The 113851-nt window shown below is 43.9% G+C and overlaps 2 protein-coding genes across 5 annotated transcripts in view; both read right to left on the reverse strand.

The window, feature by feature from the left end:
• Positions 1 to 293: 293 nt before the first annotated feature.
• LOC110485238 (BAR/IMD domain-containing adapter protein 2-like 1) lies at positions 294 to 79003 on the reverse strand. 4 transcript variants are annotated; one of them, XM_090194047.1, is made up of 15 exons: positions 77677 to 78994; positions 77478 to 77538; positions 72391 to 72466; positions 72048 to 72134; positions 42235 to 42296; positions 39651 to 39722; positions 38473 to 38607; positions 27038 to 27190; positions 26604 to 26759; positions 25402 to 25537; positions 25020 to 25248; positions 19612 to 19674; positions 19181 to 19367; positions 7397 to 7440; positions 294 to 1567 (listed from the first exon to the last, which is right to left on the reverse strand). In XM_090194047.1, the coding sequence occupies exons 2-15, from the start codon at positions 77526 to 77528 to the stop codon at positions 1495 to 1497; spliced, it is 1524 nt and encodes a 507-aa protein (XP_090050173.1). In that variant the 5' UTR covers positions 77529 to 77538; positions 77677 to 78994; the 3' UTR covers positions 294 to 1494. The 4 variants fall into 4 exon arrangements, with proteins under 4 accessions (XP_090050173.1, XP_090050172.1, XP_090050174.1 ...); XM_090194046.1 differs by having other exon boundaries at positions 77478 to 79003; XM_090194048.1 differs by lacking the exon at positions 77478 to 77538 and having other exon boundaries at positions 77677 to 77831.
• A 22204-nt stretch (positions 79004 to 101207) lies between these two features.
• Positions 101208 to 113851, reverse strand: part of LOC110515093 (neuronal pentraxin-2) — a 23622-nt gene continuing 10978 nt past the window's right edge. Inside the window, exons 2-5 of the mRNA XM_090191518.1 lie at positions 113114 to 113363; positions 110579 to 110823; positions 104340 to 104519; positions 101208 to 103694 (exon numbers count right to left, since the gene is read on the reverse strand). Coding sequence (XP_090047644.1) covers positions 103467 to 103694; positions 104340 to 104519; positions 110579 to 110823; positions 113114 to 113363 — 903 coding nt within the window. The 3' untranslated portion in view covers positions 101208 to 103466. The remainder of the gene's footprint in view (positions 103695 to 104339; positions 104520 to 110578; positions 110824 to 113113; positions 113364 to 113851) is intronic.

Raw genomic sequence — 113851 nt, forward strand, 5'->3', positions numbered from 1 at the left:
ATCTGTGGCATTGTGTTGTGACAAAACTCCACATTTTAAAGTGGTCTTTTATTGTACCCAGCACAAGGTCCACCTGTGTAGTGATCATGCTGTTAAATCAACTTCTTGATATGCCATACCTGTCAGGTGAATGGATTATTTTGGCAAAAGAGAAATGCTCACTAACAGGGATGTAAATACATTTGTGCACAACATTTGAGAGAAGTAAGTTTTTTATGCATATGGAACATTTCTGGAATATTTTATTTCAGCTCATGAAACATGGGACCAACACTTTACATGCTGCGTTTACATTTTTGTTCAGTGTATATTTGTTTATTTTCATACAGCAACGTTCCAAACTCAGGGAGTAGGCAAGGCAGACCAAAGAAAAATGATCAAATTAGCCACTAGGTTGAAAATGCCTTCCATGAAGCATGAAGATAAAAGCAAAATGGCTGCACGGTCTATGGGAAGTTATGAGTTCCATTTAACCATGTCCTTTTAAAAATGGATGTCCACAGCACTACTGGCTCATATTCATTAGGAAACGTAAGGGAAAACGTTTTAAAACAGTTGATTTTTCCCTCAAAGGTTTCAGTCTGCTTTCTTCCGTTTGGTGCCTAATGAACATGACCCGGGCTACTTGAATAACAGACAGGTGAGAGACGTTTCACAGAATGATTACTGTTGGTATATAGAGTTAAGGTAAACAGGTCTCACATCTTCCACTAGTAACAGCAGCACTGTATGAACACTTAACTGAAAAACCAATCAGCAAAATGACAATGACACACTCAACCAATCAAATTCGTTGTACACTTCTTGGAAGGAGTTGAGGGGGAAAAATGATGTGCGCTTCCCTTGAATGAGTATACTTCTATTCGACAGTCACTAGCAGTTGGTCTTTAGTAATGATAGCAACAATGCAATTTTACATATCATATTCGAGATACATCAACAATAACGAGCAACGCTACCATAAGGACCTCTGTAAATTGTGATGCATAGGTCCCGTATTGCATACATTCATTTATCTACTGCCCTATGGCAACTAACATTTTTTGACGAGTGATTGAAGCAAAAAAAAAAAAAAAAAGAGTCAGAAATACCTTCTGATATTTCAACGGCCCAATCTCAGGCTTTCCTCGACTCCTTTTCACACACGCCCAGCGAGAACGCATGTAGTATGTCGCCACTCATCATCACCGACAAAAATAGGTCTAGAAAATCTATATATGTGCATCTGTTTACATAAATAAATCCTCCCACCTTCTCAGGGAGAGCGTTTGCAGCAGTAGGGCAACTGTGTATTAGACAATGTCATTTCTAATGGCATCTGTAGTAGTGAAATTACTGGATCTTCAGCACAGCAGCCCACAGTGTCAAGTTGTCCCGTACACTAGTGTCCGGCCCTGGGTCCATCCGCCTGGAGGAGGGGGGACAGCATGGGGTGATGCCCAGCTGGAGGTGCCGCTCCTGTGTAGAGGTGGACAGGAGGGTGGGTCTGGAGGTTTAGATGACTGGGCCTGAGCGGTCATTGGTGACTGTGGGACGTAGCTTGACTGCGGTGAACGGGTTCCCTCCCCTAAGGAGACAGACGGGTTAATGCTGGTGTGATGATTTTATGACACTTGGGCCCTATTTGAACCATCCTAACAATGGTAAATCTTAGCAATGGTGGTAACGTTACAGCTTTGGGGTGGGTCAAGAATACTTTAGCTATTTTCACAACCGGAATTATGGACACAGTAGGTGGCAGTGGCAGGAACAGGCTGGGTCAATCAGAACATGCTCCATGCCTAAATATGTGTTGCTTCAAGCTGGGTCAATCAGAACGTGCTCCATGCCTAAATATGTGTTGCTTCAAGCTGGGTCAATCAGAACGTGCTCCATGCCTAAATATGTGTTGCTTCAAGCTGGGTCAATCCGAACGTGCTCCATGCCTAAATATGTGTTGCTTCAAGCTGGGTCAATCAGAACGTGCTCCATGCCTAAATATGTGTTGCTTCAAGCTGGGTCAATCCGAACGTGCTCCATGCCTAAATATGTGTTGCTTCAAGCTGGGTCAATCAGAACGTGCTCTATGCCTAAATATGTGTTGCTTCAAGCTGGGTCAATCAGAACGTGCTCCATGCCTAAATATGTGTTGCTTCAAGCTGGGTCAATCAGAACGTGCTCCATGCCTAAATATGTGTTGCTTCAAGTTGTGTATTTATGGTATTTTATGTATTATGTTTTCATCAACTCCAATTCCAATGTTAGTCTGTTATAGCCTACTTCATTAAATAGCCTGCCACATATTTTCTAAATATATTGAACATGTTTGCAGTCCACATTGTTCTAGTTGCATTGCTTCAATATGTAAAAACATAGTTAAACATAGGCTATAGCTGACATAGGGGCTAGGATATTTAATATAGGGGCCAGGCCATTTAATATAGGGGCTAGGATATTTAATATAGGGGCCAGGCCATTTAATATAGGGGCTAGGATATTTAATATAGGGGCCAGGCCATTTAATATAGGGGCTAGGATATTTAATATAGGGGCCAGGCCATTTAATATAGGAGCTAGGCCATTTAATATAGGGGCCAGGCCATTTAATATAGGGGCTAGGCCATTTAATATAGGGGCTAGGCCATTTAATATAGGGGCCAGGCCATTTAATATAGGGGCCAGGCCATTTAATATAGGGGCCAGGCCATTTAATATAGGGGCCAGGCCATTTAATATAGGGGCTAGGCCATTTAATATAGGGGCCAGGCCATTTAATATAGGGGCTAGGCCATTTAATATAGGGGCTAGGCCATTTAATATAGGGGCCAGGCCATTTAATATAGGGGCCAGGCCATTTAATATAGGGGCCAGGCCATTTAATATAGGGGCTAGGATATTTAATATAGGGGCCAGGCCATTTAATATAGGGGCTAGGATATTTAATATAGGGGCCAGGCCATTTAATATAGGGGCTAGGATATTTAATATAGGGGCCAGGCCATTTAATATAGGAGCTAGGCCATTTAATATAGGGGCCAGGCCATTTAATATAGGGGCTAGGCCATTTAATATAGGGGCTAGGCCATTTAATATAGGGGCTAGGCCATTTAATATAGGGGCTAGGCCATTTAATATAGGAGCTAGGCCATTTAATATAGGGGCCAGGCCATTTAATATAGGGGCCAGGCCATTTAATATAGGGGCTAGGCCATTTAATATAGGGGCCAGGCCATTTAATATAGGGGCTAGGCCATTTAATATAGGGGCCAGGCCATTTAATATAGGGGCTAGGCCATTTAATATAGGGGCCAGGCCATTTAATATAGGGGCCAGGCCATTTAATATAGGGGCCAGGCCATTTAATATAGGGGCCAGGCCATTTAATATAGGGGCCAGGCCATTTAATATAGGGGCTAGGCCATTTAATATAGGGGCCAGGCCATTTAATATAGGGGCTAGGCCATTTAATATAGGGGCTAGGCCATTTAATATAGGGGCCAGGCCATTTAATATAGGGGCCAGGCCATTTAATATAGGGGCCAGGCCGTTTAATATAGGGGCTAGGATATTTAATATAGGGGCCAGGCCATTTAATATAGGGGCTAGGATATTTAATATAGGGGCCAGGCCATTTAATATAGGGGCTAGGATATTTAATATAGGGGCCAGGCCATTTAATATAGGAGCTAGGCCATTTAATATAGGGGCCAGGCCATTTAATATAGGGGCTAGGCCATTTAATATAGGGGCTAGGCCATTTAATATAGGGGCCAGGCCATTTAATATAGGGGCCAGGCCATTTAATATAGGGGCCAGGCCATTTAATATAGGGGCTAGGCCATTTAATATAGGGGCTAGGCCATTTAATATAGGGGCCAGGCCATTTAATATAGGGGCTAGGCCATTTAATATAGGGGCTAGGCCATTTAATATAGGGGCCAGGCCATTTAATATAGGGGCCAGGCCATTTAATATAGGGGCCAGGCCATTTAATATAGGGGCTAGGCCATTTAATATAGGGGCTAGGCCATTTAATATAGGGTCCAGGCCATTTAATATAGGAGCTAGGCCATTTAATATAGGGGCCAGGCCATTTAATATAGGGGCCAGGCCATTTAATATAGGAGCTAGGCCATTTAATATAGGAGCTAGGCCATTTAATATAGGGGCCAGGCCATTTAATATAGGGGCCAGGCCATTTAATATAGGGGCTAGGCCATTTAATATAGGGGCTAGGCCATTTAATATAGGGGCTAGGCCATTTAATATAGGGGCTAGGCCATTTAATATAGGGGCCAGGCCATTTAATATAGGGGCCAGGCCATTTAATATAGGGGCCAGGCCATTTAATATAGGGGCCAGGCCATTTAATATAGGGTCCAGGCCATTTAATATAGGGGCCAGGCCATTTAATATAGGGGCCAGGCCATTTAATATAGGGGCTAGGCCATTTAATATAGGGGCTAGGCCATTTAATATAGGGGCCAGGCCATTTAATATAGGGGCCAGGCCATTTAATATAGGGGCCAGGCCATTTAATATAGGGGCCAGGCCATTTAATATAGGGGCTAGGCCATTTAATATAGGGGCCAGGCCATTTAATATAGGGGCCAGGCCATTTAATATAGGGGCCAGGCCATTTAATATAGGGGCTAGGCCATTTAATATAGGGGCTAGGCCATTTAATATAGGGGCTAGGCCATTTAATATAGGGGCTAGGCCATTTAATATAGGGGCTAGGCCATTTAATATAGGGGCTAGGCCTGCTGTTAATTGCAGTCTGGACATGGACATACCAAATGTAGACAATAAGCAAGATTCTATTCACCAGGCTATTGATAAGGCCTAAAAAGACAGCGTATAAAATTAAACAATAGATGTAAAGTCCCCTGTTTTGGGGACCTGAGTGGTTCTGGTACCGGTTCCAACCGACATTTATAAATGGATATGTGGACACCATAGATTGAAATATGTATTTTACAGTTATAAAGGAAATCTTAGTCGTTGATAAATTAGTAGTTGATAAATACTATATTTAGAAAGCATATAAGTCATTTCAAGCCTTATTCATACCGTTCTGTTGAATAGGAAATACATCACATTAAATATATCATATTGTACTGTGTACTTGAGCTTGTGTCCTGAGAAGTGACTACACCTCAGCAATTTATAACTACATTTACCAGATAGGGGAGATTTGAACCTTAGAGTCTGCAGTATTACTAGTTATTGTTTATGGCCCTCTCATACTAAATAATTACTTCTGGAGATTACATAGATTACATTTTTGATTACATTACAGCCTGGTGAACCTCTTTAATACGTTTGGTTTAGAATCAAATTAAACAAAAACGCTACAGTTGTATTTTAAATCAAAAACAATATTTCTAAATAATATTGGGTCAGAAACATAAATCTCTTCTCTCGTTCCATGGCACTGTTTGCACACGTAGGCCTAAATATCTTTACGCATAACATTCGCACGTCTATACAAAGTATTAGGCTCCTGTCAATCGTATCGTTGCTTATGTGCGAGGCAGATTTTTGTTAAAGATCCACTTGTTGATATTGCATTATAGGACGACTAAATAGTTTGGAGTGTCTTTGGTAATCAGACAAGGGGGCGCTCTTTGAAACTGGATGGATAGCCTTCTGAACAAGTCGAAATGCAGATATGTGAATTGTGAATAATGAAAAAGCATGAGGGCATAAAATGTCAAAGCCCTCTCAGTAGACCATTTAAAACCTCTTTATTCATAGGCTACTTTTGGATAATTGCCAGGATACAAGACACACCTATGTGATGCTGGTATACCAGCGTTGATTAAGGGGAGGGGACGCTATGCTTGGTTTTTAATTAAATTAAAGCAATCCCTTTTTTATGTTTCCAAATACGAGATTCACTGGCACAAAAGGCACATCTCTCCTTCCATGGGCCCTCTGTGTCATGGTTGAATAGGCTGCGCTTCCACTCTGTGTGTCATGGTTGGATAGGCTGTGCTTCCACTCTGTGTGTCATGGTTGGATAGGCTGTGCTTCCACTCTGTGTGTCATGGTTGAATAGGTTGTGCTTCCACTCTGTGTGTCATGGTTGGATAGGCTGTGCTTCTACTCTGTGTGTCATGGTTAGATAGGCTGGCTGTGCTTCCACTCTGTGTGTCATGGTTAGATAGGCTGGCTGTGCTTCCACTCTGTGTGTCATGGTTGGATAGGCTGTGCTTCCACTCTGTGTGTCATGGTTGGATAGGCTGTGCTTCCACTCTCTGTGTCATGGTTGGATAGAATGTGCTTCCACTCTGTGTGTGCCATGGTTGGATAGAATGTGCTTCCACTCTGTGTGTCATGGTGGGATAGGCTGTGCTTCCACTCTCTGTGTCATGGTTGGATAGGCTGTGCTTCCACTCTGTGTCATGGTTGGATAGGTTGTGCTTCCACTCTGTGTCATGGTTAGATAGGCTGTGCTTCTACTCTGTGTGTCATGGTTGGATAGGCTGTGCTTCTACTCTGTGTGTCATGGTTGGATAGGCTGTGCTTCCACTCGGTGTGTCATGGTTGGATTGGCTGTGCTTCCACTCTGTGTCATGGTTGGATAGGTTGTGCTTCCACTCTGTGTCATGGTTAGATAGGCTGTGCTTCTACTCTGTGTGTCATGGTTGGATAGGCTGTGCTTCTACTCTGTGTGTCATGGTTGGATAGGCTGTGCTTCCACTCGGTGTGTCATGGTTGGATTGGCTGTGCTTCCACTCTGTGTGTCATGGTTGGATAGGCTGTGCTTCCACTCGGTGTGTCATGGTTGGATAGGCTGTGCTTCCACTCTGTGTGTCATGGTTGGATTGGCTGTGCTTCCACTCGGTGTGTCATGGTTGGATAGGCTGTGCTTCCACTCTGTGTGTCATGGTTGGATTGGCTGTGCTTCCACTCGGTGTGTCATGGTTGGATAGGCTGTGCTTCCACTCGGTGTGTCATGGTTGGATAGGCTGTGCTTCCACTCTCAAAATCCCTGCCATTATCATCTGCATTACTGTTAAGACCTGCTTTTTGGGGGTCTTAAAACCTCCCATTAGTGCTGCATGAAAATTGTCACTTTTGCACTTGTTTTTAAGGACACACCTGTAAAATTGTAACCCCTCCCACTTCAGTGCAAGGGAGCTGATGGTAGACAGGTAAATTGCTGAACTTGGCGTTAGGGCTGGAAAATGCCAGTGTACCTGCTTTTACATGACGAAATTGCAAATTAACGTGCATTTGACACTTGCGCCTCCTTTGCGCCAAACATAGAACCCTTGCGCTCTGTATGTGGACTACACTGTGGGTAGAGTATATGACTGACTATTTGAAAGAAAGATTGTGTGTCCACACATGTTATTGTGAGTTTAAGATAGATGTGTTAATATTACCTTCATGATGCATGACTTACCCGAGGAAAAGAGGCGTCTTCCCAAAACCATTCAGTTGGGTTCCCTGTAAACAAACCCAAGAGACATCAGACCAGATATACTGTAAGTCACAAGATGCATTCACTCTCCATGATGGAATCCAACCCAACAATGATTCATTCACTCTCCATGATGGAATCCAACCCAACAATGATTCATTTACTCTCCATGATGGAATCCAACCCAACAATGATTCATTCACTCTCCATGATGTAATCCAACCCAACAATGATTCATTTACTCTCCATGATGGAATCCAACCCACCAATGATTCATTTACTCTCCATGATGGAATCCAACCCAACAATGATTAATTCACTCTCCATGATGGAATCCAACCCAACAATGATTCATTCACTCTCCATGATGGAATCCAACCCAACAATGATTCATTCACTCTCCATGATGGAATCCAACACAACAATGATTCATTTACTCTCCATGATGGAATCCAACCCAACAATGATTAATTTACTCTCCATGATGGAATCCAACCCAACAATGATTCATTTACTCTCCATGATGGAATCCAACCCAACAACGATTAATTCACTCTCCATGATGGAATCCAACCCAACAACGATTAATTTACTCTCCATGATGGAATCCAACCCAACAATGATTCATTTACTCTCCATGATGGAATCCAACCCAACAATGATTCATTTACTCTCTATGATGGAATCCAACCCAACAATGATTCATTTACTCTCCATGATGGAATCCAACCCAACAATGATTCATTCACTCTCCATGATGGAATCCAACCCAACAATGATTAATTTACTCTCCATGATGGAATCCAACCCAACAATGATTCATTCACTCTCCATGATGGAATCCAACCCAACAATGATTCATTTACTCTCCATGATGGAATCCAACCCAACAATGATTCATTTACTCTCCATGATGGAATCCAACCCAACAATTATTCATTTACTCTCCATGATGGAATCCAACCCAACAATGATTCATTCACTCTCCATGATGGAATCCAACCCAACAATGATTAATTTACTCTCCATGATGGAATCCAACCCAACAATGATTAATTCACTCTCCATGATGTAATCCAACCCAACAATGATTCATTTACTCTCCATGATGGAATCCAACCCAACAATGATTAATTTACTCTCCATGATGGAATCCAACCCAACAATGATTAATTTACTCTCCATGATGGAATCCAACCCAACAATGATTAATTTACTCTCCATGATGGAATCCAAACCAACAATGATTCATTTACTCTCCATGATGGAATCCAACCCAACAATGATTCATTTACTGTCCATGATGGAATCCAACCCAACAATGATTCATTTACTCTCCATGATGGAATCCAACCCAACAATGATTCATTTATTCTCCATGATGGAATCCAACCCAACAATGATTAATTTACTCTCCATGATGGAATCCAACCCAACAATGATTCATTCACTCTCCATGATGGAATCCAACCCAACAATGATTCATTTACTCTCCATGATGGAATCCAACCCAACAATGATTCATTTACTCTCCATGATGGAATCCAACCCAACAATGATTCATTTACTCTCCATGATGGAATCCAAACCAACAATGATTCATTTACTCTCCATGATGGAATCCAACCCAACAATGATTCATTTACTGTCCATGATGGAATCCAACCCAACAATGATTCATTTACTCTCCATGATGTAATCCAACCCAACTATGATTAATTTATTCTCCATGATGGAATCCAACCCAACAATGATTCATTTACTCTCCATGATGGAATCCAACCCAACAATGATTCATTCACTCTCCATGATGGAATCCAACCCAACAATGATTCATTTACTCTCCATGATGGAATCCAACCCAACAATGATTCATTCACTCTCCATGATGGAATCCAACCCAACAATGATTCATTTACTCTCCATGATGGAATCCAACCCAACAATGATTCATTTACTCTCCATGATGGAATCCAACCCAACAATGATTCATTCACTCTCCATGATGGAATCCAACCCAACAATGATTCATTTACTCTCCATGATGGAATCCAACCCAACAATGATTCATTTACTCTCCATGATGGAATCCAACCCAACAATGATTCATTCACATGCAAAAATATAATTTCCATACCAAATGTACAACATTTCTGGGACTTTTTGCATCTGTTGCCCATGGAGACTACACCACAGACTACCCCTCCTCAGACAGGTTTGGTAGGGCAGACTGGTGAGTGTTGTGTGTTGCCCATGGAGACCACACCACAGACTACCCCTCCTCAGACAGGTTTGGTAGGGCAGACTGGTGAGTGTTGTGTGTTGCCCATGGAGACCACACCACAGACTACCCCTCCTCAGACAGGTTTGGTAGGGCAGACTGGTGAGTGTTGTGTGTTGCCCATGGAGACCACACCACAGACTACCCCTCCTCAGACAGGTTTGGTAGGGCAGACTGGTGAGTGTTGTGTGTTGCCCATGGAGACCACACCACAGACTACCCCTCCTCAGACAGGTTTGGTAGGGCAGACTGGTGAGTGTTGTGTGTTGCCCATGGAGACCACACCACAGACTACCCCTCCTCAGACAGGTTTGGTAGGGCAGACTGGTGAGTGTTGTGTGTTGCCCATGGAGACCACACCACAGACTACCCCTCCTCAGACAGGTTTGGTAGGGCAGACTGGTGAGTGTTGTGACTGTGACAAACAGGAGATGACCTGGGTTCAAATGCTATTTAAAATCTTTCAAATACTTTGAGTGATTGCTGGAGTCTGCCTGGAGTGACAAATGATGTGGTTTTCAACTAGACTATTGAGACTGTTCTGTTGGTTCCATTGCAACAGGTCCTCTCAATAGATAGGTGTTGAACCCAGGTCTGGAGAGGAGAATGCTTCATCACCTCAGAACACTGACACTGGAAAATGGCTCTTCTGGAAGGGACAGTGTATCCCAGGACCAGGATGGGGAAACACTGTCCTATTGTACTGTGTAGAGATGGGTGGGTTGACTCATAACCTGCAATCCCTGTAGTTATATGGCGGGGAGGGGTGGGTTGACTCATAACCTGCAATCCCTGTAGTTATATGGCGGGGAGGGGTGGGTTTAGGGTCATTAAATATTGGGTGGGTTGAATAAAGAGAAAACAATGCATTAAAAATCCATAAATGTATCATTTTTGTAGAATTCTGAGACCAAAAGGACAATGTCAGAGTTGAATTCAATAAGAGAAATGCTGTGAAAGAACAGCAGGCCAGAACCGTAGTCTAATGTTGGGGAAAGATGTGTGATGACTGAGGTCACAGTCACAACACAGGGACTTGCACATCAAGGGAACTGTACCGTTTCAGATGGGTTAGATAGAATAGTAGTATAACTGAAATCTGAACAGAGTGTAGGTCTATAACCTCTCACATAGTTTTAATATTAACCCATAAAATGAAGCATTTCTTACAGTGAAATGATACAGCAAATGTACAGCATCATAAAAGCAGATAGTATTTCAACCACATAAAATATGCACCCAAGCTGAACTGAAATCTTATTTTAAAAAACATGTTGGGTCTTTATAACAGCTTTTAATTTCCTTAAAACTGGAGTTATTGCATTTTTCCCCCGGTCCCTAAATGTCTTTGCAAAAGAAGTAACTTTACCCTGTCAACTAAATTGAAGCATTCACTCTATCGATTTATGACATTATTCTGGTGAGCAAGGGTTTATTTAGTCTTCTAGGGCAACAACTACTGGCAGAAGAGAAGCTGCATGTATTTAATTATAAACAAGTTGACAAACACACAGCCTACCAAAATGTCGGAAATTATAAGCAGAAACATAGGTTTATTCAAAAAGGCCAGTCAAAGAATTGTTCCTCACATTTTCTATATTTGCAGGTTAGGATTGAGTGTGGGCCTCAGATTTTCACTTTATCACATATAGTCAGGAGGTTGCGGATGGGTTACTAGCAATTCGGGTGGGTGCTGGTGAACAAACTGCTGACCCACGCATCACTGGTAGTCTCTCAGCTGTAGTGCTGGGATGCCACCACCAGAGGACAGCATTGAGCCTACAGAACAGCATTAGCCCTAGAGAGGGGTAGGCAGGCAGATGTAGCCAGACACACATTGACCTTAGTGACTGCTGTCCTAACATCCTCTTGACATCCTGGACAGATGTGTAGTTTTAATCCTAGTCCTAATCAGACTGAGTGCAGGGTGTCAGCACACACACACACACACACCATTTCTCTCGATACTTTCTGATACATTCCTGTAGTACCTCTGCTCTCGCTACGTCAGTCTCTTCTCTTTCTGTTTCTTTAACCCGTTTCTCTGTATTCATCTGCCTCACTTTCTACACAAAGGGCAGAACCAGCAAGAAAGCATTTTTCTCATGGTGACAGAGCATTCCTGTGTGCCCCCACCCCTCCCTCTATCCCACCCTCTTCTCCTTCTAATTCCCTCCCCTCATTCGCTCCCTGCAGCCAAATCTGATGAATGGGGAAAAGACTTCTCCTTTATGGCACTGGTCATACTAGCACAATAAAGACCTGGGTCCTGGAGTTTGTAACAGCAGAGTTGTGGGTTTGATTCCTGCAGGGGCCACATGTACTGAATGAGTTTAGCATCTGTTAGATGAGCACATTATCAGTATTAAACATGACAATCAGACCTAGTCGTGTCCCAAAGGAGATGAAGAGAAGTGAGTGATCCCAGTTATGAACTAACTATAATCTCATTCACAAGGACAGAGCTATATGTGGCTGGTAGTCTGGAATGAATGACTCACCACTATACCATCCATGCCTCCTTCAAAGACAGCCCTGGAGGTGTGTGTCATATACACACACACACAACAACAATCTCTTGTCGCATACACACCTACACACAGTCCAGTCACGACACACGCACCTACATACACAGAGTTACTCCACTTGTCGTGCTCTCACCTACACACCGAGAGAAACAGGAAGTGTTGTTCAGACTCACCTACACAGCTAGTTATTCTTTTCATTGTATGGAAAAACATTCACAGCACGCTATTCACCTACCCACACCCCACCCCCAGTCTTTACCTACACCCCCCCCCCCCCCCCAGTCTTCACCTACCCACACCCCACCCCCAGTCTTCACCTACCCACACACCACCCCCTGTCTTCACCTACCCACACCCCACCTCCAGTCTTCACCTACACACACCCCACCTCCAGTCTTCACCTACACACACCCCACCCCCAGTCTTCACCTACACACACCCCACCCCCTATCTTCACCTACACACACCCCACCCCCAGTCTTCACCTACCCACACCCCACCCCCTATCTTCACCTACCCACACCCCACCCCCAGTCTTCACCTACCCACACCCCACCCCCTGTCTTCACCTACCCACACCCCACCTCCAGTCTTCACCTACACACACCCCACCCCCAGTCTACACCTACACACACCCCACCCCCTGTGAGTGGCGCAGCGGTCTAAGGCACTGCATCTCAGTGCAAGAGGCGTCACTACAATCCCTGGTTCGATTCCTGGCTGTATCACATCCAGACGTGATTGGGAGTCCCATAGGGCGGCGCACAATTGGCCCAGCGTTGTCTGGGTTTGGCCGGGGTAGGCCGTCATTGTACATAATAACTTGTTCTAAACTAACTTGCCAAGTTAAATAAAGGTTCCATAAAACAATACAACGTCTTCAGGAAGCACTGTAACTAGCTGGCTTACAATTTGAGCTACAGAGGCATTTGATATGTTATGAATTTCCAGATATGAATTATGAAAATATTTCAAGCGAGGGGTTTGTGCACAAACCTGCCTACTACACAAATCTCATCCTGTGTGTTCACCTACACAGTATAACTGAACACATGACTCATAGATAGATTCCCCATCTCCACAGAGTGGGGCTTTGTCCTAAATGGCCCCCTATTCCCTATCTAGTGCACTACTTTTGACCCGAGCCCTGGTCAAATGTAGTGCACTATATAGGGAATATGGTGCCGTTTGGGAGCATCCCAGAGCAGTGTCCACCACCTCAACCCCTGCTCTATCTCTGTGTGTTGTTTGATGAATGGGAGCAGAGCAGGTTGGTGTAGTCCAGCACTGTTAAATACAATGTGTTTCATTGGTAAAACATGTTACTATCGATGTTCCGGAACTGATTGTCTGTCTGGCTGACTCATACAGCATGAATGGAGGATAAGTACCTACTAGAATCAGAATCACACACTGGGAGAGAGATGGGGGGCTGGGACAGAGAGAGGGAGGGAGAGAGATGGGGGGCTGGGACAGAGAGACAGAGGGAGAGAGATAGGGGGCCAGGCCAGAGAGAGAGGGAGAGAGATGGGGGGCCGGGCCAGAGAGAGAGGGAGAGAGATGGGGGGCTGGGACAGAGAGACAGAGGGAGAGAGATGGGGGGGCCGGGCCAGAGAGAGAGGGAGAGAGATGGGGGCCGGGCCAGAGAGAGAGGGAGAGAGATGGGGGGCTGGGCCAGAGAGAGAGAGATGGGGGGCTGGGACAGAGAGAGAGGGAGAGAGATGGGGGTCCGGGCCAGAGAGACAGAGGGAGAGAGATGGGTGGCCAGGGCAGAGAGAGAGGGAGAGAGATGGGGGGCTGGGACAGAGAGAGAGGGAGAGAGATGGGGGGCTGGGCCAGAGAGACAGAGGGAGAGAGATGGGACAGAGAGAGAGGGAGAGAGATGGGGGGCTGGGACAGAGAGACAGCGGGAGAGAGATGGGGGGCCGGGCCAGAGAGACAGGGAGAGAGATGGGGGGCTGGGACAGAGAGGGAGAGAGATGGGGGGCTGGGCCAGAGAGACAGAGGGAGAGAGATGGGACAGAGAGAGAGGGAGAGAGATGGGGGACCGGGCCAGAGAGACAGGGAGAGAGATGGGGGCTGGGACAGAGAGGGAGAGAGATGGGGGGCCGGGCCAGAGAGACAGAGGGAGAGAGAAAGAAGGAGAGAGATGGGGTTCCGGGCCAGAGAGAGGGAGGGAGAGAGATGGGTGGCCAGGGCAGAGAGACAGAGGGAGAGAGATGGGACAGAGAGAGAGGGAGAGAGATGGGGGGGCCGGGCCAGAGAGACGGAGAGAGATGGGGGCTGGGACAGAGAGGGAGAGAGATGGGGGGCCGGGCCAGAGAGACAGAGGGAGAGAGATGGGGTTCCGGGCCAGAGAGACAGAGGGAGAGAGATGGGTGGCCAGGGCAGAGAGACAGAGGGAGAGAGAAAGAGGGAGAGAGATGGGGGGACGGGCCAGAGAGACAGAGGGAGAGAGAAAGAGGGAGAGAGATGGGGGGCCGAGGCAGACAGAGGGAGAGAGATGGGGGGCCAGGCCAGAGAGACAGAGGGAGAGAGATGGGAGGCCAGGGCAGAAAGAGGGAGAGAGATGGGAGGCCAGGGCAGAAAGAGTGAGAGAGATGGGGGGCCGAGACAGACAGAGGGAGGGAGATGGGGGGCCGAGACAGACAGAGGGAGAGAGATGGGAGGCCAGGGCAGAAAGAGGGAGAGAGATGGGTGTCCGGGGCAGAAAGAGGGAGAGAGATGGGTGGCCGGGGCAGAAAGAGGGAGAGAGATGGGAGGCCGGGGCAGAAAGAGGGAGGGAGATGGGTGGCCGGGGCAGAAAGAGGGAGGGAGATGGGTGGCCGGGGCAGAAAGAGTCTGTCAGACAGGGAGAGAGAGGGAAGTCAGACAGGGAGAGAGAGGGAAGTAAGACAGTGAGAGAGAGGGAAGTCAGACAGGGAGAGAGAGGGAAGACAGACAGGGAGAGAGAGGGAAGACAGACAGGGAGAGAGAGGGAAGACAGACAGGGAGAGAGAGGGAAGACAGACAGGGAGAGAGAGGGAAGACAGACAGGGAGAGAGAGGGAAGTCAGACAGGGAGAGAGAGGGAAGTCAGACAGGGAGAGAGAGGGAAGTCAGACAGGGAGAGAGAGGGAAGACAGACAGGGAGAGAGAGGGAAGTCAGACAGGGAGAGAGAGGGGAGAAGCAGAGAAGGAAAGAGAAGGAGAGTGTCAGGTTCCAGGTGTCAGGTTCACCCAGAGTGGAATCCAATGGAAGGCTGGGTCGGAGCCGTGCCACCAGATGTATGTACACTGAGTGTACAAAACACGATGAACATTTCCATGACAGACTGACCAGGTGAAAGATATGATCCCTCATTGATGTCACCTGTTAAATCCACTTCAGTCAGTGTAGATGAAGGGGGGAAGGCAGGTTAAAGAAGGATTTTTAAGCCTTGAGATAATTGAGACATGGATTGTGTATGTGTGTCACTCAGAGGGTGAATGGGCAAGACAAAACATTGAAGTGCCTTTGAACAGGATGTGGTAATAGGTGCCAGGCGCAATGGTTTGTGTTAAGAACTGCAACGCTGCTGGGTTTTTCATGCTCAACAGTTTCCTGTGTGTATCAAGAATGGTCCACCACCCAAAGGACATCCAGGAAACTTGACAAAAAAAATCAGTGGGAAGCTTCAGAGTCAACATGGACCAGCATTCCTGTGGAACGCTTTCAACACCTTGTAGAGTCCATGGCCAGACCAATTGTGGCTGTTCTGAGGGCAAAATATTAGGAAGATGTTCTCAATGTTTTGTACACTCAGTGTACACTGATAGCCAGGCATAATAATGGCCACACACACAGCGCACGTGCACACACACACGTCCGGACTCGGGACACAGCAGAGTGTAGCCTAATGAATATTTCACCGCAGTGAAAGAAAAGAGAAGTTGAGAAGTGTATTGTCTTTCCCAGACTTCTCCATTCAACCTCTCACACAGGAGGGCCAAACATCAAACTACAACCTGCCCTCTCTGGGTCACCACTGACCTGTACAGCCACGAGGGCAGCAGCTTATGTTTCCTCCTGTTGCTATTTCTAGTGTGTTTGTGATGAACGGGATTTCCAGCCTGTACTGTAGGTACAGCTAATTACACCCAAAGTAGTCTCTTGTGACGGACATCACGGAGTAGTGGGAGATGTGATTCTGGGTGCTGACATTACACTAAAAGTAGTCTCTTGTGACGGACATCACGGAGTAGTGGGAGATGTGATTCTGAGTGCTGACATTACACTAAAAGTAGTCTCTTGTGACGGACATCATGGAGTAGTGGGAGATGTGATTCTGAGTGCTGACATTACACTAAAAGTAGTCTCTTGTGACGGACATCACGGAGTAGTGGGAGATGTGATTCTGGGTGCTGACATTACACTAAAAGTAGTCTCTTGTGACGGACATCATGGAGTAGTGGGAGATGTGATTCTGGGTGCTGACATTACACTAAAAGTAGTCTCTTGTGACGGACATCACGGAGTAGTGGGAGATGTGATTCTGAGTGCTGACATTACACTAAAAGTAGTCTCTTGTGACGGACATCACGGAGTAGTGGGAGATGTGATTCTGGGTGCTGACATTACACTAAAAGTAGTCTCTTGTGACGGACATCACGGAGTAGTGGGAGATGTGATTCTGGGTGCTGACATTACACTAAAAGTAGTCTCTTGTGACGGACATCATGGAGTAGTGGGAGATGTGATTCTGGGTGCTGACATTACACTAAAAGTAGTCTCTTGTGACGGACATCACGGAGTAGTGGGAGATGTGATTCTGGGTGCTGACATTACACTAAAAGTAGTCTCTTGTGACGGACATCACGGAGTAGTGGGAGATGTGATTCTGGGTGCTGACATTACACTAAAAGTAGTCTCTTGTGATGGACATCATGGAGTAGTGGGAGATGTGATTCTGGGTGCTGACATTACACTAAAAGTAGTCTCTTGTGATGGACATCATGGAGTAGTGGGAGATGTGATTCTGGGTGCTGACATTACACTAAAAGTAGTCTCTTGTGACGGATGTCATGGAGTAGTGGGAGATGTGATTCTGGGTGCTGACATTACACTAAAAGGAGAGCCAGGGTAGCGAGGGTTAAATCACATGTCACATCGAAGAGGAACTGGCGGCCCCAGGACCAACTGAACACAATGCAGGGCTTCTCCATGTCTTTTAGGGGGTTTAAGGAGTCTGGCTTCAATAGCTGTTTCTGCTTTAGTGAAATGGGATGGAGGGATCCTGCATAGCTTTACATTAACTGGGACTTTCACTGCTTGCTTGGTTCTATGTAGCTTTCTGCACAGGGAAAACAGGAGTTGTTTGACCAGAGTGATCTTCTCATCCTCATAAATACACACATGTACATGTTATAGCTTGCACAAGTTTAAACAGGAGACAAGAGTCTCTCTGTTTGTATGCCTTCAGCCAAACCAACGCCAGCAGGTGTTTAGGCTTCTTACCATGAATTTCCATTCAGCCAGGATGGGGAAGCACAAACAACCTCGGATTGGCCTTTTGCACTTTGAAAACCCACAACTTTGACTGATGGCTTTGAATACATGCAAAAGCCAGAGCTAGTTGAGAGCATTGCTAGAGTGTAGGTTGAGCATTAGACACGCATGGCGTGTCCCACAATGCATTGTAACTACTTTACACCTGCAGGTATTGCCAACACTTCTCTGTCATTCAAAACTACTGTATTTTAGCTTAAACAACCTCCAGGCTAGGCCCAGCCCTGTCCTACTCTACCGCAGCCCAGCAGCCCCTTAGTGGGACAGAGGCTCCCAGACGCAAGGGTGTCCAACAGTCCGGGAATGTATTACTGTACTATACTGTATTACTATACTGTATTAAAATACTATACTGTATTACTATACTGTATTAAAATACTATACTGTATTACTATACTGTATTACTATACTGTATTAAAATACTACACTATATTACTATACTGTATTACAATACTACACTGTATTACTATACTGTATTACAATACTATACTGTATTACTATACTGTATTAAAATACTATACTGTATTACTATACTACTATACTGTATTACTATACTGTATTAAAATACTATACTGTATTACTATACTACTATACTGTATTACTATACTGTATTAAAATACTATACTGTATTACTATACTATATTACTATACTGTATTAAAATACTATACTGTATTAAAATACTATACTACTATACTGTATTAAAATACTATACTGTATTACTATACTGTATTAAAATACTATACTACTATACTGTATTAAAATACTGTATTACTATACTGTATTACTATACTGGCTCAAGGGGAAATCCTCTTATCCACGGTCTTATACAATGCTATGATCTGTTATACTGTACCATACAGTAACATCTTATCTTATCCAATACAGGTTTCACAAATATGAGGAGGCATCAAATACTGTATAGACAACCTTTAGGGAATTAGGATGTGCTAATGGTTTGATGTGGCTTGTAATCAGTAAGTGCTGTTATTAAGTGTTTATTAAGTATTGTTACGGTGTTATATAGGTGTTATTAAAATAAACATCCTATGTGCAGACAGGAAGCACATGTAAACATCAGCCAACTCTCCTGTTTACACAACTGACAATGGAGAAGGACTGAAATGATCCAGAACCGCAGATAAGGTCAGGTACTTAGTACTACACAGTCACTAGCTATCAGCTCTGGTCAGGTAGCAAGTAACTGTATAGTACTAAGTATCAGCTCTGGTCAGGTAGCTAGTAACTGTATAGTACTAAGTATCAGCTCTGGGCAGGTAGCTAGTAACTGTATAGTACTAAGTATCAGCTCTGGGCAGGTAGCTAGTAACTGTATAGTACTAAGTATCAGCTCTGGGCAGGTAGCTAGTAACTGTATAGTACTAAGTATCAGCTCTGGGCAGGTAGCTAGTAACTGTATAGCTCTGACTGACCGTGTGTACAGAGGAGCTGGAGGAGGCGGAGAGGGAGGGCGAGTGCTGCTTGCTGCCCGGGAGGACACTCCTCTTGGGGAAGTCGCTGTAGTCAGGAGGGGGGAGGATCATGGAGGAATCATCTGTCTCTGTGTCCTGGTGGAGCAGGTTCACCACGCTCTTACTGCGCATGGGAGGAGCCCCCACACTGTGGAGAGAGAGGGGGAGAGATAGAGAGAGAAAAGAGAGAAAGAATGAAGGAGAGAGAGGAGGGAATTCTGATCAGCAAAGGTCGTCAGATTAGGAGAGTAGAGGAAACACTATGAGACAACAAGTCTGGATGAAACCTGTGTGTGTGTGTGTGTGTGTGTGTGTGTGTGTGTGTGTGTGTGTGTGTGTGTGTGTGTGTGTGTGTGTGTGTGTGTACCTGCCTGCTTGAGTGGTCCCCTTACCTGTTGTTATTCACTATTGGCTCTGAATATGCCCGGCAATAGGATGATGGAAACCATCCCCTCCTGGAACACAGACAAACAGAGAGAGAGAGAGAAAGAAAAAGAGAGAGAGGCAGGTGATTACACTCCCATCTCCCCAGCTTTTTCCTACAGGCCCCTGAATAACCCTCAGACAATCCTAATACATTGACGTCCACACTGAAGTACACAATCCCCTGGAACCTGCTTCTCTACACACCATCCCATCATGCAGTAGCTTAATAGAATCCCCTTTTCAGGATTCTGTATCATCAACCTCTCTATAGCTGTCTAACAGGTGTTGAGATAGAAGTGAGGCCATTATGGTAAAATAAGGTAGATAATCATCATAGGCCTCTGAATGGACAAATCATTGATTCCATACAAATCCCTGTGAGAAATGTTCATATTTGTCTATTTGTTCACTGGGCTTCAGAATGGGCAGCTGGGTGTGGCCAGTGTTTAACTAGAATACATAAAGGCTGGGGTACTGTATCAACTTCCAGCTTCCCTGTTAAAAGCACCACAGTGAACCATGCTGTAGGGTTTAGGTAGTGATCACATTTCACTAACCTGATCTGGAACCAGGCCAACATTTCACAGTCACATGTCTCTCATTCTCTCAGTCTACTGTCTCAAAGGGTATCAAATAATCATAGATTATAGATTTTTGTCATATAGCCTTGTGAACATAATGAATATATGATTCATTATTCATGTTTTCACAGGATATTAATTAAATGTATTTCATTCCTGTCCATGACACTCTTCATCACACTATGGTGGTGGAGGGATACATGTGGATGTTATCAGTGTGTGTTGCTAGGTGACTGACCCAGATCCATCACTCTGGCTGAGGTGTGACAGATAGGTGTCTCATCAACTCAATGACATCACACTGCAGGGAGCTCCACAAGAACCCTACACTGTATCAATGGCACATATCTAGGTAACATCCCAAAAGCCACCCTATTCCCCAAAGCCACCCTATTTAGTGCACTGCTTTTGACATATATAAGAGTCCATCATCTGTAGAATCTGTAAAGAAGATGTACAGCATCACGTCAGGAATACAACACCTTTATAAAGTTCATTTTGAGCCTTGATCCAGCAAAAACATCAGAGATTCATTTGGCTGTGATTCTCTCCTTTCTCTACTTCTTTCCCCCTCTACCCCCACTCCTCTCCTCCTGTCTCCTCTGTGTCTTTCTGCCTCCAGCCATGTGCTGATTGTATTCCCCAGTGTGTGCCGGCTCCCAGGCAGCTCTTAGCGATCCCAGAGCACGGCGCCCAGCCAGCCCCACCTGGAGTGGTCCAGTTAAGGGGAGCTCAATCAAATCAACATCTAATCAGGACCGGAACTACCACATGCACACAGCAGCTGGCTGTGTGTGTATAAATGCATGTGTGTGCGTTAGGGCTGGGCGGTATACCATATTTGACTATATGCAGGTATTGATGCACGAAACGGTTTGGGTTTTTACTTTACCTTCTATCACAGTATTTTAATGTTTGGTTTGTTAAATGTGATACGCCGTATGTAAAGTTCATTTTTATAGTTTACTCTGCTACTTGAGTCACTCCTCTCTGCTCTCTCTCTCTCCCTGCTGCTTTGCGACATAGACCTAGTCCCACCCCTTCACTCAAGGAGCGCATTTGTTGTTGCTTTGACCACGAGACACTTTCGTTCAGTCTGCATGGTCAATGCAGCACATGCAACAATGTTGATGACAACGATGTTGTTTCCACTTTGATCTTAATATAAATCCACAAGTGTTCTATAATTACAACAGCTAGTTTGTATTTTCTAGTTAGCTGGCGAGCTAACTAGCTAATAAAGTACTGAGTCAGTGCAAACGTAGCTAACTAATACAGCCTGATACCAGGACTGAGTCAGAGCAAACGTAGCTAACTAATACAGCCTGATACCAGGACTGAGTCAGAGCAAACGTAGCTAACTAATACAGCCTGATACCAGGACTGAGTCAGAGCAAACGTAGCTAGCTAATACAGCCTGATACCAGGACTGAGTCAGAGCAAACGTAGCTAGCTAATACAGCCTGATACCAGGACTGAGTCAGAGCAAACGTAGCTAGCTAATACAGCCTGATACCAGGACTGAGTCAGAGCAAACGTAGCTAGCTAATACAGCCTGATACCAGGACTGGTGGAGGCTTAAATCAGCATGTTGTTTGTGCAACAGTATCTTCTAAATCAAAGAGGAATAGGAGAAGCATGAATATGTTGGCCATATGAATAAAGTTTTAATGTAGCCAAAGATCATATGGTCCCCTAGGAAACACCGAACATCACTTTGGTTCCTACCCTGTCACAATAACTCATCCATGGCATTTTCATTTGTTGTCATGTCAAACAACACTATTATTTATATTCTAACCATAGAATAAACATTATATTTCCATGATTCCAAAAGTTCGCCCAAGGGTTTTGAATTAAATCGCAATTGCAACATTTGGTTAAAATAAGGCCTAGTATTTTTCCCATATTGTGGCAGTATGGAAATTATCTCAAATGAGTGCAGGGAATGCAGAAATGGATGGAAAATAATACAACATGATTTTAGGTTGAAGTTGTATTGAACAGTATAAAACACATATGTCAGAGTCAAGGCCCGCGGGCCACATCCGGCCCGCAAGAAGGTTTTTTACGGCCCCTGGGATGATCTTGATTTATTATTAGAACCGGCCCGCAGCAAGCCGGCAGCCCGCAGATCTTTTACACGCACCAATACTACATTTCCCACAATGCAAAGGTGACGCACCGAGCAGTAGGCTGCTTCATTTCAATATTTATTGGCACAGCAGTCGTCAGCATCACAGTAAAATTAACTTTCAGATACCCATCAAAAATGGCAAAACGGAAGGTGGATACTGAGAACCGGGGGTTTCAAACAAGGTGGGAGTCGGAGTATATGTTCACGAAGGTAGCTGGAAAACCTGTGTGTCTTCTGTGTGGAGAAAGTGTGGCGGTACTGAAAGAGTATAATCTGAGACGACATTATGAAACGAAACACGCGGACAAAAACAAGAATATGGACATGGAACAAAGGCTACAAAAGGCCAGTTTTATTTTGGCAGAAGAGATCGCTAAATCAGCCCGGCCATTTACGGAGGGGGATTTCATCAAAAACTGCATGATTAAAGTTTGTGACGAAGTTTGCCCAGAAAAAAGGCAACTCTTTTTAAATGTGAGTCTGAGCAGAAACACCATTGCCGAGAGAGTAGACCAGTTGTCCATCAATCTAAAAGAGCAGCTTGTGAAAAAGGGAAAAGATTTTATTGCATATTCCTTGGCTGTGGATGAGAGCACCGACATTTCTGACATTGCCCAGTTGTCAATTTTCATCCGCGGAGTGGACTCCAACCTAAGCGTGACAGAGGAGTTTTTGGCTTTACGTCCTATGCATGGCACAACTACGGGGCATGATTTGTATGAAGAGGTGTCAAGATGTGTAAATGAGATGGAGCTGCCTTGGGAAAAACTCGTGGGTTTGACAACCGACGGAGCACCTGCGATGTGTGGACACAGGAGCGGACTGGTGGCGAAGATACGGGAAAAGATGCAAGAGGAAAACGCGACAGGTGAGCTGACAGCTTATCATTGTATCATACACCAGGAAGCGTTGTGCGGTAAAGCCTTGAAAATGGAGCATGTAATGAGCATCATCACGCGCACAGTTAACTTTATCAGAGCCAAAGGTTTGAATCACCGCCAGTTCAAGGCATTTCTGACGGAGTTAGAAACGGAGCATGGTGATTTGCCTTATCACACAGAGGTGCGATGGCTAAGCCAGGGAAAGGTGCTTCAAAGATGTTTCGAGCTTCGTGAGGAGATTTGTCTGTTCTTGGACAGCAAAGGGAAAGACACAACACAACTCCGAGACGAAATGTTTCTGTGTGAAATGGCTTTTCTGTGTGACATTACGAGTCATCTGAATGCAATAAACTTGCAGCTGCAGGGTCGGGATCGTGTCATCTCTGATATGTACAGTACAGTGAAGGCATTTAAAACCAAACTGACTCTGGGAGACGCAGATGCGGAAAGAAAATTTGAGCCACTTTCCCAGCTGCCAGACCATGAAAGAGAAGCTCTCTACCAGTGCGTTCCCGAGCACACAGTTGGCTGATAAAATAGGTATGCTTGCCGCTGACTTTCGACGCCGATTTGCTGACTTTGAAGCACAAAAAAGCAGGTTGGAACTGCTCGGTAACCCATTTGCTGTTGACGTGGAAAGCTCACCACCAAACCTCCAAATGGAGTTGATTGACCTCCAATGCAATGATGCACTGAGGGCAAAATATGCGGCAGTGGGTGCTGCGGAGTTCGCCCGTATCCTCCCCGGCACAATGCCCCAGCTGCGCATCCAGGCTGCTCAAACGTTGTCTATGTTTGGCAGCACATACCTGTGTGAACAACTGTTTTCTTTGATGAACCTGAACAAAACATCACACAGAAGTCGACTTACTGCTGAACACCTCCACTCAATTCTGAGGATTTCTTCAGCTCAGAGCCTTACCCCGAACATTGATGAACTTGTGGAAAAGATGGGACACCACCAAGTATCACCCTCAACCTCAAACAAGTGAACATTACTGTGCAATCACATATTTAGAGTTTTTACTCAGTTCAAGTTTAAAAGTTAAAATTTAATATTTGTTTTCACTGCATGTTACTTCTCCTTAAACAAAGTGTTGTTTTTGATTAATAGATTTTTGCACTTTATTTTTTTGTATTTCAATCCAATTATATTTTAAAAATATTTCAGTTGAGTGGATGATAGAAAATTGCTATTATTGTTTTTTCTTTGAAGTAAATTTAGCCCACTTTTGCTAAAATAGAAAATATAGTCTACTGATGGTGCCTTGAATACCGGTTTCTTTCATTTAATGTTCATGTTATGGGGATATTTATATAAAGGAAATTTGTATTTTGTGTCTGTTGAAAATTAAAGATTACTGACAGAGCCATAAGAAAATATTGCTTTATTTATCTGATCATATTGTAATATATTTGTTAGGTTTTCAGTAGGTTCAATTAGGTTCACTAGACTATATGCGTCATTTAAAATTTTTTCAATGAACATTCGAACAGTCCGGCCCTCGTCTTGTAGCTGATTTTTTTATTTGGCCCTCCGTCCATTTGACTTTGACACCCCTGGTATAAAACAATCCAAATGGAGAAGGACCGATTGAAATCATTTAGAATATATGTGTTGTCACGCACTACTCATAAAGCAAATATATAACTTTTATTAATCAAAAACAGAAAATACCATCAAAAATGTGAAAAATAATATGATATTTTGGCCATATTGCCCAGCCCTAGTGTGTGTGTGTGTATGCATCACCGTATGTGTCTGTCTAACTTACTGCCTGGTTTTCTCCAGTTCTCCGTAGAGCCATCCGTCCCTCTCGTCAGGTATGAGCAGGGTGATGATGTCTCCCTCGTCAAAGCTGAGCAGCGTAGAGTTGGTCCCAGAGGTGTGGGGGAAGATGGTGCGGACCCTGGGTCTCTTCACAATGTTGTTGAGTCCTGTGGCCACAGACACTGACCTGGGACCTAGACCGCCACTCTCCTCCCCTCCATTGTCCCTGTAGTCTGGAGAGAGAGGGAGAGAGAAGGGTTAATACACAGACATGTACACAGGTCCATGCATGCACCCACATACAAACACACACACCAGCGATCAGCGGGGAGGACATGCGAACACACACACACACACACATACGAACACACACACACACACACTACCTGTGCCACTCTCAGTCTCTCTGGTGACTGAGTTTGTTGTGGGTGTGTCCTGCGTGAACATACTGGCCAATGGGCTGGTCTGAGCCTTCAGTGCCGGGGCAGGGGGTGGAACTGTGTCCCGGAATATGGAGTTGCTCTGACCATAGGAAGTGAAACACAGGAAGGGGATAGTATGAGTGCTAGAATGTACAGTTGTTAGTAGTTAACCTGCCATTGGAAGTGGTACATTATTATTTTTTAATAACAAATTCTTATTTTCAATGACAGCCTAGGAACAGTGGGTTAACTGCCTTGTTCAGGTGCAGAACGACAGATTTTTACCTTGTCAGCTCAGGGATTCAATCTTGCAACCCATCGGTTACAAATCCAACACTCTAACCACTAGGCTACCTGCCGTCTAGTAGTTAACATGCCACTGGTAGTGGTACATTAGTAGTTAACCTGCCACTGGTAGTGGTACATTAGTAGTTAACCTGCCACTGGTAGTGGTACATTAGTAGTTAACCTGCCACTGGTAGTGGTACATTAGTAGTTAAACTGCCACTGGTAGTGGTACATTAGTAGTTAACCTGCCACTGGTAGTGGTACATTAGTAGTTAACCTGCCACTGGTAGTGGTACATTAGTAGTTTACCTGCCACTGGTAGTGGTACATTAGTAGTTAACCTGCCACTGGTACATTAGTAGTTTACCTGCCACTGGTAGTGGTACATTAGTAGTTTACCTGCCACTGGTAGTGGTACATTAGTAGTTAACCTGCCACTGGTAGTGGTACATTAGTAGTTAACCTGCCACTGGTACATTAGTAGTTTACCTGCCACTGGTAGTGGTACATTAGTAGTTAACCTGCCACTGGTACATTAGTAGTTAACCTGCCACTGGTAGTGGTACATTAGTAGTTAACCTGCCACTGGTAGTGGTACATTAGTAGTTTACCTGCCACTGGTAGTGGTACATTAGTAGTTTACCTGCCACTGGTAGTGGTACATTAGTAGTTAACCTGCCACTGGTAGTGGTACATTAGTAGTACAGGTATTACAGGTTTTTACCATTTCATTATTATGATTCAATCAGTGAAGCCATAGTGTCATCACAAGGTATCTGTGCTGTGTTCTCTCGCCCTCTCACATTGAATCAGAATTAGATATTCTAATTAATAAATTGTTTTCTAAATGGTTAATGAATGAGTGACTGCCTTCTCACCCTACTGTGTCTCTGGGACATGGGGGAGGCCTGGGGGGTGATGGACACTGGGGTGCGAAGACCCTCAATCATAGACATCACGCTCTCGGGCACGTTGGTGGCATCGCCACACTTGTCCTGCCAGGTGGGCAGCTTCCCGAAAAGCATGTCTCTGGCCTGGGGTCAGAGAAGGAACAGCAGCAGTCATAGTACTGTAGAATGGGAGCCTTGGATTTGTGATTTGGTACCCCGCTAGACATTTGTATAATAAACGTGGTACACAGATGGTGGTTATGGTAAATTCATGGAAATAGTCAGTGCGATCTGGTTCCAATTCCACCCCTAGCCTCTAGCCCACATCCCCTTAAAACCCCCATCATTTTAATGGATTGAAATCATGTTCAGGTTTTCTACTGACTGAGAACCTAGGAGGCACTGTAGCATAGTTCCAATACCTTGTCGTGGAAGGCAGCGATCTGATAGGAGAAGGTGCAGTGTTTGTCCACCAGGAAGCAGAAGCGTCTCTTCTCCTCCAGCAGAGCCTCCTTGCAGCCGTCGGCGATGAACTTCTGCATGTCCATCTGCCCTGACCTCAGCGTCTCCAGGCACTGCACAATACAACAGGACAATGACATGCTGTTATCTCAACTGCAACGACCAATCATACGCAAATATCTTGCTGCACTGACCAATCACATGCTCTCACCTCACTGCAAAGACCAATCACATGCTCTCACCTCACTGCAAAGACCAATCACACAGTCTTGTCTTGCCACATAGACATAGCTCAGCCAATCAGAGCTGCCTAGCACCGTAGGTATCAGGAACTGAAAGGGCATTGTGAGGAGAGGAGCAGAGATATAGGCTGGCTGGACGTTCTAATCTCTGTGTGGCAGGTAGAGACAGAGATACAGAGAGGTATTGTAGGGATACTGTACAAGGGAATGGAATGGGTTTTATTATCTAACATGGCTGACAAAGAAGAATATATGAGGGCTAGGGAGGTGACAGTAGCAGACATGCTGACAGAGAAGAATAGATGAGGGTTAAGGACGAGCAGCAGCAAGTTATACTGTGTGTCTAGGAGTCTGAAAGTACATTCAAACTAGGCACGTGAGCTGGACAAGGTCAGTCGAAACACTGAGTTTGTATGAGTTTGTTTTGTGTGTCTTTTGCTGCATTTACATAGGGATCCTTTTTTGGCACTAACTGGTCTTTTGACCAATCGGATCAGTACTGAAAAAGATCTGATGTGCAATGATCTGATGTGATTGGTCAAAAAGATCAGAATTGGGCTGCCTGTGTAAACGCAGCCTAGGAGTCTTATCTGAAGGCACATTTAAAAAGTTGGCACAGGATCTGAACAAGGTCAGTCGAAACATTTAGTTTGTATCGCTGAACGCTGAATTAAAAATGTTTAGTGGGAGTGAACAAAGAGCGTGCAGACAATGACACAACCTTCTTTTGTGTGTCTTATCTTCCATCACAGACATGGGCCACTCAGAGGTCAGGGATCAGTCTCTCTGATCTATGTGGGTGTGAATGGCTCTGATAACTTTGTCATTATGGCTAAGTTTATGATCTCTCTACTCCTTTTCACTGTGTTTCTGTGGCTGGCAACTGTCAATATTTACAATCAATACAGTTCTATTGATTTGATTGGAAATGGAACTGAATGGGAGACCAATGAGCATACAGCAGAGTGAGTTGCGATGTAAATATTGATTCTTGCTATCTGGGATCGTTGGTACGTCCCTAGCCCATTGAAGTTGACATGTAAAATGGTAAGGGTTAAGGTTAGGGTTTAGGGTCGGGATGTCCCAATGATTCCGGATAGCACTAACCTGTAAATACTTGGTACAACAATGAGAAAAACAAAGACTAGTCAACAGACGTGTAAAATGGATGCCACTATGTGTTGAATTACCAAAGTAGTTTATCTACTGTAGACTGAAGTATAATAGCATTCTTTAAAGTGTGTGCACTGAAACATATGACATTGTTGTAGACACAGAGGAAAGATTATCATTGGATTTATTGTTGGGATGAGTATTGAGATGATGTGTGTGCAGTTCATTAGAACTAAGACATGCATGCTATTGGGTCCTTGAGCCATTTATCTTAAATGGACCTTGGTATTTATCTTGATTACATTTCATATGATCATACAATGTCCCTGAAGCTCAAATCAATCTAGGTACATGAATCTGTAAGGAGAACACAGAAAAAAAGAGCATTGAGCATTGATTAATTGAAGATTTCAATCAAAGAAAGCTTGACTCAGTTGCTTACATGTGACATAGCAGCCAGTTTGCAGTATGGGTCTTGGGAACTCATTCACCCAGAAACACCTGGCATAACAACAGACTTGCACAAGTGACAGGTGGCTAGAGATATACTCACACACACACACCCTGTCCTACACACTGGACACCCCCCACCCTCCCACAGTTGTCATGGTAAACAAGAGTGAGAGCGGCCAGTGAAAGTAGTCATGTTGGTGGGTCCCGTTTCACTGGGTTTAGCCCTAGAGGCAGAGAGGTTAGAGCAGCGGGCTAGGAGCCAGAGGGTCGTCGGTGAAAATCCTGAATTTGAAGGAGAATCTGGTGGGGAGGGAGCTGGCAACCGAAGGGTTGCGGGTACGAGTATCCTAGAGCCAACCCTGTGTAAAGTCAATCCGTTTCAATATGCTGTTTACCTACTTACCTAACACACACACAGTTAAAGGTGGGAGACAGACTAGGGCTGCACAAGTGAGATCCTTATCTCGTCATCAAAACACTGCAAAATCACCTTGCAGCCGTACAGCACAGTATGTTACCTGTAACAACACCATGTGACAACACACGATTCAATGTAATCTAACCTCCACACACACTTTCACCAGCTTCCTGTCCCTATTGGAGATCTTGAGTCAGAGGAAATGGGAAAAGCCTTCCTATGGTAATTTGTTGTGGTCTCCATCCAATTACAGGTCTGTGTAATGTGTATTATTAGGTATTACTGCACTGTTGGATTGGTGTGTATTATTGTGTATTATTAGGTATTACTGCACTGTTGGATTGGTGTGTATTATTGTGTATTGTTAGTTATTACTGCACTGTTGGATTGGTGTGTATTATTGTGTATTATTAGGTATTACTGCACTGTTGGATTGGTGTGTATTATTGTGTATTATTAGGTATTACTGCACTGTTGGATTGGTGTGTATTATTGTGTATTATTAGGTATTACTGCACTGTTGGATTGGTGTGTATTATTGTGTATTGTTAGTTATTACTGCACTGTTGGATTGTTGTGTATTATTGTGTATTATTAGGTATTACTGCACTGTTGGATTGGTGTGTATTACTGTGTATTATTAGGTATTACTGCACTGTTGGATTGGTGTGTATTATTGTGTATCGTTAGTTATTACTGCACTGTTGGATTGGTGTGTATTATTGTGTATCGTTAGGTATTACTGCACTGTTGGATTGGTGTGTATTATTGTGTATCGTTAGGGATTACTGCACTGTTGGATTGGTGTGTATTATTGTGTATCGTTAGGTATTACTGCACTGTTGGATTGGTGTGTATTATTGTGTATTGTTAGTTATTACTGCACTGTTGGATTGGTGTGTATTATTGTGTATCGTTAGGTATTACTGCACTGTTGGATTGGTGTGTATTATTGTGTATTATTAGGTATTACTGCACTGTTGGATTGGTGTGTATTATTGTGTATCGTTAGGGATTACTGCACTGTTGGATTGGTGTGTATTATTGTGTATTATTAGGTATTACTGCACTGTTGGATTGGTGTGTATTATTGTGTATTGTTAGTTATTACTGCACTGTTGGATTGGTGTGTATTATTGTGTATTATTAGGTATTACTGCACTGTTGGATTGGTGTGTATTATTGTGTATCGTTAGTTATTACTGCACTGTTGGATTGGTGTGTATTATTGTGTATCGTTAGTTATTACTGCACTGTTGGATTGGTGTGTATTATTGTGTATTATTAGGTATTACTGCACTGTTGGAGCTAGAAATATAAGCATTTCGCTGCATCTGCAATCACATCTGCAAAATATGTGTATGCGACCAATACAATTTATTTGGTTGAAGTAGTGCACTATTTAGGGACTACGGTGTCATTCTGGTCAAAACTTGTGCACTATCAGACAAGGCAAGTGTATGCACATAAGAGCACACTCAGTCACACACACAAGGACAGTAACACAGCGACATGCATACAGGATCTCTCTCAAAAAAAAGAGGCCATTTTGCAATTTGCTTCACAATTTCCTAATTTCCCAGACCCCACCTCCTAGACTTCCTACAAGAAAAGAGACACACCATTGTTTGGGTCACCTGTGACAACGCTGGCCTTTCCCATAACAATCACCTCCTCCTTATCATGGGAGCCATAACATCAACTCCTCCTTATCATGGGAGCCATAACATCAACTCCTCCTTATCATGGGAGCCATAACATCACCTCCTCCTTATCATGGGAGCCATTACATCACCTCCTCCTCATCATGGGAGCCATAACATCACCTCCTCCTTATCATGGGAGCCATGACAATCACCTCCTCCTTATCATGGGAGCCATGACGTCACCTCCTCCTTATCATGGGAGCCATAACAATCACCTCCTCCTTATCATGGGAGCCATAACAATCACCTCCTCCTTATCATGTGAGCCATAACAATCACCTCCTCCTTATCATGGGAGCCATAACAATCACCTCCTCCTTATCATGGGAGCCATGACAATCACCTCCTCCTTATCATGGGAGCCATAACAATCACCTCCTCATCATGGGAGCCATAACATCACCTCCTCCTTATCATGGGAGCCATGACAATCACCTCCTCCTTATCATGGGAGCCATGACATCACCTCCTCCTTATCATGGGAGCCATGACGTCACCTCCTCCTTATCATGGGAGCCATGACGTCACCTCCTCCTTATCATGGGAGCCATGACGTCACCTCCTCCTTATCATGGGAGCCATGACGTCACCTCCTCCTTATCACTGACGCGTGCGTGTGGAGCTATACTGCAATCATTGTCCCTCCATGTACTGAGATAAAACCACAGATAAGGTATCATGCCCAGGGACCTGAAACTCGACTAGGATAATTCAAATATTCTGCAACCATCCTGGTTGACACAATACATCTGTCAAGGCTAAATAATGGCTGTTGCTATGGACACATATCTTTAGTTCTGTGGAAACAGGTAGGAAAGAAAGGCGAGAAAGAGAGAGAGCGAGGGAGAAAGGGAGAGCGCGAGAGAGGGAGGGTCAAGAGACCGAGAGAGAGCGGGGGGGGGGGTCAGGTAAATTACCAGTGTAATTATTGGTCAATGAAGAGACAGTTCCCAGGAAGTGTTTAGCTGTACTGGTGAGTCATCTACAGCTAAGTCCCTGTGTCTCAGCCCAGACGTCAGGCCATCTGTCTGTCTGCCCCAGAGAATGACTGGCATACAGACAGAACGACACTCAGATCACTAGGGAGTCTGACTCAGAACACTGATCCCTCAGAAGCCTGAACAGGCAGCAAAACAGGGAGATTGGCCACATGGAGAGAGAGAGACCGACAGAGAGAGTTGAGAGAGAGAGAGAGAGAGAGAGAGAGAGAGAGAGAGAGAGAGAGAGAGAGAGAGAGAGATAGATAGATAGATAGAGACAGAGAAAGACAGAGAGAGGAGAGACAGACAGAGAATGACAGAGAGACAGAGACAGAGAGAGAGAGAGAGAGAGAGAGAGAGAGAGAGAGAGAGAGAGAGAGAGAGAGAGGAATGTGAGAGATAAATGAGGGAGAGAGAAATGAGAGAGAGGAATTTAATTTTATTAGGATCTATTTTAGTCCTTATTTAGACTAATCTTCCAAAAGACCTTACATATTCAAATACAATGTATAATACAATCACATTTTCATTTTCTCTGTAAGCTTGTCCAGGAGGGGTTGTATTTTTTATGGGAGTATCTAGAAATTGACAATTGATATATGCCATTGGATGAGGTAATGTCTGGGTCCTAAGTGGTACCAAGAATGAGATAAGAGCTTTGTTTAGGAGACCAAACTGAACAATAATTTATAGCTAATGCTATAAATTATGGGATACTCTTTTTTCTGGTAAAAGGTTCTTTGTGTAATGTTCCTAGGATCTGTTATTCGTCATGTGAGTTTTGATGGGTGTGTCTTAGCTATAAATGATACTAAGGACTGTTTTGTCAGCACTCTCAGAGAATTCATTTATGGACACTGAATTGATCTGAGAGTCACAGGGCTATGGTGAAGCTCATATAATTAAAGATGGACTTTATGTTAACTTTGACTTGTGTGTGGTTTGCTCTCTCATGATTTGGTAATACAGGAAATTTCCACGACAGGAATTTGCCAAAATTCACCCAACTTATTGTGGGAAGCTTGGGGAAGGCTACACGAAACATTTGACCCAAGTTAAACAATTTAAAGGCAATGCTACCAAATACTAATTGAGTGTAGGTAAACTTCTGACCCACTGGGAATGTGATGAAATAAATAAAAGCTTAAATAAATGTATTCTACTATTATTCTGACATTTCATATTCTTAAAATAAAGTGGTGATCCTAACTGACCTAAGAGAGGGAATTTTTACTAGGATTAAAATGTCAGGAATTGTGAAAAACTGATTTTAATGTATTTGGCCACGGTGTATGTAAACTTCTGACTTCAACTCTAGATGGTGGACAATATATTCCTAGTATTTACTGAATGTCTGTCTCTTACCAACTGAATACTGTTGTGAATAGAGTTTGGCCATTTTAAATGGTGTACATTGTGAAATAAAATAAGCATGTTTTTTTTTAATTATCTTGTTGATTGATGACCAACCAAGAGCATTGAGCATGACTACAACATAATAACCATATCTCCACCTTAAAACAATCTTTGCTGCTTTGTTCTGTGCAATCTGCAGCCTCCTAATTTCACTTTCTGATGCATTTTCCCAGACCACAGAACAGGAGTTCACCTGACTCCCAATTAATGCTTGGATTGTTAGCTTAAGAATGTTTCAAGGGAAAATATTTAGCTTTCCTTCTGCTCATGCATGCATGCAGTTTTAAATTTTTTTTATATTTTACATAGATTAGTTATTTGACAACCATGATAAGCGGTTGTCTAGCTGCACCCCTAGTAGTTTGGTTTCTGCCACTTCCTCAATTTGTACTTCCCCCATACTTAATTGTATCCTATGCTGTGTTGGCCTTTTCCTGGTGGAACAGACCAATATAACCTCGGATTCCTTGGTGTTCAAAACGAGTTCGTTCCGGCAAACCCACTCCCTGATATTTCCCAGATCTACTTGTAAAGCTTGCTGTACCCGTTGAACCGATTGTCTTGCTGTATAAATTGTAGTATAATCTGCAAATATAGTAACTTGAGTTTCAGATAAGGCATAAGGACGGTTGTTGGTGTATATTAAGTAAAGAAGTGGCCCAAGGAAGCTGCCCTGTGGTATTCCACAGTTTAAATCATGAGGCGTAGAAAACTACCCATTGATATAGATGGACTGTGTCCTGTCAGTTAGATATGACTGTACCCACTTCAATGCTGCCTTCTTAAACCCATAATGCAATACTTTTGTCAAAAATATTTAATGATCCACTAAATAAAATGCTGCACTGAAATCTAAAAATAGTACACCCACAAACCTGCCATTATCCATAGCATTGAGCCACTGGTCAGGCATGTCAACCAATGCAGTGGTAGTGGAATGGTTTCTGCAATAAGCATGCTGATTGGCTGTTATCAGATCATTATTTTCCATGTACTCCCATATTTGTCTACTCACAATACCCTCCAATATCTTACTGAGTGAAGGGAGTAGACTAATTGGTCGACCATTGGCAGGAGTAACAGCAGGTTTGCTGTCTTTCGGGATTGGACACAGTTTAGCATGCTTCCATACATTTGCAAATGTCCCCTTGTCCAGTGACCATTACAATGTGTATTTCAGTGGAGCTGTAATCTGGGGAGCAGCATAGTGAAGCAAAAAAATGGTCCATAAAATAATATCCTGTAGATTTACCATCTGGTCCCAGATCTGTAATACCAATATTTATCTATACAGATGAGCCATCTCTTAATTTGACCCTGCTTCTCACAGCAGGAAAATAATCCTGCAGCAACAGGTAATATGAATTATTATGTGAAATATAAGTAATGGACATTTTTGTAGGGGTTGACACATTTTTTTTAAGGGCAAATCAAGTCGGAAATGTTAAAGTGGAAATGACAAACTTTAGAAGCCTTTTTAAACCTTAAATACAATTATACTACAATTTGTATGTCCTGCTGCGCAGTGAAATTCTCTGTGACAGAGTGATCAAATTAAGATAACAGATTTGTAAGTCACTGTTGCACAGACCTACTGTAGCCTGGTCCCAGATCAGCAGGTAAAACAACTCATCTGAATAGTGTTATCATGCCGTTTCAACTTCATGTATCTGTACTGCATGTGCCTCAGTAGGTTAAAGCACATACCTGAGATCAGGGCCCATATTCACAATGCGTCTCATAGTAGGAATCTAGGGTCTAATTTCAGTCTTAAATCATAATGAATCTGATTATATATGGACAGGGGGACCTGATCCTAGATCAGCACTCCTACTATGAGCGCTTTGTGAATACGGGAAAAAGCTAGTTTCTTCTCACAGCCGCTGTGCCCCAGCTGGGGTGGCGCGCCCTAGAGCCTGGTGAGAGAGACTAGGACCAGGCTAGCGTGTTGAGCGCCCCAGAGTCTGGTGAGAGAGACTAGGACCAGGCTAGCGTGTTGAGCGCCCCAGAGTCTGGTGAGAGAGACTAGGACCAGGCTAGCGTGTTGAGCGCCCCAGAGTCTGGTGAGAGAGACTAGGACCAGGCTAGCGTGTGGAGCGCCCCAGAGTCTGATGAGAGAGACTAGGACCAGGCTAGCGTGTGGAGCGCCCCAGAGTCTGATGAGAGAGACTAGGACCAGGCTAGCGTGTGGAGTGCCCCAGAGTCTGATGAGAGAGACTAGGACCAGTCTAGCGTGTGGAGCGCCCCAGAGTCTGATGAGAGAGACTAGGACCAGGCTAGCGTGTGGAGCGCCCCAGAGTCTGATGAGAGAGACTAGGACCAGGCTAGCGTATGGAGTGCCCCAGAGTCTGATGAGAGAGACTAGGACCAGGCTAGCGTGTGGAGTGCCCCAGAGTCTGGTGAGAGAGACTAGGACCAGGCTAGCGTGTTGAGTGCCCCAGAGTCTGGTGAGAGAGACTAGGACCAGGCAAGCGTGTTGAGTGCCCCAGAGTCTGATGAGAGAGACTAGGACCAGGCTAGCGTGTGGATCACCCCAGAGTGTGATGAGAGAGACTAGGACCAGGCTAGCGTGTTGAGTGCCCCAGAGTCTGGTGAGAGAGACTAGGACCAGGCTAGCGTGTTGAGTGCCCCAGAGTCTGATGAGAAAGAGTAGGACTAGGCTCTCTCACCAGACTCTGGGGCGCTCCACACGTTCCACCCCAGCATACAGCAAAAGAACCTCCCCTTTCCACAGTTGGGTCCCATTAGTTTGTAGCCCAAACGGTTCAGACTCTACGAAACAGAGGTCGGCACATCAACGGTACCAACTTCAGACGAGTCTCCTACCTATGGGGGTCATAGAGCAAAACGGAGAACACCATCGTGTTTGTGGGATGACTTGTGGTCTGACAAACACCACTCTAGCTCTGCCACCTATCACCGTAGATGTGGAAGTACGTCAATGGAGGAGGCGGTGGATTGAGATGCATCCAATGCAAAATATCTCTAGCTTAAACTGACAGATTTCTATGTTTTTATTTTCTTATTTAGCATAGATTGAAGCACTGGTGCGTCAATCAACTCTAGGGGGTTAAACAGTACTTTAGCTTTACCTCAGAATGTATACTAATGACTGTTCATAATTTGGGGCTTTCTCGTCCTATTCGGCAGCAAACTGTCAGAGTTGTGACTAAAGCAGTAGCGGTGCGTGGATAAAATCACTGCGGAATCCAAGCCAGAAGAAAATGCCATATTACAACCTGTGTGTTGTGATAATTGTGTTGTTTGCTCTATAACCTGTTAGTTCATATGCCTTGATACTGTGATATACAGACCTAAAAGCCGAGACTATAAGAAGACACAGTGGCAGAATAAATTCAACCACACCTTTGTCTCATCACAAAACCGGAGAGCAACATCTGTCCGGTGAAGTCCACAAAGCATACTGCATGTAACAAACAGCTAAATTACCTACATATTCAAGAAAGTTAACGTTTCTGACATTTTTAGACAAAAAGAAAACAGGATATGTCTCCACTATTCCAGCACCATTTACACTTCAACATTTCAAATCACCTCTGCTTAGTCTAATACAGTGACAACTAAAAGATACCAACAACGATTTAATCCAATCAACGTAAGCTTAATATGATGTGGCTGTCCATGGTTCTGATTTCTGTGTGAGCGTTCGTGCAAATAGAAAAACATGTTGACTCACCCTACTTGTAGAGAAACACCAATGCCATCCTGCTCTCTTTCATGTTGACGAAACGGTCTATAACTCTGTCATACAGTACACACTTTTAATTTTTGTTGTCCTAGGCTAACTGGCTAAAATGCTCGCTAGACTAACTTCCTTTCATGGGCAATGTTAGCTAGTTAACATTAGCCTTCTACATCTAGCTACATATTGAATGTCCATCTCTCAGTCCAGGGGCACAATGTATTTTATGGTCGGATCAGAATCGTAGTTATAAGCATTGGCCAGTACGGAGAATTAAGTAAAACCACAAGTCCAAATCCTTATCTCCATCCATGGCTAATTTAGGAAAGGGACAATTTTAGCTAGCTGGCCACCGGAGGCCAACTGCACAACAAGGTGCAACAATTCAAGTTGTTTTTAATTGATTACATATTTCTCTGCGATAGGAGTAAAGCCAAATCAAAACGGGCTTCCCTTGACACTTTTTGTTGTTGTGCGTCAGGACTATTCACAGTTGAGCTCGCTCAGTTTAGCTCAATGCTGATTGGCTATTATTTTATACTTTTTTTATCAAGGGAGGCCAAATGCTCGCTGGCTTCCCTTACATTCAATGCTACGTGCGGCAACAATGTAATACTCTTTGTGACCAGACAGCATCAGATAGATGGCCTACACATACAGAGGCAGAGGGGAGCTGTTTCGCTTACTCGGATGCTACGAAAATTAGGAAAGCACAGAAAGACGAAACATACATTATTTAATGTTTTTTCATTTTTTCTTGGTACATTTTTGTGGGAAGCCTTGGTATCCATGAATACACACCACTGGACTAAAGAGGTGTATCTTTCTTTGTCTCCGTCTGAAGCAGAGTGTGTGTGTGTGTGTGTGTGTGTGTGTGTGTGTGTGTGTGTGTGTGTAGGAGGCACCGACTGAATCTTCCAGTATAACAACATGCGTGTGTGTTGGTGGGGGAGGGAGGAGGCACAGTACAGAGAGGTGTATTAATGGAACTATCCAGAACACCAAACAACACATAACACACACAGCATACTCATGCATGAGGGCATTGTCTGGAGACTTGGATAATGTTACATTGGGTATGATCGACACTGTCTCATATGTCGAAGGTGTGTGTGTGTGTGTGAGATTGAGAGCGAGAGGAGTGTGAGTGTGTATGTACAGGTGTGTGTATGAGGGTGGGAGGTAGCCTAGTGGTTAACAGCATTGGGCCAGTAACTGAAAAGTCTCTGGTTCAAATCCCCAAGCTGACTAAGTGAAAAATCTGGCGCTGTGCCCTTGAGCAAAGAACTTAACCCTAACTGTTCTTGTAAGTTGATCTGGATAAGTGTCAGTTAAATTACTGAAATGTGTGGGTCAGTCCTCACCTCACTCTCCTTGTTTTCGTACTTGTTGGTGTTCTTGCCCTGGCTCTTCCTCCTGAGTTTCTTCAGGTCAGACTGCGACCTCTCCAGAGAGTCCTGCTTCATCTTGTGCTCTGTCTGGTACCTCTTAAAGGTGGCCTGGATGGGTGGGAGGGAGAGGGGAGGTGGGGGGAGCACCAGTGAACACCTGGAACCATCTCTAGACAGTACAAGTAGCATTGTAGCAAGTAGATTTTCCTTTTCAGAAAAAAAACTTTCAGTAATATCATTAAATGTAATGTCACTAAGTATTAAAATGCTTCGTTTTTAGTTTCATTGATTCAATGGTAATTAGCCTTAAATGCTATGTTTGATTACAGGCATTAGTAGAAAGGGTGGACACAGGGATTAAACCCCGGTCTCTGCTGGGGAGAGATGTACATGTGCCATATGCTGTGAGCGTTACCACTCAACCACGGCTCTGAACGGCATAAGTCATTGTTGCATGTTTATCCTATTCCCTTCATAGTGAACTTACTACTTTTGGGACCTGGTGAAAAGTGGTCCCCTATAAAGGGAATAGGGTGCCATTTGGGATGCAGAGAGTGTGTTCACTGTGGTCACTGATGTGATGTAAGGTAGGCAGTATACATTATTCTGTGGTCGCTGTGATGTAAGGTAGGCAGTAGACAGGATTCTGTAGTCATTGTGATGTAGGTAGGCAGTAGACAATATTCTGTAGTCATTGTGATGTAAGGTAGGCAGTAGACAGGATTCTGTAGTCATTGTGATGTAAGGTAGGCAGTAGACAGGATTCTGTGGTCACTGTGATGTAAGGTAGGAAGTAGACAGGATTCTGTGGTCACTGATGTAGGTAGGCAGTAGACAGGTTTCTGTGGTCACTGTGATGTAAGGTAGGCAGTAGACAGGATTCTGTGGTCACTGATGTAGGTAGGCAGTAGACAGGTTTCTGTGGTCACTGTGATGTAGGCAGGCAGTAGACAGGATTCTGTAGTCATTGTGATGTAAGGTAGGCAGTAGACAGGATTCTGTGGTCACTGATGTAGGTAGGCAGTAGACAGGATTATAGTTCCATGGATGGGGCATGGGGGGCAGTTCTCAGTGATATTCCCATGAGCAGGAGGGAAGACCGTTTCCATAGAATCACATAAGCACACACATTCATACAGTACAGTACTTACTGTCATGTATTTTACATCCATGTCTGTCTTCCTCTCCAATTCAGCTATTATCTCGCTGTGAAACCTCTTAAACTGCAGGTGAGGGGAAAGGGGGATGAGAGGGGGAGAGATGGTGAAGGGAGAAAGGAGGGGGGGATGCACACTGATTAGAGAAGGGATTCAAGGCTATATGAGTGAGTCATGGCCGAAAAGTAAAGCAGGGATGCCCTCCTCTCTCTCTCCCTCTCCCTATATCCCTCTCTCTCCCGCTCTAATCAGTATGAGGGGGAGCGCAGGCATCTCTTACATCACAGAAGCCTTGTGGTGGCAAACCGACGCCCACTGGTGCCATTCGGTCAACGAAAACCCCACGTCCTCTCACAAAGAATTAGAGACTGTCCCTGCAACCCACGTCTCCTCAGTCCTCTCAAACAACAACCCTGTTAGCTGCTGCTTCAAATCTCTAGGTGCTTTAGTGCAGGATTTCCCAACTGGTGGCCCGCGGGCCATTTTATTTTGCCCGCCAAGTTTTCTGAGCAAAAATATTTTTAAATATAAATCAGCTCCAAGTGATTTTAATTTGGGAAATCTGTTCCCAAGTAGTCCCTCGCATAATAGCCACGTGATCCTATACAAATGTAAGGAAGGTTTGAAATTATTATGTTTTAGTCAAATATTATATCTGTTTGGGCTTCTTGGGTCAATTTGCAGTCCACAAATGATTTGTAATTATGTAAAAATCTGCCCGCGGCTGGATGTAGTTAATGATCCATCCTTTAGTTAAACTGCTCTGCCTTCCTCCAATCTTTAACTCTTTAACGGAATGAAGGAATTCATATTGTGACTCACACTTTGACTAAACTAAAGCTGCTCTCCGATACAGAGTGGAGCTAAGGAAGAGAACAACAGTGACTTCTGGGGATAGAACCACGCAGATATAATTACTAAAAATAGGAAAAAGCCCCTCAGATCATGGCAATTTGACTGCATCCTCACTCATGGGTACACTCAATATGGCTGACCCATCATGGAACATTGACTTGAATGGGCAGCCCAGTTCTAGTAATTATATTTGCATGGATATAACTATAGGGAGAAGTAGCTTTGTTGTCTCATAAACCAGTGTGCCAGTGTAGTTAACAGAGAAGGAAGCAGGGTTTGAATTACAGAGGTGTCACTGCCAAGGGGTGCTGCTGCCTCTACCACATGGGTGCTGAGTGGGCAGACTGGACCCTCCCCCTAATGGTTAGGGATAAGATTTGGGGAATCTGATCATAGATCTGTGGTAAGAGCCGGAAACATACAAACAGTGACAAAATGCTCTACCTCTCCCCCTGGTTAACCCTTCACCATGGGCTCCCTCCACAGTTAGGCAGGTTTAGAATCAATATACCAGTTGACATGCATGACAACAGTAGTGTCAATACACCCCAGAGGTTCTTGTTCCTCCAACAGGAGCTCATATCTAGCACGTATTCATGACCTGATGACAGCACAGACAAGTTTACATGCTTCCAACTTCTACCTTCTTAGATGAGAAGGTTCCTCAACATGCATACGTACAGGGTAAGGTAGGTTACTTTCTAAATGTAATCCGTTACAGTTACTAGTTACCAGTCCATGATTGTAATCATTAACATAACTTTTGGACGGCCCAAACTCAGTAAAGTAATCTGATTAGTTACTTTTGGATTACTTTCCCCTTAAGAGGCATTAGAAGAAGACAAAAAGGATCCATCAAACGCTTCTGGATTATCATCATAGTGGTCTCTGACCTGTGGTCACTCTCTGAGGTGGAACAAACGTAAACTCCCTCCTGCTGAATTGAATGTCATTGAGAGAACAGAAAGGTGCCATAATGTTTTTTCACAAACATGCTTTCTGAATTTAAAAGTCAATACAAGAAGTAATCATCTAGTTTTTCAAAAGTATCTGTAATCTGACTACAGTATATTTTGCTGGTAATGTAATTGATTACATTTACAGTATTCTTTGTAATCAGATTACAAGTAATTGATTACATGAATTAAATGTCTCCCTAACCTTGTATACTTATTTTTTATAGTTTGTAGAATAAGTAATTGTATGCCAACCATAACTACAGGCCTTGACAAGTGTGACTGTCATCAACAACAGTTCCCAGAGGCCCCGTCACAGGGCATGTTCAGACCTGCTCCCGTCCTATAAACAGGCTGTACACAATAACCAAACAGGTGCAACTTTTCCTCTAGCTTCTTTTTGTTTTCTTCTCTTCATCTTTGCTTTTTCTGTCCCTTGATGTTACATAAAGAGAAACACCATCATGTGATTACTAATGGAGAGAGTTGAAGAGGGGGAAAGAGAAAGAGAGATTTGTGTTTGAGTGGAATTAAAAACGGTACATTGTGTTAAGCAGCAGAGAGAGAAAAATAGAGAGGGAGAGAGAGAGGGCACACTGGGCGAGGCAAGTCATGCAGTGAATTAAACAATAGATGACGCAAACACTCATGTACACACACACACACCTTGCAGAATACACACACACACACCTTGCAGAACCCACACGCACACCTTGCAGAACACACGCACGCAAACGCATAGACACATAGACAGAGACAGTACTCACATTCTCCTCTAGCTCAAGGTGAACTTTCCTGTGGACCTCGGATATCTCCATCAGCACAACGCCTGTGGCGAGAGAGAAACATGCACTGATTGGCTGCTTGGCTCGTGGGGGAAAACAAGATTAGGGTTTTGGTCAGATTATCTACCCTTCTCCTGAAGTGTACACTATTTGACATATTATCTACCCTTCTGCTGAAGTGTGCACTATTTGACATATTATCTACCCTTCTCCTGAAGTGTGCACTATTTGACATATCTACCCTTCTCCTGAAGTGTGCACTATTTGACATATCTACTCTTCTCCTGAAGTGTGCACTATTTGACATATTATCTACCCTTCTCCTGAAGTGTGCACTATTTGACATATTATCTACCCTTCTGCTGAAGTGTGCACTATTTGACATATTATCTACCCTTCTCCTGAAGTGTGCACTATTTGACATATTATCTACCCTTCTCCTGAAGTGTGCACTATTTGACATATTATCTACCCTTCTGCTGAAGTGTGCACTATTTGACATATTATCTACCCTTCTGCTGAAGTGTGCACTATTTGACATATTATCTACCCTTCTCCTGAAGTGTGCACTATTTGACATATTATCTACCCTTCTGCTGAAGTGTGCACTATTTGACATATTATCTACCCTTCTCCTGAAGTGTGCACTATTTGACATATTATCTACTCTTCTCCTGAAGTGTGCACTATTTGACATACAGTGGGGCAAAAAAGTATTTAGTCAGCCACCAATTGTGCAAGTTCTCCCAGTTAAAAAGATGAGAGAGGCCTGTAATTTTCATCATAGGTACACTTCAACTATGACAGACAAAATGAGAAAAAAAAATCTAGAAAATCACATTGTAGGATTTTTAATGAATTTATTTGCAAATTATGGTGGAAAAAAAGTATTTGGTCAATAACAAAAGTTTCTCAATACTTTGTTATATACCCTTTGTTGGCAATGACAGAGGTCAAACGTTTTCTGTAAGTCTTCACAAGGTTTTCACACACTGTTGCTGGTATTTTGGCCCATTCCACCATGCAAATCTCCTCTAGAGCAGTGATGTTTTGGGGCTGTTGCTGGGCAACACGGACTTTGAAATCCCTCCAAAGATTTTCTATGGGGTTGAGATCTGGAGACTGGCTAGGCCACTCCAGAACCTTGAAATGCTTCTTACGAAGCCACTCCTTCATTGCCCGGGCGGTGTGTTTGGGATCATTGTCATGCTGAAAGACCCAGCCACATTTCATCTTCAATGCCCTTGCTGATGGAAGGAGGTTTTCACTCAAAATCTCACTCACGAATCTTTCCTTTACACGGATCAGTCGTCCTGGTCCCTTTGCAGAAAAACAGCCCCAAAGCATGATGTTTCCACCCCCATGCTTCACAGTAGGTATGGTGTTCTTTGGATGCAACTCAGCATTCTTTGTCCTCCAAACACGATGAGTTGAGTTTTTACCAAAAAGTTATATTTTGGTTTTATCTGACGATATGACATTCTCCCAATCTTCTTCTGGATCATCCAAATGCTCTCTAGCAAACTTCAGACGGGCCTGGACATGTACTGGCTTAAGCAGGGGGACACGTCTGGCACTGCAGGATTTGAGTCCCTGGCGGCGTAGTGTGTTACTGATGGTAGGCTTTGTTACTTTGGTCCCAGCTCTCTGCAGGTTATTCACTAGGTGTGTTTCTGGGATTTTTGCTCACCGTTCTTGTGATCATTTTGACCCCACGGGGTGAGATCTTGCGTGGAGCCCCAGATCGAGGGTGATTATCATTGGTCTTGTATGTCTTCCATTTCCTAATAATTGCTCCCACAGTTGATTTCTTCAAACCAAGCTGCTTACCTATTGCAGATTCAGTCTTCCCAGCCTGGTGCAGGTCTACACTTTTGTTTCTGGTGTCCTTTGACAGCTCTTTGGTCTTGGCCATAGTGGAGTTTGGAGTGTGACTGTGAGGTTGTGGACAGGTGTCTTTTATACTGCTAACAAGTTTAAACAGGTGCCATTAATACAGGTAACGAGTGGAGGACAGAGGAGCCTCTTCAAGAAGAAGTTACAGGCCTGTGAGAGCCAGAAATCTTGCTTGTTTGTAGGTGACCAAATACTTATTTTCCACCACAATTTGCAAATAAATTCATAAAAAATCCTACAATGTGATTTCCTGGATTTTCTTTTCCTCATTTTGTCTGTCATAGTTGAAGTGTACCTATGATGAAAATTACAGGCCTCATCTTTTTAAGTGGGAGAACTTGCACAATTGGTGGCTGATTAAATACTTTTTTGCCCCACTGTATTATCTACCCTTCTCCTGAAGTGTGCACCATTAGATATGGACTGGTGGAAGGAATATGGTGGAAAAGGGTAGTCCGTACGATGTACATAGCCTCAAATGGTTGCTTTCCTTCATGAAAGAGAAAAGACATACAGTAAACATCCCTCTGACAAGTGCTGAACTGACAAAAAGGTGGGCAATGGAAACAATGTTGACAACGCCGACAGAACAGTGATTTATTTGTGAGACACTGTCACACTCATTTATCATGTTCAGAGTAGAGCACACCGAAGAAATGTGTTGCAAATGGAAATCTGTGTCGTTATTGGACAAGCTCAGTTTGTATCTCCTGCGGTTCAGTTCATTTCAACACGTTTTCTCCCTACTGAATACAACCCAGGATGGCTTTAATTCAGTTGTAAACTAAAATGGACCTTATTAATATTTGCTAACGTTGAGGAAACAGTGTGTCATTACCACCTGCAGTTAGATAATCAAAAACAGCTCTAACTGCAGGGAACCAAAAACAATATCACTCTTTGCATGTTACTCAACAGCCAATCAAAAATTGATTAAAACGTAATAACACCATAAAGCAACTGGAAATCGTAACACCCAATTCATGCAGGTAGCCTAGTGGTTAGAGCGTTGGGCCAGTAACTGAAAGGTTGCTGGATCGAATCCCCGAGCTGACAAGGTAAAAATCTGTCGTTCTGCACCTGAACAAGGCAGTTAACCCCCTGTACCCCGGGTGCCGAAGACGTGGATGTTGATTAAGGCAGCCCCCCCGCACCTTTCTGATTCAGAGGGGTTGGGTTAAATGGGGAAGACACATTTCAGTTGAAGGCAGTCAGTTGTACAACTGACCAGGTGTCATCCCCTTTTCCTTTCCTTAATAAGGATCCACCCACATGGCACTTCTGAGTGATTATCATAATGTGTGTTGCTAATAAACGGATGAAAGGACCTTGTTTTACTGATGCCTCTATCGTAACACGTTAAATCAAGTGACTCATCTTACACAGAGAAACCTACAGTAGCAGTCAAAAGTTTGGACACCTACTCATTCATGGGTTTTTGCTTTATTTTGAACTATTTTCTACATTGTAGAATGATAGTGAAGACATCAGAACTGTGAAATAACCTATATGGAGTCATGCAGTAAGCAAAAAAGTGTTAAACAAATAAAAATATATTTGATATTCTTCAAAGTAGCCACCCTTTGCCTTGATCACAGTTTTACACACTGTTGGCATTCTCTCATTTAGCATTTCATTTAACAGGTATACCTTCTTAAAAGTTCATTTGTGGAATTTCTTTCCTTCTTAATGTGTTTGAGCCAATCAGTTGTGACAAGGTTGTGACATGGTAGGGGCGGTATACAGAAGATAGCCCTATTTGGTAAAAGACCAAGTCCATATTATGTTAAGACATGAAGGTCAGTCAATCTGGAACATTTCAAGAACTTTGAAGGTTTCTTCAAGTGCAGCCGCAAAAACCATCAAGCGCCATGATGAAACTGGCTCTCATGAGGACCGCCACAGGAAAGGGAGACCCAGAGTTATCTCTGCTGCAGAGGATACGTTCATTAGAATGAACTGCACCTCAGATTGCAGCCCAAATAAATGCTCCACAGAGTTCAAGTAACAGACATCTCCACATCAACTGTTCAGAGGAGACTGTGTGAATCAGGCCTTCATGGTCGGATTGCTGCAAAGAAACCACTACTAAAGGACACCAATAATAAGAAGAAACTTGCTTGGGCCAAGAAACATGAGCAATGGACATAAGACCAGTGGAAATCTGTCCTTTGGTCTGATGAGTCCAAATTTGAGATTTTTGGTTCCAACCGCCATGTCTTTGTGAGATGCAGAGTAGGTGAACAGAAAAATAGATTTGTTTAACACTTTTTTCATTACTACATGAGTCCATACTTGTCATTTCATAGTTTTGATGTCTTCACTATTATTCTACAATGTAGAAAGTAGTAAAAATAAAGACAAATCCTTGAATGAGTAGATGTGTCCAAACTTTTGACTGGTACTGTACATCAAACTCAATATAATCAAAGCATATAAATCAGCAGGAAGTAAGGGATTCCTTTGTTAATCCCATGTGTATCTCCTGAAACCATCATGTCTATATCTGAGTAGCTACTAACCCATGGAGGAGTGTGTGAGCCCTGTGACTAGACCACTTCCTGGACTGTAGGCCTACACAGTATGACATTAACCTGGGTCATGTTCATTAGTTTTAAAACGTTTCCAGATGGAAAACTAAAATGAGCATTTCCAAGTCCAAGTATAGTCCCTCCTTGTTTCAGTGCGTTTTCTTCAGTTTGGTTCCTTTTTGAGCAGGAGCCAAGCTGGTCCTCCCTCTGATTAGGCCACCTCCTACTCTGTATGTCAGACTACACAGTAGGCTATATGATGTTCATCTGACGAAAGCTTTGACTGTCTGTCTGGATGTCCATGTCACCCCAGGCTATAGGCTGTCTGTCCCACAGAGCTCGCAGAGAGACGTGGTCAGAAAGCTCTGATCAAACAACAACAGAGTAGTTTAATAATACAAAACAATAGACAGAATGTTCCATACTGGGACACAATGGCAGGGGAGAGGAGAGAGGGCAGAGGTCGAGTGGTTCAGTGCATTAAATACAGTAGTGATACACTATACAGGAAGAGAGCTTTAGTGTGGGACTGAACGAATGATGAACGAACTATACACTACTCATCCAGTATTTCCATATTATTCAACTGTGTTTGTTTACAGCAGGTAGTGATGGCTCTGCTCTGAGAGAAATACCCAGAGAGGAAAGTGCTGTTGTGACAGTATGTGACTGATCATTGATCAAACAAACCCAACCCAGGCGTTTCTGTATGGTTTGACATGAAGCAAGCTTTGTTCACTTACTGTTGAACATTGCATAATGAAGATTAGTCATAATCACATGACTACACATGAACAGTCCAATGCATTTCATTTCAACATCATTACATGTTCCAAGATAATACATCTGACTAAATGTCTCAATATACCAACAATTAGTACACAGACTTATACATTTCATGAATGTTTTATTCACATGTTATGAATACATAAACTGCTGTGAAATACAAATAAACACTGTGTCATATGAGCCAGGCCCAGCTCCACTCGTTATTAACCCCTGGATTACAATAGCTAAACACAGGCCCAGCTCCACTCATTATTAACCCCTGGATTACAATAGCTAAACACAGGCCCAGCTCCACTCGTTATTAACCCCTGGATTACAATAGCTAAACACAGGCCCAGCTCCACTCATTATTAACCCCTGGATTACAATAGCTAAACACAGGCCCAGCTCCACTCGTTATTAACCCCTGGATTACAATAGCTAAACACAGGCCCAGCTCCACTCGTTATTAACCCCTGGATTACAATAGCTAAACACAGGCCCAGCTCCACTCGTTATTAACCCCTGGATTACAGTAGCTAAACACAGGCCCAGCTCCACTCGTTATTAACCCCTGGATTACAATAGCTAAACACAGGCCCAGCTCCACTCGTTATTAACCCCTGGATTACAATAGCTAAACACAGGCCCAGCTCCACTCGTTATTAACCCCTGGATTACAATAGCTAAACACAGGCCCAGCTCCACTCGTTATTAACCCCTGGATTACAATAGCTAAACACAGGCCCAGCTCCACTCATTATTAACCCCTGGATTACAATAGCTAAACACAGGCCCAGCTCCACTCGTTATTAACCCCTGGATTACAATAGCTAAACACAGGCCCAGCTCCACTCGTTATTAACCCCTGGATTACAATAGCTAAACACAGGCCCAGCTCCACTCGTTATTAACCCCTGGATTATAGTAGCTAAACACAGGCCCAGCTCCACTCGTTATTAACCCCTGGATTACAATAGCTAAACACAGGCCCAGCTCCACTTGTTATTAACCCCTGGATTACAATAGCTAAACACAGGCCCAGCTCCACTCGTTATTAACCCCTGGATTACAATAGCTAAACACAGGCCCAGCTCCACTCGTTATTAACCCCTGGATTACAATAGCTAAACACAGGCCCAGCTCCACTCGTTATTAACCCCTGGATTACAATAGCTAAACACAGGCCCAGCTCCACTCAATCCCTGTCCCAGTGTGTGTCCTAAGACACTTCCACTCCCTGTCCCAGTGTGTGTCCTAAGACACTTCCACTCCCTGTCCCAGTGTGTGTCCTAAGACACTTCCACTCCCTGTCCCAGTGTGTGTCCTAAGACACTTCCACTCCCTGTCCCAGTGTGTGTCCTAAGACACTTCCACTCCCTGTCCCAGTGTGTGTCCTAAGACACTTCCACTCCCTGTCCCAGTGTGTATCCTAAAACAGTTCCACTCCCTGTCCCAGTGTGTCCTAAAACAGTTCCACTCCCTGTCCCAGTGTGTCCTAAGACAGTTCCACTCCCTGTCCCAGTGTGTCCTAAGACAGTTCCACTCCCTGTCCCAGTGTGTCCTAAGACACTTCCACTCCCTTTCCCAGTGTGTCCTAAGACACTTCCACTCCCTGTCCCAGTGTGTGTCCTAAGACACTTCCACTCCCTGTCCCAGTGTGTGTCCTAAGACACTTCCACTCCCTGTCCCAGTGTGTGTCCTAAGACACTTCCACTCCCTGTCCCAGTGAGTGTCCTAAGACACTTCCACTCCCTGTCCCAGTGAGTGTCCTAAGACACTTCCACTCCCTGTCCCAGTGTGTGTCCTAAGACACTTCCACTCCCTGTCCCAGTGTGTTTCCTAAGACACTTCCACTCTCTGTCCCAGTGTGTCCTAAGACACTTCCACTCCCTGTCCCAGTGAGTGTCCTAAGACACTTCCACTCCCTGTCCCAGTGTGTCCTAAGACAGTTCCACTCCCTGTCCCAGTGTGTCCTAAACCACTCCACCTCTCCGAGTCTCCAGCCCCACCCTGCCCTGTGGGCTGTGGCTGGCATACTCACCACAGTTCCACTCCCTGTCCCAGTGTGTCCTAAACCACTCCACCTCTCCGAGTCTCCAGCCCCACCCTGTCTTGTGGGCTGTGGCTGACATACTCACCACAGTTCCACTCCCTGTCCCAGTGTGTCCTAAACCACTCCACCTCTCCGAGTCTCCAGCCCCACCCTGCCCTGTGGGCTGTGGCTGGCATACTCACCACAGTTCCACTCCCTGTCCCAGTGTGTCCTAAACCACTCCACCTCTCCGAGTCTCCAGGCCCACCCTGCCCTGTGGGCTGTGGCTGGCATACTCACCACAGTTCCACTCCCTGTCCCAGTGTGTCCTAAACCACTCCACCTCTCAGAGTCTCCAGCCCCACCCTGCCCTGTGGGCTGTGGCTGGCATACTCACCACAGTTCAAACAACATCACTGACTAAAGGGCACCAGAACATCCTGGTAAATGTGTCCTTTGTCAGGACATGGAGAGAGAGAGGGAGGGAGTGTGGTAGATGAGACGGAAACAGATAGTGAGTGGGGTGGCACTAGGAGAAATAGGAAGGAGAGATAGAGCGAGAGGGGCCTGTGCAGGGAGAGAGAAAGCTCTGTGAAAGAAGCCTGTGCATGGCACCATGTTCAGACCCCTGACCTACCATTCAACTTATCCCATTGTTAGTGTCACTTAAATCCAAATATCTCTCACCACAAAATAATTCACCAGCAAAGTATCCATTGACAACACAGCTCCTTCATCTCAGCTAAACTGCTGCTACAATACTTTGAAAATGTAGCTCGCAATGTCCTACTGATTACCACATGTTGACTTTTCGTATAACTAAGTTTCAAGAAGGAAAACGTTTTGATGCTGATCCTAAAACTAAAGTGGAGACTGGAAGGCATATATTTTGCAGTAACAACAACCCAACTAATAATTTGTTTATATGTAGTGTGTATGGACAGAATGTTGCCAAGCAACAAGTGTAGCACATGAGGATGTTTAAAACGTACTTATCAGCCTCAAGTGTCCCCCTTGCGTCGCCTCATTACCTAGCTTTTGAGGTAGACATACACAAAATAGTCCAAGTTGGTGAGGTGAAGTGAAAAAAATAGAACATGGAAAAGAGGTGTGTGCATATGTATTCACCCCCTTCTCTGTGAAGCCCCTAAATAAGATCTGGTGCAACCAATTACCTTCAGAAGTCACATAATTAGTAAATAAAGTCCACCTGTGTGCAATCTAAGTGTGACATGATCTCAGTATATATGGGTTAATCTACATATACACCTGTTCTGAAAGGTCCCAGAGTCTGCAACACCACTAAGCAAGGGGCACCACCAAGCAAGACACCATGAAGCCCAAGGAGCTCTCCAAACAGGTCAGGGACAAAGTTGTGGAGAAGAACAAATCAGGATGGGTTCTAAAAAAAAATATCCAAAACTTTGAACATCCCACGGGGCACCATTAAATTCATTATAACTTTTTTTTGAAAGAATATGGCACCACAACAAACCTGCCAAGAGAAGGCCGCCCACCAAAACTCATAGACCAGGCAAGGAGGGCAATAATCAGAGGCAACAAAGAGACCAAAGATAACCGTGAAGGAGCTGCAAAGCTCCACAGAGGAGATTGGAGTATCTGTCCATAGGACCACTTTAAGCCGTACACTCCACAGAGCTGGGCTTTACGGAAGAGTGGACAGAAAAAATCCATTGCTGAAAGAAAAAAATAAGCAAACACGTTTGAAATCGAGCTTTTTGGTTATCAAGGAAAAACGCTATGTCTGGCGCTAACTCAACACCTAACATCATCCCACAGTGAAGCATAGTGTTGGCAGCATCATGCTGTGGGGATGTTTTTCCCCATCGGCAGGGACTGGGAAACTGGTCAGAATTGAAGGAATGATGGATGAGCTAAATACAGGGACACTTTTGATGGAAACCTGTTTCAGTCTTCCAGAGATTTGAGACTTAGACAGAGGTTCACCTTCCAGCAGGACAATGACCCTAAGCATACTGCTAAAGCAACACTTGAGTGGTTTAAGGGGAAACATTTAAATGTCTTGGAATGGCCTAGTCAAAGCCCAGACCTCAATTCAATTGAGAATCTGTGGTATGACTTAAAGATTACTGTACACCATCCAACTTGAAGGAGCTGGAGCAGTTTTGCCTTGAAGAATGGACAAACATCCCAGTGGCTAGATGTGCCATGCTTATAGAGACATACCCCAAGAGACTTGCAGCTGTAATTGCTGCAAAAGGTGGCTCTACAAAGTATTGACCTTGGGGGGGATGAATAGTTATGCACGCTCAAGTTCTGTTTTTTTCCGTCTTATTTCACAATAATAAAAAAAATGCATCTTCAAAGTGGTAGGCATGTTGTGTAAATCAAATGATACAACCCCCCCAAAAAAAACACATTTTAATTCCAGGTTGTAAGGCAACAAAATAGGAAAAATGCCAAGGAGGTTGAATACTTTCGCAAGCCACTGTAAATGGTAAAGATATTGAACATTTGAAGATTTGAAAATTGCCAAAGTTATTCCCCTCTATAAATCTGGGGATCCACAAAATTATCTACAAATTATCACCCAATATCTTTACTACCATGTTTTTCTAAAATTCTAGAAAAATTGGTGTATAAGAGAATGTTGAATGAGCACCAATACGGTTTTCATAAAAACTACTCAACAGATATGGCTCTTTTGCAACAGCCCTTAACAACAATGTATACACACTTGGCATCTTTTTATATTTATCGTTTGACATGGTTAATGAAATATTGCTTTCTAAATTACATTACGGTTTTCATGATTATACAGTGCATTCGAAAAGTATTCAGACCCTTTGACTTTTTCCAGATATTGTTATGTTACAGCCTTATTCTGAAATGGATTCAATTGTTTTCCCCTCCCTCATCAATCTACATGCAATACCCCATAATGACAAAGATAAAAACAGGTTTCAAAAACCCGTAAATATCACATTTACATAAGTATTCAGATCCTTTACTTTGTTGAAGCACCTTTGGCAGTGATTAGAGCCTTGAGTCTTCTTGGGTATGACGCTACAAGCTTGGTACACCTGTATTTGGGGAGTTTCTCCCATTCTTCTCTGCAGATCCTCTCGAGCTCTGTCAGGTTGGATGGGGAACGTCGCTGAACAGCTATTTTTAGGTCTCTCCAGAGATGTTCTATCAGGTTCAAGTCCGGGCTCTGGCTGGGTCACTCAAGGACATTCAGAGACTTGTCCAGAAGCCACTCCTGCGTTGTCTTGGCTGTGCGCTTAGGGTCGTTGTCCTGTTGGAAGGTCTACCGTTGCCCCAGTCTGAGGTCCTGAGCGCTCTGGAGCAGGTTTTCATCAAGGGGCTATCGGTGCTTTGCTCCGTTCATCTTTCCCTCGATCCTGGCTAGTCTCCCAGTCCCTGCCACTGAAAAATAAAGTTCTGAACCTATATACATTTTACAGACACAGTATATTTTATTAGTTATCTTTAGTTTTTAGTACCACCCTTCAGCTCCACTTAACCCCTCCCATCTATCTCTGTACACCATCCATTTTCTATTTGCCATATATTTTTTAACTGTGCTGTGATGGTTCACCAACGTTCTGAACCCTTCTATTCTCATAGTGTCTACAGGCTGTAAATGAAGGATTTCTGTTGTTGTTGCTAAAAGTATTATATTATTAATCGATTGACTATGACTTTTCAAATCACCCAGTAGAGCACTTCTTTTGTTGTTGTTGGTGCAAATAAATAAAACCTCAAGCCTAAACCTTCTGGAGTCGACTCCCATTTCTGAGTATCGAGATTAGATTCCGCCAGGAATTGACTCCTAAGATTCAGTATTTTGTTCAGTATTTTTGGAACGCAGGAGACTGTATTTGCCATATTTCCGAACACTCGCATCTTTCATTGTGAGCTAGCAAGGGACAGAGATAGAGGGGAGGGGCACAGTATAAGCAGGTCGGCCATCAGGCAGACGGAGTCAGAACCATGTACTAGGCCTATTTACAGTTGAAGTCGGAAGTTTACATACAGTTGTGGCCAAAAATATTGGCACCCTTGCCTTGCCAGTAACTCACAATTTTCTCTAAAAATAAGTTGAAATTGAACAAAGTATTTGATATCCACAATTATTTTTTTACTGTTAATATTACAGAACCTTTGTTTTTGATTCAGAACTTAATATATCCATTTAACTCAGAAAATAAAACAGGAATGGCATTGACAAAATTATTGACACCCTAGACTTAATATTTGGTAGCACTGCCTTTGGTCAAAATAACTGCAATCAAGCCCTTCCTATAACCATCAATGAGCTTCCTGAACCTTTGTACTGGTAGTTTGGCCCACTCCTATTGTGCAAACTGCTCCAGTTCTCCCAGATTTGAAGGGTGCCTTTTCCCAACTGCTGTTTTGAGACCTCTCCACTGGCCACTTTAGAACAGTCCAGTGTTTTGTCTTGAACCATTGGGTGCTTATTGAAGTGTGTTTGGGGTCCATATGTTCTGCTGGAAGACCCTTGGACGGAGACCCAGCTTTCTGACACTGGGTCTGACATTGCGCTCCAAAATACCTTGGTATTCTCCTGATTTCATGATGCCATGTACATGTTCAAGGAACCCAGCGCCAGAGGCAGCAAGCAACCCCAAAACATCACTGACCCTCCTCCATGTTTGACTGTAAGGAAGGTGTTCATTTCTTTGAAAACTTCATTTTGTTTTCTGTAAACATAGAGATTGTGTGCTTTACCAAAAAGCTCTATTTTGGTCTCATCTGTTCACAGGACATTTTCCCAGAAGGGTTTTGGCATGTTCAGGTGTGTTTTGTCAAATTGCAGCCGGGCTTTCTTATGTCTTTCTCACAGCAGTGGGGTCCTCCTGGGTCTCCTACCATATAACCCCCTTTCATTGAGTTGGTGGCGGATGGTGCTAGTTGAAGCTGTCGTACCTTGTGTCTGAAGATCAGCTTGAATTTGTGTGGTAGTTGATCAAGGTGATTTCTCCACAATTCAAACAATCCTTCGCTGCACAATTCCATCAAGATCTCTCTTGCAGCCACCTCCAGGGAGGTGGGCGACAGTGGTGTGGGCCACAAACTTCTTGATAACATTATGTACGGTGGAAACAGGAACATCAAGGTCTCTGGAGATGGACTTGTAATCTTGTGTCTGACCTCAGATAATTCTCTGGTTCTCTTTCTTTTGTCCATGCTCGTTCCAGTACACACAGTTAAACAAAACAATGAGTCCTTTTCTCTATTTAAACTGCTTTAATATGTGATTTTTATACTGCAGGCACCTTCAACTCACCACAGGTGAGTTCAATTCCAAAGTAAATGAGAATCATCTGCTTGAAATCTAATAATTTCCAACTACTTCTAGAAGGTGCCAATAATATTGTCCAGGCCATTTTAGGATTTCTTTGTGGAATTAGCAAAGATTCAGTAAATTATTCAATTTCTTTTGTTTTGTTCAACTGCACACCGAAGACATACATATGTGGATACCAAAATATGTTTTAATTTCAACAGTTTTCTGGATGAAATGCTGCATTGTTTGAAAAAAGTGCAGGGGTGCCAATATTTTTGGCCACGACTGTACACTTAGGTTGGAGGCCTTAAAACCCTATTTTCAACCACTCCACAAATTTCTTGTTAACAAACTATAGTTTTGGCAAGTCAGTTAGGATATCTACTTTGTGCATGACAAAAGTCATTTTTCCAAAAACTGTTTACAGACAGATTATTTCACTTATGATTCACTGTATCACAATTCCAGTGGGTCAGAAGTTTACATACACTAAGTTGACTGTGCCTTTAAACAGCTTGGAAAATTACAGAAAATGTCATGGCTTTAGAAGCTTCTGATAGGCTAATTGACATAATTTGAGTCAATTGGAGGTATACCTGTGGATGTATTTCAAGGCCAACCTTCAAACACAGTGCCTCTTTGCTTGACATCATGGGAAAATCCAAATAAAATCAGCCAAAATTGTAGACCTCCACAAGTCTGGTTCATCCTTGGGAGCAATTTCCAAACGCTTGAAGGTACCACGTTTATCTGCACAAACAATAGTACGCAAGTATAAACACCATGGGACCACGCAGCCGTCATACCGCTCAGGAAGGAGACGCGTTCTGTCTCCTAGAGATGAACGTACTTTGGTGCAAATCAATCACAGAACAGCAGCAAAGGACCTTGTGAAGATGCTGGATGAAACAGGTACAAAAGTATATCAACATAGCCTGAAAGGCCGCTCAGCAAGGAAGAAGCCACTGCTCTGAAACCGCCATAAAAAAGCCAGACTACGGTTTGCAACTGCACATGGGGACAAAGAACATACTTTTTGGAGAAATGTCCTCTGGTCTGATGAAACAAAAATAGAACTGTTTGGCTATAATGACCATCGTTATGTTTGGAGGAAAAAGGGGGAGGCTTGCAAGCTGAAGAACACCATCCCAACCGTGAAGCACGGGGGTGGCAGCATCATGTTGTGGGGGTGCTTTGCTGCAGGAGGGACTGATGCACTTCACAAAATAGACGTCATCATGAGGACGGAAAATTATGTGGATATATTGAAGCAAAATCTCTAGACATTAGTCAGGAAGTTAAAGCTTGGTCGCAAATGGGTCTTCCAAATGGACAATGACTCCAAGCATACTTCCAAAGCTGTGGCAAAATGGCTTAAGGACAACAAAGTCAAAGTATTGGAATGGCCATCGCAAAGCCCTGACCTCAATCCCATAGAAAATGTGTGGGCAGAACTGAAAAAGCGTGTGAGAGCAAGGAGGCCTACAAACCTGACTCAGTTACACCAGCTCTGTTAGGAGGAATTTGCCAAAATTCACCCAACTTATTGTGGGAAGCTTGGGGAAGGCTACCCGAAACGTTTGACCCAAGTTAAACAATTTAAAGGCAATGTTACCAAATACGAATTGAGTATATGTAAACTTCTGACCCACTGGGAATGTGATGAAAGAAATAAGAGCTGAAATAAATCACTCTACTATTATTATTCTATATTCTTAATATAAAGTGGTGATCCTAACTGACCTAAAACTGGGAATTTTTACAAGGATTAAATGTCAGGAATTGTGAAAAACTGAGTTTAAATGTATTTGGCTAAGGTGTATGTAAACTTCCGACTGAATGTATTTGGCTAAGGTGTATGTAAACTGTGTCGCAAATTTGGAATGCTGTATCTCCCAATTTCTTGGCTTGCAACTTCAGTGAAGCAGGACCTATCTATCATCAATCAATCAATAGGCTAAGATATTCTACAGGCAACAGACCGAAGACTGAACACACACTTGCATCATTACCAAAAAGAAAGAGCAGGGGTGTAATCATTAGTGCAAACAGATAGTTGCCATTGGATAAATTCAGGTAGGTCCTTCTCAGTTTCGTTCCGTTTGCTTCTGTTCAGAAACGTTTTGCAACAGAATCAGTGTAATGAATACGCCCCAGGCAAACCAGCATGAGGGAGAGAGAGGAGAGGGCAGACAGAAAGAACCATGGGGCGCATATGTCTTTGTAATCTGCATCTTGCAATGTCTTGTCATGCATCCCTCGCAAATACACCTAAGTAGTTGTTGTACTTCAACTACACAACTTTCCCCTAGGCCTTTATTGCCTATTGCCTAGTTAGTCTATAAACAGAAAATAATGTGTTTGTGATAACAGCACCGTGATTTTGTGGGTGAAAAAACAAAACATCACTTTTCGGTAAAGGGTTTTTCACAACATTAAGAAACCCCTAAATGGTACCTTATTCCATATGTAGTGTACTTTCTGGGGAATAGGGCCCTATGGGGGCAGCAGGTAGCCTAGTGGTTAGCGCGTTGGGCCAGTAACCGAAAGGTTGCTAGATCGAATCCCCAAGCTGACAAGGTAAACATGCCATTCTCCCCCTGAACAAGGCAGTTAACCCACTGTTCCTAGGCTGTCATTGTAAATAATAATTTGTTCTTAACTAACTTGCCTAGTTAAATAAAAAGGTAAAAATAAATAAAAATAATAAATGGGACATAGGCTAATTTCAGTAGCAGCCATAAACAGAAAGATTACGTGGGACTATTCCAGGATAAGGATACTATTCTGTGTTGAGGAGATTGGATCAGTAATGGCTGCAGGAAACAAATGCAAATTAGACAGATGACTGTACATCAATATGACTGCAGTGCTCAGTGATACTCATTATAGGTTAGGATGGGAAGTCTTGAAACAGTCACTGGCTTTCTAAAATAAAGCAACATGAATACATGAATCATTTGTTTGAGCAGATTGGTGTCCAGGCAAGTTGAACAAGTTACATTTTTGAAGTCTTTGTCCCAAAGTGTTTGTCCCAAAACATAACTTAGACAACTATATACACTGAGTGTACAAAACATTAAGGACACCTGATCTTTCCATGACAGACTGACCAGGTGAATCCAGGTGAAAGCTATGATCCCTTATTGATGTCACCTGTTAAATCCACTACAATCAGTGTAGATGAAGGGGAGGAGAGGTTAACAAAGGATTTTTAAGCCTTGAGACAAGTGAGACATGGATTGTGTATGTGTGCCATTCAGAGGGTGAATGGGCAAGACAACATATAAGTGCCTTTGAAAGGGGTATGGTAGTAGGTGCCAGGTGCAACGGTTTGTGTCAAGAACTGCAATGCTGCTGGGTTTTTCACACACCAGTTTCCCGTGTGTCTCAAGAATGGTCCACCACCCAAAAGACATCCAGCCAACTTGACACAATTGTGGGAAGCATTGGAGTCGACATGGGTCAGCATGTGGGTGTCCCTGTGGAACACCTTCGGCACCTCGTAGAGTCAATGCCGAGACGAATTGAGGCTGTTCTGAGGGAAAAAGCGGGTGCAACTCAATATTAGGAAGGTGTTCCTAATGTTTTGTACACTGTGTATATTTAAGCAATAAGGCCCGGGGGTGTGTGGTATATGGCCAAAATACCACGATAAAGGGCTGTTCTTATGCACAAAGCAATGCAGAGTGTCTGGATACAGGCCTTAGCCATGGAATGAATATTGGCCATATATCACAACCCCCTGAGGTGCCTTATTGCTATTATAAACTGGTTACCAACGTAATTAGAGCAGTAAAAATACATGTTGGTATACAGTCTGATATACCACGGCTGTCAGCCAATCAGCATTCAGGGCTCGAACCACCCAGTTTATAATCTGCAGTATGCAATAGAGAAATAATCAGAATTTACATCTGATAACATCTGGAATGTACACACAAACACACTCACTCCAAGTTGTTTGGGAAAAAAGCATCTCTATGCTTGCATGCAAATCGTCCCACAGTCCCTCCGATGTTTTTGACTGCAGGGAAAAGAATCCTAGCATCAACAGCAGGTGCCACCTGACACATTGCAAAACATGGGTTATCTAAATGGGTTGTTAGCCATTCAAAATAATGGAGCAGACGGCAGTGTGTGTGTGTGTGATGGGACAGTGGGAACGTTCCCCAATGTTGTCCCAGCGAGACAACATCCTACTTCACAACACTGGGGTGGACAAAGGCACCATCTGGACGGGCCTTCAGATAACCTGTCCATACATGGTGACAGGACAGAATAGGAACGCTGTCCCAATGCTGTCCAAAAACAAAACTACATTTTTCACAGTGAGACTAACAACTTGCCTCACATCACTGGTTGAGAAGGAGCTGCCTGGCAGACACATGAGAGGTGACACTGTGCATTGCTGCACTTCCGTTTACTTCTCGAGTTTCAAACCATCCAGAGAGTTGGGTTACATCTCAGAGACAGTGAGACAGAGAGTTGGGTTACACATCAAAGACAGTGAGACAGAGAGTTGAGTTACATCTCAGAGACAGTGAGACAGAGTTGGGTTACATCTCAGAGACAGTGAGACAGAGAGTTGGGTTACATCTCAGATACCGTGAGACAGAGAGTTGAGTTACATCTCAGAGACAGTGAGACAGAGAGTTGGGTTACATCTCAAGAGACAGTGAGACAGAGAACAGAGAGTTGGGTTACATCTCAGATACCGTGAGAAAGAGAACAGAGTGTTGGGTTACATCTCAGAGACAGTGAGACAGAGAACAGAGAGTTGGGTTACATCTCAGAGACAGTGAGACAGAGTTGGGTTACATCTCAGAGACAGTGAGACAGAGAACAGAGAGTTGGGTTACATCTCAGAGACAGTGAGACAGAGAGTTGGGTTACATCTCAGAGACAGTGAGACAGAGAGTTGGGTTACATCTCAGAGACAGTGAGACAGAGAACAGAGAGTTGGGTTACATCTCAGAGACAGTGAGACAGAGTTGGGTTACATCTCAGAGACAGTGAGACAGAGAACAGAGAGTTGGGTTACATCTCAGAGACAGTGAGACAGAGAGTTGGGTTACATCTCAGAGACAGTGAGACAGAGAGTTGGGTTACATCTCAGAGACAGAGAACAGAGAGTTGGGTTACATCTCAGAGACAGTGAGACAGAGAGTTGGGTTACATCTCAGAGACAGTGAGACAGAGAGTTGGGTTACATCTCAGAGACAGTGAGACAGAGAGTTGGGTTACATCTCAGAGACAGTGAGACAGAGAGTTGGGTTACATCTCAGAGACAGTGAGACAGAGAGTTGGGTTACATCTCAGAGACAGTGAGACAGAGAACAGAGAGTTGGGTTACATCTCAGAGACAGTGAGACAGAGAGTTGGGTTACATCTCAGAGACAGTGAGACAGAGAGTTGGGTTACATCTCAGAGACAGTGAGACAGAGAACAGAGAGTTGGGTTACATCTCAGAGACAGAGAACAGAGAGTTGGGTTACATCTCAGAGACAGTGAGACAGAGTTGGGTTACATCTCAGAGACAGAGAACAGAGAGTTGGGTTACATCTCAGAGACAGAGAACAGAGAGTTGGGTTACATCTCAGATACAGTGAGACAGAGAGTTGGGTTACATCTCAGAGACAGTGAGACAGAGAGTTGGGTTACATCTCAGAGACAGTGAGACAGAGAACAGAGAGTTGGGTTACATCTCAGAGACAGAGAACAGAGAGTTGGGTTACATCTCAGAGACAGAGAACAGAGAGTTGGGTTACATCTCAGAGACAGTGAGACAGAGAGTTGGGTTACATCTCAGAGACAGAGAACAGAGAGTTGGGTTACATCTCAGAGACAGAGAACAGAGAGTTGGGTTACATCTCAGAGACAGAGAACAGAGAGTTGGGTTACATCTCAGAGACAGAGAACAGAGAGTTGGGTTACATCTCAGAGACAGAGAACAGAGAGTTGGGTTACATCTCAGAGACAGAGAACAGAGAGTTGGGTTACATCTCAGAGACAGTGAGACAGAGAGTTGGGTTACATCTCAGAGACAGAGAACAGAGAGTTGGGTTACATCTCAGAGACAGAGAGTTGGGTTACATCTCAGAGACAGAGAACAGAAAGTTGGGTTACATCTCAGAGACAGAGAACAGAGAGTTGGGTTACATCTCAGAGACAGAGAACAGAAAGTTGGGTTACATCTCAGAGACAGAGAACAGAGAGTTGGGTTACATCTCAGAGACAGTGAGACAGAGAGTTGGGTTACATCTCAGAGACAGTGAGACAGAGAGTTGGGTTACATCTCAGAGACAGAGAACAGAAAGTTGGGTTACATCTCAGAGACAGTGAGACAGAGAGTTGGGTTTCATCTCAGAGACAGAGAACAGAGAGTTGGGTTACATCTCAGAGACAGTGAGACAGAGAGTTGGGTTACATTGGGTGAACGTGGAGGGAAGAAGCAGGAGAGGGAGGGAAGGAAGGTATGTGTCAATCCTCCACTGACTCTCAAGAGTCTCTGGTTTCTGGGCTGATCAGCTCAGGTTTCTCTGTGGCAGCTCAGTAGACTCCAGATATTCCACAGGTTACAGAGGCATGGAGGGAGGTCTTACTGACGCAGAGACTGCTGCAACTCAAGGTTTATCAGGCTCCGATAGGAAGGCTCTCGCAACATGCACCCTTCTCATTGACCGACCGGTAGGGCATTGGTCCTTACAGCTTTTCCATGAATTTCGACTTTAACGTTGCAAGATAAAGGCTGAGGAAATAGGACTTAGTGGTTATGGGCCGACACTCAGAACTTTTTACATACAGAACCTGGAAAGGAGTAGTTGCTGCCATATTCATTTCCCAATATGACAATGCTCAACTCAATAGAAGTCAATGCAGGAACTTAAGATGTGAAAGATCATTTCCACTTTTAGTTAGAGTACATGCCCAGTTCAATTCCTGAATCGATGTTATTTATTTTACCTTTATTTAACTAGGCAAATCAGTTAAGAACAAATTCTTATTTTCAATGACGGCCTAGGAACAGTGGGTTAACTGCCTGTTCAGGGGCAGAACGACAGATTTGTACCTTGTCAGCTCAGGGATTTGAACTTGCAACCTTTCGATGTACTGTAATTCAAATAGAGAGGGCCTCAACTTTGGATCATACTGTACATTAAATCAGAGTTCTTTGTATTGATCCTGACAAGCCAGTTGGTGAAGAGTAAAGCCAGGGTAAAGCCACATTGTTCTCAGAGGCAGCTGCATGTGGTGGTCACTGGTCAAGCATTACAGAGCGGTCTGCTATACAGTACATTAAGGAAAGTATTCAGACCCCTTCACTTTTTCCACATTTTGTTACCTTAAGGTCTTATTCTAAAAATAATTAAATGTTTTTAAAAAATCCTCATCAATGTACACACAAAACGCCACAAAGACAAAGCGAAAACAGGTTTTCAGAAATGTTAATTCAAATTATTTCAAAATAAAAACAATAAATACCTCATTTACATAAGTATTCAGACCCTTTGCTATGAGACTCAAAATTGAGCTCTGATGCATCCTGTTTCCACTGATCATCCTTGAGATGTTTCTACAACTTGATTGGAGTCCATCTGTGGCAAATTCAATTGATTGGACATGATTTGGAAAGGCACACACCTGTCTATATAAAGGTCCCACAGTTGACAGTGCATTTCAGAGCAAAAACCAAGCCGTGAGGTTGAAGGAATTATCCGTAGAGCTCCGAGACAGGATTGTGTCGAGGCACATATCTGGGGAAGGGTACAAAAAAATGTCTGCAGCATTGAAGGTCCCCAAGAACAGTGGCCTCCATTATTCTTAAATGGAAGAAGTTTTGAACCACCAAGACTCTTCCTAGAGCTGGACGCCTGGCCAAACTGAGCAATCGGGGGATAAGGGCTTAGGTCAGGGAGGTGACCAAGAACCCTATGGTCACTCTGACAGAGCTCCAGAGTACCTCTGTGGAGATGGGAGAATATTCCAGAAGGACAACCATCTCTGCAGCACTCCACCAATCAGGCATTTATGTTAGAGTGGCCAGACGGAAGCCAAGGCACATGACAGCCTGTTTGGAGTTTGCCAAAAGGCACCGAAAGGACTCTCAGACCATGAGAAACAAGATTCTCTGGTCTGACGAAACCAAGATTGAACTATTTGGCCTGAATGCCAAGCGTCACGTCTGGAGGAAACCTGGCACCATCCCTACGGTGAAGCATGGCGGAGGCAGGATCATGCTGCAGGGATGTTTTTCAGCAGCAGGGAGACTAGTCAAGATTGAGAGAAAGATGAACAGCGCAAAGTACAGCGAGATCCTTGACGAAAACCTGCTACAGAGCGCTCCGACTGGGGTGAAGGTTCACCTTCCAACAGGACAAGACCCTTAGCACACAGCCAAGACAATGCAGGAGTGGCTTCAGGACAAGCCTCAATGTCCTTGAGTGGCCCAGCCAGAGCCTGGACATGAACCAGATCGAACATCTCTGGAGAGACCCGAATATAGCTGTGTAGTGATGCTCCCCATCCAACCTGACAGAGCTTGAGGATCTGCAGAGAATAAATATAGGTATGCCAAGATTGTAGCATCATACCCAAGAAGACTCGAGGCTGTAAGCTTGTAGCGTCATACCCAAGAAGACTCCAGGCTGTAAGCTTGTAGCGTCATACCCAAGAAGACTCCAGGCTGTAAGGTTGTAGCGTCATACCCAAGAAGACTCGAGGCTGTAAGCTTGTAGCATCATACCCAAGAAGTATTGTAGTGTCATACCCAAGAAGACTTGAGGCTGTAAGCTTGTAGCATCATACCCAAGAAGACTCCAGGCTGTAAGCTTGTAGCGTCATACCCAAGAAGACTCCAGGCTGTAAGCTTGTAGCATCATACCCAAGAAGACTCCAGGCTGTAAGCTTGTAGCGTCATACCCAAGAAGACTCCAGGCTGTAAGCTTGTAGCGTCATTCCCAAGAAGACTCGAGGCTGTAAGCTTGTAGCGTCATACCCAAGAAGACTCGAGGCTGTAAGCTTGTAGCGTCATACCCAAGAAGTCTCGAGGCTGTAAGCTTGTAGCGTCATACCCAAGAAGACTCGAGGCTGTAAGCTTGTAGCATCATACCCAAGAAGTCTCGAGACTGTAAGCTTGTAGCGTCATTCCCAAGAAGACTTGAGGCTGTAAGCTTGTAGCATCATTCCCAAGAAGACTCGAGGCTGTAAGCTTGTAGCATCATACCCAAGAAGACTCAAGGCTGTAAGCTTGTAGCATCATACCCAAGAAGACTCGAGGCTGTAAGCTTGTAGCATCATACCCAAGAAGACTCGAGGCTGGGCATCATACCCAAGAAGACTCGAGGCTGGGCATCATACCCAAGAAGACTCGAGGCTGGGCATCATACCAAGAAGACTCGAGGCTGTAAGCTTGTAGCATCATACCCAAGAAGACTCGAGGCTGTAAGCTTGTAGCATCATACCCAAGAAGACTCGAGGCTGGGCATCATACCAAGAAGACTCGAGGCTGGGCATCATACCCAAGAAGACTCGAGGCTGGGCATCATACCAAGAAGACTCGAGGCTGTGATCGCCGCCAAGGGTGCTTCAACAAACTACTGAGTGAAGGGTCTGAATTCTTATGTATATGTAATATTTCAGTGTTTAATTTTTTACAAATATATACATATTTGCAAAATTGTCAAAAAACCTTGCTTTGTCATTATGGGGTAGTGTGTGCAGATTGATGAGGAGAAAAAAATATTTAATACATTTTAGAATAAGGCTTTAATGTAACAAAATGTGGAAAGAATCAATGGGTCTGAATATTTTCTGAATGCACTGTATATAAACAGCTGTACTCACACGCAGTGCTCTGGGTTAACAGCCTTCATTAGGCTAGATTAGACACATACCAGAGGACTCTATACACCCTGCACCTTTTCCCTGACTGTCCCCGACTCAGACACACAGGGGGAGGATTAGGGCCAGCGGTCAGTGTGACTCAGCTGGGTGGAGAGGTCAAAGCCTCACCTATAACTGGTTCCCTTTCACATGGATCAGTTACAGGACCGGGAGGAGTAGAAACTACAGACACATACCCAGAACTGCTACTGACTGCCTCTGACTGGGTTCTCTAGCAATCCTTTATTTTGATTTCCCCTTAGGGGAAGTTCTATTGAATTCAATTGTACACTATTAAAAGAACTGGACAATGGAAACAAATACTGGGTTGCTGTTACTGCTGCGGACAAAGGCAAAGCAGCGGAGGGTAGTTGCAATGGAGGACAGCAGAACCCCTAAGAGCACAGCTTTACCAGAGACAGCAGAACCCCTAAGAACACAGCTTTACCAGAGACAGCAGAACCCCTAAGAACACAGCTTTACCAGAGACAGCAGAACCCCTAAGAGCACAGCTTTACCAGAGACAGCAGAACCCCTAATAACACAGCTTTACCAGAGACAGCAGAACCCCTAAGAGCACAGCTTTACCAGAGATAGCAGAACCCCTAAGAACACAGCTTTACCAGAGACAGCAGAACCCCTAAGAACACAGCTTTACCAGAGACAGCAGAACCCCTAAGAGCACAGCTTTACCAGAGACAGCAGAACCCCTAAGAACACAGCTTTACCAGAGACAGCAGAACCCCTAAGAACACAGCTTTACCAGAGACAGCAGAACCCCTAAGAGCACAGCTTTACCAGAGACAGCAGAACCCCTAAGAACACAGCTTCACCAGAGACAGCAGAACCCCTAAGAACACAGCTTTACCAGAGACAGCAGAACCCCTAAGAACACAGCTTTACCAGAGACAGCAGAACCCCTAAGAACACAGCTTTACCAGAGACAGCAGAACCCCTAAGAACACAGCTTTACCAGAGACAGCAGAACCCCTAAGAGCACAGCTTTACCAGAGACAGCAGAACCCCTAAGAGCACAGCTTTACCAGAGACAGCAGAACCCCTAAGAACACAGCTTTACCAGAGACAGCAGAACCCCTAAGAGCACAGCTTTACCAGAGATAGCAGAACCCCTAAGAACACAGCTTTACCAGAGATAGCAGAACCCCTAAGAACACAGCTTTACCAGAGACAGCAGAACCCCTAAGAGCACAGCTTTACCAGAGACAGCAGAACCCCTAAGAGCACAGCTTTACCAGAGATAGCAGAACCCCCTAAGAACACAGCTTTACCAGAGACAGCAGAACCCCTAAGAGCACAGCTTTACCAGAGATAGCAGAACCCCTAAGAACACAGCTTTACCAGAGACAGCAGAACCCCTAAGAGCACAGCTTTACCAGAGACAGCAGAACCCCTAAGAACACAGCTTTACCAGAGACAGCAGAACCCCTAAGAACACAGCTTTACCAGAGACAGCAGAACCCCTAAGAGCACAGCTTTACCAGAGACAGCAGAACCCCTAATAACACAGCTTTACCAGAGACAGCAGAACCCCTAAGTGCACAGCTTTACCAGAGATAGCAGAACCTATAAGAACACAGCTTTACCAGAGACAGCAGAACCCCTAAGAACACAGCGTTACCAGAGACAGCAGAACCCCTAAGAGCACAGCTTTACCAGAGATAGCAGAACCTATAATAACACAGCTTTACCAGAGACAGCAGAACCCCTAACAGCATAGCTTTACCAGAGACAGCAGAACCCCTAAGAACACAGCTTTACCAGAGACAGCAGAACCCCTAAGAGCACAGCTTTACCAGAGACAGCAGAACCCCTAATAACACAGCTTTACCAGAGACAGCAGCACCCCTAAGAGCACAGCTTTACCAGAGATAGCAGAACCCCTAAGAACACAGCTTTACCAGAGACAGCAGAACCCCTAAGAGCACAGCTTTACCAGAGACAGCAGAACCCCTAAGAGCACAGCAGAACCCCTAAGTGCACAGCTTTACCAGAGACAGCAGAACCCCTAAGAACACAGCTTTACCAGAGACAGCAGAACCCCTAAGAACACAGCTTTACCAGAGACAGCAGAACCCCTAAGAACACAGCTTTACCAGAGACAGCAGAACCCCTAAGAACACAGCTTTACCAGAGACAGCAGAACCCCTAACAGTGTAGCTTTACCAGAGACAGCAGAACCCCTAAGAGCACAGCTTTACCAGAGACAGCAGAACCCCTAAGAACACAGCTTTACCAGAGACAGCAGAACCCCTAAGAACACAGCTTTACCAGAGACAGCAGAACCCCTAAGAACACAGCTTTACCAGAGACAGCAGAACCCCTAAGAACACAGCTTTACCAGAGACAGCAGAACCCCTAAGAACACAGCTTTACCGGAGACAGCAGAACCCCTAACAGTGTAGCTTTACCAGAGACAGCAGAACCCCTAAGAGCACAGCTTTACCAGAGACAGCAGAACCCCTAAGAACACAGCTTTACCAGAGACAGCAGAACCCCTAAGAACACAGCTTTACCAGAGACAGCAGAACCCCTAACAGCATAGCTTTACCAGAGACAGCAGAACCCCTAACAGCGTAGCTTTACCAGAGACAGCAGAACGCCTAAGAGCACAGCTTTACCAGAGACAGCAGAACCCCTAACAGCGTAGCTTTACCAGAGACAGCAGAACCCCTAACAGCATAGCTTTACCAGAGACAGCAGAACCCCTAACAGCATAGCTTTACCAGAGACAGCAGAACCCCTAACAGCATAGGTTTACCAGAGACAGCAGAACACCTAACACAGTGTAGGCTGGTGAGGGGAGGACAGCTCATAACAAGGGCTGGAAAGGAGAACATGGAAACCATGTTTGATGTATTTGATACCATTTCACCGATTCCGCTCCAATCACTACCACGAGCTCGTCCTCCCCAATTAAGGTGCCACCAACCTCCTGTGCCCTAACATCATAGCCTTACCAGAGACAACAGAAGACCTTACAACATTATTTTCCTAATGTTTTTATATTTTTATAGTGATTTATCAGGGTGTGCTGCAGCATCTATGGTTTTACTACAGCAGCAACCAGCTGAGGTGCTGCAGCACCCCTACATCCCACAGCTATGGTTTTACTCCAGCAGCAACCAGCTGAGGTGCTGCAGCACCCCTACATCCCACAGCTATGGTTTTACTCCAGCAGCAACCAGCTGAGGTGCTGCATCACACCTACATCCCACAGCTATGGTTTTACATCAGCAGCAACCAGCTGAGGTGCTGCATCACCCCTACATCCCACAGCTATGGTTTTACTCCAGCAGCAACCAGCTGAGGTGCTGCAGCACCCCTACATCCCACAGCTATGGTTTTACTCCAGCAGCAACCAGCTGAGGTGCTGCATCACCCCTACATCCCACAGCTATGGTTTTACTCCAGCAGCAACCAGCTGAGGTGCTGCAGCACCCCTACATCCCACAGCTATGGTTTTACATCAGCAGCAACCAGCTGAGGTGCTGCAGCACCCCTACATCCCACAACTATGGTTTTACTCCAGCAGCAACCAGCTGAGGTGCTGCAGCACCCCTACATCCCACAGCTATGGTTTTACTCCAGCAGCAACCAGCTGAGGTGCTGCATCACCCCTACATCCCACAATTATGGTTTTACTCCAGCAGCAACCAGCTGAGGTGCTGCAGCACCCCTACATCCCACAGCTATGGTTTTACTCCAGCAGCAACCAGCTGAGGGGCTGCAGCACCCCTACATCCCACAGCTATGGTTTTACTCCAGCAGCAACCAGCTGAGGTGCTGCAGCACCCCTACATCCCACAGCTATGGTTTTACATCAGCAGCAACCAGCAGAGGTGCTGCAGCACCCCTACATCCCACAGCTATGGTTTTACTCCAGCAGCAACCAGCTGAGGTGCTGCAGCACCCCTACATCCCACAGCTATGTTTTTACTCCAGAAGCAACCAGCTGAGGTGCTGCAGCACCCCTACATCCCACAGCTATGGTTTTACTCCAGCAGCAACCAGCTGAGGTGCTGCAGCACCCCTACATCCCACAGCTATGGTTTTACTCCAGCAGCAACCAGCTGAGGTGCTGCATCACCCCTACATCCCACAGCTATGGTTTTACTCCAGCAGCAACCAGCTGAGGTGCTACAGCACCCCTACATCCCACAGCTATGGTTTTACTCCAGCAGCAACCAGCTGAGGTGCTGCAGCACCCCTACATCCCACAGCTATGGTTTTACTCCAGCAGCAACCAGCTGAGGTGCTGCATCACCCCTACATCCCACAGCTATGGTTTTACTCCAGCAGCAACCAGCTGAGGTGCTGCATCACCCCTACATCCCACAGCTATGGTTTTACTCCAGAAGCAACCAGCTGAGGTGCTGCAGCACCCCTACATCCCACAGCTATGGTTTTACTCCAGCAGCAACCAGCTGAGGTGCTGCAGCACCCCTACATCCCACAGCTATGGTTTTACTCCCGCAGCAACCAGCTGAGGTGCTGCAGCACCCCTACATCCCACAGCTATGGTTTTACTCCAGCAGCAACCAGCTGAGGTGCTGCAGCACCCCTACATCCCACAGCTATGGTTTTACTCCCGCAGCAACCAGCTGAGGTGCTGCAGCACCCCTACATCCCACAGCTATGGTTTTACTCCAGCAGCAACCAGCTGAGGTGCTGCATCACCCCTACATCCCACAACTATGGTTTTACTCCAGCAGCAACCAGCTGAGGTGCTGCAGCACCCCTACATCCCACAGCTATGGTTTTACTCCAGCAGCAACCAGCTGAGGTGCTGCATCACCCCTACATCCCACAACTATGGTTTTACTCCAGCAGCAACCAGCTGAGGTGCTGCAGCACCCCTACATCCCACAGCTATGGTTTTACTCCAGCAGCAACCAGCTGAGGTGCTGCAGCACCCCTACATCCCACAGCTATGGTTTTACTCCAGCAGCAACCAGCTGAGGTGCTGCAGCACCCCTACATCCCACAGCTATGGTTTTACATCAGCAGCAACCAGCAGAGGTGCTGCAGCACCCCTACATCCCACAGCTATGGTTTTACTCCAGCAGCAACCAGCTGAGGTGCTGCAGCACCCCTACATCCCACAGCTATGTTTTTACTCCAGAAGCAACCAGCTGAGGTGCTGCAGCACCCCTACATCCCACAGCTATGGTTTTACTCCAGCAGCAACCAGCTGAGGTGCTGCAGCACCCCTACATCCCACAGCTATGGTTTTACTCCAGCAGCAACCAGCTGAGGTGCTGCATCACCCTACATCCCACAGCTATGGTTTTACTCCAGCAGCAACCAGCTGAGGTGCTACAGCACCCCTACATCCCACAGCTATGGTTTTACTCCAGCAGCAACCAGCTGAGGTGCTGCAGCACCCCTACATCCCACAGCTATGGTTTTACTCCAGCAGCACCCCTACATCCCACAGCTATGGTTTTACTCCAGCAGCACCCCTACATCCCACAGCTATGGTTTTACTCCAGCAGCACCCCTACATCCCACAGCTATGGTTTTACTCCAGCAGCACCCCTACATCCCACAGCTATGGTTTTACTCCAGCAGCACCCCTACATCCCACAGCTATGGTTTTACTCCAGCAGCACCCCTACATCCCACAGCTATGGTTTTACTCCAGCAGCACCCCTACATCCCACAGCTATGGTTTTACTCCAGCAGCAACCAGCTGAGGTGCTGCAGCACCCCTACATCCCACAGCTATGGTTTTAGTCCAGCAGCAACCAGCTGAGGTGCTGCAGCACCCCTACATCCCACAGCTATGGTTTTACTCCAGCAGCAACCAGCTGAGGTGCTGCAGCACCCCTACATCCCACAGCTACGGTTTTACTCCCGCAGCAACCAGCTGAGGTGCTGCAGCACCCCTACATCCCACAGCTATGGTTTTACTCCAGCAGCACCCCTACATCCCACAGCTATGGTTTTACTCCAGCAGCACCCCTACATCCCACAGCTATGGTTTTACTCCAGCAGCACCCCTACATCCCACAGCTATGGTTTTACTCCAGCAGCACCCCTACATCCCACAGCTATGGTTTTACTCCAGCAGCACCCCTACATCCCACAGCTATGGTTTTACTCCAGCAGCACCCCTACATCCCACAGCTATGGTTTTACTCCAGCAGCACCCAGCTGAGGTGCTGCAGCACCCCTACATCCCACAGCTATGGTTTTACTCCAGCAGCACCCAGCTGAGGTGCTGCATCACCCCTACATCCCACAGCTATGGTTTTACTCCAGCAGCAACCAGCTGAGGAACTGTAGCAGAAATTCCACTCAAAATAGGTTCTGTATGCTGCTCGTGTGTGACAGTTGTTGGATAAATACGATAGCCTACATAACCACTAGCGAAAATACACACGCACCAATTTAAATCAACTAAATTATGCAAATCAACCTGTAAACTAACAAGCGTGACATCAAATGTGTTTACATGGACTGGTATTTCCACCAATAAAAATTAATACTGAATATTGTTCTTTCTCCCTGTCAATTTGGCCAGCAACAATTGTATTTATTGTCTTTTCATTTATTTTATTGGCCAAAAGCCAGCAATTACCAGCTAATGGAAAACATGACACACACACACAGCTTTCATGACATTTCTGGACTTTTTGGTGTACAAATTTGATCATTAAAAATCCTATTTTCCTAACACCTAATCCCAAAACCCCTAACCCCAAAACCCCTAACTCTTAAGCTTAAAATAGCATTTGAACAAATTCAGGACATTCAGGTGAATTGATAGGACATTGAGGTCCTGATAATGTAGAAAAACAAGTATAGCTCAGTCTTACTGTGCAGCAGGATTTAATCAGCAGCTTTCCCCAGCGCAGCAGGGAAGCCCAGACAGTACCACAGACACAGACACAGACACACACACACACACACACACACACGCTGGGCTGCAAATGAGCATCCAGATTCAGGGGACAGATGTGGATCCTTGCTGTGCTAAAGTGTATTGGTGTGATCACTGGGCAGAGCAAGTCAAATCAGTGCAGTTTTCCTCCATGGGATTGAATCCCCGTTGGACGTGTAGTATATTTTAGGTGTATGGGTGCCACTTTACTGGAGCTATTGTCTGGCTGGTGACCACGTTGGAGTAGAACTCATGTACATACAGTACAGTCCAGCCAAAGCTCAGCTCCACAGCTGGGTTTGAGGGAGGCATTGGGATGGGAGGGACTATTGGCACCATCCCCCTCGCCAAGGGGACAGGTGATGAATCTACGAAGATCAATAAGAGATCCAAAAGAGGTCGACCAAGGGTCTCAATAGAGTTAAATCTGAGACGTTCAGATATGGACTGTAACATGGCCAGAGAGGTAAGACTTACCCAACTCCCTGGAGACAGGAGAGACCGCAGCATTCTCTCCGATCTTAGAGACCGCATCAAAGTACACCTTTCCAGCCAGGCTCATCGCTGTAAAAAAACAAGTATGGCTTTACTAAATGTGGAAGTGCAGAGTGTAAAAGAACTACTACACAAGCACCCTGAATTTAAAACCAGACCTACTGTTTATTATACACATAGATCTTTCAACAGTGAACCCCTCTATGACTAATGCATGAGATAACTGAAGATAAATGTTGGTCAGAGACACGTTCTGGTAACCAAGTAACCTGCCATGGCAATAGCATACAGAACAGGACAGTTCAGCAATAAGACGGCTGCTCACCTGCCACTGATTTCTCATAGCTCTTCCCCAGGTTGACCAGGTTCCTGAGCCCAGGGTTGAACTGTTCCATTACATTCTGGGAAGAGGAGAGAAGATGGGTAGTTGGGTTAAATGGGGTCACTGTCACATCAACATGAGATATTCTCAGCCTTTTCTCACTTTCTCTCTTTAGTGTTTGTTAGTGAGTGAGTGAGTGAGTGAGTGAGTGAGTGAGTGAGTGAGTGAGTGAGTGAGTACACCATTCACACGCCTACAGAGGGTGGGACTCAGAGGGTAGGCACATTGCCTACCCTACAACACCAGGTGTCACAGGAAGACCAAGAAGAACCTCAGGGATCTCAGGCACGGCCTATCCTCCCCACTTACATCACTCTGTATAAGAGCATCTTGGCTAAAACTGACACACTGGCCAATAGCTTCTACCCCCAGACCATCAGGTTGCTGAACAGCCACCACTAGTCAGCTACTTTTTAAAAAATGTTTACCTTTATTTAACCAGGCAAGTCAGTTAAGAACAAATTCTTATTTTCAATGACGGCCTAGGAACAGTGGGTTAACTGCCTGTTCAGGGGCAGAACGACAGATTTGTACCTTGTCAGCTCGGGGATTCAAACTTGCAACCTTTCAGTTACTAGTCCAATGCTCTAACCACTAGGCTACCCTGCCGCCCCCATGGACATTTATCATTGTTACAGTGGTAAATAAGTGTATATTATAATTTGTGTTATTGCCCCATTCACTTCTCTTGACCTGCACTGTTGGAGCTTAAGAATTTCCCTTTACCCTGTAATTACATCGGCTAACCTGTGCATGTGACTAATAACCTCTAAACTAAACTAATACAGTTAGCTCTACAGACTATGACCAAAGCAGCCAATGATTAACCAGAGATTGACCAAGGCCTACACTCTGGCTTTCATCTGCATTCCAATGGCAACACTGCCATTCCTCTGGCTGAGAAAGAAACACAAATGGAAACAGAATATGGGAGTAGACGGAGAGAAAAAAGAGAATCAAAAAGTGAGAGAGTGATGCATGTTATTATGCATGTTTAGAGATCATTTCCAATATCAAGAGGCTTTTTTTATTGACAGCTCCAATTGATTTCAATAAATCAGGAATGCAAGTTCTCTCTCAGAAGTCTCTGTCATATTTTCTTCATTTTCCCAGAAGCCTCCATTCAGTAAAATGACAATGGATATGATTGATATGGATCCTTGGGGACCAGTAACGTCAGCTCTGTTATCATCCTATATAATTGATTCTCTGTGGGATCATGATCATTGTCTCGGGGGTCCATCTTCCTGTACACACTTCTTCTCTTCTCTCTTATATGACAGCTTTCTTATTTATTAATGACATGCCCTGTTACATCATGTTTACATACGGTTTGGAAAGATACGGGTGAGTTACACCCAAGAATCCGGGAAATGATATATAAAACCATAGTAGCATATCAGTACAGTCTTGTCTATGAACAAAGCAGGAGGAGTAGCCAGTGCAATGTAGAATGTTATGGCTATTCAGTCACACAGTAAACAGTAGACTACACAATGAAAAGTAGACTGTATGCAATTCACTGGTGAGTCAACTGATCTGGCAGTAAACTTCTTATTTTATGTATGTATGTTATAATACAGAGGCAGGTTATAATTCATCCATTACTACGCTCAAGCAGGTCTCTATTATTCAGAAGGAAATAAAATCCTGCATAATGCTGCTGGGCTCCCAGGTAATATTTTAGATAGGACCATTTCGATCCTCTTTTGCATGTACTCACATCATATTAGGAATAAAGGCCATGTTAATAAGCAGTCAGGAGCAGCTCAGTTGACTTGCCTACCACTGAGACCTAACTGGGGATGTTGGAGTATGAGAGGGAGGCTGTCTAATCTTACCACAGTCAAACCCTGCAGCTAAATAATTAAACCTGTGGACACTTTTCCCTCCGTTTCATCATCACCTCAAGGAGAGAGAGGAGCTAAAGGGGGGCTGTTCTGTTCCTGTTCTGACTGTCTCAGGGGACCAAAGTCTAACTCAGTCTAACTGCTCTCTGAGGTGGACTTCAACGCCAGTGAGAGGCACATCAAGGCATCCACTTGTTCCTTCTTTCTTTCTTTCTTTCATATCGCAGAGAGAAAGAGAGAGTGCACACCCTATCACTCAACAACCTGTCGAGTGTGTGCACTGTGAGGGTGCAACACTTGACACCAAGCAGAGTGAGATACACAGTAATAGCTAATTAATCCTTAAGAGTCTAAGCCGGTGTGTGTGTGTGGGGGGGGGGGGGGGGGGTGAAGCGCATTGCGTTGCATTCCTGTCTGAAATGTGCTATATAAATAAAGCTTGATTTGATATTACGACCCCTTTAGGTATCAAAAAATATATATTTGATGAAACACTGAATTTGGCCTTACTGCTATTAGCCCATCGAAACGCATTGAATAACAGATTCATACATGGAAAAATAAATCAAAAGGAAGTTAGTTTTGAAGTGTCTGTCCTTATATCTGAGAGATATAAGAAAGATCAGGAAATAATTGGTATTATATTTTTACCCATATTTAACCCCTTTTTTTGGGGCACTAAAATAATTCCATACATTGAAATTAATTTTTTAACTGGTAACAGGTTACATTCAGACGAGTCTTGTAAGCATTCTTGAGATAAACGAAGAACACCATCGTGTTCGTGAGTCTCATCTGTAGGCCAAACCTTTCAGACACTACAGATGTTTTTGTGAGAAGAGCGATTTTCAGGATGTCTCATGGTCTGACAAACACAGCTGTAGCTCGGCCACCAGATCTCTCTGGCTTAAACAGGCGGATTTTGATGGGGATTTTGTTATTACGCGGGGGTGTGGACATCGACTCTAGGGGGTTAATTAATGGGTATGACTACTAAAAACTGTTTTTCCAATGGCTTTGACAAATGTCAAATGAATCCATTTATGTGGATACTGTAACACTTAGGGTAATTGTATTCTGATATAACATTAAGTAGCATTTCTGATACTCAAATGTAGAAAATGGGACCCAAGACAACAGAGACTGAAAGAAACAGTTTTTCCCCCAAAAAAGACAGCTTTCCCAGCAATAGATTTTATACCACCTACTCATCTGTCAAAATGAGAGGCCATTAACTGACACAGCTGGTGTGTGGTCAATGGACATTAGGGAACTAATGATGGGATAAAAAAGGATTAAATGTGGTGGAGAAAACAATGAGGGGGAGTACTTCTCTGCTATTATGCTTTCTATTCTGTCTATTCTCTATAACCACCCAGACTCAGACCCTGCCTAATGACAAGTGTAGCCGACGAAACCATGACAATACACCACAGCTGGGCTACACTATGAAGAAGGGTATAGTTAGGACAACCCTTATTCATTATCACAGTGAACTTAACTGTATAGGCTACAGTCTTAAGTAGACAGTAGGCTACTTGAAAGTCTGCTCAATGATGCTAGGCACAAGTGGTGTAGGCTAACTGAAGACTCTCACGACAGAAGTATTATGTTTTGTGCCTCTACATCAGGGATGGGCAACTGGCGGCCTGCGGATCAATTCTCCAAATGTGGTTGTGCATCACCAGATCGCTTGTTATGCCAGTCACTCGATTAGCCAATGTCAGCTAACATTGTTTTAGATTGGTAAATTAATCTAACGGTAAGCTATCTAAACTTGTAGTAGGCTAAGCATGGTGTAATTACCAACCGGGGGTCCCATTGATCATCTGATATAATTAAATACTGCAAACATTTGTCCCCACCCAATGGCAAAATGAGTACAATTGCAGGAAATTAACTCAAACTTTTTTAAATGATCTTTGGCTAGGGCCGATATGGATGTGGGTACGCAGACCCATGAGCCACTGCGGCCCCTCATGAGTTTCCATTTTTTGTGGACCCCACCTGCTTCAAAGTTGCCCATCTCTCCTCTACATAATGTTCTTAGTAGCCTATGGCATGTGTGTCTACTGTACATGCATAGTACAATAGTGCACTTCATGACCAAAAGTATGTTGACACCTGCTCATCGAACATCTCATTCCAAAATCATGGGCATAATATGGGGTCCCCCCCCCCCCACCCTCACCGCTGCTATAACAGCCTCCATTTCTGGTAAGGCTTTCCACTAGATGTTGGAACATTATTGTGGGGACTTGCTTCCATTCAGCCACAAGAGCATTAGTGAGGTCGGGCACTGATATTGGGCAATTAGGCCTGGATCGCAGTTGGCGTTCCAATTCATCCCAAAGGTGTTCGATGGGGTTGAGGTCAGGGCTCTGTGCAGGCCAGTCAAGTTTTTCCACACCGACATCGACAAACTATTTCTGAATGGACCTCGCTTTGTGCACGGGGTCATTGTCATGCTGAAACCAGAAAGGGCCTTCCCCAAACTGTTGCCACAAAGTTGGAAGCACAGAATCGTCTAGAATGTCATTGTATGCTGTAGGGTTAAGAGTTCCCTTCGCTGGAACTAAGGGGCCCCTCCTCCACCAAACTGTGGCTGCTTGGCCATGGAAACCTATTTCATGAAGCTCACATCGAACAGCTCTTGTGCTGACGTTGCTTCCAGAGGCAGTTTGGAACTCGGTAGTGAGTGTTGCAACCGAGGACAGAGGATTTTTATGTGCTACGTGCTTCAGAGGTCCAGTTCTGTGAACTTTTGTGGCCTACCAGTTCGTAGCTGAGCTAGAAGTTTCCATTTCACAATAACAGCACTTACAGTTGACTGGGGCAGCTCAACTGTCGGCAACAGGTGTGGCTGAAATAGTCTAAGCCACTAAATTGAAGGGGTGTCCACATACTTTTGTATATGTAGTGTATATCTAGTCTCTCTGGCTACAGGCCTACAATATTTGGGTGACACAAGTAGTGAGCAACCTGTTATCAACACCACTTTCGGAATTCAGGCAACTGAGGAAGTTATTACCCTACATAGTAAAACAACATTGCAGGTGTTTATATGGGAGGTGTTTTCACGGGGAAAGCCCGACCATTTATGGTATCTCATAAAGGTTAATTCACAGTTAATTATAATACATTGACTCAAGCAACACATGGTCTCATACGGTCGTTTACCTTGTATGTACTTTCGGTGAGCTTGTTCACTTCTTCAGGGTCCCTCGACATGGTTATATCCCTATTCACGCCCGTTAAAAACAATACAAATGTCCAGAATAAACTCCCCAGACAGAATAAATATGTGACACTATCGACTCATCGAATTCTTCATAACATGGCGCGCTCCATTTAGACTGCCGAGAAAGATCCTATTTACCTGTCTTTCCCTTCTACAGTAGTCGATCATGAAAAAGGGAGTGACAATTTCTTCCGAAGGCAAAAGTGAAGTGCAACCGTACGTTCTCAAAGGACGGCCTGGGGTAAAAGCTGAGCTGTCAAACTTCTGCTTCGATTAACAGTGAGTCGGTTGGTGGGAAAGGTAGGCGGGCAGGGTGTTATTGTTCGACGTCATTCATTAGTGCTATGAAAGGTGACCGTGTACAGTGGACACTGGCAGGTGTAGGGCGCTCCCTGGAGGCGACCAATGGCCAACCACGTGGGCAGAATATGTATAATCTATGGAATAATTATAATCCATATCCTATTTATCAATACAAAGGTTAATAATTGCTACCCTTCCCTTTCTTTCACACTAATTCCCTGCCCGCAGTCTCGATAAATTGAGAAACAAAACTTTATCAGGCTCAAACCTGTTGCTGCAATTTGACATAATATAGTGATGGGTCGTTCGCAAACGAATGCTTATTTTTGAACGGATCTTTTTGGGAAACGTCGAGAGCCGAATCGCATCGGATGAAAGAACCGGTCATTTGGCTAACTGAATTGCATAATGCTACTTTTTTTGTTTTAGTTTTTCAGGCCATCTAATAATTTGGCCAGGTACAAATGTATTTGAACACGCATTTCACGATCTGACATAATGGTAGCATAACTTCTGGGCTGTACATTGGAAATTTGCATTGTTCTGGGTGAATGTTTACGCATGTTGGGCTCCTGAGTGGCGCAGCGGTCTAAGGCACTGCATATTAGTGCAAGAGGCGTCCTACACCCGAGTCCAGGCTGTATTGCATCCGGCCGAGATTGGGAGTCCCTGCGTCGTCCAGGTTTGCCCGGGGTAGGCCATCATTAATACATTTATTCTTAACTGACTTGCCTACTTAAATGAAGGTTAAAAAAAATAATTTAAAAAACTAAGTTTGTTGGCCAAATGTTCCGTCTCTTTTACTTGAAGGGAGCCAAAAGTCTAGAAAAAGTTTATCCTTAAAGTGGTAATATAACATTTACATGTGAAGAGAAGATCGATATCACGAAGAACTACAACAAGCCACATAAATCACCATAGTAATAACACAAGTGTTACAGCAGTGCCTATGTCGAACTCTGATTCAGGACATCCTCTCGTGATTAGCCTACAATCAACAACGTTGACAAGCAATAAAACGGGAGGGAATTCGCCTTCGACAGCATGTAATGGTCCGTCTGAAATGCAGTGAAGAATCACTCGATGAATAAAGTCAGGATAGTACTAGGGCAGGGCCAAGGGCATCTAATCCATAATATGTTGTCCCGAAAACAGTCCAATCGGAATCTGCTGTCCCTGGCTGGGATATTACCACAACAACATACAGTTCCATCACTATCCAACAGATGTCAGTCGCTGCCACGTTTTTACAGTTAAATTCAGTGCCTGATGATGGTAGGAGAGGGTGTGTGGGAACATTACAAGCCCAATACAAAGTAATCTGATTTTAGAACACTCAACCTTTACATGGCATGATATAAATGTCATTTCTGGCCTTTCCTTGTTGGATGTTGCTTGCCTAGAAATGTATTATTTTTCCCCTATGATGGATTTGCTATGACTATTACATGCATTGCATCACTTTTGGGCCTGTGATTTGACAACCACTAACAAATCTATTTGGTTCACTTACCCTCAAATCAATGAGGGGAACAGAAATGCCATGCATATAGATTTTAAAAGCAAATTTACAGAACCTTTGCCTGTAAATGTCAGTTCAAGTCGAAGCCTGGAGTTTGTGCCTAGGGAGAGCCCCAGAGCAGATAGGATAGAATGTGATATGAGTCCAGGGCCTCTGGTTCTATTTGGACTGTTGTATTCCCACACCGCCATTTTGCCTTCAGATGACAATGTCATGCTTTATTATTTCCTGAATCGATATTAAAGTTGGAATCCGTGAAACTGACATGTCCGTTTGCGATATTACAACAACAAAGACGTTACTTCACACAACGAACACTGTTCTTTCCCCCCTCAGACATCATTTCAAGCGCGATAGAACAGCTGACTATGTACTCGGCCTACAATCATTTTACCAAAACGCTGGATGATCATCTCCTCCGTTTGAAAACCATAACAAATCAACTTTCTCTGATCTCACACACACTCAGTTGGAATGGGAAAGACGTCTCTCCATTTGTGTAATTACTGGAAAGTCCTTGAGGCGCTAATACCTCAAGGTTTTTGTTAATTTGGTATGGAATGCACCTCTGGAATGAGTAAATCAGTTAGCATGACATCATGAAAGCCTTGACATTCAGGTTGATGTTTTTCAAAGTTATAGGCCTATGAATAGATATTATCAATAGCAGGTTGCCTCAGTGCAGATGTAACAGCTTTACGGTCAAAATGATTATACTGCAGTACTGCACATACAGTTTGGCTGATATGGGATACTATACTGTATATACAGTAACAGTCAAAAGTTTGGACACACCTACTCATTCAAGGGTTTTTCATTATTTTGTACTATTTTCTACATTGTAGAATGATAGTGAAGTCATCAAACTATGAAATAACACATATGAAATCATGTAGTAACCAAAAAAGTGTTAAACAAATCAAAATATATTTTGTATTTGAGATTCTTCAAAGTAGCCACCCTTTGCCTTGATGACAGCTTTGCACACTCTTGGCATTCTCTCAACCAGCTTCATGAGGTAGTGAATTAGAGGTGTACCTTGTTAAAAGTTAATTTGTGGAATTTCTTTACTTCTTAATGCGTTTGAGCCAATCAGTTGTGTTGTGACAAGGTATAGGTGGTATACAGAAGATAGCCCTATTTGGTAAAAGACCAAGTCCATATTATGGCAAGAACAGCTCAAAATAGCAAAGAGAAACAACAGCCCATCATTATGTTAAGACATGAAGGTCAGTCAATCTGGAAAACTCTGGAAAAGTTTCTTCAAGTGCAGTCGCAAAAACCATCAAGCGCTATGATGAAACTGGCTCTCATGAGGACCGCCACAGGAAAGGAAGACCCAGAGTTACCTCTGCTGCAGAGGATAAGTTCAATAGAATTAACTGCACCTCAAATAAATGCTTCACAGAGTTCAAGTAACAGACACATCTCAACATCAACTGTTCAGAAGAGACTGTGTGAATCAGGCCTTCATGGTCAAATTGCTGCAAAGAAACCACTACTAACGGACACCAATAATAAGAAGAGACTTGCTCTGGCCAAGAAACACGAGCAATGAACATTAGACCGGTGGAAATCTGTCCTCTGATCCGATGAGTCCAAATTCAAGATTTTTGGCTCCAAATGTCGTGTCTTTGTGAGATGCAGAGTAGGTGAATGGATGATCTCCGCATGTGTGGTTCCCAACGTGAAGCACGAAGGAGGAGGTGTGATGGTGTGCGGGGTACTTTGCTGGTGACACTGTCAGTGATTTATTTTGAATTCAAGGCACCCTTAACCATCATGGCTACCACAGAATTCTGCAGCGATACGCCATCCCATCTGATTTGCGCTTAGTGGGACTATCATTTTTTTTTCTCAACTCTCTGGTTGAGAGAATGCCAAGAGTGTGCAAAGCTGTAGTCAATGCAAATGGTGGCTACTTTGAAGAATATAAAATATAAAACTAAAATTTGATCTGTTTAACACTGTTTTGGTTACTACATAATTCCAGATGTTATTTCATAGTTTTAATGTCTTCAGTATTATTCTACAATGTAGAGAATAGTAACAATAAAGACAACCCTTGAATGAGTAGGTGTGTCCAAGTGTTTGACTGGTACTGTATATATATATATATATATATATATATCATTTGATTGTCACATATACCAGAGAGGTAAAATATATGTACTTTTCTCAGTTAACAAATAGCTCATTATTCTCAATGATAAGTTACATACTGTAAGTTACAGACCAGTTTAGGACTGTTAGAATTGAAGCTGATGAGCTTATTATTCATTGTTCAACTTCTATACTAACACTCCAAAACAATTCCATTCACTGCATTTCCAAAAACGGTATAGTCATACTAGAAGTGATGTATTTTTCTGTGAAAACCATTTGCAACTCCACAATACTGTTTTATGAGTTTAGGAACAGTAGGGTTCCATAGTTTTGTCCAAGCAAGCTGGTGATCTCCACACCCTCATTTTCTTCTCCCTCGCTCATTGTTCACATCTTGCTGTCTCACTCAAGGACACGTTTCCATCAGTGCTGAGTGAATAGACACTGACAGTGGTGCTGATAGTGCAGGAAGCAGTCAGCTTTCAGAAGAGCGCCTCGCTATTGTTAATCCAGCAAGGCCGCCTAGCTCCTATTGACATGTGATTTTCTTGCCTTTCTTCACATAAATGTTTGACAAAGTAGCAAGGAAACAGTGAAGGAAACAAAACCTAGGACGAAACTGCATATTGTTTATGTGACAACTAGTATCCAGTCAGTACTGGAATTAGCCAGTCCTGCAATATTTGTGTGATTTACGCAATGCACCTACCCATACACCCCTCCCAATCCCAGTCCTAGTTGGTCAGAGTGTGTGCAGGTGTTTGTTCCAGCCTAGTACTAACACACCTGATTCAACTAAAGGTGATCCAGATTGAGGCCATTATAAGTTTCTCATTTTGATCAGCTATGTTGAGGCAACATCCTGCACTCACAGCAGCCCTCTGAGTATGGAGATCTCTGTCTTAGACTGTGTCACCTTTTGGTCCATTTGTAAACTGCCTCAAAATGATCTAAATGAAGGAATTGCTAAATTGAGTGTTGTAATATTTAAGTCTTGCAACCCGTTCCCAACCCAGTACAATTTGAGGAACACCAAGCATCAGGATACACCGTACTGTACCTCCAGCAATGAAAACAGTGAGATCTAGTCAGTATGAGATGAACTGAGCTGCAAGCATAACACAGGCAACAAGCAGCAACCCATTATGCTTGGATCTATTTCTGCTGTCTGAGTAATTATTAAACCACTGGTAAAATACAGATTTTTGTTGAACAGGGAATACATTAAGGCACTGTTTCTATGCTCTGAGAACACTTGGTGCTGCAGCCATCTTCTCAAAATTGCATTGCCCATTCGATTAGAGTTCACCTGTAGACACGAGAAGCTGTTCTTCTGAGGTCATTTCAAGGCACAGCATTGAAGTAAATATCATATTTAATTAGCTTTTTGTGTCTCTATGGTTCAAGGTGTGTAAACATTATAAACATTTTCAAACGTCACTTTTTTGCCTCCTTCAAACTTGTGTGCCTTACATATTCTCGAGAAGAAGATGACCCTGAAGCTATTTTGTATTTGTCTGTGTTATAAAGCAGTGGCTGTTTTTCTTCTGTGGTTTCCTAGATGCAGTATCCTGTTCAATTAGTAACCTTGAATACTCCCATACAATAAAAGCGTATTGAAAGAGTTCTGTTCATACCACATCTGAAATGAATGTATGCGTATGAACCAGTTAGGGATCAAACAAATCCCCATTTCATTTATTGAGCATTGATTTATCCGTGCCAGACTGTTTCAAAGCTAGCCAGGGTGCCAGACTATTTCTACATTCATCAATGCTACATCCATTCCATCATTTCCATGTCCACCCAGACAGACTGGCCCTCTCCCACGTAGACCACTTCAAAGCCACAGTGTTGTAACACGTTGAGTAATCTGAGATTCATTCTTATCGATGAACAATATTTTCTCACAGAAAAATGGCATGTGTAGGATGACTGTATTGATATTCAGAAGCTAAAACATCTTGCACCAATGCACACAGACAGACAGCCGGCCAGTGGGGGCAAACAGCCCCAGCCTCTGTGATTGCTTTGATAATATTGTAGTGAGAGCCTTGCAGTGTGAACATTTCATAACATGAGTGAACTAACACTGAAGTCCACTGGGATCCACTCTGGTGGATGAGTCTGGGGCTCTGCCCCAGCTATATACAAGCTCTCATAGAAACAACCACAGAGAAAATAAACCAAAAACGCTATTTTCAAATGCATTTAGTAAACAAAGCATGTCGTCATTTTTCTCCACAAGACACCACCACCTCACTACAAAGGTATGCTCTGCCAGATGTAGGGCTCATTTAGTTAGATTCATTTGGGGGTATGGAAAGCCTCAACTCTTCTCCTTCTTCACTCACTTCCTCCCATTCCTCCGTTCTTTGAGGTAACCACTGATCTAACACAGCCCAATAGGAGACATAGAGTCATTGAACTGTGTTTATACTGTGTTCTAGTCATGGGTCATCCTATGTACAGTAACTACTCAATATATATACAGTGCCCTCGGAAAGTATTCAGACCCCTTGACTTTTTCCACATTTTGTTACATTACAGTCTTACTCTAAAATTAAAAAACAATACCCAATAAAGACAAAAGGAAAACAGTTTTTTTTGAAAATTTAGCAAATGTATTAAAAAATAAAAAGATAAATACCTTTTCAGACCCTTTGCTATTAGATGCTAAATTGAGCCCAGGTGCATCCTGATTCCATTGATCATCCTTGAGATGTTTCTACAGCTTGATTGTAGTCCACCTGTGGTAAATTCAATTGATTGGATATGATTTGAAAAGACACACACCTGTATATATAAGGTTCCATAGTTCACAATGCATGTCAGAGCAAAAATGAAGCCATGACGTCAAAGGAATTGTCCGGAGAGCTCCGAGACAGGATTGTGTTGAGAACAGATCTGGGGAAGGGTACCAAAACATTTCTGCAGCATTGAAGATCCCCAAGAACACAGTGACCTCCATCATTCTTAAATGGAAGAAGTTTGGAACCACCAAGACTGTTCCTAGAGCTGGACGCCTGACCAAACGGAGCAATCGGGGGATAAGGGCTTAGGTCAGGGAGGTGACCAAGAACCCAATGGTCACTCTGACAGAGCTCCAGAGTACCTCTGTGGAGATGGGAGAACCTTCCAGAAGGACAACCATCTCTGCAGCACTCCACCAATCAGGCATTTATGGTAGAGTGGCCAGACGGAGGCCATTCCTCAGTAAAAGGCACATGACAGCCTGTTTGGAGTTTGCCAAAAGGCACCGAAAGGACTCTCAGAACGTGACAAACAAGATTCTCTGGTTTGATGAAACCAAGATTGAACTTTTTGGCCTGAATGCCAAGCATCACGTCTGGAGGAAACCTGGCACCATCCCTATGGTGAAGCATGGCAGCACCATGTTGTGGGGATTTTTTTCAGCGGCAGGGACTGGGAAACTAGTCAGGACCGAGGGAAAGATGAACGGAGCAAAGTACAGCGTGATCCTTGATGAAAACCTGCTCCAGAGTGCTCAGGACCTCAGACTGGGGTGGGTGAAGGTTCACCTTCCAATAGGGCAATGATCCTAAGCACACAACCAAGACAACGCAGGATGTCCAGCTTCTGGGCAAGTCTCTGAATGTGCTTGAGTGGCCCAGCCAGAGCCCGGACTTGAACCTGGACGAACATCTCCGGAGAGACCTGAAAAAAGCTGTGCAGCAATGCTCCCCATCCAGCCTGACAGAGCTTGGGAGGATCTGCAGAGAAAAATGAGAGAAACTCCCCAAATACAGGTGTTCCAGGCTTGTAGCGTCATACATAATATGACTCAATGCTGTAGTCGCTGCCAAAGGTGCTTCAAGTTTCTAGCCACGCCTATTGCTTACAGGTTTATACAATCTAGCACACAGCCATGCAATCTCCATAGACAAACATTGGCAGTAGAATGGTCTTACTGAAGAGCTCAGCGACTACCAACAAGTCAATTCATAAAATGTCTGCCCTGCTAGAGCTGCCCAGGTCACTGTTATTGTGAAATGAAAACGTCTAGGAGCAACAATGGCTGAGCCGCGAAGTGGTAGGCCACACAAGCTCACAGAACGGTACTGCTGAGTGCTGACGCGCGTAGCGTATAAAAATAAATCATCTGTCCTCTGTTGCATCACTCAATACCGAATTCCAAACTGCCTCTGCAAGCAGCATCAATACAATAACTTCCATTGGGAGCTTCATGAAATGGCTTTTCATGGCTGGGCAGCCGCACACACTGGGCAGCCGCCTGAACTCACTATGCACAATGCCAAGCATCGGCTGGAGTGGTGTAAAGCCTGCCACCATTGGATACTGGAGCAGTGGAAATGTGTTCTTTGGACTGATTAATTACACTTCACTATCTGGCAGTCAGACGGAGGAATCTGGGTTTGGTGGATGCCAGGAGAACGCTACCTACCCCAATGCATAGTGCCCACTGTAAAGTTTTGTAGAGGAGGAATAATGGTCTGGGGCTGTTTTTCATAGTTTCGGCTAGGGCCCTTTGTTCCTGTGAAGGGAAAGCTTAACAATATAGCATACAGTGACATTCTAGACGATTCTGTGCTTCCAACATTCTGGCAACAGTTTGGGGAAGGCCCTTTCCTGTTTCAGCATGACAGTGCCCCTAAGCACAAAGCAAGGTCCATACAGAAATGGTTAGGCGAGATCGGTGAGGAAAACTTGACTGGCCTGCACAGAGCCCTGACCTCAACCCCATCGAACACCTTTGGGACTGCGAGCCAGGCCTCATCGCCTAACGTCAGTGCCCAACCTCACTAATGCTCTTGTGGTCTCCGCAGAAATGTTCCAACATCTAGTGGAAAGCCTTCCCAGAAGTTATAGCAGCAAAAGGGGGACCAATTCCATATTAATGCCCATGATTTTGGAATGAGATGTTTGACGAGCAGGTGTCAACATACATTTGGTCATGTAGTGTAGAGACTTTGAAAACTCGTTGTGATATTTCTTAATTTCTTAATTTTTACTTTGTGGATTGTGTGTGTATTGTTCTGTATTGCTGGTTATTACTGCACTGTTGGAGATTCTGTAGACACATAAGCATTTTGCTGCACCTGCGATAATATCTGCAAATCTGTGTACATGACCAATAAACTTTGATTTGACAGCAGGTGTTCCATAACAGCATGATACACCAATCCAGTCATGTCAGATCAGTGATTATTCCAACAAGTAATTGAAAATGAACCTAGAGATCAGTCTCCAGAAGGAATTGCCTTAAAGGAGAAGTTAACTTCATAGAGTCCAGACACTTTTTTAAAAAGCAATTTCACTTGTTTTTGAGAAACTTACCCCATGATACACACTTAAAATGTAAACAAGCATGACTGTCAGTCATTCTGGATAAAAGCATCTACTAGATGGCACATATTATGTCATTATTACTTCCTCATGCTCGTTCTGCAGTGTCAGGGCTTAGATAAAACCACAACAAACATGTCCTTTCAGAAATGGCAACACTCTCAGTATAGTGATGCAGGTCTTTAGATGTTGCACACATGCAGTTGTGTCATAATTAACTTTTTCCACAACGTTATATTCCATTTTGTGCGACTCGAGCTTTCCCCTGTCATCTGTGATATTTCTCTGTGTTGCCTGAGCATGCGCACACGGAAAACAATGGCTTGAGTCGCACAAAATGGAATATTACAATGTGGATAACATTCATAAAACACAGTTAGATTGACACAATTAAATTATACCATAGACTTCTAGTCATTGCGCTAACGAGAGTTAGCGTTGGCTCGCGAAACTACCTCTTTGCCACAATCCCGAAGTATCCCTTTAACTTTAAAGGAGATTTCGTCAGTGAGGTAGTTTCACGAGCCAATGCTAACTAGCGTTAGCGCAATGACTAGAAGTCTATGGTGTCTGCTATGAGGAAGTAGATAAAGGGACAAATTCCCAAAGTATCCCTTTTAGCACGTTGGGACTGCTTGGGAATGCAGGTTTAAACCAGCAGGGTGCAGATTCTAGTGTTAAATAGAGTCAAGCACGGCTACAGCACACTTCCATTGTACACTCTTAGAAAAAAAAGGTGCTACCTAGAACCTAAAAGGGTTCCCCATAGGAGAACCCTTTGAAGAACGCCTTTTGGTTCCAGGTAGAACCCTTTTGGTTTCCATGTAGAACCATGTCCACAGAGGGTTCTAGATGGAAACCAAAAGAGCTCTTCCCGGAACCAAAAATGGTTCTCCTATGGGGACAGCTGAATAACCCTTTTGGAACCCTTTTTTCTAAGAGTGTACTTACACTGACTTCATTGCCATTAAATGCCTGCCTTGTCGTAGCCTATAATCTATGTGCATGTGACAACACGGAGGTGAATCCGTTTAGATGTCTCATCTGCTCCACAGAGATATGATAATTACAACACTTTACATGGAAATCCTCCTGGAATTTGGTCTTTTTGATCGTGTCAACCAAATCTAGAGTCACAGACAGCTAGCTGCATCGAACGGATCCTCAGTAGTGTTTTCAAACTTGAGAGGGAGCTCTGTCTGTCTGACTACAAAGAGTTCATTGATCATTGAGGAGTCCTGAGACCGTATTCATGAAGTGTCAATAATGCTGTTCTAAGATCAGTTTGGCTTTTAGATCATAATGAATTTGATTAAATTAACAGGGGGGGGACCTGATCCTAGATCAGCATATGTGACTTTTTATGAATATGAAAGGGTCTTTACACTATTAATCGCTTCCCTTTCCGCCATTCATGCAGACGGCGACCGCTTACTAATTCTGAGAGCTTGTTTTTCCTCATAGGCTCAGGCTAATTGCTGTGGTCCAATACCCATAGAGATAGCTTATGTTCAAAGCAGACGTGTGACAGACAAGGGACACTTGTTGCGTTTCAAGTCTTACCTCCCTCTCGTTTGATCACACATGTTGTCTTGACTGCAGGAGCGGAACACATGACAAAACTCTCTATGTGAACAATGCACGTTCTTCATTTAACTGTCTGACAGTGTGTGTATGTGTGCGCGTATCTCTTTCTGTGTGAGTGAGTGAGAGAATTTCAATAGAACACTGTTCTTGAATGTTTTTGACATGTGTATGGCATATTCTGCTTGTACTGGGGTGAGCTGAGGACCTCACTCTCACACAGATGAGATAGATGAGGTAGTTCACAGTGCTCCAGATGTAAGGAGACACCTACAGAGATATACTCCCACTGCTGCTCCCTCTTCCATAGAGATATTATGTCAAGAGCAGCCTGTGTGATCCTTCTCATTGTGGAAGTGTGCAGATAGTCATCAGAGGAGTCATCACAGATAGTGAATGGGGAATCAGGGAGAGCACACTCTGTGGGGTTTGTTAAGAGGAAGATAGAGGAAGCGAAGATGTACTGAAGGGGTGTGGGTGTTAGGGTGGGAGAGGAGAGTGTGTGTGTGTGTGTGTGTGTGTGTGTGTGTGTGTGTGTGTGTGTGAGAGAGAGAGAGAAAGTTCAGGTGACATGTTTACACAGAACACTCTTTTGGGCAGCCTCTCCAAAGCTAGCGGAAATAATAAATGAAATTCTGCCACTTTGAACCTCATATAATCTCCAGCACCAAACCAGTGTCTACATATGTGAAAATAGCGAGTTGTGATCTGTGGTTCAAAATATAAGAAGGTCCTAAAAAAAGATCTGTCTGTGACATCACACGGTAGCATTAAAAGTCAAAAACAGTTATTTTCAAAACCTGTATCAAATTTCTAGCCCAAGGCAGGGCATTGTCTTGCTCCCCACGTCACCGTGAATCTCATAGTGTTTGAAAAACAGGTAGAACTTTTTCACTTTTTTCTACAAAACTAAACAATTTGCCGTTTTCACAACACTGGTATTGTGCTGGAGATAATGAAAAGGAGGTTGAAAGGTGGTGGAGTTGCCTTTTAAGTCCCGAAGCTCTTTCGCAGACCTTTAAATAGATCGCGCTGTGTTGCGCAATACCTGGCCCATTGACGTCAACAGCAGAGATGGGACCTATTGTAGAGACAGGAGAAGATGGCCTCCAGCTCCAGGTCATCGTGCTAATTTGAGGCTCATACCTTGACAAGAGAATGTGTTATTACTGGCAGTGGAAAGTGTCAATTAAACTTCACATAAAGTGCTGTGTAGGTTCCATTTCCATTCCACACGGGAGATGAGTAACACCACACAAGGGTCTGGAAACCTTTCTTCAGCTGGTGCTGAACAAACCAACCAACACTCCAGCTACATACTGTACTACCTTGAGACAAACAACTTCCAGAGTAAAGTACAGCCTACCAGTTATTCATTATGTACAATCTGTTAGCGTCAACTTCAAGTTGCCCTTGAGTCTCCTGGAGGAGCCTTGGCATCCTGACTGAGACAGACTTACCCCCTCACATCAATCATGGGCACAGTGGGCACCGTGAGGACATTGAAGATTGGATGATGGGCATCAACACAGCTGTTCCAATCTGTGCCTGTCCACACTTCCATTTGTACCTACTGTGCCATGTTTCAGACATCTGCCTCAATGTTTACTTTCCATAAAGCCTGACTGAAATATATTCTAAAATGACAATTAAAAGGCACTCACTTGTTTTGACTTGCATTTCACTGTGTGAGAATGTGTTGTTTATAGTGTTCATTCGTGCATAGTAACTCCTTACTTCTACATCAGTGACAAGCACCTATAGTTCTTTCCACAGCTGTAGAGACAATGTATTTACCTAAACACACATGTATGACTGATGTACCCATATACGGTGCATTTGGAAAGTATTCAGACCCCTTGACTTTTTCCACATTTTGTTATGTTACAGTCTTATTCTAAAATTGATAAAAAATGTTCCCTCATTAATCTACACACAATACCCAGTGACAAAGCAATACCTAATATCCCATTTACGTAAGTATTCAGACCCTTTACTCATTACTTTGCACTATTGGCAGCAATTACAGCCTCGAGTCTTCTTGGGTAAGACACCATATGTTTGAACAGGTTCAGGGCTCTGGCTGGGCTACTCAAGGACATTCAGAGATTTGTCCCGAAGCCACTCCTGCGCTGTCTTGGCTGTGTGCTTAGGGTTGTTGTCCTGTTGGAAGGTAAACCTTTGCCTCAGTCTGAGGTCCTGAGCGCTCTGGAGCAGGTTTTCATTAAGGATCTCTCTGTACTTTGCTCCGTTCATCTTTCCCTCGATCCTGACTAGTCTCCCAGTCCCTGTCGCTGACAAACATCCCCACAGCATGATGCTGCCACCAACATTTTTTATTTATTTAACCTTCATTTAACTAGGCAAGTCAGTTAAGAACAAATTCATATTTACAATGACGGCCTACCAAAAGGCAAAAGGTCTCCTGCGGTAGACGGGGGCTGGGATAAAATATATATATATATATATATATATATAAATATAGAATAAAACACACATCACGACAAGAACAACCCAGGGATGTGTGTGCTTTGGGGACCTTTAACAGAATGTGACTGGCAGAACGGATGTTGTATGTGGAGGATGAGGGCTGCAGTAGATATCTCAGTTAGGGGGGAATGAGGCCTAAGAGGGTTTTATAAATAAGCATCAACCAGTGGGTCTTGCGACAGGTACACAGAGATGACCAGTTTACAGAAGAGTATAGAGTGCAGTGATGTGTCCTATAAGGAGCATTGGTGGCAAATTTGATGGCCGAATGGTAAAGAACATCTAGCCGCTTGAGAGCACCCTTACCTGCCGATCTATAAATTATGTCTCCGCAATCTAGCATGTTTAGCATGGTCATCGGAATCAGGGTTAGTTTGGCTGGGGTGAAAGTGGAGCAATTACGATAGAGGAAACCAAGTCTAGATTTAACTTTAGCCTGAAGCTTTGAAATGTGCTGAGAGGAGGACAGTGTACCGTCTAGCCATACTCCCATGTACTTGTAGGAGGGGACAACCTCAAGCTCTAAACCCTCAAGAGGTAGCAGTCACACCTGTGGGGAGAGGGGAATTATTCTTACCAAACCACATGACCTTTGTTTTGGAGGTGTTCAGAACAAGGTCAAGGGTAGAAAAAGCTTGTTGGACACTAAGAAAAAATTGTTGTAGAGGATTTAACACAAAATCCCGGGGAGGAGCCAGCTGAGTATAAGACTGTTCATCTACATATAAATGGATGAGAGAGCTTCCTGCTGCATGAACTCTGTTGTTGATGTAAATTGAGAAGAGCGTGGGGCCTAGGATTGAGCCTTGGGGTACTCCCTTGGTGACAGGCAGTGGCTGATTTTCTGACTTTATACACTGCACTCTTTGAGAGAGGTAGTTAGCAAACCAGACCAAAGAACATGCTTCACCATAGGGATGGTGCCAGCTTTCCTCCAGACATGATGCTTGGCATTCAGGCCAAAGAGTTCAATTTTGGTTTCCTCAAACCAGAGAATCTTGTTTCTCATGGTCTGATAGTCATTTAGGTGCCTTTTGACAAACTCCAAGCAGGCTGTCATGTGTCTTTTACTGAGAAGTGGCTTCCGTCTGGCCACTCTACCATAAAGGCCTGATTGGTGGAGTGCTGCAGAGATGGTTGTCTTTCTGATAGAGCTCCAGAGTTCCTCTCCACAGAGGAACTCTGGAGCTGCATCGTAGTGACCATTGGGTTCTTGGTCACCTCCCTGGCCTAGGCCCTTCTCCCACGATTGCTCAGTTTGGTCAGGTGGCCAGTTCTAGGAATAGTCTAGGTGGTTCCAAACTTCTTCCATTTAAGAATGATGGAGGCAACTGTGTTCTTGGGGACCTTCAATGCTGCAGCCATTTTTGGTATCCTTACCCAGAGCTGTGCCTCGACAAAAATCCTCTCAGAGCTCTACAGACAATTCATTCGACCTCATGGCTTGATTTTTGCTCTGACATGCAATGTGAACTGTGGAACCTTATATAGACAGGTGTGTGCCTTTCCAAATCATGTCCAATCAACTGAATTTACCACAGGTGGATTCCAATCAAGTTGTAGAAACATCTCAAGGATGATCAATGGAAACAGGATGCACCTGAGCTCAATTTCAAGTCTCATGGCAAAGGGTCTGAATACTCATGTAAATGAGGTATTTTTGTTTTCGCTTTGTATTGTGTGTATATTGATGAGGTAAAAAACAAAACAAAATGTGTTTAAAGTCAAGTGGTCTGAATACTTTCCGAATGCACTATATGTGCCAAAACACCTACAGCACACGCACGCACACGCACACACACACACACCCTACATCCACCACCTCCACATAACATCCACTATTTGAACAATCACCAATGCCACACATTACCAGGCAAAGCACATGCATGGAAGCCAAGCTGTTCCACACACCCACATGGGACCTCTCTCTCAACCAGAGCCCATAGGAGGAACATATAGGACTGTGAGAGTGGATTGACCTTGTGCAGCTGGAAGTTGATCTTGGGTAAATCACAGTACCTGTGTGTCTCTGGCTCTCTGCCATCCATCCGCTCACTACCGTGCATTAAAACGATCTCATCTCACCTTGATGAAAACGCAGGTTGACATTTAGTGGGATGGAAGCATGTCCTGGAGACAGAGCTGACTGAGCAGTTTCTGTTAGATGGACCAGCCGCAAAGTTAAAATTGGCTATGTCGTAAATAATTCTTTAAACTAAAATTAGCTTTTTGTTCTAAATTTAAGGTTAGTAACAGGCATTAGAGTTAGCATTGCCTGCTAACCCTAATGAGCTGCCTCTAGTACATGAGTCATCTCAATAAATGCCAACCTGCGATGAAAACCTGCAGTGATGTCACGTCACAAGGATCAAATGCTCTGTATTTTATCATATATTATTCCCAGGTATCACCAATGATATCATACATGGTTTTTATGTATATGGTTATAATAGTAGTTGAGGCCTTTCTTTCCAACCAGAAATGACGTGGTCATCATGAGTAATTATTTTTCTGACCCAAACTAACCACTCCTACAGAATTAAAGAAAACCTTATATTTTACAGTATATACAGTACCAGTCAAAAGTTTAGACACATCTACTCATTCCAGGGATTTTCTTTATTTTTACTATTTTCTACATTGTGGTTGAGAGAATGCCAAGAGTGTGCAAAGCTGTCATCAAGGCAAAGGGTGGTTCCACCAAAGGTGACTCCTCTCCCTGTCCGGGCGGTGCTCGGCGGTCGTCGTCACAGGCCTACTAGCTGCCACCAATCCATTTTTCCTTTTCGTTTGTGTCTGTCTGTATTGTTCCTATTAGTTGATTTCGGGGGGGTTATTTACCTCCACTGCCTGCTAGTCTGTGTGCGGGATTATTTGCTGTGGTATCTTTATTAGGGTGCATGTCTGCACCACAGGGTTTTCTTCTACACGGCAGTTTGTACATGTCTGCACCACAGGGTTTTCTTCTACACGGCAGTTTGTACATGTCTGCACCACAGGGTTTTCTTCTACACGGCAGTTTGTACATGTCTGCACCACAGGGTTTTCTTCTACACGGCAGTTTGTACATGTCTGCACCACAGGGTTTTCTTCTACACGGCAGTTTGTACATGTCTGCACCACAGGGTTTTCTTCTACACGGCAGTTTGTACATGTCTGCACCACAGGGTTTTCTTCTACATGGCAGTTTGTACATGTCTGTACCACAGGGTTTTCTTCTACACGGCAGTTTGTACATGTCTGCACCACAGGGTTTTCTTCTACACGGCAGTTTGTACATGTCTGCACCACAGGGTTTTCTTCTACATGGCAGTTTGTACATGTCTGCACCACAGGGTTTTCTTCTACACGGCAGTTTGTACATGTCTGCACCACAGGGTTTTCTTCTACACGGCAGTTTGTACATGTCTGCACCACAGGGTTTTCTTCTACACGGCAGTTTGTACATGTCTGCACCACAGGGTTTTCTTCTACACGGCAGTTTGTACATGTCTGCACCACAGGGTTTTCTTCTACACGGCAGTTTGTACATGTCTGTACCACAGGGTTTTCTTCTACACGGCAGTTTGTACATGTCTGCACCACAGGGTTTTCTTCTACACGGCAGTTTGTACATGTCTGCACCACAGGGTTTTCTTCTACACGGCAGTTTGTACCGTTTGTGTTTAGGAGTAGAGGTTTCTCCTCCGTGTGTATCATTTATTTTCCTGTGGGTGGCGACCTCGTTTGGGCGTATTCTCCCCCATGTTGTTGCTGGGTTTGGACTTCTTAAATAAACGATTGTGCCACTGGGACTTCCTTGTTCTCCTGCTCCTGATTCCTGCACCTCCCTCCTTTAAGTAGGCTCTTAGCAGGTGGCTACTTTGAAGAATCTCAAATATAAAATATATTTAGATTTGTTTAACACTTTTTTGGTTACTATATGAATCCATATGTGTAATTTCATAGTTTTGATGTCATCATTATTATTCTACATTGTAGAAAATAGTACAAATAAAGAAAAACCCTTAAATGTATATATTATAGAATCTCTATGACCATGTCTATCCATCACCCACCCCTTCTATAAGCTTCATCCTGGTCTTTTGCTCGGGGGAAAACTCTAATTTACGGCTTGATACTGAGTGAGATGGGTCCAGGGCTCTGACCGACTAGGGAGCTCAGGAAATTCACATTCATAAACAGTTGAGCAGGCTCTATAAATAAACACTTAAATGGCTTCACGGTCGGGGGCAGATCTGTTTCCTGATGAAAGTCAGATGATCTGTAAATGTCACAGCAGAGAGAGGGCTTAACCGTCCTACGGCAAGTGTGTGTGTGTGTGTGTGTGTGTGTATAGAAGGTGTATCCCAAGTTGACCCCAGGGCAGTGTATTGGTAATCTCCTCCAGGCTCTGGGCAATAAGCACGGTGGGTGTGTGAGTAAAATGGGTGTACAGAACAGTCCAGTATTTAGTGATATAGATCCAGTGATCTAGTTAATGCCCTTATCCGTAGCCTACCAGGCAGATGTAGTATCCTCAGCCTCCCAGGGGGATGTAGCATCCTCAGCCTTCCAGGGGGATGTAGCATCCTCAGCCTCCCAGGGGGATGCAGTATCCTCATCCTCCCAAGGGGATGTAGTATCCTCAGCCTTCCAGGGGGATGTAGCATCCTCGGCCTCCCATTGGATGCAGTATCCTCATCCTCCCAGGGGGATGTAGTATCCTCAGCCTTCCAGGGGGATATGGTATCCTCAGCCTTCCAGGGGGATGTAGTACCCACAGCCTCCCAGGGGGATGTAGTATCCTCATCCTCCCAGGGGGATGTAGTATCCTAATCCTCCCAGGAGGATGTAGTATCCTCAGCCTCCCAGGGGGATGTAGTATCTTCGGCCCAACAGGCAGATGTAGTGTCCTCGGCCTACTAGGCAGATGTGGGATCCTCAGCCTACTAGGCAGATGTAGTCTCCTCGGGCTCCAAGGCAGATGTACTGTAAATCCAATAGTTTCCACAGAGAGCTAGAGGATCACACTACGCTTCTCCATCACTAATGTACTGTATTAAACTGTCATGATGTTGGCCTGGGGGTAGGTTTATGACAGTCATAAAAACATCTTCCCCCCTTTTTCCTCTCTCTACCCTACTGATGTGAAATTTGAAAACCCCTTGGTTAACATAGAGATTCTGGGAACATCAGAAGGTGGGGGGAAATGAACTATATTCTGGTAATCCGACCAAATGAACATATGCGGTGGCATTTAATGAATATGATGTCAGTTAGGTTGTCATCTGAGACATTCTCCTCAATGATAGGATGACATAAACTCTACAGTGGAAAGTCTACACATCAGAGTTATCGGATTCACATGGAATTGTTGTTAAATTTAAATGTGTGAATATAAAATTATTGGTGAAGAGATGAAATGTAATTGAGAGATTTGGGTTTTCATAAGGTTAGGACTCTGCTCAATCAGTGGCACGCTCCTGTGAAGAGACATGGGTTATAAAACTTTTCAGACACACCCTTCTCACTCCACTATATAAAGCCTTGACGAAAATGTAACCTCCTGTTCCAAGTACGTGAGGTCTGCAGCCTCTGCGTTAAAAGGACTAACATGTAAACTACAGAACTAAGCCAACCTCAGCGTGAACTTTGGTTGCGAATGGTATGAACTTTGAACTCTTATTCACTACAGAAGTGATACCTCCTAGCCGTTGAGTTAGCAACAGCAGCTGCAAACGCGGGCTAGGAAAGAACAGACAGAGTATCCCATCTACCACACAACAACGTTACTACAACATGTGCAATTGACCACCAGAGACATTCTTCAAAGGACTCGGTTTGGCAACACGGCCTTCCATCTACCATCAACCTACCGAAGCGCAGCTCAGAGTAAATATTTATTGCAATTTCCTTTTCCAAATGGGCGGTAATTTACAATGCATAAGATACTGTATTTACGATAGCACAGCTTCTCTCTTTGTCCCTCAGTCTTCCCGCTCTTTCACTCAAACCCAGCCCCTTTTCCTTTGTGTAACCAGCTGTCATATCTTTTCCGCCCTCTAGGGACATTTTCCTTTATGACGTAATTTGTATTCAAGGTATGATTCATTCTTTGTATATGTAATTCTGTGTGATTAGTTAGGTGTTTAGTAAATAAATAATAAAACCCAATTTTGTATTGCTGACTCAACTTGTTAGCCAGGGTTCGTGAAGATAACCAAGAATTTACAACTTTCAGATGAGACTGAATTAAGGTGACGATTAATATTGACTGCTATTGATGTAAAATATTACTAGGTCTTTAAGAGTTTATTCGGAAGATAACAGCTCTATAAATATTATTTTGTGGTGCCCCGACTCTCTAGTTAATTACAATTACATGATTAGCTCAATCAGGTAATATTAATTACGGAGAAAGGATTTTATAGAATAGCATGTCATATCACTTAATCCGGCATAGCCAAAGACACGACACTGTATAGTCTTATATCTCCAGATGAACATTTGTTGACTTTGAGTTGATTGCCTCAGTGCGGTGACCCTTGGCTGTTACATTACATTACATCATAATGCAACAAAACATGTATTGATATTTGTTGCAACGGCAGCGTAAAAAAATAAATGTCACAAATTTTAGTATTGCCTATAATATTGGTTGCGTGGTTGTGGTCAGACAACACAGGGACGTTTTTGAGAGGTGCTATCTAAGATAAGATCGCACTTTATTTATCTCCCAAAGGGGACATTTGTTTCCCCCAGCAAATACATAAACATATAAATACAAACTAGATACACTACAAAAGACACACAGACACTAAAATATGTTATCAAGATGTTACAGAAATATGTAAATGACATGTGAATTAGATTTGTGTGCACTTCATGTCTGTCTTTGTTCCAGGTAATTATGATCAAAGTGGTGCAGTATCAAAATCCAATCAAATATCAAGAAATTCTATTTCCGATAACATATGGACCAATGGTTAGTGATTAAAATGTCAGCGTTTTGAAATGGCTGAAATACAAATACAACCTTCCAATGAGGCCACAACATGTTCATTGTTGGGCTGTGTCTGTATTGTTGGCTTGGGCTACAGCTGACACGTTTATGAAGTGTTGATGAATGTGCATTACCTCTAAACTTATCAGTAAGTAAGTGTCCAACATGTTCATTGTTGGGCTGTGTCTGTATTGTTGGCTTGGGCTACAGCTGACACATTTATGAAGTGTTGATGAATGTGCATTACCTCTAAACTTATCAGTAAGTAAGTGTCCAACATGTTCATTGTTGGGCTGTGTCTGTATTGTTGGCTTGGGCTACAGCTGACACATTTATGAAGTGTTGATGAATGTGCATTACCTCTAAACTTATCAGTAAGTAAGTGTCCAACATGTTCATTGTTGGGCTGTGTCTGTATTGTTGGCTTGGGCTACAGCTGACACGTTTATGAAGTGTTGATGAATGTGCATTACCTCTAAACTTATCAAAGTAAGTGTCCAACATGTTCTCATTATAAATGTTCAAAATGATGACATTTAACTGTTGTAGTTACTTATATGTCACCCAAGCTGACATGCTATTTATGCAGTATGTCACTGTTACAATGTGTTATTAGTGGGGAAAAAATCTAAATTGAGACATCTACACAAGTTAAACCGTTCATTACCCGCCATTACACAGTACTATCTTTTGAATTACAATGTTGAGGCACATTCATGTGTTTTAAAGAGTAACGTTGATGTATTTCTGGTTTCATGCCTTCTGCTTCCCTTTTTTCTTTTGAACACAAACTAACAAAATATGAACAGCTCAGATAAAAGAGAAGGAGGGGCTTAGAAAATAGGCTCATTAACAAAACAAAATGGCAGCCAGATGGAGAGAAGACCAGGGCCAAAATCTGAAGAGTTCTTTATGAATCCTCATTTCATGAGAGCTTTTGAGGCCAAAGAGGGTGTGTTGTTCTGCCTAATAGTCGGAGAGATCCAAGTACCCTAAAAAACGGCAGCAGGCAGCACACACCCAAACCCAGCTGTATAGTCAGATCCTGCTGCTGTTCAATGCCTTTATCCTGCAGACTAATAATCACCAGGGCCAAAGGAGCTTCTCTGTGGTCTGAAATGAAGTTTTATCTCCCGGTCACGAAGCACAGCGCTGGGTCTCGTCTAGTCCGCGTCTCTTCGTCTCCTGAGAGGACCGTCTGAGAGCTCTTTAATTCTTTAATTGAGCCCTTTAATTCTCCATTCTTCACTTAGCAGTGATGGGATGCGTTACCACCAATGATCAAATATGCCCGACACCGGTTGGCTTTAATTACAGGGTTTAGACTTGGATGCACCCAGCTTCACACACTCCAACACAACCTTGGGCTACGTTGAAAATGCATAGCGCGAACAGCCAACATCATGGGTGTGTGTGTGACTCTGTGTCTGTGTGAGTGTGTGTTGTATGTGAGTGTGTAGGAGCAGAATACAAAGCTTTAATAAACTATCTACCAAATAATTGTGAGCCTCGGGTGCCGATGTCAACCGCAGAGCAATATACGTAGCCTACGCTCTATCCATTGTGCTGGGAAGTGGAGTGGGGCAACTGGCCTACTGGGTAATAACATTGAGTTAAACCCTTTCAAGTGATGCACTTTTAGCCTGAAGTAGGTGTCATTGCATCTGCATCTACGCTAGCACTAATTTAATTAGATTACTTGCAATTCCTTCCTTTAATACTGTACTATCGTGACTTGTGCTGAAACTCCCTAAGTCTATTCCTATGTGGGAAAGGGTCAGTAGCTGATGCATAGTGTTTAAATGCAATAATAGCAGTAGCACCTCCCCACTCTCTCAAAGATCCAGATGAATCATTTCACTGTTGGGTACAAAGATGTATATATCTCCCTCTACACTTGTGAGATGTATTAGCTACATGCCAATCTGAATTACATTTGTGTAGGTTTGTGTAGGTAGTGCTGTCGTTTGTCACAGAATGTCACAAAACCCAGTTTTAAACACACCAGTAGAGTATGCCTCTAGCAACAGTTGGGAAAGAAGGAATAAACCTGGAAAGAATCTTTTGAGATGGAAAATTAGCTCTTTTGCCACTGGCCGGCCAGTCATATAGTAGACAGGTAATATGTCACCGTATATGACATATTGCTACCTACAATAGTAAAACGTCATTATTTTGACACATTCTTATGAGACCATATTGGAAATCTAAGTTTAGAGTAGAATTATCCACCTTAATTCTGAAGCAGTGTGCTCTCCCTCCATCTCCCCAGCCTTTGTCAAAAGCTACAGTTTACTGAACGACTATTTCCATCCTCTTGTTTACAGTCAGTAATTGGGCTTGATTTACAATGCATTCACAATGTGACCCCCTGGGGTGCCACGGCAACACATGAATTAAGCAATAGTGCCAACCGTGACAGCTCAAGCAGAGAACACGGAGAGAGGAGAGCTCTCGAACGCAACACAACGTGCCCTACATTACCGCTGCAGCTTCCCATAATCCACTGAGGCCGATTTTTCATTTCCACCTGGAAGGCTGCCAGCCAGAGGATTTCTCCGCTGTTGATAACATTCCAGGGATGGATGGACGGATGGATGGAGAGAGAGAGAGAGAGAGAGAGAGAGAGAGGGGGGGGGGATAGAGAGAGAGAGAGAGAGAGAGAACATCCATTCATATCCTCTGGGTTCAGAATCATTGCACACAACATGACACCTCTCCTGACTTTGTGTGTCTGTAGTCGACAAGCGTGACAAATAAGACCGGTGTTACAAAATATACAATCGCATTCTGGCAGTTTACAAGCCTTATGAAAGAGAGACGGCAGGGTAGCCTAGTGTTTAGAGCGTTGGACTAGCGTTGGACTAGTAACCGAAAGGTTGCAAGTTCAAACCCCCGAGCTGACAAGGTACAAATCTGTCGTTCTGCACCTGAACAGGCAGTTAACCCACTGTTCCTAGGATGTCATTGAAAATAAGAATTTGTTCTTAACTGACTTGCCTAGTTAAATAAAATGAAATATGTGTTTGGTTATGATTAATCTGTATTGATAGAAGGCAGTTTGAGTAGCCACTGACCCTAAGTAATCTTAACAGGACAGAGGTATTCACAAGGGACTATATATATTCCTACTACAGTGAAATAGCCGACACGTGAGTATTTAGTATGGTTTGATTACAAGGAGGGTTTTTAAATATGTTGCATTATCTTTAATGTCTTTCAATAGTATAAGGGAGATCCATTCTCCCCTTTCTCCCTGCACCAGCCTCCACTGCACTCCGCAGCTGACCCATGATTCTATTCAACACTTGAACTATTTCTGATGTCACGATTTTCAGGCAATTGTTCGGATTTGGATTTTGAATATTTTATTAGGTGCAAGAGGACATCCAACCACACTGCATGGAGACACAGAACATAAAGGATAGATGAAGATGAGGTTAAAACAACAGTTGAATCCTTTCTGTTTCTCATTTCTCTTTTCACAATTCCAAGGTTGCACTGTAGGAAAAAAATACAAATGATATTTGCTGAACTGAAAGATAGACGTTGTAAAAAAAAAAAAAGTTAGTGCAATGATGTCCGAGGTGAAAAACAGTGTTGTTTTCAGTAACTTCTCTGTGGTTGTAACATCCCAAACGGACGTGGCTGTTTCCCCATAAAGGATTACAGCTTCATGGTTTGAATCATCCGCAAACAAAAAGCACATTTCACTGCTGAAGAAAAGGCCATTGAACATTTTAAAAGAAGGTGTCCTTCTTCCACTAACACTCTGAATGAAATAGTGACTCAGTGCAGGGAACCACATTAACTCATGAGCAGAAATGATAATAAAATACAAGAAATTAAATCTTCTCTACAGAAATAAAAACCGACATTTATATAACACATAAAAGGACATTCATATGTAGAGTAACTTTTAAATGTTCTAAAATGATAGGTGTGTACCCCTTTAAAACATTACTGCATTATATCCTTCTCAAAGGCCATCAGAAATGTTCTGAATCCCACTGTTCTGTTTTTACGAACATATATCTTTCCAAGATGTCCCAAAGGAAGAGACCAACGTCCATTTGTTTCCTAACATCAGGTTAGTCCTCTGCATTCTCCATAACCAGATAAGGGTTGAATTGACAGGCATTGTGGTTTTGTGTTGCAGCAAAACAAGTGTGAACAGTGTTGAAGAAGCAAACTGGACACACATGTATCTACTGCACCATATTTCAAATCACTGTCCTTTAAATGGACTGGAATGAAGCACAACATTCATTCAGAACGTGGTTCTTTTTCCTTATCTCTAAGGAAATTAAAGACATTTTCTACAAACGGAAACATAGCAAAGTGTTCCAGTGCTTTTTGTCTTGTTCCAACCAGAAACATTCAGATCTCTCCTCATCTTTAGTTTCACAGTCTTCATTTTCATAGCGTCTCTCTGGCTTATATAGGCATTTTTCTATATTATACAATGCAACGGGATAGTAAAATAGCTCACATTCATCTTCTCATTAATTTGACAAACATGATATTTACTATCACAGATTATGGATAAAATCCTTCCTTGAAGGTCATCCAGTCCCTGGCTTCCCATTCCAACCCACGCTCCCCCAGTGTGGCACACAGAGCGCTGAATTCCCGGCTTCCCGCCAGTCCTCGGCAGCTTTCCGACTTTGCTTTTAACCTGCCTGGGCCGGCCGCTGCACAAAGCTGCTTGGGATGGCAGCTGCTCAAGGGGAGGAGAGGTATTAGAATAGATTTACAAGAATGTGAATGTCCTCGTCACTAATCTCTAGGGCCTTTTACACAACGAGAGCGTGCACACACCCACACACACACAAACTGCTATTACAGTAAACACACCCACCTGTGCATGTACATATGCACACACATATACACACATACAGTACGCATGCATTAACTTTGGCACTCAATACTCCCAGTGACAAGTCAAAACACATGCACACGTTTAAAATGACTCCACATGAAGTCAATGGTCTATTCCACTGTTGCCTTAATATTCTATACTCATCAATACTCATCAATATCCCTCCCTGGAACATGGGGCTTCTTTTTACTGCAAAGGAACACAAGCTCACATAACGTACCGGAGAAGTTTGCCATGCAACTCAGAAATAGCTGTCCACACAACACAATAAAAGCTTCTATGGGTTATATATTAGCTCACATTCACTGAGTACAGTACAGTGCTCGATTATCAGTTTGAAATGCCTTAGAGAGGAGCTGTGTTCAAACATGACTCAGTCAAAAGGATCTCTAGCTAAAGGAGTAAAAGACAGAATACAGAGTATAGAGTCCTCAGTCTCAAGTGGGTTCTCTGTAAAAATCCTCTAGTTAGAATCCCGTTGGAATGGGCATGAACTTGTGAGCCATGTAGTAAAGCATGGAAAATCACAGCAAAACACATTGGGAAAACAAGAAGTTGACCCATTTACTAGATCTAGGTCTGTAAACAAAGGCAATACCCGTTGAGCCCTTTTTGCTCCTTGAGGGGTGTTTCTGAAGCAGCACAGAGAGCGCGGAACCAGAACCACCTCTCAAGCCTCCGGAACCTTCGGAACCCAGTGTCATAACAACGTTACACATCCAACTCCTTTACGGTTCGAACATACGGTCCTCGCAGATCTCCAACGCCGCCTTGGATGCTCCTCCCATGACTTCGACGTTGGTGTCGATCCAGGGAACAATGTTCCCGGGCATGTAGGAGGAGCAGTTGGCCATTCCCATGATGTCCACAGGACGGAGGACCCGGTCCCACATGTTGAACTGGCTCAGCTCGCCAACGAAGGCCTGGGTGGCGTCGAAACGACCCCCCACCATGTCCTGTAGAGGGAGAGGGACTGTGTTTAAAATCCCATCAGTATACAGAAACGTCATAGCCTGGGTGATTCATCGTTTCTGCCTTCAACAAGAATTCAAAGATATCAACAATTTTGCCAAAGCTGGAAGAGAAAGACAATTCAAATCAATTGTATAGTACACCTGATAGATGAGACAGATCTATTGCTCTGTTTCCTCTGTGCGTCTGTCATTTCCCTCTGCAATTGCAATTTTATCCATGAAAGACACACTACATGCACTGTAGCTTTCCACATAGACTAGCACCACACGTGTTGAACAAAGTAGTCCACCCAATGTGACCCAACAGCTACGTAGTGTTACATTAATGGGTTCCTATGGGAACTATCTTAATAGCGTCAGTGTTCTGTACTACATGGCTGTAGAGATAGTAAGGTGCTGTCATGGAGATATCTGTTGGAGTGTCACACTAACAATGCTCCCAAGGGTGCGCTGTCACTGGTTAAGGCAGGCAGAGAGGTGAGGTAATGGTAAAGGAGTGTTGATAGCGTGACAAGAGCCTTGCCTCCCCCTTCTCCCCTGTTCATCTCTCCCTCTCCAGGGGGAACACACACACCCTCCCACTCTCCCTCTCCAGTGGGAGTAGATCAGAGCCTGGCTGAGCCTCACCTGTTCCTGTCCCAGGATGATCACCCCTCCAGGTTTAATTGGATGCCAGGGGGCCAAGTTCTCCCCGGTGCCCAGCCTCTCCCCGTCCTGGTACGCCTCCCAGAAGCCGTCCCGCGTCGTCCAGGTGATGCATATGTGGTGCCAGCGGCCATCGCTCACCGACAGGGGCAATTGGGCCACCTGGGTAAGAAGGGTGAGATGGGCAGTACAGTGTTAGATGGGATTCACTTTTAATTGTAAGCCGCTCTGGATAAGAGTGTCTGCTAAGTGACTCAAATGTAAATGTAGAATACTTATAGGGCAAGGAGGGTAATTCATGTTAGAGGGGCAAGGAGGGTAATTCATGTTAGAGGGGCAAGGAGGGTAATTCATGTTATAGGGGCAAGGAGGGTAATTCATGTTATAGGGGCAAGGAGGGTAATTCATGTTATAGGGGCAAGGAGGGTAATTCATGTTATAGGGGCAAGGAGGGTAATTCATGTTATAGGGGCAAGGAGGGTAATTCATGTTAGAGGGGCAAGGAGGGTAATTCATGTTATAGGGGCAAGGAGGGTAATTCATGTTATAGGGGCAAGGAGGGTAATTCATGTTATAGGGTCAAGGAGGGTAATTCATGTTAGAGGGGCAAGGAGGGTAATTCATGTTATAGGGGCAAGGAGGGTAATTAATGTTAGAGGGGCAAGGAGGGTAATTCATGTTATAGGGGCAAGGAGGGTAATTCATGTTAGAGGGGCAAGGAGGGTAATTCATGTTAGAGGGGCAAGGAGGGTAATTAATGTTAGAGAGGCAATACTAACTGGGGAAAGAGATACATGGCATGTAGTGTGTCTTTCATGGATAAAATTGCAATTGCAGAGGGAAATGACAGATGCACAGAGGAAACCAATAGCAGAGCAATAGATCTGTCTCATCTATCAGGCATACTATACAATTGATTTGAATTGTCTTTCTCTTCCAGCTTTGGCAAAAGGGGAAAGAGAATACCTGTGTTTATTCTGTTGAGCCTTTAGTCTTTGTGTGGTGAATCTTCATTTCCACTTAAGTCCAATTTTCACTTAGTCATGCATGGATGTCTATGGGAAACTTTAAAAAACATTCACTCAAGTGAAGGATAGGATTCCCCTTAAGAGCTTATTGTAGACTTTACTATCAGGGAGAATATCCCAGGGCAGATAGGGCAATAGAGCTCAAGTTGAACCGTACAATCTGCCGTAAGAGGCAAGAGAGCACAAGTACTATATATCACTGGGGCAGATGGCACAATGAAGCTTTGACTGAGACACACAACACAGGACCAAATGGAGCAAGACAACACCAGCACTTTACAAATAGCTTATAAACAGTAAAGTGACATAGGGACAATATTCTGTAGAAATCGCAGTCATATGGGATTGCACTTCGAAAACAAGAGCAGAAAGAAATAGCACAGGTTACGAAAGGTTACAACATCAGCGCTTTACCCAGACTTTACAATGACATCATGGTCCACAGAGGGTTCAGCATAGGGGAGAATGGCAGTGGAAGTCATTAGCTTTATATAGAGGTTCTATATGAGCCATATAGACCATAGAGACCATGAAATGCAGAGGCTACTGCCAACAATTTCCTGTCTGCTCTTAATCCCTCCCATGAGAAACTAGACGCTTGACCTCCAAAGGTGTTCCAGCATATCACATTTACACTAAAGTCAATCAGACAGAGCATTGATACTGTGGACCTAATTACTGCCCTCTAGTAATATCCCTGAGCCTTAGTCAACCTGAGGACGTTGGGTCTGATATCATACCCGGAGCCAGGAGTTTCTCCCTGACCGTGTGAGCTGGACACAAACACAGGAAGTGTTGTTTACATAGGGCCCGGCAGATTAAACAGTTGTAGAATGTCTTTTAGTCCACACCAATATCTCAATAAACATTCTCTAATCAGAGCTCTGACAAAGGCTGTGAGGCCCAAACATTTGCAAAAAATAAACAACAAGTGATGAGGGAGTTTATTTTCTATGAACAATTATTCAACATTTCCTAGAATGCACCTGCAAGCAATCCTTAAAGGTGTGAGGGCATATCACGTTTTAGATCTGACAGGTGCAGAAAGAAATTCAATAAAACCACCCCATTGACTAAACCCAAACCAACCACTACATCAAAAGATGTTTTAACTTCCCTCTTGTCCAATAGGCAGCCAACTGCTGCGAAAGTATTGATAAAAGAAGTTCACTGTGGATATATTGTGGCATTAGGAAAGCTTTAAAGGACTGGTTCAATACTGTTTTACCTAATCTGTATTTTGGATGTAAATAGAGGGGTCCAGACACTTTTTTTTGTGATTTTACTGATTTTACTCAGTGATTTTACTCTGTGATTTTACTCTGTGATTTTACTCTGTGATTTTACTCAGTGATTTTACTTGGTTTTAAGAAACATGCGACCCGCGGAATAGACTTTATCAATGCTCGTTCTGCAGAATGGGGGCTCCGGAATAGACTTTATCAATGCTCGTTCTGCAGAATGGGGGCTCCGGAATAGACTTTATCAATGCTCGTTCTGCAGAATGGGGGCTCCGGAATAGACTTTATCAATGCTCGTTCTGCAGAATGGGGGCTCCGGAATAGACTTTATCAATGCTCGTTCTGCAGAATGGGGGCTCCGGAATAGACTTTATCAATGCTCGTTCTGCAGAATGGGGGCTCCGGAATAGACTTTATCAATGCTCGTTCTGCAGAATGGGGGCTCCGGAAAAACAACGGCTCCAAAAATACCCAAGCAAGTCCTTTTAGGAACGACAAACCTCTCAGTATAGTGATGCAGGTCTTTAGATGTTATACACATTACATTATGCATTTCCAAACTTTATCCGCAAAGTTATATTCCATTTTATGCAACTCGAGCGGTTTCCAGCTGTGCTACACAGAGAAGTATGTTTCTCAAAGACAAGTGAAATAAAGCATCTGGATCCTTGTAAAGTCATGTCATTTACATCCAAAATAGAGATACTGTTCTATAATAGGGAACGAATCCTTTCACTCCTTACAAAATACAAAATAATGAGATGCAACAGGAATGTCAAATGGATTTGATCCAGGGAAGATATTCTCTCTATCTTTAATGAATCTCATTTTGGAGCACTAGAGCCTTTGCACCAGATGAATGGTGTACCATTGACAAAAGAACATGGTGTAACATTGTCACCATGCAGACCTGGGTCATGTTAGTTAGGTTTTAAAACATGTTGAAATGAAAATTAGTGTTATATTCATGGTTTCATCTTCTCTCACACATACACTCTCTGACCCTATCTTTCCTCCTCTCTCACACTCACTAACACTTTCATTGGTTCCTCTGTTCTCTGGTGCTGTATTGGTTCCTATATTATCTGGTGCTGTATTGGTTCCTCTATTCTCTGGTGCTGTGTTGGTTCCTCTATTCTCTGGTGCTGTATTGGTTCCTCTGTTCTCTGGTGCTGTATTGGTTCCTCTATTCTCTGGTGCTGTGTTGGTCCCTCTATTCTCTGGTGCTGTATTGGTTCCTCTATTCTCTGGTGCTGTATTGGTTCCTCTGTTCTCTGGTGCTGTATTGGTTCCTATATTCTCTGGTGCTGTATTGGGTCCTCTGTTCTCTGGTGCTGTATTGGTTCCTCTGTTCTCTGGTGCTGTATTGGGTCCTCTGTTCTCTGGTGCTGTATTGGTTCCTCTATTCTCTGGTGCTGTGTTGGTCCCTCTATTCTCTGGTGCTGTATTGGTTCCTCTATTATCTGGTGCTGTATTGGTTCCTCTATTCTCTGGTGCTGTATTGGTTACTCTATTCTCTGGTGCTGTATTGGGTCCTCTGTTCTCTGGTGCTGTATTGGTTCCTCTATTCTCTGGTGCTGTGTTGGTCCCTCTATTCTCTGGTGCTGTATTGGTTCCTCTATTCTCTGGTGCTGTATTGGTTCCTCTATTCTCTGGTGCTGTGTTGGTTCCTCTATTCTCTGGTGCTGTATTGGTTCCTCTATTCTCTGGTGCTGTATTGGTTACTCTATTCTCTGGTGCTGTATTGGGTCCTCTGTTCTCTGGTGCTGTATTGGGTCCTCTATTATCTGGTGCTGTATTGGTTCCTCTATTATCTGGTGCTGTATTGGTTCCTCTATTCTCTGGTGCTGTATTGGTTCCTCTATTCTCTGGTGCTGTGTTGGTCCCTCTATTCTCTGGTGCTGTATTGGTTCCTCTATTCTCTGGTGCTGTATTGGTTCCTCTATTCTCTGGTGCTGTATTGGTTCCTCTGTTCTCTGGTGCTGTATTGGTTCCTATATTCTCTGGTGCTGTATTGGGTCCTCTGTTCTCTGGTGCTGTATTGGTTCCTCTGTTCTCTGGTGCTGTATTGGGTCCTCTATTCTCTGGTGCTGTATTGGTTCCTCTGTTCTCTGGTGCTGTATTGGTTCCTATATTCTCTGGTGCTGTATTGGGTCCTCTGTTCTCTGGTGCTGTATTGGTTCCTCTATTCTCTGGTGCTGTTTTGGTCCCTCTATTCTCTGGTGCTGTATTGGTTCCTCTATTCTCTGGTGCTGTATTGGTTCTTCTGTTCTCTGGTGCTGTATTGGTTCCTCTATTCTCTGGTGCTGTATTGGGTCCTCTATTATCTGGTGCTGTATTGGTTCCTCTATTCTCTGGTGCTGTATTGGTTACTCTATTCTCTGGTGCTGTATTGGGTCCTCTGTTCTCTGGTGCTGTATTGGGTCCTCTATTATCTGGTGCTGTATTGGTTCCTCTATTCTCTGGTGCTGTATTGGTTCCTCTATTCTCTGGTGCTGTATTGGGTCCTCTGTTCTCTGGTGCTGCATTGGTTCCTCTATTCTCTGGTGCTGTATTGGGTCCTCTGTTCTCTGGTGTTGTATTGGGTCCTCTATTATCTGGTGCTGTATTGGGTTCTCTGTTCTCTGGTGCTGTATTGGGTCCTCTATTCTCTGGTGCTGTATTGGTCCCTCTATTCTCTGGTGCTGTGTTGGTCCCTCTATTCTCTGGTGCTGTGTTGGTCCCTCTATTCTCTGGTGCTGTATTGGGTCCTCTGTTCTCTGGTGCTGTATTGGGTCCTCTATTCTCTGGTGCTGTATTGGTTCCTATATTCTCTGGTGCTGTGTTGGTCCCTCTATTCTCTGGTGCTGTATTGGTTCCTCTATTCTCTGGTGCTGTATTGGTTACTCTATTCTCTGGTGCTGTATTGGGTCCTCTGTTCTCTGGTGCTGTATTGGTTCCTCTATTCTCTGGTGCTGTATTGGTTCCTCTATTCTCTGGTGCTGTATTGGTTCCTCTGTTCTCTGGTGCTGTATTGGTTACTCTATTCTCTGGTGCTGTATTGGTTCCTCTGTTCTCTGGTGCTGTATTGGTTCCTCTATTCTCTGGTGCTGTTTTGGTTCCTCTATTCTCTGGTGCCTATCTTCCTGTATACTCTGCTCCTGCTCCCCCCTCCCCCATCTCTCCCTCCCTTCTCTCTCTCTCTCTCTCTCTCTCTCTCTCTCTCTCTCTCTTCCTTTCTAGTGTTTGTCTGACATACACACATGTATAATGCATGGTGAAACCAGAACTGTGGGGAAAACTGGCTCTGCCAATAAACCAGATGCCCAACACAAACCCAAATCCAACCCCACAACCGAAAAAAACCCACCCTACTTCACTTCAGCCAAACTCTATTCCCTCTGAGCCCCTAGGTTCAGTTATCCAGCAGTAACGCACAGAAAAAATAACTATCAGTGTTGTTTATTCAAACACCACGATTGCCATGGTTGTATTCCTTTGAAGACAGAAACCGATGAAATATTAATTGAAGCTTCTTTTTGAGCACATTGGAAATGGTCTTCCTTCAAAAAGCATTGCTTAACAAGGGGGGAAAGTGTCTGATTCTCAGTATTAAATGTAAATATTGAAGCGACCTTAAGCCAACCTAGGACCCTCGACAAGAGGTGTGGGCCTCTTGGTGTAACGGCCATGGTGTTGTGTCGATAGTCGCTGGACCCAGGTTCAAGAACCTGTTGGATCTACCCCTGAAAACAGACTGGAAGGACTACAACATGACTCCATTTCAGTTCCTTTTCTGTGCTGGCTTGATCGTTCTGTGTCTATTCAATCGTCACGGTTTGTTTTTGTAATAGAAAATGCACAATGATTGATGCTCAACTGTAACCAAGTTCTTTAGAGTAAATGAGTCTTTCGTCGCCATAGCCCAGGAGTTGTTTTTGTCATGGACAATCAATAAAAGACATGGACTTACTTTGTCGTTGACCAACAGCTCTATGGGGTTGTTGCCCCACTCGATGAGCACGATCTCATTGGCCTGTCCTGGCACCCCGTAGGAGAAGGGGGTTCCTATACCAGGGCTGGCGCTGGACTTCAGCCACATGCACACTGTGAAGGCATACATCTCAGGGAGACTCTTCTTGATGCGTCCGTATAGGTAATTGGTGCGCAGGGGGAGAGACACCTTGAAATCCTCTGGGGACTTAAATGCGTTGTTACCTGAAGACAAACAGAGATGTGAAAATGATTAGATAATGATTAGATAGAGGTAGTATCCATCACTTTCATCGGTCATGACCTGCACTGTTCACATACAATACCGTGTCTGAGTCTGCCCATATAGGGGGCTCTTATTGAACCGGCTGTAAGGGTTCGATGTTGGACTGTCGTAAATTGGCTGTAAGGGTTCGATGTTGGTGATGGTGATGGTGATGATGACAGCGGTGGTCGGTGCCGTTTAAGATGAGGGAGGACAATTCTTTTTTTTAATTGGACTTATTTATGTTACAGCATATTAGATGGCTGTCATTCATATTCCATTCACCCAGTTCAATGTAACATCCATAGATTTAAGCTTCTAAATTATGCTCAAATTTTCCCTGTACTACACACAGCCATCATGACGTTGCTACAACCTAGCCTATGAATTAAAGTTTACAACATACAGTAAGTAGGTGCACACAGGTCGAGAGAAAGATTTGAGGTGACAGACAGTGACACATGGACAGACAGTGACACATTCAATACAGCCTTGCACAATCTTGCCTGTATCTAGCTGATCTAGGGTGTAATCATTAGTCCAACAGTTGCAAACGAGAGTTTCTATTGGACAAATTCAGGTATGTTTACCTCCGTTTTGTTCCGTTTGCTTTATTCGGCGGAATGTTAACTTTCATAGCCATATACAAACATCTTGTTGCATTCCTTCTCACATCTACGTGCTCTCCTCCTCTCACCTTTTCCCTTCGCTTGTGGACTTCAATGCACAACACATCATCTGTCTGTGATCAAGCGGAAAAAATATTTCCAAGCCAAACATTCAAATCATAACCACTGCACACAGCCTACTTCGTTGTCACCATATTAGCTAATGTAACGTCAGAGTCAATATAGCTAATGTAAATAACGCATTAGTAAACCTGCTACAGTCATGCAGTACAGTGGACAGTTAGTAAGCAGGTTAGCAGTTACACTAGTGTACCAGGGTCGCAAAAAAATTGTAAAACAGTTCCAGTGTTGGATAGTCATATCCAGCTAGCTAATACTGTAGCATCCCTCTGAGTCGGGTGTTTGAGTAGGCTAAACTAGCTAGCTGCATTTGCAAGTATAAAAAAATGATGAAATATAGCTCTCTCTTTCTCTCTCTCTGTCTCTCTCGCTCCTCCTTCATTTTTTAAGAAATGAATTAGCCTAGGTAAAAAAAATGTGTCACCCATATGTAAAATGTATACACGCATGACCGTAAGTCGCTTTGGACAAAAGCAGCTGCTAAATGGTATACATTACGATGAGGATTGAACATGAATACACATGTGGATGGGCACTGGTTAGTGGAAGTATAGCAGCCTGTATTGTTTTCAGTCTTAATTGAAACATTGAGGAGGTGTCAGTAAGACAGCATATTGTATACACATCTGTTACAATGAGAGTGAGAGAGAATCAGAGACAGTCTGTCTTTTTGGAAGCAGTGAGAAGAGAGTGAGAGCCAAAGAGAGAGAAACACAGAGAAGAATGCAAGAAAATAATGAATTAGAGGGAGAGAGGGGCAGAATCAAAATGAGAAGACTCGGGTGCATGGAGAGAGCCTGATCAATGACAGACATCAGATGGTTAGACGGTCTCTGCCTCCCCACCCAAATCTCAGCATAAGTCTCTGCTGCTATAGTAACAGCTATTGGGGATCCCGAATAAATGAAATAATGTATGTGTGTTGTAGTATCCAAAATAAGGAAGAAGAGGCAGTCACAGTCAGAATGTGAGTGGTTGGGTCTGTAGTCAAAGGAGGATCGACAGGGATGATGAGGTTCCTGAATTTCTCTCCAGCTATTTTCTGATCTCCAACAGAGAGAGAAAATAAGCAAGGAGAGGCAGAGAGAGAGAGAGAGAGAGAGAGAGAGAGAGATAATGGATGTGAGAATCAAAGAAAGAGAAACAGCAAGAGAAGGCCACAGAGAGAGGATGCAGGGGGAGGTGAGTTTTTGGGGACCTGCAAAAATAGAGGGAGAAAGGGAGTGAGGGTGGGAACGAGGGGAGTGAGGGGGAACAAACCCCCTACTCTCCAGCTCTGTGATCCCCTCTAGCCTGGGTAAATAAAGCTGTAGAGTGAGAAAGAGTAAAAGAGCCAGATAGAATGAGGAAAAACAGAGGGTGAGAATGACAACTACAGCTTCCTTTACTTCTCTCCAGCTCTGTGATCCTCTGGCCTGAGTAAATAAAGATGGAGACTGAGAAAGAGTGAGGATGAGAAATAGTAAGATTGAGGGAGGGTCAGTGAGAACATATCCCTTACTTCTCTCCAGCTCTGTGATCCTCTCCAGCAGTGAGGTGAGGGTGCTCTCGGTACGCTGACGGTGGGCAGCCGTCTCGTTGTACAGCTGGCTCTTCTCTTCCTCCAGCTCGGCCACCTTCCTCAGAAGCTGGCCCTCTAGGGCCCCCAAACGGTGCTTCAGCAGCTCCCGCAGCTCCGCCGGTAGGGGCCCCACTGCATTCCCACCCGCACCTGCTGCTGCTGCTGACGTGTTGGCACGCAACTGCTGCTGCTGTGGTGGAGGGAGGAGAGAGAGAGTTAATCCCCTATCCGGACGTTCTGTCATTCAGTCACAGGTTGTGTTCTGCTGTGTTCAGAGTGGAGGTAGGATCAAGGAACAGGGACAATATATATGTTGGGGAGGTCCTTTCAGGGACCCGTTGGAGTAATAATTAAGTGCATCACCCCAAACACAAAAACAAACACACACAAGCACACTTTTGAAAATGATTCATTTGAATTAGTCCTGCTTATTTATGAGGGGTCTAACCCCAGAAGATGAAATTTGCCTTGTGCATAAGATTTTGAGAGTTAAAAACGAATATGATGGAATAATCTAAATCACAGATTTTTTTTGTCATGTATTAAGCATATATGTGGAGAGAGAGAGAGGAAGAGAGAGAAGTATATATATACAGTTGAAGCCGGAAGTTTACATACACTTAGGTTGGAGTCATTAAAACTCGATTTTCAACCACTCCACAAACTTCTTGTTCACAA

The sequence above is a fragment of the Oncorhynchus mykiss genome, chromosome 12 (assembly GCF_057628025.1).
Source record: "Oncorhynchus mykiss isolate SJ-2025 chromosome 12, ASM5762802v1, whole genome shotgun sequence".
NCBI classification, from domain to species: Eukaryota; Metazoa; Chordata; class Actinopteri; order Salmoniformes; family Salmonidae; genus Oncorhynchus; species Oncorhynchus mykiss.

What these genes read in the sequence shown, in the direction of transcription:
- LOC110485238 (XM_090194046.1), bottom strand. Translation starts at nt 77,528, where the DNA reads ATGTCGAGGGACCCTGAAGAAGTGAACAAGCTCACCGAAAGTACATAC. An exon ending in TGTCCCAGAGACACAGTAGG is followed by an intron (nt 25,538 to 26,603) that starts GTGAGAAGGCAG and finishes TCCTATGGTCAG; the next exon opens with AGCAACTCCATATTCCGGGA. An exon ending in GAACTGGAGAAAACCAGGCA is followed by an intron (nt 19,675 to 25,019) that starts GTAAGTTAGACA and finishes TCTGTGTTCCAG; the next exon opens with GAGGGGATGGTTTCCATCAT.